This window comes from Gekko japonicus, unplaced genomic scaffold (genome assembly GCF_001447785.1).
Source record: "Gekko japonicus isolate JY-2015 unplaced genomic scaffold, Gekko_japonicus_V1.1 scaffold524, whole genome shotgun sequence".
Classification (NCBI taxonomy): domain Eukaryota; kingdom Metazoa; phylum Chordata; class Lepidosauria; order Squamata; family Gekkonidae; genus Gekko; species Gekko japonicus.
Window position 1 is genome coordinate 854184 of NW_015170906.1, and position 120917 is coordinate 975100.

Consider the following 120917-nt stretch of genomic DNA (forward strand, 5'->3'; position numbering starts at 1 on the left):
TACCCTCCCATCAAAAGTCCTGTCATCCCCTGGGACCTTCCCCTGGTCCTTCGCCAACTCACCAGGGAGCCGCTCGCAACTTGCGACATAAAATTCCTGTCCTGGAAAACAGCCTTTCTGGTCACTGTCACTTCAGCAAGGCGAGTTGGAGAAATACTGGCTTTCAGACATGACACTCCTTACTTGTCATTTTTGCCAGATGGCGTCCGCCTTGTACCTGACATCTCGTTCCTGCCGAAGGTAGTGTCAGAATTTCACCTACAGGCAGAGGTCTTCCTCCCGGATTTCTTCCCGGCTCTGACATCCCCAGAGGAGAGGCTGTTACACACGTTGGATACGAAGCGTGCGGTTCTGTTCTACTTAAACAGAACCCGTCCAACAAGACGTGACTGTCAACTGTTCGTCTCCTACGCACCAGCAAGGCTGGGAACTCGCATCACGGCTCAGCGTTTGTCAAGGTGGATTGTAGGTCTCATCTGCCTCTGCTACGTTATTGCTAAACAGCCATTGCCTGGCCCTATCAGGGCTCATTCAACCCGAGCTGTTGCAGCCTCAACTGCCTTCCTCCGGGGAGTTCCCCTAATGGACATTTGCAGAGCCGCTACGTGGGCTACGCCTAACACATTCATAAGGCACTACGCCTTAGATGTCCAAAAGAACTCTCGTACCAACATGGGACATCACATCTTATCCTCGGCTTCGCAGTAATGACCTGCCAGCACCCTCCTCCAGGTAGGCCACTGCTCGCTAATCTCCCATGGGTGTGAAGCACAGAGACCACGTCGAAGATAAACAGGTTGCTTACCTGTAACTGGTGATCTTCGAGTGGTCATCTGTGCATTCACACCACCTGCCCTCCTTCCCCTCTGCTGTCAGCTTCTACATTTTCCATAGGGGTTGATTCACGGCGGTTTGAAGGAACTGGCGGGATGTCCGTGCCCACCCCTCTGGGCATGCGTGGTAGGGTTCCTGCGCATGCCCGAGGTCTGGGCGCGAAAATCCATTAAGAGCTTGCTACAATGCCGATCGATCCAGCGCATGCGCACTGTATTCCATGGGTGTGAATGCACAGATGACTACTCGAAGGTCACCAGTTACAGGTAAGCAACCTGTTTTTCAGTTTGGGACTATGGAGTGCGGGGAGGAGGGTCTTGTGCTTGAACCATTTTTCTGACCTAAAACAGCACTGGGGGAGCATTATTTGTGCCATCAGGGAGCTGCATGTGCACCCCCCCCCCCATGGGACAAATAATGTTATTTTGGACTGGGAAAGTGGCTTGGGGGTGGGAAGGCAACAGCCCCTCTTCCCAGCCTGAATTGGGCCACTTGGCACATCTAAATAGAATTCCCATGGGGACCCTGCATCTGGCATGGAAATCGTGATGCGCAGTTTGGCCCTCAAGTAGCAGGTGCTGGGGACAGATTGACTGGGACCCTGACAGCCACATCTCGTAAGTACAGACTGAGCTAGAAGGATAAATGGTCTGACTCTGTAGAAGGTAGTTTTGTATGCGATGAGCTCTTTTCTTTTGTCCTGTGAACTGCCTGCTGCCAGGTTATATATTATGCAGATTTGAATTGCATGAAATTGGTGTAGGGTGGAACACATCCATTGTAAAGGATGTGGGTTTTTTTGCATTGTTCAATGCAAGTTGAAAGCTCTGCATACACCCAGGCAAGAAACTTCTTAATTTGGACATACTTGTTGAAAACACCACTCTTTTGCAATCAGCTGTGTGTGTGGGGTGGTGGTGGTGGTAGTAGTTACTTTGTAAGGACTCTGCAGAGAACACCATGTTCCCAATGTTGCCTGAAGGGAGCATCAGGAATTTTATGATTCGTTTAGACTGTGTTATCCCAAGTGTTCACCTTATCCATCCTCACAGCAACCTTGTGAGGGAGGCCACAGTTTCCTCTCTCTTTTGTCGTTTGCAGATTAGGGAACTGTAGCTGAGTTAAGTCTTTGGCCAGCTCTACAGAGAATTCACATGTGCCTGTTTATCATTTAGCGACAGCTGCATGAGGTGAAGACTTGCCTGCACAAAATTTGCAGTAGACAAAAGAAAGTACTTCGTTTGTGTAATGCATAATGAATGTGCAGAATGTACTTCCAAAAATAGGGACCCAAGTTGGCTTTTATAAGTCTCCATTTTATTCTCACAGCAACACTGTGAGGTAGGTTAGGCTGAGAGGGTGTGACTGGCCCAAGGTCACCCAGCCAGTTTCCATGGCAGAGTAGAGATTCAAACGTGGGTCTCCCAGATCCTAGCCCAAGTCCAGGCTGGTTCTCAGTGAATATGGTGATTACCACTGGCTCAGGTGCCTCTAAAAAGTAATAACACAAATTCATGGAAAGATTCAACAGTCTCCCATCTATTAAAACCTGATGGGTAAAGGGAACCTCCGTGTTCGGAAGCAACGTACCCGTTGCTGCTGAGGGTGAATTGCAGGGGAGAACTATTGCCAAACAGGATGCTGGACAAAGTGCGCCTTTAGATTGGTCCAGCAAGGCTCTTCCTATGTTCTTCGCTAACACAAGTAAAGCCCTGCAGACTATGGAGGTTTCCCTGTTCCCTCACTGCTGCATCAAAGTGTAGCACTTCAAAAGGTGGGTTGCAAGCCTAATCAAGTCATGATGTACATTCAAGCATGAATCTTTAGCCTGAGATGCAACAAACTGGCTTTCCAATTATGATCGCTGTACAGGCAGGCTTCAGATGCCTCAGTGAGGCAAAGCAGTGGCAGAAGAGTGCAATATTTGCAGGTGACCAGTGGTGTCTTTACTTAGAGAGATGTTTGGGTTTGCTCTTGGCCGTGAAACAAATACACCTGGGACAGTTTCTTTTTGAGTCCCTCCATGAAAAGGATGGTTCTGAACGTAATATCAGAGTGGAGAACACACACACACAATTATTCCAGACTTTGGGATGGACCTATTTCATCCTCAAGTATACCCATGCTACAAATTAGGGGCAGGCCTGTCACAGCATCCTTCAAAGGATTCTAGCAACTGCAGCCTTGGAAGGGTGCTGGGACCTCTTTAAAAGCCCCGATAGAACAATAATAATTAAGGCTTCCAAAACTGAAAGCCAAGATTATCGAACCTGAGTTCATGATGCAGGTACATCCTGAACAAATGAAGTTTTATGAAACATTTATTCACTGTGGCACATCTTTTTGAGTTCCATCTATCCTTATCCAAAGAGCTCAGAGCAGTGTACATGCTTCTTCACACCTGTTTCATCTTTACAACAACCCTGTTAGGTAAGCTACACTGAGAATGATGGGGTCAAGATTGCTCAGGGAATTTCATGGGCGAGTGGTAAACTGGAACCTAGGTCTCCTCAGTCCTAGTCCAACACTCTAACCACTAATTAGAGCCAGCACGATTGTAGTGGTTAGAGTGTCAGACTAGGCTCTGGGAGACCTGAGTTCAGATCCCCCCTCTGTCATGCAAGCTTGCTGGCTGTGCTCGGGCCTATCACACATGCTCGGCCTTAGCCTACCTTGCAGGGCTGTTGTGAGGATAAGTGTATTTATTTAACAAAATTTATATTCTGCCTTCCTGCCCTCATAAGGCAGGCAACAAATTAAAACATACATAATATCACATTTTAAAATGGAGAATGTTGTAAGCCTCTTTGGGTCCCAATTGGGAAGAAAAGTGGGGTATGAGTGAAGTAAATAAATAAATACTATGATCTGTTTTCTGTCCCCAGTGGGGATTTATTCTTATTTCACTCATGAATGCACCAATGCATTTTTAAATGCATGCAGACATACACAGATTCAGGGGATGGCAGAACGCCAGCAGGTCTGTAGCCAGGGGCTTGGGATACAAAGCGCGTCTTACCTGGTTAGTATTTTCTTATCACTGCTGGAGTCTGCTGCAGTTAGCACAGTAACTTTGCATTCTGGTCAGCAGACTTAGCTGCAGTTCTTGCTGCCTGCAACTTGCATGTTACAACAAGATCTGTCCTGGGTTTTATTCCCTTCTAAACTACGGGTGGCATGCATTGCCGTTTAATACACCTTGCATTCCCAAACCCAGAGAACAAGAATGCTGGCTGCTTGTGTAATCAGAGGAGCCTGGAGAGAGACTTTCTAAAGCAGAGGTGACTGCAGAGACTGAACCTGGTCACCTGATTCCACTGCAGCAGTCTCAGCTGCTGGCTCCTTTCTTTGTGGTCCCACCCCTTCGTGTGCCAGCGTGCAAAGCAATTTTGAAAGGTGTGTGTGTGGGGGGAGGGGAGTACCTGATGACATTTTTGGGTGAACTTGTTGTTACTTGTGATACCTTAGCAAAATGTACCAATGTAGAACAAAATGAGAACACATATGGGCCTTTTCCCCCCATTCCAGAGAATAATCATTTCTGCTGGAACAATAATTGTGCTTTGTTTTGCAAAATCATCCTGTTAAACACAGTCTCAAGGTGGGGGGGGGGCTTGAATCCTTGGTGTGGACAAAGGGAAGTATTGATGGGGGGGGATTGCAGGAGTGTAGAAGTGACGAGCCCATTTTCCAGCCTATTGTGCAGAGGACAAGCAAGCTGAAATTAAGGCTCATATTATTTCCAATTTTAAATTGGCTAGATAAAAATAAGGATGTAGGAGACCCCTCACCCCCACCATGATTGGTGAAACGTGTGCATCATGCACTTACCCAGATTTTTTAAAAAAATTGTAGCTCTTACAGAATACCTTTTAAAAAAAGTAGTAGTAGAGAGTTCCCCAGTTAAGGGGTGGCCACTGAGAGTATTCACGTATATTTGCCAGCAACTCAATATGCCAAAGGTATTATGAGAGCCTCCCCACTGTGTCTTAAATCTGTTCTTGTGTGTCATCCTAAGGAGAGTTGTATCCCTTGACATCAATAGACTGTGCATTGTGAGATTGCTAGAAAAGTTCCAGTTCGCCATGCTTGGCCACCATAAGCAGAGCTAAACAGCACTGGGCTTGTTCCATTACACAAAGAGACCTCGAGTGACTAGTGGATGCTCTTTGGCTGTGGCATGGAGGTGAAGAGCATAAGAAGAGCCCTGCTAGATCAGACCAGTGGTCCATCTAGTCCAGCATCCTGTTTCAAGCCGTAGTTCTGATAAGAGCTGTTCTTGAAAAAAGAGCAGTTTCTGCCAGAGCTCTCTTGGCCCCACCTACCTCACAGGGTGTCTGTTGTGGGGAGGGGAAGGGAAAGGAGTTTGTAAGCCGCTCTGAGACACCTTTGGGTAGTGAAGGGCGAGGTATAAATCCAATCTCTTCTTCTTCTTCTTCATCCAGGCCAACCTCTTGCCATGGATGTCCAACAAATGGGGCATAGAGGCCGAGGCCTTCTCCTGATGGTGTCTCTTGGCACTGGTATTGAGAGATTTACTGCTTCTGGATGTGGAGGTTCCCTCTAGTCACCATGGCTAATAGCCACTGGTAGACCTCTCCTCCATCAGTCTGTCTAATCCCCTTTTAACTCTGTCTGTGTTTGTGGCCATCACTACATCCTCTGGCAGTGAATTCCACATTTTAATCACCCACTGTGTAAATGAGTATTTCCTTTTGGCCGTCCTGCATCTACTGCCTGTCAGCTTCTTTGGATGCCCTCGCGTTCTAGTATTCTCATCACGATGGGGACAATGGTGAGGTCCCAGTCCTGCTGCGGTTCATGTGTGGAGGCTGTTTGAAGCTGCGACTGCGCATCAGTCATAATACATAGACTAATTCAGTTCAGTATCATAAAATCCTGTTTCCAGTCTATTCTCCTGTTGACCCCTCCCAGTCACTTCTCTTCAGTCTATCTATTTTATGGTTTCAATTTTGGGAAGCTGAAATGTGTTTTGAATTTCTTTTAATGGAACCTGTAGCATTTTCACAACTTTTGCTGGTTGTTCTGGGGACTGCCAAAAGCGGGATACGAAGGGATTAAATATCTAAATAAATAACTCTTGTATGTCGTAATGGGACCATTTTCTGGTGTGGCAACCACAATGACCTGCCTTACTATGAGTGTGTGGAATCCATAATAGTTTTGAGAGTTCACATGTTTTCCTTTATGGTCATGTGTTGAAATAATTATACGTCTGTGCATGCAGCTAGTCCTGTTCTTGAGGCTTGTTTATTTGTGCCCTTAAATTTTGCCACGCTTAGGCTTCTCAACAGTTGGACAGTCCAGTCATTCACTGTGTCGGTGGGGGAAAGGATAGGGGCTGTGACTCAGTGGTAGAACATCTGCTTTGCGTGCAGAAGGTCCCAGGTTAAGTCTCCAGCCGAGGATTGGGTAACAGGAGATGTGAAAGACTTCTGCTTGAGATCCTGGAGGGATCAGACAGTACTGACAACAAAAGACCATTCGTCTGACTCAGTATTGGACGGCTTCATGTGTCCTTCAGGCTTATTGCAGTCACAGTACCCTTGTTCACAAGTTACAGCGAACAGCGAACACACGTATACTCCACATACCACATGCGTGTAAAGTGCTGTCAAGTTGCAGCCGCCTCATGGCGAACCCATACAGTTTTCAAGGCAAGAGACATTCAGAGCTGGCTTGCCATTGCCTGCATCTGTGTAACAACCCTGGACTTCCCTGGTGGTCTCCCATCCAAGTATAAACCAGGGACAACCCTGCTTAGCTTCTGAGGTCTGATGAGATTGGGCTCTCCTGGGCTATCCAGGCGGGGCTATGTACTGTGTACCTTTGATTTTTAAAAGTGTGTGTGTTGAGTAGTTCTTACTTCAACACAAGTACCATATAATAGAAACCCCACATTTATTTCGCTACTGGTTCCTGATTTCAGTTGCAAAGTTGGCTCTTCCTTGCAGGATATTCTCTGTAACATGTGAACAGGGCTAGTGTAACCTCAGGTAAGCTTTATATTCCCTGTTGACTGTTGTGATTTCCCCCAAAGAATCTGGGGAATTATATTCTGATAAAGGTGCAGAGAGTTCTCTGTTGGAGATCTTTAGCTGACCTTCCCGTAGAGCTGCCCTTTCTAGGGGCCCCTGGAAGAATAGATGTGTCCTTGGAAAACACCAGTGCCTGCTGGTAATTATAGTCCCATGTGGCCTGAGTAGACGATATGAATTTTGCTATATTGATCGAGGGCATATTAGTTATTTCACTCATAGCGGTGAATGAGTCTTCTGTGATTCATCACTCATGCAGGATACATTGTTGGCCATTACGGTATCACCGGAGAAATGGCAACCAAAAAAGCATGAATGAACTCTGTCCATAAGGTGTGTGCTTTTGGCCCATCTCCTGAAATACGAGCTGTCTCTACAAATCACAAATGGGCGTGTCCCTCTCTCCTGCAGATTTCTTTCAACATCCTGAGCTGCTTCCCTGCCCGGCTCGGCCCCAGAGATGAGGCAGGAAGGCACTACTTGTGCATAAATCCCAGAATAGATTCCACCCACCCATATGGTTGGCGTATAATAATTTCTTGAGTTGTTGGTAATTAAGGGGTGATTCATACCTCTGCGTACATCTGTCAATGGCTTATCACTGGATGATTGCAGCCAAAAATTCCAACAGCCTCCATTGGGGGAAAAAACACAATTATGTTCTCAGCAAAGTGCACAGCTTTTTGTCTGTGATGGCTATTGGACGTGTGCCAGTTACTGCTTGAAGTCACGGTCCAAGAACACACGTGTGAACTCGCCCTGATTCATAACGGTGTGGCGAGATTTTGATCTTAAGCACCTTAGTATCTTTTGGGAGAAATGCTTCACTTTAGCAGTGGCCAAGTATGACACAAAAGACCCCCCCCCCCCGCGACGTGCTCCCGCTCTCCTGGCTTTCCACAAACTATGTAAAACTGAGTTATTCAATTACTCAATTATACCTGCTTTTCTATGCAGGTAATAGAGTTGCACAGTATAAAATGGATTCAGGTGTGTGGCCGTGTTGGTCTGAAGCAGCAGAACAAAGTCTTTGTCCAGTGGCACCTTTAAGACCAATAAAGGTATAAGCTCCTTTATTCAAGGTAAAAGCTTTATCTGAAGAAGTGTAAGGTAAAGGTTCCCCTTGCTTGAAAGCCAGACGAATCCGACTCTAGGGTTGCGGTGCTCATCTCCGTTTCCAAGCCGAAGAGCCAGCGTTGTCTGAAGACATTTTCCGTGGTCATGTGGCTGGCATGACTAAACACCAAGGTGCACGGAACGCTGTTCCCTTCCCACTGAAGCGGCACCTATTTATCTACTTGCAATTTCTTGCTTTCGAACTGCTAGGTTGGCAGGAGCTGGGGCCAGAGACGGGAGCTCACTCCGTCATGCGGCAACTCGGATCTCAAACTGCCGAGTTACTGACCTTCCGGTCTGCAGCTGAGCATCCTAACCTCTGAGCCACTGCGGCCCCCTCTGAAGAAGTGTACATGTACACAAAAGCTTACACCTTGAATAAAACTTTGTTTGTCTTAAAGGTGCTACTAGACTCAGACTTCGTTCTGCTGTATAAAGTGGTTCACAAAGTTACTTGGAAAAAATATTAGGGACTGTTGTCTATACTTCTGTGTATAGTTTTATGTACATTGGATCCTACTGCGTTATTTTTGCCTCATTGAATGTGTCATGTTGATACTTATGCTTTGCTTCAGTTCGGCTTTTAGACTTTTGGTTGGTTCTGCAACCCTAATCGCATTGTGTTGTTTATTGAATGCCCCATCCCTCGATTGTATTTGATGTGCTCTGTGTAATCTGCCTTGAATCCAAGTGAGAAGGAGGGCTGTAAAGAAGAAGATAAAATATTGGATTTATACCCTGCCCTTCACCACCCAAAAGGAGTCTCAGAGCGGCTTACAAATCCTTTCCCTTCCCCTCCCCACAACAGACACCCTGTGAGGCAGGTGGGGCTGAGAGAGCTCTTTCGAACTGCTCTTGAAAGAACAGCTCTGAGAGAGCCATGACTGACCTAATGTCACACCAGCACTTGCATGTGGAGGAGTGGGGAATTAAACCCGCTTCTCCCAGATTAGAGTCCACATTCCTGACCACGACACCAAATTGGTACCTCTTTCACCACTAATAGCAGCTGTGTGGGGGAGTTGATTACTAGGGAAATGGGGGGTGGAATTAACATACTCCCCACCATGCTGTGGTTCCGGTCCAAATTCCTCTCCCTTGTTCGCCAGGTTACATTTTGAAGTTTTTTTTTAAAAAAAATATGTTATCCAGTCAAGGATCTCCTGTGCAATGCGTAGGTGAGCCTTTAGGCATGGTAAGCCAGCAGCGGAAACCTGCCTGCTGAAGGATTCAGCCTTTTGCTTTGTGGAAGCATTGTTTTGCCTCAAACCAGGGACCAAGCAGTTGCTCCTCCTGGTGTAGCTCTTGGAGTTCTTTTCCCTCAAAGACTCAGCAGGGGGCATTGTCTGGTTGCAGGCAGCCTGTTTGAACTTGCTGCAGCCCTGGTGGCTGGTTTGGGCCCCTTCTGAATATCATTCTGAGTGTCGTGGGGAAGACTGCGTTTGCTGTTAGTCTGGCCCAAAGGTCAGAAACTCTTTCTCCCTCTGAGGAAAGGAGGACATCTTGGTGGGTGATTCCCACCATCCACTCAGGGAGGCAGTATCAACCTTTTTCTGCTTCCTGTCTCTGCTTTGGGACTCACCTGCCCTTCAGTTCTTTTCCTGCCTCATCAGGGGGAGCAGTTGGAGAGGAGGCTGTCCTGCTTTCTGTTTCTCTTCTTATTTCGCTTATCTCATTAACTCTTAATTTTTTCACTTACTTTTACTGGATCTTACTTCCTACTGGCTCTTCTTTCCTTTCTCGGTTCCCTGGCTCAGGAAAAGAAGAGAGTGAAGACTTAAAGGAGCGGATAATGGGCTTGTATAAGAACATAAGAACATAAGAGACGCCAATGTTGGATCAGGCCAAAGGCCCATCCAGTACAACACTCTGTCACACAGTGGCCAAAAATACCAGGTGCCATCAGGAGGTCCACCAGTGGGGCCAGGACATTAGAAGCCCTCCCACTGTTGCCCCCCCCCCCCAAGCACCAAGAAGACGGAGCATCACTTGCCCCAGAGCCCCTATCTATACCTTGTGGCTAATAGCCACTGATGGACCTCTGCTCCATATGCCTATCTAATTCCCTTTTGAAGCCGTCCATGCTTGTAGCCTCCACCACCTCCTGTGGCAGTGAATTCCATTCTTCACTCTTTGGGTGAAGAAGTACTTCCTTTTATCCGTTCTAACCCGACCGCTCAGCAATTTCATGGCATGTCTTTTGGCCACTCAAACCATGAATCTTTGGGAGGATACTGATGGCTTCCTCTCTGAAGCAGAGTTGGAGGCTCTGCTCATGGCAGGCGTAGGAGAGTCCTCAGATTGGGCAGGCACTGACCCTAACAGGGCTGCCTTGGCCGCGATAGATCAGATGCAAAAAAAGTACGCAAAAAGCAGCGCCTTCCAAAAAACAGCTCCAATGTACTTGGGCCATTCAAATCTGCCGGTTATGACCAGCGGCCATTTTGATCGTGCAAAAGGAGGTTGTGAAGAAGATCCCATTGCCTCCACAAGCCAGTTGGGCACAGGAGCCATCGAGAATGATTGGGAATCCCCGATTCAAGTCTGCACAGAGTCGGCAAACTATTCTGAGGGCCGTCGGAAGGGTAACAGTTCCCCCCCACAGGCCCTTTAATTTCCCTCCAGAGTACTTCACACTAATTAGACAGACCATGAGGGAAGAGATTGAGAATTTCTGTCATCAGGGAAGCCTTAGATCAGACAAGACTTTATCCAGTCCTCCCTCCTCTCCCCCCCTCCCCAAGGCATGAGAGCTCAGGAGGAGCCTTGTTGATTAAAGAAGGCTTTAGATGACCCAGAAGGATTCAGCCAACAAGAGAAGAGGGAGAGATAGTCCACTATGGTGACCCGACCCTTCTTCAGAGAGCGACATAGATGACAGGGAGGAGGGAGAATTCCTCTCTGACAAGGAAGAAGATATTGAGGCCCCTGAACAGTCTGTCAGATTTTTTTTAATCGGAGGACTACTAATACCTCCTATCTAAGACACCGGCAGCACTAGACCTACAGGAGATCCGCGGAGGGAGAGGATCAAGCCTCCACAGCACCAGATTTGAAGCACAGACCAAAGAGAAATAAAGAATTCTTCCCTAGATCCAGCACAAATGAGCAGGTCTTTCCCTTCCCTGAGTTCTTTGAGAAGCAGTTGAAAGCAGAATGATTGAAACCCATGGCTAATAGGCAGTTTCCAGGCTTCATTAAAAAATTATATGCTATACCATCTTATGCCAGTGAGTTTTTGCAGGTGCCCTGGGTTGACGCTCTCATCACAGCATTACAGTAATCAGGACTATTGTTGGAAGACGGTCAAGGTTCCATCAGAGCCTGGATAAAAGGACTGATTTTGCACTAAGGAAAGCACACAAGGCCACAGCCATAATGATCAGAGCGTCCGCTACGGTTTCTATAGTACCAAGGGCAGACATAGTCTGAACCAGAAAGGTGCGTCAGCTGATTCCAGACAACAGTCGCCATCTGAATGAAGGTGTCAACAGGTTACTCAAGGCCACATCCTTCACAGCGGGTACAACTTTGGACTCCTTGATTTTTTTCCTTGAGGGCCATGGCTTCAGCGGCAGCAGCATCCAGGAGGACATTATGGTTGTGTGCATGGCAGGCAGATTACCACTCCAAAGCCATATTCTTGGCCTACCCATTCCAAGGGGACAGACTGGTGATGTGTTCGACATGATCCTGGTAGAGACTAGGGATAAGGAAAAGGCGCTTCCCAGAACCTTGAGGCACAACGACGGAAGGCCCTTTGGAAATTTTTCCTTTCATGCCCAACATGTACTTCCCAGATTCAAACAAGAAGGAAGAAGATCCAACTGGAATCAGTTAAGACAACCATTCAGAAGGAGAAACTTTAACCCCAGGTTTAACAAGCAACCAAACATCAGATCAGACAGGGCCAATCGAGATGGGAAAACCTCTAGGGCGGGCCTTGCTATCCACTCCAGTGGCAGGACATTTGCTTCACTTCAGGAACATCTGGACAGTTGTGTAGTGGGTGTAGTCACCAACAGATATACATAGAATTCAACAGATACCCACCGGAGCAATTAATAATTTCCCCTGCCCACAGGAACCCACAAAAACTGCTCAGAACCATCAAAGTGATCAAACATCTTCTCAGCATTGAAGCCGTAGAACCTGTCCTCATTCAGAAAGGAGGCATGGGGTGTACTCTTATTTTCTTTACAGTCCCAAAAAAGGACGGGGACTGGAGAGCAGTTCTTGATCTGGAATACCTCAACAGATTCATGAAATTGAGGCATTTCAGAATGGAGATGCTAGTCAATCACCAAGTCCTTACAACTGGAAGAGTAGCTCACAGACTAGACAGAGGCTTTCAATGTCACCAGAAATTTCTGCACTTCTGTGTCAGAGAGAACCATCTTCAGTTCAGAGCTCTGCCTTTTGGCCTCTCTAAGGCCTCGAGGGTTTTATCAAAATTGCTGATCAATCCAGTTGTAAAGTTTAGAGAACAAGGAGTTCACATCCACCCTTACCTGGGCGACCTGCTAATCAGGTCCAGTTCTCAACACAAGTCAAGAGAGGACACGGAGAAAACCATCTGGTGCTTATAAGCACAGGGATTCCTTGTGAACCTTCGCAAGAGCTCCCTAGAACTGAAACAGAGGTTGGAGCACCTTGGGGTTCTCATAGACAGCACATCCAACTGTCTTTCTCATAGCCAAAAAGGGTGAGGAAGCCGAAGGATATTCCTGCATCGATAATAAAGAGCAGATCTTCATTGCTAATGACCCCCACAAGGGTGATGAGTCTATTAATTTCAAACATAGATGTGATACAGTGGGGCATATTTCATTCCAGGCATCTGCAACAGTTTTTGAGACCCTTCCAAGTTCAGATCTTGAGGAAGGAAGACTTATCAAGCCACATTCCACTAAGGGTGAGGTCCAGTCTCGCCTGGTGAACAAGGATGTCCAACCTTCTACAGGGCAAGAAATATTGGATCCCAGAAGTAAAACAGATATTCACAGACACCAGTCTATCCAGATGGGGTGTGACATTGGATGAAGAACCAGTACAGGGTTGCTGGAACAAGAAAGAAGCAACCCTACCAATCAACCTGCTAGAGCTTCAAACCATCCATCTAGCTCTTCTCCATTTCAGAACCAAAATAGCTCAATCCCATGTTTTGAACAAACAATACAGCCGCAAAAACTTACCTAAAAGGGGGGGGGGTCCAGGTCCACAGCATTTCACAGGGAAGTGGCCAGGATCCTAATATTGGCAGAGAAGAACCTGTCCTCTATTAGGGCAGAACACATCAAGGGAACAGTGAAGCAGACTGTTTCAGCAGGCAAGAGGGAGAATGGTCCTTCAAGAAGGAACTGTTCAAGCTAATTTCAATCCACTTCGGCCCCCACTGGTGGATCTCTTCGCATCCTCAACAAACCATCAGATGGATTGATTCTTCAGCAGGCTCCATCATCCTCAGGCCAAAGGAACAGATGCCTTAACATCAAGTTGGCCAAGAGGTCTGCTATATGCCTTCCCACTGGTCCCAGTGCTACCAAAACGGATCCGAAAGATCAAGGAACAACAGGCAGAGGTTATCCTAGTGCCTCCCTTTTGGCCTTGTTGCCCATGGCCCTACTTCAAATGTTGACAGATCCACCTCTGAGACGCCTGGTATCTGTGGACATGCTACAACAGGGACCGGTCTGGCACCCATACCCAGAATAGTTAAATTTGACCGCTTGGAAATTGAGCGGGATAATTTCTTCCAACTAGGTTACAGCAGAGAAGTTGCAAATACTCTCCTTGCCTCTAGGAAGCAATCGACCAACAGAATATATAACACTACTTGGAGGGCATTCATTCGATGGTGTAGGAGGAAGAGAGTCAATACGCTAAACTCATAACTCGTCACTTCTAAACTTCCTTCAAGAAGGCATCAACAGAGGTTTGAGAGCTGCAACACTTAGATGGCAAGTTGCAGCTGTATCTGCAGTGTTTCCTCAAGTTGAAGGCATCAGTCTGTCAAGGCATCCACACATACGTCACTTCATCAAGGGAGCAACTCTAAAAGATCCTCCACAGATGCATAGATTTCCAACCTGGAAATTACATACCGTGCTTTCGTCCGTCACCAAACCACCCTTCGAGCCAATTAGAGAGATTCCATTGAAGTAGCTGAGAATGAAAACTCTATTCCTGGTGGCCATCACTTCTGTGAGAAGGGTGTCAGAGTTTGAAGCATTTTCTTTCAAGCCTGAGCTCTGTATCTTCCACAAGGATAAGGTGATATTGAGAAGAGATCCAGCCTTTTGACCAAAGGTAAACTCTACCTTCCCCAGATCTCAAGAAATTGATCTTCCATCTTTCTATCCAAACCCCAGTCACCCGAGGGAAAGGACATGGCACGTGGTAGATTTTAGGAGAGCCCTGAAGGCATTCATGTACATAACAGAACACATCAGGAAAACAGATGCCCTGTTCATTTCTATTCACCCACCGAACATGGAGAATAAAATGTCTAAGTTAGCTATCAGTAGGTCTCTCTAGGCTTGTATAATCAAAACATACAAGCTCCACAAGCTGAATGTGCCACATGGAACTACAGTTCATTCAGTGAGGAGCGTGGGAATCAATGCAGCATTTGCTAGACATGCCACTGTGGAAGAAGTGTGCAAGGCAGCGACATGGTCATCCGTCTTTACGTTTATAAGGCGCTATAAGATAAACATCTACAATTCAGCTGATTCTGTCTTTGGCAGAAAAGTGTTTCAGCATATCCTAGACACAGAAGACAGTGACCCACCCAGGATATGAGGACACTGCTATGGGAGGTCCCACCAAGATGTCCTCTACCTCAGAGGGAGAACGGACCATTGGATACTTACGGTGAAGGGTCCTTCTCCTCTGAGGAAAGGAGGACAGCTTGTCCCTCCCAAGTCATTGTCAGTCAGTCAATTAATTAACCAATTATTGGCAGGATTCCTTCCTGTCTTAACTGTTCTACGTTTAACTGTTGTTACTTGTCTTACGTTAATGTTATACGTTACCTGTTTTATCCAGTTGTAGAGTATAGAGTAGCTTAACTGCTTTCGGAGTTGACAGAACTGAAGGGCAGGTGAGTCCCACAGCAGAGACAGGAAGGAGAAAAAAAGTTGTTCTTGCATCCCTGAGTGGATGGTGGGAATCAGCCACCAAGATGTCCTCCTTTCCTCAGAGGAGAAAGACCCTTCACAGTAAGTATCCAATAGTCCGTTCCCCCCCCCTTTCCCCTGTCAATCTCATGGTGTTTCAAATCACGCACTTGGAGGCTGTCTTCAGTTGAAATGCAGAGTGACAGCTCTCTACCTTTGGTTCGAGTTCTCTTTCGACACACACGATGACTTGCTTGTACTTGCTGGAAGGGTAATTGGAAGACAGAAATGTAGAACAGAATCATTCTTGATCTTTTTTTTTTAAGCAACAACAAACAGCTTTCATGTATGAGTCCACAGATAGAAAATATTTCCACAAAGTTCATTAAGATCAATTTAGTTGGCCCATCCATAATTAAGAGCCAGTGCGGTGTAGGTTAAGAGTGTCAGACTAGTATCTGGGAAGCCCGGGTTCGAATCCCCACTCATGCCATGGAAGCTCACCCCATGACCTTGATCTTGTCACAGTCTGTAAGCCTAACCTACCTCAAAGGATTGTTGTGATGATAAAATGGAGGAGAGGAGAATAACATAAGCCGCTTTAGATCACCACTGGGGGTGAAAGGTCAGGTATAAATGCATTAAATACATAAAATAAAATACATAAATAATTGTGATGCAAGTGATGAGCCACTAGGAGGTAGCTATCGATTACTGATCAAATATTCTTTCAGAACTCATGCCCAAGGAGTAAACCCCAGTGTAAGCCCCACAGTCGATATAGATTCACTGTGCATACAGAGACAAATGATTTGAACTGTGGGGCCATTGTGGAAGTGCTCTTTTTTGTACAGCCATACCGCCCTCTTTAGGATTGAGCTCAGGGGGAGTTGGTGCTGTCAGTCTGCTGCAGAAGCCAGCACCAGCTGTGCATAGTACTGATTGGCTGTCACCTGTGACTCCATGACTCCCTATTCCCCCTTTCCTCCAAATAAGTTTTTCATTGTAAAAAGAGAGTGCATTTTTAGATGAAGCATTGAATGGGTTTTTAAAATTTGTGTAAGTGTATGCATGACATTTTTTTTTTTTTGAAGGAAGGCAAATAGATAAAACTAAGTCAGTGGTCAACTGGAGGCAGATATACCTGTTATAAGCAATGCCAAGGCAGAGGAAAGTGGGGCTCACCCCCTGCCCCACAAGATAAAATAAATCACATGGCCCTGTGTTTTAAAGTATGTCTGAATGTATAGATCCTAACTGTTTTCATACTCTAGCTTTAGCTAAACATGCAAACCTTGTAACAGACATCAGGAAATATTGTTCTGAGTACCTTTCTGCAGTAGTTTCACTGACAACACTTGATGATTATGTACTTCCGTCTCTTCCATAGTTTATATGAGAGTGCCTTGATTTATGATACTTCACTGTTGGGTACTGTGAATGAACCTAGACTAGTAAACCTTAGTAATTTGTTTAGGTGAGTGAATTGAGCCCTAAACCAGATTCAGGCTTCTGTTCTGCCCCACTCACTTCCATTCTGATTAGTCAAGGCTGAGAAACCCAGATAAAGTAGGCCATAAGTGTTTTCATCTACTAGGTGTCACAGGGTTATTAGAGATACATCTCTTGGCCTCCACCTCTCGGTTCTTGAGTCATGTTTTTAATCCTCCCTAGAGTTTAGGGAAGTATACATGAGCTGTCATTGTTTTGATCCTCACAACGACCTAGTGAGGTAGGTTAAGCGGGGGGGGGAGCGTGCGCATGATTTGGCCAAGGCCACCCAGTTGAGCCTCATAGCTGAGTAGGGGTTTGCACTGGTAGTCCAGTGGTGGCTCACCCAGCCAGACCTTTTGCTCTAGCACAGACAAGCTGTAGCACAATCTTGGACTGTACCATTTCATACCAGAGATGGGGACTTGTGTTCTTCCCCATGGTAGGGGAGAACTTTCTGCACAGAGGAAGAAAACCAGGAAGGAGATTAGTTTGAGCTAGTCTCCTTGACACACCAGTTTCTTATCTGTAAGGATTCTCCCCCCACCCCCCCGCATGGAACAGCATAAAAATACACAACTTCTCCCCGTACAGCCTTAAGTGGTACAGTCCACAAACCGATTTATTACTCAGTTCTGGGCCTCACTAGGATGGAGCTCTTTTTGGCTCAAGGGCTGTGAGGATGGCAGCTCCAGCCTAGACCTGGATAGGGATGCAAAATGGGCACCAAAAATTATGTAATTAATGCATCAACAGTTTAAAAATGAATAAATTACAGAACATTTTCTTTTCACTAGGGGCATAATGAAATAATTTTTCAGTCAGCTAGATAAAATGTCCATTTGTTCAGAGGCTTAGTGAGGGCAGCAGACCGGGAAGGGTGGCACCATAGCAGCTTCGCATTGGCCTTGCATACCTGGCCTAAAATAGGAAAATACATCCGGCTTGCTGGCGGGGAGAAGAAAGAAACGAATATTGATAACTTGGATTTTAGCAGCTGTATCCTTCAAAGAACTATAAACATTCTTAGCTTGTGCCAGTTCATGGGGCTACATAATTGGGAGCCTGCCATTAGTACTTGCAAACCTGGCTAGCGGCCACATCTTTTAAAAAAACAACAACAGTGCCCCCCTCCACAAAATGGAGTTTCTCCAGATAATTCTTATACCAGACACCAAGTTCTATATATGTTTTGGTTGGTTCAGGAACAGACAGAAGGAACACAGCCCTGGCAATGCGGAATCAGCAAAGCACCGCTCCATTGATAACATGCCTTGTTGCCACAGTGGTGTTGAAGCAGCCTGGATCTTTGTTGTTGCGGTCATTGTGCAGTCTGTGCAGTGTGAACTTGCGTGCTCCGAAGCGGAAATGCAAGAGCCCTAGTCTTGCTTTCCAGACTGTGAATCCTAATACCATGAGGGAACTCCAAGAACAATAATCAGAGTATTGCAGCGTTTGGGAGCAAGTGACCAAGTTCCGGAAAGTCTGTGCAGGAGTGAGTGTCGAGGATGTGGCAGTTTCCTCTGCCCTGCGATGTCTCATCGTTCAGGCCTGCCACCTACCCGAAATGCAATTCTAATGAAATGCGATGTGCAGGTATTCACCTAAGCCAGCTGCGCGTAGCTGTGAGTCAATGTCTGGCTTAAATGGGTGGGGAATCTGTCATTTCTGATTAACTCACAGGCAGGGTTTCCTGACACGCAGATCGTAACTTGCCTGTGCCTTGTGCCTGTCCTGAGCTCCAGAGTCAACCGGTCTCTGGGTGTAACAAGCCAGGAGGGTGAACAAAGAGGCCAAGAGGGGAAGGGAGGCCTGGAATGGGGTTGCTGCTCGACCCCTCTGCCGTGCATGTAAACAGCTCATAGTGAGACTCCCAGGAGGCTCTTGATCAAAGTAGCAACACTCCCAAGAAGGAAAGGAAGGAAGAAAGAAACTTCGATTTTTTTTAAAGCAAGTTTCCATCACAATGGGATTAAAGCAAATACATACACGTATTTATTTTACTGTAGCATTTATGCCCCGTGTCTCCCCCACCTGTGGTTCTTGAGGTGGCATTCAAGCACCCTGGAATATTAATTTATGTAAACCATTTTTACCCATACATGAAAGCATTTGAACATGGAAGCAGCATTTAAAATACAATATCTTTTTATTGAATTGTTTTATGTATTATCTAAAAGGGCCAACTAACCACGATTTTAAAGCCATTGAGCGATGCAGCAAGCTCTAAGCAAGGGCACCAAAGGAACAGACAAAACTGCATTTCACCAGATGCTCGGGAGGAGGGGGAAAAGTCTTCTCCCTGGTGTCTGTCTGCCCTTCAAAGGAGCAGGTGCCTGGGATTTTGAAGGCCTGAGCAGGGATTGATAGTGACAGCAGGCAAGGGATGTCTGTGGGCCATTTCTCCATGGTACGTTCTCCTCCACCTTTCAGGATGAGTTTACCGTCCATCCAAAGAAGTTGTGTGTCAGTCCAAACTCTCTTCTGCCCAGTTTGTCCTTATGATTTATTTACTTAGATATTGTACCCCACTTTTCTCCCCAGTGGAGTTCCAGAGTGGCTTACAGCATCGTTCTGCATTTCATCCTGGCAATGACTCTGTGAGATAGGTTAGGCTGAGAGAGAGAGAGAGAGCAACTGGCCGATGCTCACCCAGCAAACTTGCATGGTAGAGAGAGGATTTGAATCCGGGCCTCCCAGATCCTCCTTGGACATTCTGACCACTGGTCCATGGTGTGCACAGGTCAGTGGCTGAGGTAGCTGAGCGGGTATGTCACTTGGGGGATGGATAAGTATTCAGTCCTGTGCCTCCGCTACAGTACGTGCCTTTCCCTCTGTGGGAGTATATTTGTGGTTAGGGAAATGAAATGTGAGAATTGGCTTTTAGCCTTCAGCAAATGAGCAGCAGTACTACCAGTGGAGTACAGTTCTCCAGCGATGATGATGTAATCTAAACAAATCAAAGTCTGGGGTTTAAGGTGTCTCAAGTGGACAGGCTCCTTCCTCCGGAGTTTGTTTGGCCTGGCTGGGTTAACTCTTTACGGTCCCTCGCAGGACAACGGATGCTGTTCGTTCTGCTTCCTATTTAGAAGCTTTGACAGCCCATAATATCTCCTCTTCTGTGTATATTGTGCGGTTGGGCTTGTACAAATAAAAAAAGTGTGGTTGAAAGAGAATCAAGTGCATCCGACAGGGGTAGAAAGACTGGGGGTTCATTGACACATGCATGAAATTGATTTCTTGAGAAGAGAAGACAAAGAGGAACACCATCAAGTACAACCCCCCCCCCCCCAAATACACAAGTATAAGATGGTATTTCAAAAATAACGGTGTATCGTAAATGACAAATTGAAAATACCACCTGAACTCACAATATGAAGAAATGTGGGATATACAGAAAAATATAATTGTAGAAATGTGAGCCTATGAGACTTGTGGGGGGGGGGGGGAAATCCCATCTCCTCCCCTCATTTCTTGCACGGTCCACTGTGGCTCCCGAGCTCTGCCGCAGCCACCAGTGACTGCACTGGAGGTAGGTGCATAGAATGATTTTTTAAATTTTGGGGTGAATTTAAACCCCCAGTGTATTTTTGTAAAATTTTAGATTTTTTTGCAAATCTGAGGGGGTCCCCCAAATTTGCAGGAAAATCTGTTTAGTGTCAGTGTGGCCCCGATCCGCAGATTTAGATATCCACAGATGGGGGCTGCATTTTGCTATTAGATATATAGATAAACATATAATTGATATTCAAAAGGAGCTTTGACTCCCTTTAGTGTAGTGGTTAGGAGCGTGGACTCTAATCTGGGAGAACAGGTTTGATTCCCTACTCCTCCACATGCAGCTGCTGGTGTGACCTTGGGTCAGTCACAAGTTTTTTTGGAGCTGTTCTCTCAAGGGCAGTTCTTGAGAGAGCTCTCTCAGCCCCACCGACCTCACAGGGTGTCTGTTGTGGGGAGGGGAAGGGAATGGAGATTGTAAGCCACTCTGAGACTCCTTTGGGTAGTGAAGGGTGGGGTATAAATCCTTCTCCTCCTCTTCTTCTTCTTGATAGCATATATCCCCAAAATCTTGTTGGTCTCTAACATGCTGCTGGATTTAGATCTAGCTCTTGTTTTTATGTTGAAATTGATTTTTCTACATTTGACAGTTGGCAGCTGAAAGCCTTAGTGGCCTCCACAGGAACGTGTGAAGCAGTCCTTCAAGCTGAATGTTGTTTCCTCTGACTGACAGCAGCTCTCCAGGGTCTCTTGCAGAGAAAGGTCTTGCCCAGTTTCTGCTGCATGAGATTCTTTTAAGCGGAAGTGCCAGGGATTGAACTAGGGACCGTCTCCGTGGACGTTATATGCTGTATCACTCAGCCACATCCATAGACCCTCTCCAGATTGTGTCTGCGCTTATGTCTGTGGACAGCCCATTCATACATGTGTGTTCATATGTTGGATTCATATGCACATATAAATGTGCTCATGGGAACCAGCCCTGAGTCTCTTCCCCTTGCCCTGCACCTCTTTGAGACACTTCCAGTCTGAATTGTTACATTTGAGTCCAGTGGCACCTTAGAGACCAACAAGTGTTTCAGGGTATGAGCTTTCGAGAGTCAGAGCTCTCTGGAAAGCTCCCAAAACTCCTACCCTGAAACTCTTGTTGGTCTCTAACGTGCTCCTGGACTCAAATCTTGCTGTTGTACTGCAGATCGACACAGCTAAATTCTGAAACTGCTTCCAGTCTGAAGGACACCAAAGTGTCATAGCTTGCGCCATAAAACAGATGAACATAAAACTATTGGAGCTCGGAGACAGCCTGAACGTTGGTGGTTTGGTCACATGTAATTCACTGTGCATTTGTTCGGCCGTGATGCCATAACCGTTATCTTGGTATTGGCAGCTTGGGAGAAGTCGTTTGATACAGATCAGTGTTCCATCGAAAATGTAAGCCGGAGGGCTTAGAGAAGAGAGGCAAGGGAAAATAGACTCCAGTTGCCTTTTGAGCCTTATGCTTCCAAAGCCATTATGGATTTATACAATGGTGAGCGTGAAAGACTGAGCTTAAATTAAGTGACACATTGCTGTTGCCATGTGTGTTAGGATTTATACACCATTTTAATTTATTTCTCTTCAGTTTTTATCTTAAGAATAGTTGAAATGTTCGCCTGTTCTGGAACCTGATTAAAAACTTGTTTAAGCTAGCAGCTCACAACCAAGGAGTTGGCCGGTTTGTTCACTCTGGTGTGTGACTTTTAGCCCTGCTCTCTTCTTCTCAGCTTTCATTGCCCCCTTTGCAGGGTTACCAGGTCACAGTGCTGTAACAGCAATAGAAACTACAACTGGTGGAGATCCTTTGAATGCAGTTTATGAGGTTTTATTCCCATCCAATCTGCCAACCGTTTCTTCCCTTGGAGAAGCTGGACTGCAAATGTTTTGATGTCGTCATCTTTGAGATTGGAATGTTTGTGAACCTTCTGTTCATCACATGAGCATGGACAGTTCATGTCACAAAGGCTTTATTGCTACAAGGGCAGGTCCACGTAAAAGCCGGAAAACTCAAACTCCCTGTTCGCTCCTCTTCCTTTTTACAAAACCCAGAAATCAAGTGATTTTTTGCGTTAGGTAGATGAGACTGTCTTTTTCTGTCTCCTGTGTTTCCAGTTTGCCTGCCCATCTTTGTGGCTCCCCGTGTTCTAGATAACATTTTATATACTCTGTCTATGTGGTTGCTAAAGCACTGAACTAGGAACTGCGATCACTGCATAGGTGTGTTAGTGGAACAGGCTGATTAGATTTCTACTCTCTGTCTCTTAAAGTCCTGTGAAGTTATATTACTCCATCTAAACTCCTGACTTATGGTGACCCCATGGCAAGAGAGCTTTGGAGGTGATTTGCGATTGTCTGCCTCTGAGTCAAGCTTTCTGGGTGCCCTTGCATCCATCACACTCTCTCTATCCTAACCTCCCTCACACCATTGTCGTGAGGATAAAATGGAGGAGAGTTTAACTATGTAAGCTGCTTTGGGTCCTCATTGGGGAGAAAGGCGAGGCAGAAACAAAGAAATAAATGAAATTTGGGGTTGAGGAAGTGTTTGCCTCTCAGTCGGATTGGGGGAGTGTCCAGATGTGTGTTCAGTTGCTGGGTGGGGTTAGGCACAAAGGACTTGGGTGGGCAGTCTTCTCCGTGTGCAGCTTTGATTTGACGTGGCTCTGGCCGGAGGGGTCCCAAGCTATTTCCTGTGACTGCAACACTCTGGTTGCTTTGTGTGTGTCACGCCATGGTCTGTCCTCCCTGGGTTATTGTGAGAGTTATGAGATAACCCACCTTGAGGCAAGGGGGTGGTCTGAAATAGCCTTTTGCGCTCTTCTGAGTCTGTTGAAGATTGAAGGGAGCCAAGAGGTTATCACAGGGCAGCTGGTTGTGCAATGAAGGCTCTAGTCATCATTGTGTGTGTGAGCATCAGTCTTCCTAAGAAATGAATTTAAGCAAGGTGAGGAATTTGCTAGCATGAGAAGACACGGTGAGACACAGTTGTCTGTTTACTTTCATTCATACCTCTCAGCTGGTTCACACGGGACAAAGCGCTCCAGCTCTTCTTTCCCAACACTCTCTGGTCCACCTGGATGAGTGCTTCCTGCAGCTAGCCATAGCTACAGCAGCATGGATAGCCGAAGAAACTTGGGAGGTTTTCCCGCCTCCTTTGAAGGTTAGCAAATCAGTAGGAAACCTTTGTTTGCTGCTCGAATCTTATGCATTAACCCTGTGTTTGCAGGAGCTGCTCTGCGTAAATGACTAGATTTCCAGATAAGAGTCTAGGGAACAGCAAGGTAGAGAACTGGATTGAATTGGGAGCAGTATGATAGCAAATTCTGTGTTGTTCCTCTCATTCTAGTGGTGGCTGCTGCTCTCATGGGATCCCTAGGACTGTGTGTTGCTAGAGCTTACTGCTCCTTTACAAAAAACAACCCACAGTTGTCAGGGATGTGTGTCCTTGGTTGTGTAGTGACTGAAACCAGCACCCTGAGAATCGGAGCTGTGTGGGGAGGGGCTGTGGCTCAGTGGTAGAACATCTGCTTGGCATGCAGAAGGTCCTAGGTTCAATCCCTGGCATCTCCAGTTAAAAGGACCAGGCAGTTAGCTGATGAGAAGAACCTCTGCCTGAGCCCTTGGAGAGCTACTGCCAGTGAGTAGGCAGTACTGACCTTGATGGACCAAGGGTCTGATTCAGTATAAGGCACCTTCATGTGTTTGTGTGTTTGTTCTTAAAGGAAGTTTTTGGTGTCTGAAATCTGTAAAGTAGACTTTGGGATGTGTGTGGGTAAAGTCTGCTAAAATACAGGATGCCTGTTTTGAAATGTCTTCATTGGCTGCTTCTATGCCCCATTCAAGGTATAAGTCTTAACCTCTAAATGGTCTGGGGCCTGCGTCTCTCAGGAGTGTCTCCAGGCTTTTATGATCTGCTAATGAAGCCCTTCTTTGGGTACTGTCAGTTCACTGTTCTTCACAAGGACATCCAGAGGTCCAGTTCTTTGGAACGCCTTGCCACTGGAGGTTTGGCAGGCGCAGCCTCCTTTGTCCTTTCACAGGGCATGAAAATATGCCTTTTCCGCTGTGCCTCTTGAGCACTTGCCATTAAGCAAGGTACTTCTGCTGCAGTTTGGTTGCTTTCCTCATTTGGATGGTTTTTATAAACCATCCTGTTGTTGTTTGGATGGGTGTCTTGCTAGTCGGTTTTCAGATTTATATTTGGACCTGAATTGTGGTTTTGCAATAAATGAATTCAGCTTGAGAGTCAGTGTGGCTGAAAGGCAGCTTATAAATATAGTCAATAAATAAGAAGATGCCCGAAGGAGGATCTGAGTGAGATTTTGAGAAGTTTTCAGTGAACAACTATAAATTAAGCCAAAGGCCTATATCTGTGTGGTTGAAATATTAAAGGGACAAAAACAACTCAGAATGGAAAAGCGTTTATTTTTATTTATTATTACATTATGTCCTCCAGAGGTCAAGGTCTGTGTTCTGCATATATTCATTGTCTGTCTGTCTGTCTGTCTGTCTGTCTCTCATTTATCATCTTATCTATCTAGATTTAGGGTGGCATATACCGTTCTGTGATCCTCCCTCCATTTAACCTCACAACAACCCTGTGGTGTAGGTGAGACTCAGAGAGAGTCCCTGGACCAAGGTCACGCAGTGAGTTTCCATGGCAGAGTGGGGATTTGAATCTGGATTTCCCAAGTCTTGGTCTGACACTCTGAATGCTGCACATGTCATGAGGTCATGGCTCCTGCATTGGATCTGAAGCCCTAGAGTAGAGTGGGAGAGAACTGTTCTCTTTAGCCGTTGTGCTGTCTCCTGTTTGCAGTTGCCTGTGGATCTACATTAGAATCTTCTGTGGAAAATCTCCAGAAAGATGTTCCAGGTTTTCCAATATGAACACATGAAGCTGCCTTATACTGGCAGCCGCTCTCCAGGGTCTCAGGCTGAGGTCTTTCACATCACCTATGACCTGACCCTTTTAAGTGGAAAAGCTGAGAACTGAACCCAGAACTTTCTGCATGACAGACAGGTTTCTACCACTGACCTTCTCCATGTCTGAGTACCTTTTGCTAGCTTCCCACTCATTTTCTGTCTGATCTCTGTGAAGAGGAAGAGCAGGAAGAAGCCCCAGATTTGTGAGGCTACTATTTTGTTGTCGACTTTCCGGCTGGTTCTCCACTGCCCCTTGAACTGAGACAGTGGAGATGCATTTGAATGTTGTACAGGGACTTCACTCCCAAGAGTTGAGGTTTTAAAATGTTGCTTAATGTGTGCTGAGAATAGCAGTGTTAGGGCAGGATATGTTGTCTGATTTCTTGGGAGAAGTCTGTTCTCTCCTGTGAGTCCCATGTGAGAGATAGAGGGAAAATAGCTGTGGCTGAAGGCTTTGAGTGACTTCGTCATCAGAGTCTTCAGATATATGGGTCTCACAAAAGCGGACTCACATATATCTGATGTACTTCATTTATTCATGGAAGTTGTTCTTTAGTTAATTTCACTAAAACAATTCAAAGTCACTTTGAGCCTTTTAGATCTGCACTGAATACTATCTAGCAAAGTTTTAGGGTTCCATCACGCTCTGTTCATAATGTAGGTGAGTGGTACTTGAATGCTTCCTCATGTAAAAACAAAAATCCCTGTATGTCATACTAGCATATCAAGGACAAGGCTGTCTGGTGTAGTGGTTAGAGAGCCAGTTTAGTGTAGTGGTTAGGAGTGTGGACTCTAATCTGGGAGAACTGGGTTTGTGTCCCCACTCCTCCACATGCAGCTGCTGGTGTGACCTTGGGTCAGTCATGGCTCTCTCAGAGCTGTTCTCTCAGGAACAGTTCTTGAAAGAGCTCTCTCAGCCTCACCTACTCCACAGGGTGTCTGTTGTGGGGATGGGAAGGGAAAGGAGATTGTAAGCCACTCTGAGACTCCTTTGGATAGTGAAGGGCAGGGTATAAATCCAATATCATCTTCTTCCTCCTCCTGCTTTTCTTTGATTCCGTGGGCATGGAAGTGTGTTTGTTTTACTTAGAGGAACATTTTAATCCTGGCAGACTGTCTTAGGTTGGCTTGGGAAGCTTTACTATGTGCCTCCCCAGTCAGGAAGATTTGATGCATGAGGACCAACATGGCTTTCTCAGTGGCTGCCTTGGCCTTGCACGATAGATACCTCTTTCCTTAGAGACTGTGCAGTGCCATTTACGCCGGAAGACTTTTTAAAATTAAATTTTCTCTGCCTTTGAAATGTTTTTAGTGGCTATTAATTGCTATTTGTCATATACTGACCTCTTTTTTTGTAGCTTTAAAACCTTTTTTTAAACCACCACAGATTTTTCTTAACCAGAAAGGTGGGATAGAAATATTCTTAATATACGCATGGACCCCCTTCCCCCCAGATTCTGAAGAGACCCAGGCCCAGGTATGTGTACATTGTCCACAGGATTAGTCACAAAAGAGGAAAATAATGAAATGTGGAAAAATTATTTCATTATTGATTAACTTTATTTATAACATGGTTTTTGCCCCCAATCAAGACACAAAGCAGCTTACATTGTTCTCCTCTTCTCTGTTTTTGTCCTCACAACACCCCTGTGAGGTAGGTGGGACTGAGAATGAATGTCTGGCTCAAGGCCACTGAGCAAAGTTTCCAGAGTGTGGGGATTCGAACCTAGGTCTCCTAGATCCTAGTACGACAGTGTAACCACTACACCACGCTGGCTCTGTGGGCAGCTGTAAAAGATTCTCTCATAAAATATTTTGAGTTTCTTATAAATATATCAGGTACAGATTTAATATGTTAAAGGCACAGTATTGTCCCAAAAGTAAAGAGAATCCTTGTATATAATATTTCCTTTTAGACCAGGGGTCTCCAACAGCTACTGGTATAACTCACTGGCTACTGCCGAGTAGAAGACCCTCTAGAAGACCCAGGAAAAGGTGGTAAAAAGATCTGCTTTGGCCTTTTTAAAGCTTTTATTTCATAGGATTTTTCTCTGTGCTGCTTAGTCATTTCTGGTGTTCTTTCTCATCTATGTTCTTTCTCTAGGACAGAACAAGACTTGGTGATGTGCCAGGGGAGGGGGAGTGGTTGGGGATATTTTTCATTACTCAGAAGTAGCTCTCGTTAAAGGAAAGGTCAGAGACCTTTCGTTTAGACAGGCATATTGTTAATGGGATGTGTTAAAGTAGTTATGCTCCCGGGTTAATATTAATAAGAAAAGTCCTGACCAACAAACAATAAAAGAATGTGAAACAGAAAATATCTAAGGTTGCTGGTTTGGTTTGTTGAAATATATCAATAAATAGCTCCCATTTCACACTCTCCTTTTGCATGGACTTTCCCACTCAATCCAACCCTGAGTAGGCCACATGTGTCCCTCAGCCCCTGGTGTAGCTTTTTTTTAGTGGTCAAAAAGGCTCTTGCTCCAGTGGAAAAGCTTCTGGGATTTAGTCCTCTGCACGGACCATTCCAAAATTGAGTGTTGATTTGTTTTATTGCTGGTTTTAGTATCAAATTTTTTTGTGCTTTTTATTGATTTTATTGTTGTATTGTTTTTGTCTTGTGAGCCACCTAGAGCAGGTCTCTAAATGTTCTGAACAATTAAAAATAATGGGAAATAACAATCTGGCCTGGTACCACTATTAATCTAATAATCAGATTTATTCATCTAATTATTGCCCAGTTATCACCAGTCTTGCCAAAAAAAAAGGGGCCTTTAAGTAATACTCCTCCAAGTTTACAGCAAGCCTTCTCAAGATCAAATAAGAAACCCCTTTCTAAATGGTCAAAAGCTTTTTGACCATTCAGTAGAAGCTGATGTGGGGGAGGGGGTTTGCCCCCCTATTCATTTTAACTATTAAGTTAACAGTCCTTTAAATAGGAAACCTTTGAGCCTTGATAAAACCAGTTGATCTGGGGAAACAAAGTGATTTCTCAGTTATTTAATTGAGACTTTGAAAGAACATTATCCTATAATGAGTGTTCTTCAGTGGAAGACAAAGGTCTCCTTAGAACCCTGACTGTTTTGGATTTAATCCCTTATGCATACATCATACATCCCCATCAGATCGCCTCATATTTCCAGAATTGAGATCTTTTCCCTAGCATAACGCCAGCCCCTTGCAAGCATTGGAACTAATACTGAAGAGGAGTCGATGTGGACCTACTTGGATGAGGAGAAGTTGGAGTTGCTGTCATCTCCAGCAGACATGGAGTGGGCAGAATGAAACCCCTGAATGCAAACTTTGTCTGTTTTATTTTTATGCCACCTTTCCTTCGAGAAGCTCAAGTTCTGTGCAGTTCTTCTCTTCCATTTTATGCTCACATGCACCAAACAAAGAAGATTTGTGACAGAGGTAGGGCTTTGAATGTGGGTTTCCCCTCCAATCTTAGACAAAATCTGTACTCCCTCCCCCCCAGTGTTGGCACCCAAAATCTAAAAGAATCTCATCACAAGCAAGGTCTTTACTGCAGTAGGCTGGGTGGTTCCATGTTACTCAGCCCACAAGGAGAAAAAGGAAATCACTACACCTTTGGTAAGCAGAGGCTCGCTTTGTGTACCTGTGTGCAGTTCTCATTTTAAATAGGGGATTGGTGGTGGAAAGTGCCATCAAGTCACAACCAATTTACAGTGACTCTAAGGCAGTGGTTCTCAACCTTCCTAATGCCGCGACCCTTTAATACAGTTCCTCATGTTGTGGTGACCCCCAACCAAAAAATTATTTTTGTTGCTACTTCATAACTGTAATTTTGCTACTGTTATGAATCGTAATGTAAATATCTGATATGCAGGATGTATTTTCATTGTTACAGATTGAACATAATTAAAGCATAGTGATTAATCACAAAAACAATAAGACCATTGAAAATTTGTGTTTTCCGGTGGTCTTAGGCGACCCCTGTGAAAGGGTCATTTGACCCCAAAGGGGTCGCAACCCACAGGTTGAGAACCGCTGCTCTAAGGTTTTCAAGTAAATGTTCTTAGGTGGTTTGCCATTGCCTGCCTCTGCATAGCAACCCTGGACTTCCTTGGTGGTCTCTCATCCAAGTACTAACCGAGGCCGACCCTGCTTAGCTTTCCAGATCTGATGAGATCGGGCTACCCTGGGCCATCTAGATCAGGGCAAATAGGGGATTATAGCAAAGAACTTTGGCTTTTGCTAACAGATGGCATTGGGATAAGATTGGAAATGGACACTGCCAAATGAAAGAGGATTCAGCACTCTGTTTTTGGCCTTATGGAATCCTTCAATGTCCTCAAAAAAGAAAATGCCATGTTTGTCATTGTCCCCTCCTGTGTGCGCTTGCACAGTTTCCCCTCCCTTTGACGCAGAAGGGGGATCATCATGAACAAAGCTGAGAATGTTTGGTTTTCTTTCAAAACTGTAGCCTCCAGCATCTCTCCGCCTCCCTTTTCATGCTGGGGGCTGCAGTCGCCTGAAAATTTGGCTGTAGACTGCTCTGCTCCTAGTGATGTCCTCAGGAAAAGAGCTTGGCTTGGACTGCTTAGAGGCCGCAGGTGGCTGAATGACCGCCTGCCATGGGGAAGTGAGTCATTTCCAGTTGGGCTTCACAGTTGGCTCAGCACCAGACCCTCCGTGCACCTTCCTGTGTCCTTCTGTTCCCACTTAGATTCCATGGAGGGTGCCCTCCTAGGCACTGGTGCTTCTGTGTGGGTTCTGCTGAGGAAACCTTTGAGCAAAGTTTGGGGGCCTTCTGTCCAAGAGATCAGCTGCCATCTTCTCCCTGTCTGTCCTTGAGAATGTATGAAACTTCTAAGAAGAGACTATTTAAGAACATAAGAAGAGCCTTGCTGGACTGGACCAGTGGTCCATCTAGTCCAGCATCGTGTCTCACACAGTGGCCAGTCAGTTCCTTTGGAGGTCCAACAACAGGGCACAGAGGCTGAGGCCTTCCCCTGATGTTGCACCGGCATTCAGATTTACCACCTCTGAACGTGGCAATTCCCTTTAATCACCATGGCTAGTAATCACTGACAGACCTCTCCTCCATGAATTGGTCTAATCCACTTTTAAAGCTGTCTATGCTTGTGGCCATCCTCTGAAAGCAAATTCCACATTTTGATCACACACTGTGTAAAGAAATATTTCCTTTTGCCCATCAGCTTCATTGGATGCCCTGGAGTTCTAGTATTTTGGGAGAAATGGTTTACTGACAGTTCCATGAAGTGTGTTTTGATTTATTTTATTTATCATCAACATCATTAAGACCCCCCTTGTCTCCCCAGTGAGGACCCAAAGCGGTACACAACACTCTCCCCTTCTTCATTTTATCCTTCCAGCAGCCCTGTGAGCTAAGTTAGGCAGGAAGCAAGTGACTGGCCCAAGGTTACCCACTAAACTTTCATGGCGGCATGGGATTGGGGAATTGGAGTCTCCTGGTCTGACATTCTGACTGATACACCTTGCTTGCTGGCTTGGAGGTTGTCTGAACAAACTGAAAGAGAGAGCACTTGCAACGGCAGAGCCTAGAGATGATATTAAAGATACCTGATCCTCTGTAGACATAATTTTTGACACACATTAACTGTTGCTGAGGATGAAGGGAGAGGTCTTGCCCCCCAAAGAACTCACACATTCTTCCACCTATTTTGTGTGTGCTGACCTTACCTATTCCCCTTATTCCTCCTTCCTTCCATATGCCACATTGGGAGCAGTTGGATCCCCTTGTCTGGTCCTCCACACCACCTTCTCTTGATTCTTTCTCCTCCATCCTATTCCTCCTCACCCTCATATGTTCTGTGTATATTGGCTTAAAATGTGCTAAGAACTGTCAGAAAGCAACACATACATTTCAAAGTACCTGGTAAGCGGGCAAACCAGAGTTGGGCCAGGAGGATGTGGCCAGGACACATCAGGGTAGAGTGAGCCTGGTGAGCTTTTGGCAGGTCAAGGAGCTGGCACATAAGTCAAATATATGACACTCTCTCTTCTGTCTATTGCATTACATTTTTATCCTCTGAAGAGCTCAGGCATTGTGTGTGGTGCTTCCTTCATACATTTCTTGTGTGTGGTAGTTTAGATGAGAAAGTATGACTTAACCAAAGCTGTATAGAGAGTTTCATGACTGAGCAGGGTTTTGGACTCGGGTCTTTCCAGTCCTAGTGTGTTACTCTGACCACCACACCACACTATTCCTTCTATTTATTTCGTGGGATGCAGACCCGTGCTGAGAGGCTACTCCCTCCCTTGACTTGTTAGGGTTGTAAACTTTTGCTGAACGAAAAGTCATACTTTCCCACCTGTTATGAGATCTTCTTGGAAAGGGGAGGTTTTGGATGCTTCTAAGAAGATTGCTTTATGCTTCCAATTAGAGCAATTTGAATTTTGGCTTACAAAAAGAAAAGGTTATAGGAAATAAGCCTCCCCTTTCTGTCGTGCTCACTTTCTGCTTTCTCTTTTTAGGTGCCAGCTGTTTTGCCCAGCAGCCTCATGAAGCAAGGGGGAAGATAAGAGTTTAAATGATTGCCTCACTTCCGTCTGGGGAAAAACAACAACCAAGCACCACTATGGCAGACTATTCGGCTTATAAGGAGACCTCAAATCGCCATTTACGTTTCAAGCTGCAAAGTCTCAGCCGTCGCCTAGATGAGCTGGAGGAAGCAACTAAAAATCTCCAGAAAGCTGAGGATGAACTTCTCGACCTGCAGGACAAAGTCATCCAGGCAGAGGGCAGCAACTCAAGCATGCTGGCTGATGTGGAAACTCTCCGGAAAAGAGTGCTGAAGATTGAAGGCAAGGATGAGGAGATCAGAAAAGCGGAAGAGCTTTGCCGGCTGATGAAGGAGAAACTCGAGGAGGAGGAGAGCCTCACTCGAGAGCTGAAATCTGAAATCGAGCGGCTTCAGAAGCGAATGGCAGAGCTGGAGAAACTGGAGGAGGCCTTTGGCCGGAGCAAGAATGACTGTACCCAGCTGTGCCTCAGTCTCAATGAGGAGAAGAACCTGACCAAGAAAATTTCGACAGAACTGGAAGTTCTTCGGGGGAAAGTAAAAGAGCTGGAACAATCTGAAGACCGGCTAGATAAAACTGAACAGAGTTTAGTGAGCGAACTTGAAAAGCTGAAATCGTTAGCCCTTATCTTTGTTAGTGAAAAGAAACACTTCAATGAAAGGGAGAAACAAAATGAAAGGATAATACAAGAGCTAACCCAAAAGCTAGAGCAAAATAATAAACTGAACAGGGCAGATCAAACCCGTAACACGTCGAACTTGCTGGAAAGGTCGTCCAACAGTATTCTTGAGAGGAACGACCTGAGGATTGAAGCTGACTTGACAACTTCTGCACTGTCTTCAAAAGAAACAAGAAGAAAAGGGAGTCTGGATTACCTCAAACTTGTAGAAAATGAAACACGAAACAAATCGGAAAATCAGAAGAATAAAAACCAAGAGGACAACAAAGTGAAGGACCTCAACCAAGAGATTGAGAAGCTGAAAACTCAAATCAAACATTTTGAGACATTGGAAGAAGAACTTAAAACTTTGAGAGCCAAAAACAATGATTTGCAAGACAGCTACCTGAGCGAACAGAATAAAAACAAGCTCCTCATTGGCCAGCTAGAAGAAATAAAAATGCAGATGAAAAAGCAAAAAGAACTGGAGAACGGTGAAGCAGAAGCAGAAGAAATTAACTTATCTAATCGAGTCAAGCATGATAGACCGAAACACAGGGCAGTCACAGCCGAGTCAGCTATTTCAAAGCATAAGTCTCGGGAGCTTTCCCCTCAGCACAGGCGGGAGAGAATACGAAACCGAGAATTTTCACTCAATAACGAAACTGGCACCCAAAGCACCAAGCGGATTCCAAGTCCGAATCTGAACAGCAGGCGAGCAGCCAAGGCTGCTAGTACATCAGCATTACTGGACACTTTAGTAACCGATGCAAAGCAAGACAAATCGTCTGTGGGTGTGCATTTCTCCTCACCAAAAGACAACAGTGCCCCACCAGCAGAAGTGAAGAAATCGAGAGAGCAGCCATCTGTGCTTAGTCGTTACCCTCCTGCAGCACAGGAGCACAAATCTTGGAAGGCCTCTTCGAAGCCCAAGAACGAAGGAGCATTGAGAAGTAAAGTCGAAAGAGCAGCCCAGCCGTTTAATGACGCTCATCAGTGCAGGTCCAGTGCACTTGAAGAAAAGCAAAGGAAAGCAGAAACTGCTGTATCTCCTCCAGAAAAGGGAATTAAGACGAATCTCACAGAGTCAGCAGAAATGCGCATCTCAAAAACAAATCATGGGTCATCCAACGGAGCCACTTCGTCCTACAGGCGCCCCTTGTCTTCAGAAACACTCGCTGCTGAACCCACCAGCCCTAAGACAGAAGTGCCAACCTTGGTCTCATCTCGGAGGCAGCTTTTGGAAGAAAGCTCTGCAAAGGGCATTAACTCCCAAGAAAGACAGTTGACGGACCCTCCACATGAAAACACAAAGCCCTTGCTTTTATCAAAGTCTTGGCTTCTCTCAAGAAGTCAGGAAGATCTTTTACAGTCTGTAGCATCTCCTCCTAAGGAAGAAATTGGCCAGACCACTGATTCAGTGGGAGAGTCTAACAGCGTTGGCCTAAAACCCACTTCTGCGAGAGCTAAAGCTGTCAGGTCCCGTGGTCATGAAAAATTCAGCACGGATGAAGAGACAGGGAAAAATGCAACCACTCCTGCAGCTTCTGATATAGGGGTAAAAAGGGAACCCATTTCCAGAGAGTTCTCAAGTTCCAGGGGAGGGGTTCGAACATCACCCTTTGAAAACGACAAAAATCCTTGTGATGAGGAACTTGGCAGAACGTCACCCAGAACCTCTTCTGCAGCTGCCACCAAGGGGTTAAACTCCAGGAGGCCATTCAGCCCAAGGGAAGCTCTGAGGTCCAAAGCAGTCATCAAGCCTGTGATTGTAGAGAAGGATGTGAAAGAAATCATGGGTGGGGCAGGGCCAGGGACAGAAGGGAACCCTGAAAAACAGCCACCCGTTGTTAAAACCGTGTCCCAAAAAATGACCAGCAGCATCACCATTTACCCATCTGAGCCAGTTTCTCAAAGGACCAGCACCAACGAAGCCATGAAGGAACCTCAGCATATCAGAGTCACGCCGAATGATCTCTCATCGGGAGCAAATGCAGCCAGCTCCCCTTACGAGATATCCATTAACAAGAGCAATCTAACCCTGAAGTTACCGGAGACTGAGAAAAACGGGGACTCTGCTCTGCGGAGCAAGGTAGAAACGGTCATCTCGAAAAGCAGCATCTTGATAAAGCCATCCGAATCTGCCGAAAAGAACAGTGAATCACCTGGGGAGACAATCGGCTGGAAGAGCCATGGCTTTTCTGAAACCAACTCACCGGAGACGAGACATGTCACGGTGAGAAGCGGGTGGAGAACGAGGCGAGGTTTGCAGTCTTCTGAAGACTCTGTGCCCAAAGCGGTTGAAAATGCAACAGCTAGGAACCCGTATAGGTCATCTATGGACTTTCCCAAGCCTGAAGGGACTAGTGCACGCATATATGCAATTGAGCAGAATTCCAGAAGAGCCAGTGCCACTGTAAACTCTTGGAACACTCCAGAATTGGACTCCAGAAGGACCAAAAGTAGCTTAAGTGCATCTGAGATGCTCAGCCAGGGGAGCTGTATCAACGATACCACGACGGCATCTTCTTGGAATTGCACAGTGTTACCAGTAAGTTCGGCATTCTTTTACTTTAAAGCAGGAGCTCTTAGGGAAAAGGTTGATTTTTTAAAAGTCAAATGGGAGGAGGAGGGACACTTTTTTTTTGTTTTTTGAGTCACCCCTAACAGCCCTGACCGGGATGGCCCAGGTGGCCTGATCTTTTCAGATCTCAGAAGATATAAGCAGGGTCAGCCCTGGATAGTACTTGGATGGGAGACCATCACGGAAGTCCAGGGTTGCTACACAGAGGCAGGCAATGGCAAACCACCTCTCTTTTTCTCTTGCCTTGAAGACCCCACCAGGGGTCGCCATGAGCCAGCTGCAACTTGACGGCAGTGCCCGCCAATATAAATAAGGAAAAGATCCCCCATCTGTACCATGATTGTGTCAGATTATTCTCCTACCCAGGTTGCATTCCTGTTGGTGCATCCAACACACCTGATCCATCCCCATTACCATCAGAAGGCCAGATGTGGGTGTACAGTTCGGAAAGATGGACACATATAAAATACACACCCAGATTGCACATTGCCATCCTAGATAAAGCCTGGAATATGATCCACATTTTTTTAAACATGTGTCTGCCTTTTTTTGCCTGCTGCACCCATATGTGGTGCCTGAGGCAGGAGATCTGTACATGGTGGGCAGAGCAGAGAGAGGAGGGGGCTAATCTGAGTCATCAGGAGATTTGGGATGCAGCTCAGCAGAGTGAGAATTGTAATAAAATGTATGAATTTCAAGAATGTTCAGGAAAAAAGGATATGCTTTTGTATCACTTCCATGCCTGGTCAGCTGGAAGCAGTTCTTAATTCACCATAGGTGAGCAGCTTGCTTGCCTGACAGTAGACTCACATGACAGGAAGTTACCTGGATTCTCCAGGCCCCTATTTTGCCCAGTTGCTGTATTTGCAGTAGCACACTGAAACAATAATGAGTTGATCTCCTTGTCAGTTATCAATGACTGTCCACATTGCTCTGCTGAATTTTGAATAGCAACGTGTTTTATTTCTATATTTATACCACAGTTTTCTCCCATTTTAGCCAAACAGCCGCGCTGCAAGGTAGGTTAGGCTGAGACAGTGTGATTGGCCCAAGGTCACCCAGCAAGCTTCCATGGTAGACTGGGGATTCGAACCTGTGTCTTCCCAATCCTCATCCCGCACTCTAATCACTACACCATGTTGACTCCAGCTAGCTTGTGCTGTAGAGGTAGCCCAAACAGCACAGAGACCTATTTGTAAGCTGGCCTGGCAGAAACGCACCTTTCCCAGTTCTAACACCTTACATCTACAATGCAGTGAGGCAGGATATGTGTATTACACTCAGACCAGCTCTGATTCCAATGTCTATGCTCACAAAAATAATGCTATCTACCCAGCACTATAAATATCCTGTGACTCTCCTAGACAGTTCCTTCCATTGCGCAAATGCTGTCACAGGCAGGAAGCTTATTTCCTTCGAGCAATGCCCTTCCATTCCAACTCAGAGTGCTTTTTTGTTGGTGGGGAATGAGCAGCGGTGAGAATTTACTTTCTATCATCGGCCTTCTGGCACCAAGCAGCGCAGCTGCAGCATGTGAGACTGTCGGCGAGTGATGGCATGGGGCGAGGCTGGCCTCAGAGGAGGGGCATCACTAACCACAAGATCCCCTCTCCACCACAAGTCCCTTTGGCACCAGTGTGACCCCAAAGCAGAAGAGGTGGTGGAAAGTGCCATCAAGTCGCAAACAACTTACAGCACCCACCCTAATGGTTTTCAAGGCCAGAGGGCAAACAGGTGTGGTTTCCCAATGACCCTGGGACTTCCTTGGTGGTCTCCCCTCCAAGTACTAACCAGAGCCGACCCTGCTTAGCTTCTGAGATCTGAGAAGATGGTGCTAGCCTGGGCCGTCCAGGTCAGTATCAACTCAAGAATGACAGCGGCAACTGCAGAGACCTAGTCCAAGTGAACAACAGGATGCCAGCTAGGAACAGGATGTTGATGGGGCTTGTGCTGATTGCCTCTTCTAGGTACTCGTCGGCTTAGACTTCCAGTGAGGATTTCCAGTGTATTCCGCCCCCTTCCATTGGTACTGGCCTATAAATAGCCCCCACCATGTTCATCTGGGGCAGATGTTAATTGCTTCCAAGCAAACTAGGCAAGGAAGTTTCTATAGTTTCCTACCCACCCCCTTTCTTCTTACCAGTCAATTGATGCTCTGCAAACAATGTGCTACCTGGTTGGCTGATAATGTTTTCCTTGTGGACTAGTTTACAAGGCTGCCATAGTAATTCCTTGTGAGCCACATATTGCTGTATATGTCAGACACTGTTAAACTGTATAAAATTACTGGAGCTCAGAGGTGTGCTTGCAGTATTCCAGCATGTTCAGTCAGGTATGCTGCCAGTTCCATACTATAAAAATGAACATAACTGGTCTGTTCTCTCTCTCTCTCCACACCCTCAGGAATGCTGGGTGAAGGGGTCTCTGAGGCCAGACAACTGCCATAACCACCCTTGTTAGCACCTGTCCAGATTACACCTGTGTAAATAATCTAATTCTAATCTGGAGTACATATACTCAGTCAGTTTCTTCTGAAGTCTCCCACTAAAAGTGGGATTCTTTGAGAGGAAGGGAGCTTCCAAGGTAGAGAGTTCATTCAGAGTCTTAACTAGGTACAAGAAACAGAAGGAGAGAAGCCCCTTCCAAGCAGGAGCCACGGAGACCATGCAAGGACAGAGGGGGAGCCATACTCCCTTCCCATTGCATATCTATATATCTAATAATAACATGCCTAAATCTGGAGATTGGGGCCACACTGACACTAAACAGATTTTCCTGCAAACTTGGGGGACCCCCCTCAGATTTGCAGAAAAATCCAAGTTCTTAAAAAAATACACTGGGGGGGGGGTTAAATCCCCCCAAAAACCTTTCCTCTTCAGAGTTGGTGACAGCAGATGCCGGGAGCCACTCCGGGCTCAGAGTGGTGAGGCCTGGAACCATGCCAGACCTAGTGATGGGGGGGAGATGAGATCCCCAAGCTGAGCGGGCTCCACACAAACCAAACTGCTCCGGCACGTTCTGTTCCCCGTGGAAGGGGGAAGCCATGGCCAGGAGACAGGGGGAGAGGAAGTCCTTTCCTAGGCGATCCACCGCTTTCTCCTGGCCTTGGTGAGCCATGGTTGGGAGACAGAGGGCGGGGATCGCCTGGGAAACCTAACAGTTAAATGGGTCCATTGCTCAGCTGTTAGGTTTAAAGTCTGCCAGCCATTTAACCCTTTGGTTTTGCTCCCCCCCCCTTTGAAGCAGAAGGGAGCAAAACTGGAGGGTTAAATGGCTGGCAGCCATTTAAACCTAGCAGCTGAGCGGCGCAGTGGCAGATGGTGCACCGCTCAGCTGTTACGTTTAAATGGCTGGCCCTGAACAACCGAACTAGCCCAAAAGTCCAGTAAACGTTCGGAGAATGCATCTTCCCCTGAATATCGGTTCTAGAGCTCCGAACTGGCCCAAGTTCGGTCTGAATTTTGGCTCTTGAGCTAGTTTGTGCCCATCCCGAATTGTGAGCACGGGCAGGGATGAGAGCTTCTTGAACTCAGATCCTGCAGCACTCTGGGGCAAATTTAGCAGCATAGCAAATCTACCGGCCCCTTCTGGTAATTGTCCAAGTGGGAAGAATCGGCCTGATTAAAAAGCACATCTGCTGTGAAAAACAGCCTTTTTACAAAACTGTTCTTATTTTGCTTTATTTCTGTTTTTAATTTGAAACTTTCAGAGAACAGTTGTTCAGTGATGAGTTCATGCTTAAAACAGGAAAAATTTCCCAGCGTAGTTTAAGAGTTACAGTAGTTCATTATCTTCCCTCCCAAAATGCATTTCATAGTTTCAGAATAACACTCAACTAATTTGTTTTTGTCCTTGAAGTATCAGACCTCTTGATTGACGTATCTTTTTCATTGTTCTAATATGGCTTTAACAATCTTGGCTAGTGCTTAACCCGGGGGTCGCAGTGCCTGTGTGTGCCAGGGCGCTCGCCAACACCTTTCTCGGCACCTACCAAGTGTTTTTAGGAAGTGGGCAGGGCCAGGCCAGGCCAGATCTGCCATGGAAGATCTGATTGGCTATGCAGATTAAAGCAACGTTGTTTCAGTGGCAGCCGCCCACCACCACAGTGTTGGTTTTATTACCTCTCTTTCCCAGTGTATTTTTTAAAAACTAGCCCTCTTCTCCTCTGCGCTTGGGCTTCCTGTCTGTAGGTGGCTCCACTTCCTGTGGCAGCCATTTTATGGTTTGTGCCCACCACTCTGGATCAGAATTCCAAATATGCCCACAGTCTTCAGAAAGGTTGGGGGCTCCTGATTTATCCGATCGTTTGCCATGATCTTGGTTTGGCTGGTCAGTTGGGCACTTATGTATGCACATCTAGTAAATTAATTCACTCACAGACCAATTCAAAGAATGCTTTACCAGGACTAAGCCCCACTGAATAGGCCTGAGTCGGATTCTGAGTTGGCCTGCTTAATATTGTTCTCTAAAACTCATTTCACTAAGATCTGGGCCTGATACACAATGATTTTCCTTCTAGCCTTAAAGCACAATGATTTTCCTTCTAGCCTTAAAGCAGTGGGGATCTCTTTACCCCGTTGTATCTTGCTCACCCTGCAACCCTGTTTCCCTGTTCTGCAGGAGACTAAAAGTTCTAAATAATACTCGCAGGTAGCCCTGAAATGGCCATTTTTCTAGGGTGAGTATGTCTTCCGACTGTGTTTAGTTACATAGGTTGAACGCCACCTAGTGGGATGTGTTTCTGAGCTTTGCATCTTCTGGCTGCAAAAAAAAAAAAAGCTTATGGAGGTAGACCACGTTTACCAGGCCAGCATTGAGGCAACGTCTGACTCCTACATGAAGAGAATGTGCTGCACAGACTGCAGGTGGAGGTTTTCCCACAAGTGACATCAGTCCTCTCTAGGAATTGCTGAAAACTCTGGTTTTACCATAGAGTTTCAGCCAGTACCTAGAGAGGCGTGACATCACACCATCTCTGTCCATATAGATGCTACACTTTGGCTATAGAGTGACATCACACCATCAGCTCATGTCCCCCATGCCCCTTTGGTCTCCAGCTGGAGTTTTCAACTCCCCATCTCGGTGCTGACTTGTTATTTGCAGGGACTTTTTGACCTTGGAGAGTGTCCCCCAGTGCCATCCTCCATGTGTACTCTAAAAAGGATGACGTTAGGGTTCCAACTTCATGTTGGGAAATTCCTGGGGATTCAGGGGTAGAACCTGGGAAGGGCAGGATTTGGGGAAGGGAGAGACTTCAGCGGTATAATTCCAGAGAGTCCATCCTCCAAAGGAGCCGCTTTCTCCGGGGAAACTGACCTCTGTGTCTGGGGAGCAGTCATAATTCTGGGAGACCTCTCAGACCCCACCTGGAGATTGGCAGACCTGCATGATGCCCATTCTGCCACCTCATTCTCCTGCATGTGAGAACCAGGTCCAGGAGCCGGTGGGCTTGCTCAGGGGTGGGGCCCTGCTCCGCCTCTCCTCTGTCCCCCTCCCCATCCTCCCTCCACTGCAGTGGGGCAGCTCCAGAGCCCTGGTCAAGCCAGTGAGAGAGGAAGAGTGGGTGAAGGAACCAGTGGAGGGGGAGTGGGGCCAGGATGTGGCACCCTTTTCTTCAGACAGGGCCTTCACAAGGTCCAGCTTCTGTCTAAAACATCTGTTAGTGGGTGCAAGAGAAGCACCGGAGAGCTGCCACCAGTCCCAGTGGACGAGACTGTGCTAGAGAGACCAACTGGGAGGCAGTTTCCCTTAGGGAGGGGGCTGCTTCAGTCCCTGGCATCTCTACTTGTTTAAAGGATCTCAGGCAGCTCTTCTCTACCTGAGGCCCTGGAGAACAGCTGCTAACCTGTCCGTATAGATGCTACACACTGGCTGTAGAGCCCGAGGCCTTGGTGTGTCTTGAGTTCTTAAAAGGCTGAGGTGGCCTCTCCAGGGAAGCATTCTCTCCCCGCCCACCCCGCATGTGAGGGGGAAGCACTCTGAGCTCCCCAGCTCTCCTGTGGGTGAAGGGGGGGGGATGCTAGAAGCAGAACCAATGGTGGTGGTGGTGGGGAGCTGCCTCCTTCATAAAACAGTAACATCCCATGGTAGGACTGAAAGATGCTCTTTCCTGAAGGCAGAGGGGGAAACAAACATCAAAGCCCGACAGAAAACAGATGATGGCAATTAAAGAGCCCAGAGAGAGACCGAGAGAGCCTGAGTGTTAAATCTCGTGATTTTGACAAAAGCATATGGAATTATTTTTTGGGCTATTTTGGAGGTTTGAGGCAGCTGGGCCGGGATTCATGCTGTTACTCTTGGCCTAGTGGCATAGCTCCCTCTTCTGGTGGCAGCCTGCAAGTGCAGAATTTTCTGCGGGGAGCTGCTTTTTAAGAGTCCCATGTTTAGCAGCCCAAATGGGGATCCCTGATGGCCCTACCTCGCAGGGCCTGTTGTGTTGTCCGCCTTTCCAGACTCCGGATCCAACTTACAGGCCAACTCTGCAAGGTGAGACCCATTTTTAAAAGTCAGTTTTTCCCCTCTCCCCCCCCCCTTCTTTTCTCTCTCTGTATATGTTGTTTTCCCTTTCTTCACTAAAAAGCCCTAATGATGGTAGTGCCAGGAACACAGCCTACTTTAGGGAGAAGGAGACTTCTTAGGCAGCTTGAGGTCTTGGTATGTGGTGGGATACTTTGGTAAATGCCTCAGCCAGGTGAGGGGGTACTTAGAGGACATAGGGCCCTACTGGATGCTTCAGTGGCAACAGCCGGTTGTTTGAACCGTGCTGTTCCCCAGTCATGGAGACCTCCCCCCCCCCCGACATTTTTCTCCCAGGCAGGTTCGTTTTTTGCATCGGCACTTGGCTGAGGAGAAAAGCACCAGGGTGTGTGGGGGGTCTGTGCCTGGAGAGGGGGTTTAGAACTCCACCTGTGTGTCCTTGTTTTTGTTCTAAAACATTGGAGACGTTTGAACTCTCTGTTTATGCATGAGTTGGATCGACCTGGCTTAAGCAAAGAGGATTGCTGCCCCCACGTTGGATTTGGCACAGAGAAAGCACGCTCGGGTTCCTATGGTATATGGAAGAGTGAATGCATGCATTGACCGTGTGAGTCAGACCATTGATTCATCGAGCCCAGTCTGTGTACTCTGACTGGCAGTAGCTCCAGAGGCACTCAGGCAGAGAAAGGAGTTTCCCCAACACCTCCTGTCTAAGATGAGAGGCCAGCGAACTCCTGCTGACATCCCAGGTGCTCCCCCTCTGAGCCATAGGGAGGAAGAAAAACATTCATCCCATTACCATTTCAGCACGAGCAGGTGTCTTTGGAGAGAGAGGATATTAGCCTAGCCTGATTGACGGTGCTTAGGCGTGAGGGTGCTTAGGCGTGAGCTCGCCAGATTCCCTCAGACATGTGGCCTCTGATCCGTGCCTGTGAAATAAGCACAAGGCCTGCAACCTCCGGAGCAAACTGTGCCTTTGAGCTCCTAGAGTGAGCTGACTTTGGCAGTCCAGAATATGTGCAGTTCTAAGGAACAGCCATCCTAATGGGAGACCCAGAGGGCCGCTGGAGGCTTACTCCACACAGAGTCAAAGCCTACATCTGAGACTGGCATTAAAAACAAAACCAGTTTTAGGGGCACCATCAGTTGTGAGCGGCAGCTGTGCCTTGGAATGGCTCTGCTTTAAACACTGAAGCGACAGAGGGGGAAGGGTGACTCTGCTGGGTGGCTGCCAGTCGAGTGAGGCTCCCTGCCCTCGAACCTGCTCAGGGGCTTCATTGGGTCGATGTCTCTGTGCTTTGGGAGGGGTGGGACTAGCAGCTTCATGTGTTAAAACTGGACTCTGAGCTAGATTTGAGTCCAGTCGCACCTTAGAGACCAACCAGATTTGGAGGGGGGGGTATAAGGCTGTCCAGTGTCAGAGCTCTCTTCGTCAGACCCTGAGAATCCCGTTGGTCTCAAAGGTGCTTTTTTCCCTTTCCTTTTTTGCTGTGAAGTCATAGCTGACTTCTGGCAACCCCGTGGGGTTCTCGAGGCAAGTCATAGCTGGTTTTGCTGTTGCCTGCCTGTGCCTCACAACCCTGGGCTTCCTTGGTGGTCTCCCATCCAAGGACTAAGACCAACCCTGCTTAGCTTCCGAGATCTGATGAGATGGGGCTACCCTGAGCTATCTGCGCCGGGGTCTCTGAGGTGCGATTGGACTCCAGTCCAGCTCTTCTACTGGGGACCAACATGGCTGCCCTCTGAAACCGAATGTTGACATCTCAGCGTTGATATTGCCTCTAAACTCATGCAAAGGAGAAAGGATCAGTGGGGCTGGGGTGGTTTCTATGAGTCTGAAAGGTTTCCCAGCTGAATTCTGGCCTATTAAGCACCTGGCCTTTTTCCTGGTCTCGGCACAGGAGGAGAACAAAGGTTTCGTTCCCAGCTCCAGAAGAAAGCAGTTTGGCTCCTCGGAGCAGCTCTCCTGGGCCGAAATGCCACGGAAGAGGCCGGAAGCCAAGCTGGAGCCTCGTCAGCTGCTGCCGGCCGGCAAGACCGAGGAGCGGCTACGCTGGTGCAAAGACAACTGAACTGAATATGGGCCAGGTAGGTATGCCTCCGTTGCCTTGATCGGAAATCCTTGCTCTTGTTTGAGTCTCTCCTGGAAGCACCAAAGTGCGGGCACACACAGTGTATCCGTGCATGCGCACATACGTGCTTAAGCTACACTAGAAAACTGTCCACTGCATTGTACATAAGAAGAGCCCTGCTGGATCAGACCCCAGGCCCATGTAGTCCAGCATTCCAATGTTCACACAGTGGCCTCCCAGCGGCCTCTAGGAAGCCCACCAGCAGGAAGGCTGCAACAGTATTTCCCCAGCCACTGCTCTGAGGAGGCAGACTACCTCTGGAGGGAGTAGACAGCCACGCAGTGCCAGCTTCCACATTTATTGACTGGGTGGCTGCTGGCGAGAGATAGTTTAAGTGTGCGGAGAGGGGTGTAGACGGGCACCAGCGTGCAGATAGAAAAAGGAAAATAGTGCATGCCCCTTTGGTTGCCAGTTTGATTTGGAAAACCCATTTCTCTCCAGCCTCGCTCCCAGCAGTGAAAGGGAAGGAGGAAAAGATGGGGGGGGGGGGCAGCCACAGTTGGCAGTGCAGATAGTAAATGTGTTGCTGCCACACCTGTGTGCAAGAGGCATCTGAAGACTCTCTTAGTCTATCACTGGGCGAAGGGAGGGCTCGACCCTTTGAATAGTTGATTACTTGGAGCAGGTAACGATGGAAATGCAGAAGGCGTCCACTGGTCTTCATTTGCGTATGGAACTCACTGCCGCAAGATGCAGCTGTGAGTGCCGGCTTTTGAAAAAAGGGGATCCAACAGCTTCATGGACTGGAGTGGCCATTGATGGCTCTTGGCTGCAGTAGCAAAATGGAAACTCCTCGGTCTGTGTGGCCGCCCCATGTTGGAAACAGCGTGGTGGGCTGGAGAGGCCTTGGGTCTGGCTTAGCAGGACCACTCCTCAGTGTTTTGCTTCTCTCTCCCCCATTGTGTCTTTCCAGCTCCAGCTGCATGACTTCCCGAAGCTGAGCTTCATCCTCCGCTCTCTACACTGGCCTTCCCTGCAGCCAGGCCGTCACTGGGACATGTACAGACTTTTAATCCTTCCAGCCCTCAAGGCTTTTTTTCGTCCCTGGCCTTGGGTGGGTTTGTTTTTTAAACAGTAGCTTTGCTTTTTCCTTTTCCCGCTGGGGACGGGGGGACATTGCAGAGACTTTGCTCAGGGGAACCCCCACTCCACAATCTTATCGAGCCTGAACAATGGGAACCCTTGGCCAGTGCCTGATTGTGGCCCCCCGGGGGGCATCCGAGGACTTGGGCCAGTAGGCATCTGGCCCCAGCCTCCACGCTCTGCTGCAGCATTCCCTGGAGAAGCACCGGGTCAACTCGGAGCTCTCACATGCAGCAAGGACAGCAAAACCGATCCATGTAATGTTGGGACCTCAACAAGCCCAGAATCTGCACAACACCAGAAGTACGGGGCAACCCAGAGACAGACAGACAGACAGACAGACTCCATTCCCACTTCAGTCTGCAGGGCCAGCTGAAAGGCACCTACGTGCCAGCTCCGGAGGCGATGGATGTAAGGACAGGGGAAGGGGCCAACTGCACAGCACGAGGGACCACGCGTCAAGGCTGTTCCTTTCACCAACGCTGCACCTCCTCACCTGCCCGCCTGCGCTACAGGGGCTTGGCCCATGGTAAAGAACTCCTGCCTGACTCCCCACACCCAAGCAATAAAGTGAACCCTTCTCGCCCGGCTCGGCTCTCGTTTTGGGGCTTGCCCTGTGCTTGGGAGCATCGGCTGTTCTACACGAGGCGAGGCACACTTTGGGTGCTGAGCCTGGGAGGCCACTGGGATCCAGAGGGGACATGTCGTGGCTGGACTCCGTCGGGCCCCAGAAGAGGGAAAGCGAGAAAATCTCCCCACCCCATCGGGCCACTGTCCCCTCTCCCGAAAGGCTTTGCTTACCCCCCCGAGGGGCTTTTGTCGCATTACTTGAACTCGGAGCCCAAGGCCTCAGCCGGGCACAACCCACGTTGTGGGGACAGACGGACATTCCTTAGTTTCTGCTACCTCACTCTTCACTCGCTTGCGCAAAGGGACCAGCAGAGACTCCTCCAGGCACACATCGGTTGCCCTCTGCCTGGCCTTCGACTCAGCCTCTAGCCCTGCCCCAGAGCTCTCCTCCCTCCCACAGCATGGGCTGTGCTGTGTTGCATCCCGCCTCCTCCAAGTGCCAACTGAAAGGTCAAAAAGGGTGACGTGGGAATCCAGCTACTGCCCCTTCAGTTGGGGGACTGAAAACTTGGTGCCCCTGTGCTGAATGGGTAAACTAAAGGCACTGAAAAGCAAGGAGGGAAGGGGAAAGCTCTTTTCTTGGGGGCTTGAGCTGGGAAGCTCATTCATTCCCTGGTGGCTTCAAAGTCATTGGCCTGAGCACACGTATGTGTGTGCGAGACAACCTTCCAAAGGGCAGAAATCCACAGGATGCTGCTAAATCCCATTGGGCAGTATAGGGGAGAGGGCAGTGCTTGGGTTTAACCTCTACCCCCCCACCAGTGTTTCCTCTAAGCTGAGTTAGTGTGAGCTAGCTCACAGGTTTTTAGCTTCCGGCTCACACATTTTTGTGTTTGCTCAGGAAGGAGGGCTCCAGAGCAAACTAATTTATGCATTAGTCATATCGCCAGCTCATAACTTTAATGCCAGTAGCTCACAAAGTAGCATTTTTGCTCACAAGGCTCTGCAGCTTAGAGGGAACATTGCCCCCCCACCCCCTAATTCTCTCTCCCAACTGGGTTTCCATCTGCAGCAGAGACTAGCCTATCAAACACAGTTTTCACCCATTAGCGTTCCTAAAGGATTTAACATTTTAAAATGGAACTTTCCTTACCTCCCTGCCCCACTGGGGAAGTTAGCAGGGCAGTCAGGTTCCATCTTCCCTGGTCAATTTTTTTTTTTGTACTGTCCTCACTCCGGTTTAGAGATAGTCAAGGGGACCATTTTTTCCCACTGCACACAGAGCAAACCATCCTACAGGCTTTCCTCTCCTTGTGTTCCCCAGTCCTAGTGCCTGCCTTTTCTGCCATTTGAGATCCCGGGATGTGGATGCAGTATTATTCACTACTAAAAAGTATACCCCCTCCCTCAGCTTAAAAGTACCCCAACCGCACAAATCCAGAGGGACTCCTTTGCAATCCATTTGAATGGCAACAAAATAATTCACCAAACCAGTGCAGCTGAAAGGCAAACAGAGATTTCTCTCTGGCCCAGGCATGAGGTACACACTCCATCTCCCCTGTGCACAGGGCTTGGTATTGCTTACCTCCCTCTTGCAAAAGTAAAGCAGGGTGGAGCCTCTGGGGTTTCAAAACCAGAGGGCGGCCTGGAAACCAGCAGCTGGCGGCTGCTCGTTTGCTGCTTAGCACTTTGGACCTTCCGCAGTCGTGAGCCAGGCTTGACACCAGCCCGTGTTGCTTTTTACTCGGCACCTGTTCAAACACACATCCTTGGCCTACACTTTGCTTTATGGCAGCGTGAGGAATGGCTCACAGGGGATGGGCCCCTTTCGGCAGGCTAGCTGTTAAAACCATTTGCAAGCTGGCAAAGCTCTCTGTAGCTTCAACGAGCCAGGGCTTCAAGCAAATTAAAAAAAAAAAGAGAAACGCTGGCATGCCCGTGGGCGGAGGTGGGTGTGTTAAAAAGGGCGTTTGGTTACACTGCCGTGGCCCATAGCATGGCAGTTGAAATTACGCCAAAGAGATGTGGTCTGTTAGCAACTTTAGCTGTTCTTCCTACATGGATATTAATCCTTGCTGGTGACAGGAAGAACAGGGATTGTGGCCATCTCTAAGCGCCACTAGGGCAAGCCTGGGCTTAGAAATCCAAGGGTTGTGCTCAGGCAGACTAAGGGTGAAGACAGACATCATGCCTTGGAACAGTGAGGCTTGCCGTGGAGGTCTGTACAAACTTCCAATCAGAATCCAACTCCAGAGCGGCCCATTCCTCCTGCTGGTCTCGGAGAATCCAGTGGAGCTGATTGGCTGGCCCTTGTGGCAAACATAAAACTGCTTAAACCCCCCCCCCCCCTTTTCTTGACCAGAGCAATGCATCAATTGGGGGGGGGGCACAAAAAGCTGCCAAATGAATTTTTAAATGGATGTGTTTAGGTGATAAAAAGGGTTTTGAAAATCCATGGAGGCAATAGTGCCTGGCATGTGTATCAGAAGTGTTAAGGCAAAGGTAATTTACTCTGCAGCTCTTGGAGAGCCAGTTACAATTACTGTCAACCAAAGCCCCATGAGCATCGTATTGCCTTATGTGCCCCCCCCCCCAAACATGCCCGGTAATAAAAGGTATGCCCAGTAATATTAACTCTGTAACTGTAACCCTTTAAATTAATAAAGTACCTCTGGGTATGTAGAACTGTCCTTCGCCAGGACTGTTGAACCTTAGCCAGCCCTTGGTATCTGGAACACAGAGAGGGCTTCCCAGTTTGTTTTCCCATGGAACAGCTGGCCAGAGAAGAGAGGAAGAATACAGTGGAGGGGCTGCTGGCCATGGAGGGGGAAAAAAGAGTACTACCTCCACCACCACCAGTGAGTCGCTTGCCACTGAGAGCACCATGGTGTTAAAGCGTGCAGAAGTTGCAGTAGAGAAACCTACAAGCACTCCTAGAGGGAACCATGTCTGTCTTCATCTTTACCTCTACAGCTTGTGTGACTTACATCTGCATGCATTTGCACAAAGGTGTTTCTGCTAGTCATGGGCAAAGACGCCTCAAAGCCCTGCCCAGTGAAAGATCCTGCTGAGTGCAAGATCTCATCTGTTATTTCCCATGTACTTTCACACCCAGTTTAACAGCCTTGAGGGCTAGAAACTTACCCTGTGTATTCCAGTACCTTCCCTGTTGCAGTCACAGTGCACCTCTCTCCCCAAGCCAGCTCACACAGATTACTTGAGACGGGAGTTGTGTCACACAGTTCATTAGCCAGCTTCCATGAGCAGGGGAGAGTGTTTACATAAAGGCCTCTCTACGGTGATAGATGATCCAGGGAGCCCTTTTAGAACTAGCCAGATAATGGTTCCTCTGTCAAGCAATAAACATGGACTTGTGAATTGTTGCAAAGTAGGGGGTGTTTTCTCCCCAAAAGGAAGCCATTTCATCGTTGATCCAAGAAAGCACTTTAGCACCTGCAGTGTAACTTAAGTACTTCCATTCCCCTCAAGTTGGAAGCAATATCTGATGTTGGATCTGAGCCTATTTGAAAATTAAAGCGAAACCACCAATATATGGGGTGGGCGCAGTGTTGCTGTGTGAGCCATCCCCTTTTGGCTGGGGGCATCAACGCCTTTAATTTCCCCGTGAGATGCCACAGCTGATGCTAGAGCAAGGCCACTCTTCCAAAAAGACAGACGGGCCCTATCCTATTAAGAAACATTTTACGAGGGAAATGTGGTTCCCTTTTTTAGTAGTAACATTTAGGATCACAGCTGTAAATAAGTTCTCTCCCCCAGTTTCTGATCTGGGAGAAATGAAATCACACCGGTTTGTACTGTGCTTGTTAGAACAGCAGTGCTTGAAAAGGAAGCGGAACACACACACACACACACACCCCGCTACTGCACAGTTGGCACCCAAGACCACTCTGGTCTTTCAGCTGATTTGCACAAGGCCAAGAGAATTCTCACCTTTCCACAGCACTTGATTTAACGGCCTGTTTCTAGAGGCTATTCTTTGGATTTGTTTACCGTATTACATTGTGGTGGTGAAAAGTGTCATCAAGTCACAGCTGATCCATTGCAACCTCATAGGGTTTTCAAGGCAAAGGATGTTCAGAGGTAGTTTACTATTGCCTGCCTCAATGTTGGTATTCCTCGGTGGTCTCCTACCCAAGTACTAAACAGGCACGACCCTGCTTAGCTTCTGAGATTAGGCTGGCTTGGGCCATCCAAGGTCAGGGTTCTGCAGTACATTAGTCACGATAAAAAAGCCCTCACCCAACCAGACACCAATACCCAAAAGGTGCTCTTAAGATCAGCCTGTGGGTGCTGCTGCGATTACTGCTTCTTCCAGGACTCAAGAACTTTAAGGGAAAAAGAGCTTAGACAATTGGCTGAGAGAAATTCCGTCACAAAGAACACCGCTGTCTATCAAGCAGAGACTGCAAAGGTATGTCAGACTAGCAACTGATCATCTCTACCATGGAAACATTACTAGCCCTTTTCTTGCCAAAAGATTCTACAGTGACAAAAAAGGAGAACCAGAAGGCCCCGGGTTCAATCCCTGGCATCTCCTGTTACAAGGATCAGGTTGCAGGTGACATGAGACCTCTACCCAAGTCCCTGAAGAGCCGCTGCCCATGAGAACAGCCAATACCAACTCCACTAGGCCAATGGTCCAGCTGGGTATCGGGCAGCTTTGTGCACCTCTTTTCAAGAGTTAATTTCTCAGGTGATATTTGAACATCCAGGAAAAGGGAGCAAAGAAATTCTGTTCTTCAGTATCACTTTGGAAGCTTGTAACAGTAATGACTGACTTCTAGCCTCAAGTCTTATTCGAACCAGGAATCCAGTGTCTTGGGACCCACTTGATCATTTCACAGTGATGGAGCCAAGTCAAATCAGCAACAGCACTGGGAAAGAGAGAAATCTGCTGATGGGTTATTTTGGCCAGTTTGTTCTCTGTTCCTTAGCAGTTTTTTTTATCAGTTAGACCCCAGAATTACCAAACTAAGTCTTAAAACGTTTTAGTTAGCCATTGCTAATGAATGTAAATAGTCAAATCAGCGTAGGCCAAGGGTTCTCTGATGAACAGTCCCCTAAAACCAGAGGATTTAATGACCATGCAGAGACACCCCCCTCCCCGAGTGCAATAGGAGCAGATTGTATTATTGAACTAACCGTGACGATTTCAGGAAATGGAGACTGTTTGGCTTAAGTTGCACACTTTTGAAAAAGAAAAAAGAAACCGCTGTAAAGTGTATTTGTAAATATCGCCAGCATTTGGCAAGTTAATTTTTTCTTTTTAACTGTAGCATATGAAATATAGTAGGAATCCCCCAGGGACTTTCTAATGCCGAGAATTTGTGTGTAAAAAAGAAAACTCCCAATGTTGTAATTATATGTGCTGCATGTGGAAACCCCCTTTCTTTCCCTGCTAAGAAACAAGGATGTGGCTTCTCCTAGCTAGAGCCCAAGAGGATTTGTCCTCATATCTCCACTTGCACCGCCGTTAAGCACTCCTCTCTTCACTTCCCTTCTTCGCCAAAAGTGCAGCTCCTATCAACAGCCATTAAGAGTATAGAAAGCCTCTGATTTTGTGACAAAACCGATGACTTGAGTTTCAAGAATCAAGGGGTTCAGCCATACGTCAGTCAGAAGGGACCCTTGTCTGTATGCTGAAATGGGACACTGTCTCTTGCATGCAAGGCCTTTGGACTGGTGGCCCCCTCCATGAGGGAAGGGGTCGCACAGGAGAAGCTTCCTTGCGTAATGCTGCCCCGCCACCCTGGCCCTTGAAGAAAGAAGAGACCCACTGAAGATTTTGCTGCTTCAGCTGAACTCCCAGCTTGATATCCAAAGAGGGGAAAGGGGTGAAGGTACTGCTGTGCAGAGGTTAGCCTTCCTCCTCTTTTTCTTTCTTCTTGGCTGGAGACCAAACAGAAATTTGCTCTCCCTTCGGGGCCTGCTGGGAGTCTAGCACTCCCTGCACGTCTGCCCAAGAGGAGACGATATTGGTCTTCTTGCCGCTTGTAACACTTGAGAATCCTTCAGATTGTGTGGAATGTATTTTTAAGAGATTAAAAAATATATATTTTTTCTATTTGCTAATGTTAAGACTGGGTGGGGGAAGGGTTGCTAAATCCTGATGTTGTGCTAAAGGCAGCTGTGTCGCCTGCCTTATATTTCCTCATTTTCAGGTTGAGAAAAAAAAAAAGCAAGTGCAATTGAACAAGTGTGTTCTCGAGGTCCTCATTCGCCAGCCCTCCACCCCCGGCCACTTCCGCTGCATCCCCAGAGAGCTTCCAGCACCGTCCCAGCCACTCCACCCCTGGCACAAAGGGAGCCCCCCCCCCCCCCCCCCCCCCCCCCCGTGCCAGCACGTTTGGTCAGGCAAGGCCTGGCCTCTTTCGCCTCCCAAACAGCCTGTGGGCTGGGCAGCAGGTGGAGCTGTAGCCACCTGTCAGGCACACAGAGTGACAAGTTCTGCATGCTATGTTTAAATCCAAGTTTGTCCGCATGTTATCTTCTGACTAATGCTGTCTGTTCTGCAGTACATAATCAATAAACTAATTGTATGTTACTGGAAAGAGTGGATTTGCTTTAGGGCACCTGCCTGCAACCATGCTGGCAGTGGCCGGTTCCAAGCATCCCAATGACAGGAGCCAGCAACTCTTTTGCTGGGTATCCAAAACAGTATCGCCTTGGACCAAGATCTATGTTGCTGCATCTCTGGACCTCTCCCACACAAGTTCTGCCCTTGTAACTAAGCTGAACAGGTACACCCATCCGAATTTGTCTTTTCCCCCAGGTAACAAAATCTACAAAGCTCAAAGATTTTTGGAACATATCAAAATGGTGGGGCCCGTGGAGTGCTATGGGCAAAAAGCGGGGGCAAGCCCAGGAGCATCCAACAGAGGTCTACTCCCCGAATATTACTGTTTCAGACACTGCTCGGATGCTTTCAAACACTGGGGTGGAACTCAGGAATCTGCAGGTACAAAAACTTCCCCACAGCAGACTTTCCAATCCTAGGAAAGTCTGCTGGGGAGGGTTCCCCCTTTCCCCCTCCTTTGTGCAGCTATGTGGCTATTCCTGGGACTCCACTTTCCCAAGGTCTTAAAGGACGGTTTGGGATAAGGAACACAGAAAAAGTTGCTGGATCCAACCCATTCTAGGAAGGCAAGATCTCTCCCCCCCCCCCCCCAATCTAGATAGCTCACGCGTCAGCCTTTTACTAATATAATGTGGAACAGCCCTGGATTGATCACTATTGTAGCCATCCTCTCAGGTCGAACTCTGCCTGCACGAGGAGTGTGCCCGCCTTCTCCCAGACTTGTTGCATCCCCCAGTGCCCATTCCAAAAAGGAGATTTATGTTGCTCCAAACTTTCAAGTAGGTGTGTTGGCCAGATTTATAATCTCTTTGCGGCACGCAGGGGAGGGCTCTGGGCGATCTAGCACAGCCTTACTCCTGCCCTTTCCTCCAAAACGTCTCTTCCCGTTTTTATCCTCACAACCTCCCTATGAGGTACGTTAGCCCGAGAAAATATGGACTGGTTCCAGTCACTCAGCCCATTTTTGTGACAGAGTGGAGATGGCAAACCCAGGTCTCTTAGATCCACACAGTAACCACACCACTGGCTCTTGGTGTGTCACCCTCCTGCCTTTCTCAAATGATCATTTTTTCTTAAAAACAGAAAGCTTTATTTCTTGCTTTCTAGAACAAAAATTCACAATCTTATTTCAGTCACTAACAACTGCTAGCTTACAAGAGGTCTACTCCCTGGGAAGACAATGAACCAAACCACATCAGTACCAAAACAGATCCTGCTCAAGCACCCAGGCGTCTGTATTCCTGGGGGCACCAGCACCGTCCCCCGTGGACCAGGGCTGGCAGGCGGATGAGCTGTGCTGACTCAGATGCTGCACCGAACGGCCCTTCTGTGGGCACGATGCCAACCATGCCTGGTGAAGCATTCCAACAGGTAGTGCTACGAACTGGGGAGGCCACCCCCGTGAGGCTTCTTGGGACCACTTCCAGCAGTTTGCATCTTCTTTTTTTACATGGAGGGAGCCTGCTGAGCAGGTGCCCCTGGAGTGGCTTGGCGAGGCAGAGTATACATAGCACCAAGAAACTGGTCTGCAATGCGCCCAGCTTCCCTCAGTCCGCTAAGCAGAGCACCGTGAACAGTTGCCGGGTAGTTGCGGATTGTATGCTCTCCCGCAAAGAACAGACGAGGAATTGGCTGGAAAAGAAAGGAAAAGTGGCAATGTCGACAACAGTCTTGATGTCTCTAGCTTCTTTTTGTTTATTAAGTCCTTTCTTCAATGAACACCTCGTTTCTTAAACTGACTACATCTATCCAACCCCACCCCAGTCAGCTGCAAGGAAGACAGCAAGTTGGATCTGTGCAAAGAGAAATGGGGACTTCTGCTGTCTTTGCTTTTCCTTGGAAGGTCCCAGAACCCCACAAAAAGCCACTGCTGAGGACAGAGAACAGCACGCAATGAAAGGGTTGCAGGAAGGAAGTCAGCAGAAACTGTGGCCAGCCTTGCACTCTGCTTCCCTCCCGGAGGGAAGCGGCCGAGGGTAAACTAAAGCCACACGTCACAATGGTGCCTGAAAACAACCTAAATGCTTTTAACTAGTTGGTCGATTCTGCATGTGCTTGGGCAGAACTTATCCCAAGGGCACCATGTAAGAGTCCCTCTTTGCTCCCCTCCCCCAAGCAGATACCAGAGATTGCTGGCATCCTCACCCAAACACTAAACCCCAAGATACTTCTTGAGATTTAGTGGGTACCCCCCTTTAAGACTCTGCACACAGACTCATGGGGGTGGGTGTCAAAAGTCTTCTCCCCTCCCATTTGACATTTCCCGACCATTTTCCACAGGCAAAGAGATCTTGGGCCAGAGACTAGGTCCCCTGAACTTTTTGAACAGCACTAGCTGAATTAACAGCATAAGAAGACTCCTGCTGGATCAGACCAGTGGTCGATTGAGTCCAGCATCCTGACTCAGACAGTGGGTCACCAGTTCCTCTTGAGAGTCAACAACAGGGCACAGAGCCCGAGGCCTTCCCCTGACGTTGCCTCTGAACGTGCAGGTTCCCCCGAGTCACCATGGCTAGTAGCCACTGATAGACCCATCCTCCATGAATCTGTCTAATCACTGCTTAAATTAAAGTTGTCTGTGCCTGTAGCCATCACTACATCCTCTGGCAGTGAATTCCAGCAACCGGCAAGAAGCAAGACCTTTGGTGAAAATCAGGAAAATCCTGGGAGACAAGCACAAAGGGCCATTTCTCAAGATATCGAAAAGTAAAAAATCAAAATCCCACTGGGAAACCAAGCTGTATCTATTAAACAAATCAAATGTCTGCTTGCGGCTGAAGTGCCAGAGGCAATCAAGGCTCTGAGCTGCTGCTGCTTTGTGACCTCTTGAATGCAACACGCCAGTTCTCACCTGGGGAGCTCCTGGGATGGCTGGTCCCGGAGTAATTGGCTGAGCCATCAAGTCGTAATCGTTTCCTGAGGACCCGGCTGCTACATAGGAATAGGACCCTCTTGCCCAAGGGTCGGCCCGCCAGCGAGACACCACCGTCTCCTTCGGCTGAGAACAAACACAAGCAGCAGCTGAAGGCAGAAGCCGCCCACTCACCACTGGAAGAAAAAAAAAAGAGCGTGGCAAGTAAAGATTCGTGAAGTCCCCAGCACAGGGCATACGCGCACACAAACACACACACACACAGAGCGTGCTTTTGCACAGGTGGAGGAAAAAAACTACAAGGTTTGACAGAGAGTGAGAAATATTTCTAGGACCCCACCCGTCCTCAGGACACCTTATGTGATTCTCCCTCTCACACCAACACCTTCGCAGCCGAGAGAGAACAACTGGCCCCACCATCCCCCAGTGAGTGAGCTGCCAGGACAGAGGGAGGATTTGAACCCAGATCAACACCTCCTGTGCTTGATCACTACACTGGCTCCAAAAAAAAAAAAAAAAAAGTATCATGGGCTCAAAATGATACCTGGGGGACAGCACTGCTGCCAAAAATCCCTTTGAGAATCGCGAGGCAGCGCCCAACGATGACATCATCGCTGATGTTTTCCATGATTCCAGCCGCTTCACCAGCCACCAAGGCCAGCAGAATCGGTGCTGGGGTGGAAGGAAAGAGAGAGATTCAGGCAGGTGCCAGGAGAAAGCAAAGGCTACGTGACAGAAGTTTCATTTCCATCTTGTGTTTCTTGTCCCCAGCAAACGCCTTAAAAGCCACTGATTTCTGAATGGCTGTAACACTGAAGGTTCTTACGTGGGAGAGAAGAGGCAAGGATGGCACAGGGTAAAAGCCACACACACCCCGGCATCCATTTCCACAGACTCATGGCAAGGAGTATAGCATGGGGATGGGTGCAGGGGTGGTGGAAAGGGCACCAGGGGATTGGTGCAGGGGTGGTGGAGAGAATCTAGCTGCATTTCCTGCTTGGACGTGTTTCATTTCTGGTCACATCTGGCCAAACAGCACAACCTACAATGCAGAAAACAACGAAGAGGCAAACCTCCCCGTACAGTCACTCTGCACTAGGAGCGTACCACCACCACCGTCCTGTTCTAACACAGCACACATGATGTTCCTAGAGATAAACCACACTGGGCGTGTGCATGTGTCAAGCTTGCTAGCCTCACTTCCAGCCAAAGCTGGCATGGAGCATACAAGCTAAGGCTCCATCCAGAATGCCAGGCGATCCCACTTATCTGCCTTTCCCATGCACACGGGGCTACCTCAGCTGGCAGGGACAGCTACCCAGCACTGCCTCTGCACAGCATGTGGTCTATGCGGCAAGCTTTTCCACAAGCGTTGCTTCACCAGTCCCGCCCCCCGCCCCCCCCCCTTACACAGTTGCGATTTCCTTGGGCTCCCTGGGGAACGTGTGTGCCATGCTCATAAAAGCTCCGCTCTCTGATAATCTTGGCAAGGCAGACATCAGATGCTGGTGAAGACAGACCAGCCACCCACCTGTGCAGTGATGCGAGCAAAGCAGAAGCCACCACTGAGGCTCTGTGCATCCCTGTCAATGCAGAAATCAAAAGTCTGCCTCTGGCATCGTATGCAGGGCTGTAAATGCAGCCACAGCCTGCCAGTTCCCGTCCTCTGAGGTCTAGGCAAAGGCTAGGAGGCCTGCTGTATTTCCTGAGCAACTGCTTGCTGCTGCTTCCAGCGGCGCCACAGGAACCTCCGCAATATGTACATGTGCGAACATACAACAGGATGTACCGTTTTCTACCCTAATGCAGTGTTTGATCTCTGTTTTAAAAAGAGCTAAGCAGCAACCAACACCTGCTAAGGAAGCGACAAGTAACACTGCTTCAGCGCCACTGGGAAAACAGACTTGTGCGGCTCGACGCAAGTACCTTTGTACAGATTCCAGAACAGGAAAAGCTCCCCTCTGCTGGCTGTCGTGCTGCCCACGTGACCGAACAGATTAACGCTTGGGTCCCAAAACACCCGATCAAAACAGAGCACCACCTAGAAAATGAGGGGACACGTTAGAAAGCCCATTTTGCATTCTGGCAAAGGCTACCGAGAGCTCGCTTGTGGGGGCGTTTTTTCAAGCTCAAACCCAAGGCCTACTAACACTCCCAGGGGCCCATCATGTGCAAGCAGAAGGCAAGTCAGCACTCACATGTTACAGAGACTAACAGTGCAACCCATAAGCTAAGCCCCCCCCCCCCAGTCCACTGAAGACTCCCAAGTGTTCCATCCCCAGAGGCAGGACGGATAAGCGCCCTCAGCTCCTTCTAGGAATCAGCCAGATGGCTCTGTGGCAGAGACAATGGTGGCAGGGAAGGCTGCCTTAAAAACCCCCCCACTGCCGCAGAAGAGCCCCAAGGAGGAGGCTCCAATGTCTGCTCAGTCAAATTCTTCTCAAGCCTTCCTCCAGATGCACTCCAGCCTAACACATCATTTAATCACCCCTGGCTCCTCCGTGTCCTGGCAGGAATAGCTCGGGCTAGCCTGATCTCACCAGAGCCTGGAAGCTAAGCAGGGCCGGCCCTGGTTAGGACTTGGGTGGGAGCCCACCAAGGAAGTCCAGGATTGCTCCTCAGGAGCAGTCAGTGGCAAACCACCTCTGTTCGTCTCATGCCTTGAAAACCCTACAGGGTTGGCCCAATAGGTTGGCTGCACCTTGATAGCAAAACAAAACAAAAAACTCAGTAAATCAAAGGGTAGAATAAGCTCCAAGGCCAAAGGGTGCACGTGGGTGCTCACGCCTGCTGCACCAGTTACCCCCCTCAATTCCAAACACCCACCAAGGCTTCCTTAGAAGCACCACTCACGCCAGTGAGAAAACTCCCCCAAAGGGCTCTTGGGATTTCATCCCGTCTCCCTCTGTAACAGGGAAGGGCAGAGGCCTTCCGTTCACTCCTCCACCTCGCCCAACCACTGTACCCGTCGTGTTACCTTGTTAAGGTTCCCAAATCCCATCCTCTGCACAGCAGATGTCTTCCACTCCGGAAGGGGGGGGACAAACTGTACTGCAGGGGGCTGCTGCTTCAGCACCCCCAAGGGGAGGGTACACAGGACGGCATCGCACTTATAAATAAAGGTCTGGCTAGTGGAGCGCGTGTTGACAGCTATCACTTCACATCCTGGAGAGTGGGAGAGGGAAAGATTCGTGTAAGCCAGTGAGTAGAGAGAGACAAGGTAAATTCAGAGGGGAGAAAGACCAGCTGCACAAAACACTCCCTTTTCGGTTCCTCTCCTGAGAATATTAGGCGGATTCAGGAACCCACGGCCATCTTGCTCAGGAGGACTATGAGGCCTAATCTTTAGGGCCTAATCTCTCCATCTGCAAAAAAGGCAGAGCTCCCCAGTCCCACGATCCTTGCTGTCAGCCTTCGCCAGGCAATAACACGATTCTCATCTCCAGTAGCCTCACGACCACTCTACAAAGTGACTTGTTCCGTTCTGTCCACTACTGGCACTGCACTGTGGTCCTTTCGAAAGTCATGGGGTCCACTTCACAGACCTCCTCTTACTGGCTCCCACCATTCCACGCAAGCTTGTCCCCCTACACACCTCACACATGAAGCTGCCTGACACGGAATCTGACCATCGGTCCATCAAGGTCAGTACTGTCTACGCAGACTGGTGGCGGCTCTCCAGGGTCTCAGGCGGAGGTCTTTCTCATCACCAACAACAGATCCTTCTAGCTGGGGGGTGCCAGGCATTGAAGCTGGGCGTGCAAAGCAGATGCTCTACTACTGAGCCCCTTCCCTTCTCCAGACAGGACTTCCTCTCCCTTCCCCAGTATCTCAAGTCCTTCCCCTGTGCATCCCCCTCAAGGCATGTGACCGGTTACACTCAGACCACCACAGATTCACACTCTGTGGCTCCTCACAGTTCATCCATATTCCCTCTTTGCCGTGCCATTCTCAAATCCCCCCCCCCCAATCTTTCTGTGTTGCAATTCCCAAGCAAGTTGGTCTTTGCCGGGGGCAGGGCACTCCTAACAGACATGTTTAGTTTCCACAGCAGCCAGAGACTAACTGCAAGCAGGGCTTACCTGAAGCAGTGTAGCGAACCTGTCTAACTGCCGTGTTTAGCTTAATGTCCAACCCTTCCGCCAGAGCCACAGGCACACAGGAATAGCCGTTCCTCACAGTCAGATGACTGCCGGTGAATTCAAAATCATCATCCTAAAAATAAAGAGAGAAGTGTGAAAGCCCATCAGGGTATTTGCAGGTCAGCTCTCCCGGGTGTATTCCTAACACGTCGCCCTGGCTTCTGATGGATAGAATGCGGTGACAGAATTCCCGCAGACAGCAATGACAAGCAACAAGAAGGTGCCCGACAGGAACTGGGAGCCGTGTACAATGTTACCAATGACAAGAGGGCCTTTGGTTGAGGGGTCTATACGTTTCAGGCAGTGATAGATGACGAGAGCTCAGGGGAGTGCACCCCACAAATCTCACCCTGCCAGGCCACCGAGCTGTACATCCAACACAGAATCTCACATGCCAGAGCTCGCAACAATGCAGCAGATACCAATGGAGTACACGTGCATTTCTGAATCTGCATAGAGACGGGGCAGGGCGGTGAAGTAAGGATCACACTTTAGAATGATTACCAGGATTGTGTATATCCTGTGGCCATAAACAGAGAAACTGGTGTGTGTGTTGGGGGGAAACCGCACTGGAGCAGTTCTTTTAATAACCAAAAGGTGGCGGGTCAGTGCCCTGCCAAGACCTTTGCTTCTTTCCATAACCAGCAAAAGCAGAGGCACTTTTTCGTGCATGACCTTCACTCCCCCCCCCCCCTGAAATCTATCAATGAGCCCAGCACACTTTAGGGAGGCAAGTCCAGGACCCACCAGGAGTTGGAGCTTCTGTTTGGGCCTCAGAATTTTGGAATGCTCTTCCTCTAAGGTTTCATTCCATGTATATCTGGAGACTCACAGGGATCTCTTGCTTGTATATTCCTAGTTTTTTGTTTTGCTATTTAAACAGAATTGTTTGCTTTGTATGAATTTAATTGTGCAGCTGAGCAGTCACTACCTATCTGGAAAACAGGTGTCCAGTGAAAGGCGCTATTCAAGAAGCATGCAAAATAGAAAACCCAGCTTCTCCTGGAACAGAACTGAATGTCCTGGAGATGGATGTCTTACTTTGTTCAGGGAACAAAATCTATACAAGTCTCTACCAGGACCTGCTGTGCATCCTTCTGACTTTAGTATGAAACTGATCCCTCTAAATATTCACTTCAAATAGTAGAGAAGAGGGAAACAGAACAATTACCTGGTCCCAGTGCTTCAGAGACAGGGTAGAGAGCGGTGTGGCGTTTGCAAACTCTAGGTTTGCAAAATGCCAGTCAAGAATCTGTCTGTCTCTTGAGGATAAGTAAACATCACTGGAAAGGTTAAAAGGAGAGAGACATACTCTGTTAGAGGGATGCGAAGAACCTCGTATGGCCTGTATACAGCAGTTACCATCATATGCTGAAGCCCTAGGACTCTCAGCCATTTCCTACAGCACTACATTCACTGTCCCACAACAATTGCCAGTTGCCCTGTGGCTTCACAAGGAAGGAAAACACTCTCTAATTCTATCACCTTGTTCCTCATCACTGCACTTCCAGATTCCACCCAATCAATAACCATCTTCCACACCATACCACCTGCCTGCGATTTGTCTTATGCCTTTCAGTGATTTTGTTACTGTTCAGGCACTATAAGAGATGCTAGTAAAGATGCCCCAGGGGGTAGAGCACCTTCTCGACAAAGAAACACTTTTGGGAGGGGTCCATTTTGACTAAGTGTAGACATGATAAAATTATGTATGAGATAGAGAAAGTGAGGAAGGAGAGAGAAAAGGTTTCAAGAGCTCCTAAAGAACCTGAGGGGCTAGAGATTGAGGACAAATCAAAGAAAGGACTTGTTCGTACAACATACCTATCTTTGGAACTCATGCCCTTTGCATATAGTGGCAGCCTGCAGGCTTAGATGGTTTTAGCAGATTAGAAAAATTTGGAACCGTGTCCATCAATACCCACCACCCATGAAAATGAAGCTTCATGTTGTGCAGCAGTATACCTCTAAATATTGATTGCGGGGGGGGGGGCACTTTAAATGCTTTCAGTACTACTGAAGCAGAACTTAAATGCTGTAGATGCAGCTGAGCCAAGCAATATGACTGCATTGAAAAGAAACCCACGCACACCCAGTTTTCTTTTTTTTTGTTAAGGTTTCCATGATAGCTGTGTGGCCTCCAACACGGGAAGTTTCAAAGAAACAGCCATTTCCGCACAACATGCCTTGTTTCCACACCATAATGCTGGAGACAACCTGTGAACGCACGGGGGAGTGTGAGCAGCCCCCAGACCACAGTCTGAGAACCACCAGCTTACTGTTCAGACATTCAGCTATTCCGCTGCATTTCTTTGGTTAAGCACGATAAAAGGTGGGATATCCAAACCACAAACTCTCCTTTGCCAGCACCTGTCCACTCACACGGACCAGTCTACGTTTTTACCTAGGAGGATTGGCTTCTAGCTCCTGAAGCTTCTCTTCCAGCTTCCCTTGCGTTTCTGCCAACTCGTCATACTCCTGGTAAGAGAGGGCACAGGCACAAGGATACAATGCTGACGTAATCTCTATGAAATGCATGGCATGTGAAACACGACTTCTGCACACAACAGTGCTTCCCAACTGCTGCACACACTAGATGCTTCAACCTCGAAGCCTTCTAAATCATAGGGTCTTGCACATCAGCATCCCAGCAAGCAAAAACAGGGATGCCAAATTCTAGAATTCAATACAGCAGTGCGAAGAGGGAGCAGTGGCTTTAGGGCCTCCTAAATATACAGCTCTGCTCACATGATCTCCAGGAATAAAAAAATCCATACCTTGCAGAGAGCAGTCAGGTCCCTATGCTTACTCTTCACAAGGAATTCTGCAGTAATATCACGTGGTGGTTTGACTTCAGATGCTTCCTTGTACTGCTGGTGGAGCTCCTTTATCTTCTCCTTTAAATTCACCATCTGAAGGGAGGGGGAAAAATCACTAATGGAAGGAGGGAGGAGAAGCAAGCCTTACTTTAAGAGATTCTGAGGCTAACCTGCAGACAGCTTCTTCAGAGGGCTCTGCAGACAGGGCCCACCACCCAATCTCATATGTGAAAATTAACAGGGGCCATGGCAAAGACTATCTTTTATAGTCCACTCTAGCAGCCCTTAAACAGTGGGCTGGGTGAGGATCCGCATGCCATGGGGTAATGTGTCTCAGGTTAGAATGCATCATGTGTCTCAGGTTAGAATGATGTCTGACCTTATTGAGGAGATCTTTGAGTTCCTCTTGAGTTTTCACTATCTTCTTCCAGTGTTCTATCTGTTCATCTTTCACGTGCTTCTCCTGTAATCTAAGACCAACAAACCCACTGCTTAATGAGAAATCACCACTACTCGCTAGCAAAAAGAAGGTCCCTGGTACAAAGCGAGGACAACCTAGGCTGGATCATTTTACACTTAACTAGATGGATTCTTCTCAAAAATGAAGAGCAGCCAAGAATTTAAGGGGGGGGGGGGGGGGAGACCACCTACTAAAGCAGGCTATCAATATACAAAAATTATGCCTTGTGTGTGTATACAACTAAACATACAATTAAGTTGCCTGCTAGCTGCCCGGTGTTCTGTCTTATCAATGTGGATGAAAGTGAAACAGGCCAGACAGAATATGACTGTGAGAATACAGGTTTAGCCAGTGCTTAAAGGGAACTGAGAACAGGCCAGTTAACGTACTGTCAAAATGTTGAAACCGTTTCAGTAAAAAGTGAAAATTTGGTAGAGATTTCTATTTGACAGAAATTAACTCCGGTTTCCGTAGCGCTACTCTGCATGCACTGTGGAACACATCTTCAGGGCAATGTGGACTGGCAGTTGATGACGCGGGTGTGTGTGTCTGTGTGGATCTCCCCCAGCTGCCAGCCCTTCATTTGGGCATGTTCATTTTTTCTCTCAGCTGCTTGGAGTAAAGGACAGGCAGACTTGCAAACATTAAGCTGAAGAATAGCCTCTTACTGGTTTCCTCTGTCTTAGCAAAGCACCGGGAAAAAGGAATCCACAGATCAGCGCATGTCAAGGAAAGCAGCAGCAGCTCTGCTTACCAGCAGCGCATCTGATGTGTGGAGGCAAAGCGGGTTGATCTCCCACTTCCCATGATGCCTTTTCCACATACAACATCAGTTTTTTTGGACCGCTTTCAAAACTCGAGACTTACAAATACCAAAGAAATTTAACTAGAAGCTTAATAAATCAAAGCTTGTTTGGTATTAGAGTCATGACTTTTTATTTCGAATTAATGAGGACAGTCAGACTTCCCTGGTTCGTCCATTTGTTATCAGGGCCGTCGAACCCATTTGTTATCAGGGCCAGATCTGACATAAATGAGACCTTGTTGGGCCGGGCCATGTATGTCATAAAATGTAATGCCAGGTAGTGGAGATATAAACTTTATAAAGGATACAAACACAAAGGATTTTTTTTTAACTTAAGCTAAAAACTTGCTTAAAACATTAGCACTCTTGCAATATTTTATTTAACAGTGTCTGATAACTGACATCTCTTGCTCTGAATTATTGCATCAAAATGTCTGTGCTGTTGCAATCTTGAGTATGCTGTTCAGGTGTGTATCTGTAAGCTGCAAACCTACAATGATGCAGCAGCACTGGAAGAAGCAGAAGACAGCCAGTTTGACTGCAGGCCTGATAGAAGCCCTCCGGGGGCCTGATTTGGCCCCCGGGCCACTTGTTTGACACCCCTGATTTATAGTTTACGATCGTCAATAAAAGTGCACATGCCATGTAAAATAAAATAATAGTCATGCAAACTAATATAATGATGGAACTCAAATAACTTAAAAGTAGCGCTGTTAATAAAACACAGAGCCCTTTTCAAAACCACATGATGTTGCCCCACATGGGAAATGAAGTCTAGTCATCCAGATGTCGTCTCCTATCTCATCTTAGATGTTCATAAAAGTGTGGATCATGTCCACAGAGTATAGGAGTGCCCATCGGGAAATTAATTTCGCAGTCCATTCTTGTTTCGATTCAGAAAGTCCTAATACTTGAAGAAGCTTATAGTTTAAATCTATCCATTTTTCCCTTGCACCCACAGGGAAGCCAAAAAACATCACTTGAGTTGAGCCCATTAATTCTTTCACTTGATTCTCTAAATTGCAGTAGTAAGCTATTTTTTCATTCACTGCATTCTCCAATCCATGCCGGTGATACTTGAAGCACATCGTCACATCCAACACAAGAGCTAAACCATCCTTAACAAAAATCAGATCGGGTTTCCTCAATTCACCCTGTTCATTCCTAAGATGTGGTTCATGATAGATCTTCCATCCCTTAGATCGAGCTTCATCAACAAGAGAACAAATCTTATTATGTCTAAGAATCCGTCCCAAAATATGAGATGCCGATTCATATTTGGTATTACATTCACTACAACTTCACAGAAACTCCTGGTTTCCTCTTCCCAGAAACTCCCTTGTAGGGATAACATTACCTCGCAGTTTCAGAGCCATTATGAAGTGCCGTTCTGAAAATCCAGATCTGTGGCTGATCCATGCATTACTTACTCTGTCATTTCCAAAAAATGAAGCGCCACTACCTTGACAAACTAGCGAGGACCAGTGCTCAAATTCGGCATCCCTATAATCAGTGGGTAACAGGCAAGGTAACTTCCCAACGTCCTCATTTAATGTTTCATAAATGTTAGGAGTTTCATCATCTAAGCCACCTAGACAAAACCATAACATAATTCCTCCTGCACCTCACCCACAAAGCAAACTTCTCTAATAACCGGGTTCTGCGATTCAGCCACTCTAAATACTCTTTTCATCCTAATCAGGGGAATAAGTTTTCCCAGTTTACTCAGCCCCCAGGCCACCATCTCTTACTCTGACATACAAAAGACTATTTGTGGTGCATACTGGTAGATGCAACCATTCCTTGACCTTAGAACTATTTAAATCATCAATGGTCCTGAGATTGGTTAAAGAAACATTTGTGTGATTGGCAACATAGATCAATCATGGGATAATATACTCCTTCAAAAGCTCTAGCTTTGTACTGTTCCACATCTAAGAGCTTTATTCCTCAGATATCTCCTTTTATCTGAAATTTGCTTACTATACTCTGCAATTCAGATTTTGTACTTTACCATCACATGTACCTAGGTGAATTAGAAAGGGATGACTTTTATATTTGATTTTCCACAAAGACTGCAAATATATTTCCCTACTTGTGCTTTTATCATGTGAGCCGCCCTGAGCCTGCTATGGTGGGGAGGGTGGGGCACAAATCTAAACAAGCAAACAGACAAACGACACAGTCCATGACTCCTCGAGACATGTCTGCAGACTAGATGGTTTTCCAAACACATCCTTACACATCTCAGCACTTGGTAGATACACAAATAATTTATTATCTACATTACCTTATCTTGAGTGCCGTTCACTATTTCCCTCCTCGCAACCATCTTCCAATATTACAGAAATGCTAGCCTCCCCGCGGAATTTTTCCGCATGGGTGCCTATAGGTCCCTCCTCGCCACAATCTTCCGCAATAGACAGATTACTAACCACTTCACTACACAGTCTAGTTTCTAGGTCTTCATTTGGAATACTCACCAATTGATCAACCAAATTAATGGGATCAGTCACATCAGGTAATTCACTGTCATGTCCAGTAGTAATTGTCTTTCTTATCAGAGGCTTATCAGGTCCAGATGTCTGGACACCAACAGAAACCTTATGGGTTGCCAGCTTACAAAGGTAAAGTTATCTTGAATCTGAACTGCCCAACCATGTCAGGGACAATGTGGTTCCCCAGACATAAAAGTAGGGACAACAGGCTGCATAAACTGCACACCTCCATATCAGTACGATAGATGGTAGCAATACGGTGCTAATTAAAAAGTTAAAAAGTGGAACAGCAGAATCCATGCTTGGCCAGAGGATAAATATGCTTTTGTTTCATCCATGTTTATGCTGCAGGGTTAGATGGTTCCAAGCCACCTTTTGAATGCTTAATCAAGAAGGCAGGATAAAAACCTAACACTAAATTCTGCCTTAACTGCAATTGTCAGAAGGGAAGGAAGGCGAGACTTTAAAACCATGCTGGCCACCACCACGCGTGCAAGATCAGTTCTGTACAGCTATCTGCACAAAGTGTTTCTTTTACACCCTGTTTCTGAAGTGGCCAGAACTCAAAGCGTAACAGCTTATTCAACCTGTGGTGATTCCTCAAAGCGTATACTGAACATTCTCAGGCTAAAGGAAATTCTCTTGAATGCGCAGCACAGAGGGAACTGGGGACAGAGAAGAGAGGTCAGCCTTCAAATCCAAGCTAAGCGTATTTGAAATGAAAACTACTCCCATTTACTGGCGGAAATGAGGTTTGATTTCAACAACCCAGATGGAAACCAGCTTGAAGCGACCAGGAAAATTTAATCCCGCTTACTGTATGACCACTTCCAGAGCCTGACCCAGGGAGACCGGCTTGTTATTGAGGACGTTGAAATCTAGCTGGTGGCTCAGATATGAGGTAGCTTCCAGTAAACGATTGAACTCTTGCTCCACCATTTCGTCTTTCTCCTTTGGGACCTGCAAGTAAGATCCTTGGTTTAAAATGCAGAACGGAGTTGGGGAAGGTCTTTCTGCTCACACGTTGGTGAGACACTGGTTACTCAGTGAGATAGGTCAGGCTGACCAATGACTCTGCTTCTGAACATCCAGTTAGCATCATGCCTGCGTGAAGATTCCCTATGAGGAAAGGTTAAGGCGCTTAGGGCTCTTTAGCTTGGAGAAACGACGACTGAGGGGTGACATGATTGAGGTTTATAAGATTATGCATGGGAAAGAGCAGGTAGAGAAAGAGGTACTTTTCTCCCTTTCTCACAATACAAGAACTCGTGGGCACTCCATGAAACTGCTGAGTGGTCGGGTTAGAACGGATAAAAGGAAGTACCCCCCCCCAAAGAGTGATTCACACTTGGAATTCACTGCCACAGGAAGTGGTGGCGGCTACAAGCATGGACGGCTTGAAAAGGGAATTAGATAAACATATGCAGCAGAGGTCCATCAGTGGCTATTAGCCACAAGGTATAGATAGGGGCTCTGGGGCAAGTGATGCTCTGTCATCTTGGTGCTTGGGGGGGTTCAACAGTGGGAGGGCTTCTAATGTCCTGGTCCCACTGCTGGACCTCCTGATGGCACCTGGTATCTCTGGCCACTGTGTGACACAGAGTGTTGGACTGGATGGGCCTTTGGCCTGATCCAACATTGGCGTCTCTTATGTTCTTAAGATTTGAACTCAAGTCTCTGGGAACTGTCTGTTTCCAACACACTGCCTCCTACATCTCCACCAGCTCATTTTTAAATGGTATTCTTGGTGCCACCATATCCAAGCTCTGAGATATGAAACGGAGCCAAAGCTGATGTTGGAAATACTTAACGCACACCCTGGAGTTAGAGGGAGCAGATGCATGATTTGGGCTACCAAGTCAAGAATAACAACTGAAGACCACTGAACAGCTTCCCACATTCCAGAAAGAATGGGTTCCCATGTTGCCACAGGCCAGCTGTACCTTTTCTGTAGAACTTGAGGGGCATTACTATGTCTGAAAATGTGTGGTAAAAATGGCCCCGGGAACCACAGCTGGTCAAGCCACCCAGGTGCAGCACTGAACTACTATGCTATTGAACCTCTGCACCATATATTCCCTTCAAGCAGTGCTCAAGGGTTTACTGAGTTCACAGACACGCCCGCCTGGTGCTACAGAAAGGACACGCTCAAGTAGAATGCCTTCATAACTCTCAGTGCTTCGTAGCCACTATCTTGACACAGTCCTGACAACAGCCCTATAAGTAGGGGGTAGTCTGGTTAACCCCCTTAACTGCACATGAAGGCTGGAGGAGGAGTTGCTGAGTTCATGACAGTTGTGAGATCTGACCTTCATGGATCACAGCTCACTCTCTTGGCAACTACAGTCTGCCAAACTCACCAGCTCCCAGGAAAGCAACAGAATTAATCTGAACTAGAAATAATGCCCGTTGCAGAAATAAATACAACGGGATCTAGAAAGAGGCTCTGGGAGAGTGCTCTGGCTTTGGGCAAACAGTGTCAGTTTCCTGTGGCGACCTCAGCAGGGTTTAATGACAGAGTCCACTGTTTTCTCCAGAGGGACTGATCTCTGCTACCTGAAGAGCATTTGTATGTTTGAGTTATCTGTAGCCCTCACCTGGAGAGTGGTAACCATTGTTACCCATTCTCCTCTCCCCTATGAGGTATGTTATGCAACTGAAAATCCCAACTGCCTTGCCGGGGGGGGGGGGAGTTTGAGGTGTGGAATGGACTGAAGTCCAATCAGCTTCCATATGCAAAAGACCAGGTTGTCGCAGCACTTGTGGTGTGGGCAGGACCCGGGCTTTGCCTTCTGATTGGTGGCGATATATGCTGAGGAGCAGTGCCATCAGCCATACACTAAGGGAGTGCATTTTAGAATTAGAACTTTGGCACCCACTATTCAATTATATATAAGGAGAGATAACGACAGGATGCAGACTGCAGTTACTCAAAAGGAAAATAACCCTGAATGTAAGACAACCCCCATAAAGACATACACATTATTATTGGACATAACTCTAACTTATATGCAAGTGTTAAGATGACCCCTCCCCTACACTTGCATTTGAGTAAATCCTGTATGTGTTCCCCATATGTACCGAACACATATTCTTCTTCTTAAGTACAGTAGTTCAGCAACTGACTATCTTTCCTCAAAGTACTGGGTCATTTTCCTTCAAAACTATTCTCCTCACAAGTCACCAAGAACTTCTTAGACTTACTGCTTGTCCATTTGCTTCATAAAGTGGACATTTCTGTTTTATCTTGGCTAACTCCATGTTGACTTGCTTGCTCACAACGGCCATTGGGTTTCCGCCTGCAGAAGAATGGTACAGAAAAAAATGAACATAAGATTTCCATTTAACAAACGAAGGAACTTGATTCTGGAGTAACTCCACCAAACCACTATAGAAGCAAAGCATGTTGCCTTTGAGGACAGAACTAGATAAGCCCAAGCCTTTGAAGCATAGAATGACTGAGCCCATATCCAATGAGATGAAGATCCATCTGCAGGATCGATTCAGAAGTCCATCTACTCCAGGACCCTGTTTCTACCAATGACCAGCTAAGTATTTCGGGGAAACCCTCAAGGAGGGCACAAAAACAACATCAGTCTCTGTTTTCTCCTAACTGACATCCAGAGATATCCCACCTCAGAACATGGAGGTTCCATATAGCTAGCACAGCTGCTGAGTTACCTTTACATTCTTACATTTTTTTTAATCCTACCCTTTATTGAAAAAAGGAATGGATCCGAAGAGTGAAACTTGACAATTAGAATGCCTTGCTTGCTTGGAAGATCTTACCACGGTAAGGAATGGTAAAAGGGGGAATTCAGTCTGCAACTGAAGTACTTAGAAGGAATAAAAGAAGTAAGATTTCCCTGAAGAAGATCGGATGAGTACCTATATTGTCAGTTCTAAAAGTAGAGTCAGAGATTGTAATTTGCATGAGGTTTTGTGCTGTAACCGTGTTGGTATAGGAACATGGGAGATCTAGGTTAAAATCCCCACTCTGCCACAGATCTGAGAGAACCTGGGCTAGTGAGTTGCTCTCTCAGCCATTCCACAAAGGCTATAACGAGAAGGGACCATCCATGCAACCCTGAGCTCCTTGGAAGAAGGGTGGGACAGAAACGCAACGAAGTTTACGGGGCATACCACCCTCTGGAAACCTATGGTCCAGGCTCCTGGAACATAATAATGTGGAGGTATGAGATCTGCCTCTGCTTGAAGTTTTGTTAGCATACAATGTATTGATTTTTAATTTTTTCAAAAGAAGAAATGTAACAAACTATAAATATCTGAACCTGGACTTATTTAAGTTTAGACTTACCAAGTCCTGTTACCACCATGGCTCCTAGATCTGCAACGTAATTCCCTTTGCGAAATGTGGCTACTCTGCCTCCCACACGATCCTTTAAAAATGAAAATTCTAGCGGTTAGATTTAGAGGTTCAGGGCTTTCACTGAGGATGTATATTAATGTCAGCCCATCATCTGAAAAACTAAGCAAGAAGTGTTCAGGACAAACACTTAAAACCATTCCTCAAGAAGAGTCTTCAAGAAACGTTTACATTTTTAAAGCGAACTATGGAAACAAAAGAAAAGGCCAAAGGGGACTGGCAGAAAAAGCAGAATTATCTTATCCAGGCAGCACTGAAAGGGATGTGCAAATCAAATAACCCAAAACAACTATCGGAACAACTACTATGCAAAGCAAAATAAATAAGAAAATAAAGCAGGCAACTGCCAAGAGAATCAGGGTAATCCCCTTATTCAGCCTGGTTCTTCTACCTACCCTGCTTGTGGAAACATCAGTTGGTGGCTGTGAAAAGGACCATTCATGACTAATACAGGCATGTGCAGGTGGGGCAGGAGAATAATATCCTCGTAGCCCTAGGGTATAACTTGGGGCCTTGGCAACAGACCATCTCAGGCACTTACCCTCGCTTCTAGGAGCGTGACATCCATGCCGAAACTCTGCAGCTGGCGAGCTGCTGCCAAGCCAGACACTCCAGAGCCAATGATGATCACCTTGCCAGTCTTCTTAGCTAAAAATGCAGGTACACAAACAGGTTGTAAGTTTATACGGAGTGGGGTCTGACAAAAGAGCAAGGGTGGAAGGAACTGGAGTTGTGCTCCTCTCTCTGAGCCAGTGATATATATTAGCTTATAGAATTACACGAACACTATGTGCTACCAGCAGGAAGGTAGCATGTTTTAAGCAACCCGAATGAACAAATTCCCATAATATATATCCAGGAACAACCAATCTGCAACCAGGAAGGGAGCCTGTCAGTTCTGGAATCCAGAATGACAAGCAGTTTCAGATGTGACTTCCAGAAATGGTGGCACTTTTGGACAAAGGTAAGAGGTGCTGGTTTGCAAGCAAGACAACCAGTAAAAAGTGAATACTATTTTTGTTTCATCTGGCATTCCCTCAATGCTCCCTTCCATTCTGCCCTATGTTTTAATTGCTGTTTTTAACATATTTTAGTTTTGCCTTTAACTGGTTTTATGAGTGTTCTCTTTAACTATTAACCACAGTGGTAGCATTGGGCAGAAAGGCAGAATATTTTGTTAATTAATTAATTAATTAATTAATTAACAAAATAGGAATACAGAGCACCCACAGCAGGACTGCCAGTTCTCATCCATCTCTAGTAAGTTTCTACAAACAGTTCCAAGAGAGGGACTGTCATGTGGGAGGGAGGTAAGGTAGACAGGTCAGACTACAGTAGCAGAATCCTTCAGCTTTACACTCCAATTTAACTGAGACTTAAATGACATGGGCAAAATCCATACGACGAGTAGCACAGGGCAAAGCAAGTCTGATGCTGAACAAATACACAGAAGTTGTCACTGTGCCTTCCTTCAGACCTTTGCTCAAGTATCAAACCATGATTTGGAAGGGGATTACACACTTTGGCTCAAAAGAAAATATTTTTGAACTTCTGAACTCCTTACTTGGTAGGGGCTTGACTCTTTTGTAGATTCCAAAATTGATTAAGCCATGCCGCTCCAAATAGCTATGCACTCGGTGAACTAGCACAGTGTCACCTACAAAGCCAAAAGGTAAAGACATGTTAGTGTGTGCACACATTGCAAAACTAGCAGACATACTAGCTATATTCAGATGTCAAACTCCCATTTATTAATGAAGAAAAGCCTGATTTGTCCTTAGACTCATGTGCTCAGGCACGCGCGCGCGCACACACACCCCTACACACATACACCTTTCTGCACTCAGAACTGAGACTGAAGACTTCTTGTTTTAAAAGGTTATGATGTCCAAATTGGGACGATTTTCCCAATAGCTGTTTCTTTCTTGTCTACAAACATTCCAAGCCCATATTAAGCCATCCTCTACATTCTTGGACTGTAGGCAAGAAGCAAACAACAATTTATTAAAGAGGCTCAGATTCAGACATCACAATGAAGTGACGAAGTGTGGCTTCTTTCAAACCAGGATGCCTTCAGTCTCGGGAGGAAATGCTCAAGCCCAAGGATAAACCATGCTTATTCTTGTGACACACGCATGCACAAATGGAGTTAGTTTGTAATGCCCACATGCAATCATATTGTTGCTGATATTCAATTTAGTGGGCAGAAGCCAATCTCTGAAGAATTTATGCTTTTGCCCGAATCCATGTTAATTTTCCAGTAATGGATGTTCTCCTCTGACACACACATACACACACTAATAACAAACACATTGATAATTTATGCACGTTTTTCTTTTCTACTGTGGTTAACTTCATTTTAACTTAAAATGTATATGAACGATTCATGAGACCTGCATGGCATGTATAAGGCTCTTTCACAATGAGCTCTTCCCAGGACAGGACAGCTAGAAAGCCTTTGTCCTGGAACATTTATGGTCAGCAGTTAGTTACCTTTAACTTGCTGCTGTTTTAAACATTTCAATGCAAACTGCCTTAAATTTGGGGAGGACAGGACACACACTATGGTAAAAGCTTGGCTACTGCCTTCTAATACAACTTTCTACTCTCAAGAATGCAAGAATCTAAAAACGTTATCAGACATGACAGAGCAGTGGTGTTCATAGGGAATCTGTGGTGTTCAGAGGGAAGCAAGGAGTGTGCAACAGTAATATAAGCACAGAAGAGTTTGAAGAACTGTCTAAGATTAGGTTAAGAGCCAATGATCTGTCAGAGGAAGGTGCTCACAGATGTGTCTTTTCCCCTTATTCCTTTCCCTCCAGCAGTCCCTTTCCATAACTAGGATAATTGATTCTTGGAGCCATGGGATCCCTCTATCACTGCTCCTATCACACAGCTGTGTGGATTAAAAGAGGAAGACAGGGAGATTTCACTCTCCTCACCGCCATCAGTGCAGCCCCCCGGAACACAGGCTATGGCAAATAAAATGCAAGTCTGTGGTCAGGCAGGCAAAAAGGGAATATGAGGAGCATATAGCAAAAAACGTAAAAAAAACCAATAAAACTTTCTTCAAATATATTAGAAGCAGGAAACCAGCCAGGGAGGCAGTGGAGCCCTTGGATGACCAAGGGGTAAAAGGAGTACTGAAGGATGATAGGGAAATGGCTGAGAAGCTAAATGCATTTTTTGCCTCTGTCTTCACTGGGGAAGATGAGAAGTGCTTGCCTACTCCAGAACCGCTGATTTCACGAGGGGTGTTGAAAGACCTGAGTCAGATTGAGGTGATGAGAGAGGAGGTCCTCAAACTGATAGACAACTTAAAAACTGATAAATCACCAGGCCCAGATGGCATACATCCGAGAGTTCTGAAAGAACTCAAATGTGAACTTGTGGATCTGCTGACAAAAATATGTAATCTTTCCTTAAAATCTGCCTCCATTCCTGAGGACTGGAAGGTAGCTAATGTCACTCCCATCTTTAAAAAGGGTTCCAGAGGAGATCCGGGAAATTACAGGCCAGTCAGTCTGATGTCGATACCGGGTAAATTGGTGGAAACCATTATTAAGGAAAAAATTAGTAGGCACATAGATGAACAAAACGTATTGAGGCAGACTCAGCATGGGTTCTGTAAGGGAAGATCTTGTCTCACTAACCTGTTAGTGTTCTTTGAGGGGGTGAACAAACATGTGGACAAGGGGGATCCAATAGATATTATTTACCTTGACTTCCAGAAAGCTTTTGATAAAGTTCCTCATCAAAGGCTCCTAAGCAAGCTCAAAAATCATGGGATAAAAGGACAAGTCCTTTTATGGATCAAAAACTGGCTAATTAATAGAAAACAGAGAGTGAGTATAAATGGGCAGTTCTCCCAGTGGAGGGGTGTAAGCAGTGGGGTACCACAGGGATCAGTACTTGGTCCACTGCTTTTTAACTTGTTCATTAATGATTTGGAGTTGGGAGTAAGCAGTGAAGTGGCTAAATTTGCGGATGATACAAAGTTGTTCAGGGTGGTGAAAACCAGTGAGGATTGTGAGGCACTCCAAAGGGATCTGTCAAAGATGGGCGAGTGGGCGTCAACATGGCAAATGGGGTTCAATGTGGCCAAGTGCAAGGTGATGCACATTGGAGCCAAAAATCCTAAATATAAATACACATTGATGGGGTCTGAACTGGCAGAGACTGAGCAAGAGAGAGATCTTGGAGTTGTAGTGGATAACTCACTGAAAATGTCGAGACAGTGTGTGACTGCAATAAAGAAGGCCAATGCTATGCTGGGGATTATTAGGAAGGGTATTGAAAACAGATCAGCCAATATAATAATGCCCCTATATAAATCAATGGTGAGACCTCATTTGGAATACTGTGTGCAGTTCTGGGCACCACACCTTAAAAAGGATATTATAGCTTTGGAAAAAGTGCAGAAAAGGGCAACTCGAATGATAAAAGGGTTGGAACACTTTCCCTATGAGGAAAGGTTAAAGCGCTTAGGGCTCTTTAGCTTGGAGAAAAGACGACTGAGGGGTGACATGATCGAGGTTTAGGGGGTCAACAGTGGGAGGGCTTCTAATGTCCTGGCCCCACTAGTGGACGTCCTGATGGCACTGGTATTTCTGGCCACTGTGTGACACAGAGTGTTGGACTGGATGGGCCTTTGGCCTGATCCAACATTGGCATCTCTTATGTTCTTATCCCAACTTGCGTGGCTGTTAGTCCCTGTGGGTCGCCTAACTCTGGGAATCAACTTCCCTGGGACTGGAAGGAACTGCTGGGGAGAGAGGGAGAAGATCCACATCCATCAGCACCTCCCACAAACAGATCCCTGGATCCAACCCAAGGAAACTTCAATGTCAAAAGGAGGGACTGAACACATTTCCAGTGGTCAAGAGGAGAGACGACAAGTTTCAGCCTCAGTACTTTGCAGAGCTCTCCGATCATTTCTGTAACACACATATTATGTAAGCGTAACTTAATTCTGACTGCACAGAATAATTTTTCAAGATGCAGCATCTTCTTGTAAAGAACAGAGTATGCAAAGCCTTAGGCGGAAGAGTCATTAACGGTCAAGACAGCTGGCATTGAGAGAACCAGGAGATGAATTACACAAGGCCCTGGCTCAGATCTCTTCTTTACCATGAGATCACAATACAGCTGAATCTTTGCCTCGGCACTCCCATCAACAGATTATGTGGAAATAAGCTATAGTGCTGCTTTAAGGACTATGACCAGGCAATGCAGACATAGTGATTTGAATATCTGAAAGTGTTACATAAATGCCAGAAGACAATAGCTCTAACTATACTTGAGCTTTGCCCTGAGAAGTGAGATCCAGTCAAGAAGAGAGAGATGTACACGTATGTTTCCAACAGGCTCTTCAAGCTGGTTATATAAAAAAAACCTCTGCTGCCGTATCCCCTCTGTACCATTTTGGGGCCTTGTATTTTTTTCTTTACCTCAGAAGGCCCCTTTAACAGATGGACAAGTCCATGTCCCAAGGAGGATATAAACAAGCACAGGAACATCAGCTTACCATTATAGGGTGCTTCCAACTGCTGTAGTGTTGCCTCAAACGTCAACTGAATCTTTGGGTTGTCCAACCAAAGCTGCAACTGTTTTTAAATGATAAGACAAATGATTTTACCACTGTAAATGCTGTAAGTGAACAGGCATTACTAGAGCCTTCTAATGAACAGACGAATAAACCATCAAGTTTTTCATTAATTTTTCTGCTTATAAAATGGTAACTTTAAATAGTAAGTTTAAAGTTAAATTAACAACCGTTGGCTCTGAACAACAATTTGATAATGAGGAGGAGGAGCCCAGCTTTGGGTGGAGGGGGTGGTGGTGCAAGCTGTTCTCCCCTCCTCAAAGCAATAAAGTTACCAGGCTTTCCAGTCCTGAAACACAGGTCCCTGCCACACGGCAGAAAAAACAACGGGCAAAGTGTGGCTAATCAGAGCCGCACCAAAATAGAGACACCGCGACGGGATCCCACGGATCCCCTGAGCCGCGGCGGCGTTGCTCCCCAGCACGATCAGATGCCGGAGAGGAAGCCACGGTCAGGAGGGGGAGGCTGCCGAACTGCGCATGTGTGAGCATGCGCAGTTCGGCCAGGAGCCGGGGATGCGCCGGCGGAAGGACGCGCCGGCGATCCCACGGCCGGCCTTGATGCGGCCTTGCTGGAAGAACCACCTCGGTAGGTGGTTTATTTTTGCTGTGGCGTTTTGGGTGGAAGGGCCGGATCGGGGATGGGTGCGCAACGCTTCCCAGATGTTGCGGTGGGATCGCGCCTGTTTGCTGCGCCCCCGATCCGTCCCTCTCGTGTGACCGGGGCCACAGATTGGAAAGAGCAAACATGTGGGACTGCAAGCAGAACACAAAGTATGTAGGTTTCCTGGAGGTTGTCAGGTAAGCTACACTGCAGCATACTTCAGATAACTTTGCAGTTACCTAAGTACCAGTGGCACCCTTGCAGTACAAGAGCACTATTTTCCTATTACCGAAGGTAACATGTGTTGGGTTAATTATTTTTTTTGCCGTCAAGTTGCAACCAACTTATGGTGATCCCCGCAGGGTTTCCAAGGCAAGAGACATTCAGAGGTGGTTTGTCATTGCTGCCTCTGCCTAGCAACCCTGGTTTTCCTTGGTGGTTTCCTGTCCAAATACTGACAGCTTCTAAGCTTGGCCTATCCAGGTAAGGGCGTTGGGTTAATCATGATACCTTGCACAGTTCCGCAGGGCCTGCAAGACGGAGCTCTTCCGCCAGGCGTTTGAGTAGGAGCCGCCACGACTGTTACTATCTGTCTACAACTATTACTATCTGTCCTAGCCCTTTATCACCTTTATTACCAACTCGCCGTGAGCACTAAAATGGTGGTACTACGTGGAGCTGTGGCCACTAAGGATACCATCCTCATGACGTCATCTGTTCCCTTGTTAGTTATTGTGGAGAGCACTTATGTTGTATTGAATGTTTTTAAAATGCAGTTTTAATGTTTTAAGTATTGGGCATTGGCCCCATCTGTACACCGCCCTGAGCCCGTTCATGGGGAGGGCGGCTTATAAATTTAAATAAATAAATAAATAATTTGAGTCAACACCACAATTTGGCAAATCACACACTTAAAAAGTCTTCAGTTAGATAATGTGATGTATTTCAGACCACCACCAAAACTGGATGAAATGGAGGGCTCCATTTCTAGATACTGACCTGGGTCCTATGCAGTACAGCAAGACAACCAGGCTGCACATACAAAACTGGAGACTGAAGCAACTGCATCTGGAGGTAACCTTGAGATTGCCCACAAAGCTCTTTAAAACAAAGGGGGAAAGAGGGTTGTGCCTCTAGGAAGCAACATACCGTTCGGTTTCTGATATACAGGAATGTCTTCTGAGTCTGCTGTGGCCCACTGATAATATCTGGGAAACAAGCTGCCTCTTGGGACGTCATCCGGTCGTGTGGAAGTCTGCTCTGGAAAGCTGCTCCCTCCACACCTAGGAGAAAAAAACCCAGACATGTGACAAGCAGTGTTCCCTCTAAGCTGAGTTAGTGTGAGCTAGCTCACAGTTTTTTAGCCTCCAGCTCACACATTGTTGTCTTAGCTCAGGAAGAATGGCTCCAGAGCAAACTAATTTATGCAGGAGCCAAATCACTTGCTCACAACTTTAATGCCAGTAGCTCATGAAGCAGAATTTTTGCTCACAGAACTCCACAGCTTAGAGGGAGCATTGGTGACAAGTACTGCAAAAGCACCCAGAATGCCAAGATTTTGCTACCACAGAGTCACCTTTGATCCCAGCTGAAACATGTAGGCAGTGTGACAGCATCCAACTTACACCTTACTGCAAATCACTGGGCATTCCATCCTTCCTTCCACGGTAGTGCCTTTAAAGGTTCCAAATTTAGTTCTTTTCATAAGAAATATATAACTTAAGACAACTACTGAATACAAAATGTACTCGACACAAATACAACAAAACCAACAAGCACCAACAATCAGCTGGCAGTGCTTTGTGGGAGGAAGGCACTCTGGCTGCCTGTATGAAATTTCCCTTCCTGGGTGATCGCACAGCCATTTCTCTGCAGCAGCTAGGAACAAAAGTGAGTGAAGCAACTGGGAGGCGAAGCATGACCAGGCAACAGACTTGGGATCTCAAGAAGTAAAGAGCTGGTGTGAAACAGTCACAAACATCAGCAAGCCACTGAGATGAAGACTCAGGGGCATGCAGAAGAAAGGCGGCAACTGCAGACCACCAGCGGAGGATGAACTGTCTGGAACTACTGTGGGAAAGGGCCATAAGAAAAGGATCAGGCCCCAGGATCAAGCATAGAATCTCACATCAAGGGACATTTACAGTATTAATCATTTAACTGAGAACCTCAAAAACTTCACTTACAGCATAATCAAGAACTCCAAAGCACATGCATCACAAAAGGTTATCAAGAAGGTTTTCTGATTTTATTTTTGCCGAGTTCATTCTGTACATACATACACACAAGTCCTTAATGTCATGCTACCATCCCCAATCGTACCCCGAGCGATTGTGTGGATGGTTGAGGATGCAACCAACAGGGGTGGTAAGAATTCTGACTACATTAAAACCTTCTTCATCTTTAAGTACCTCTATTATAACATGTGGATTCTTGCACAATTTCCCATTTATCCAAGAATTCTACCCACAATGCCTAAGTTATCTACACTATGAAAAGCCATCTTTTTTAAAAAAAATGACAGGAGGCTTCTTAATTGGGTGACGGGGCAGGGAGAGACTTTAGAACTAGCATTACTCCTGTTTCCAGAACTGGAATAACTGAAGTCTGGTCAAAGCCTCAAGAGGTACAGAATGATTGTAGTTCAGTCTTGTTAAGAGCTAAAAGGGCACAATCAGTTTGGCCAGGGGGCATTACTGTACTATACCAAATGGGTATAGTTCTAACAGAGTATACTATACCAAATGGGTATAGTTCTAACAGAGAACGCTACAGAGACCAGAGTTCCTTAAAGACCAATCCTACAAATACTTATGCACATGCTTAAACTTGCAATGAGAACAGTGCACATGCTGTTCCAACAGTCATTGAAACATATGGAAGTGCTTAAATCCCAGTCAAAATATATATAAAAGTTTGCATAAGTATTGCCAGAAACAACAATAAAATCTTGAGGATTTCCCCATCAATATGAGAAAAGTAACACTAGTTCCTAAGGAGTGATCTGATGAGCCTTCAATTAAATAAATACAGATCTAATCCAGATTAAGCCTTAAAACACTGCAGAAATCTTAAAAGCCAGAGGAGTTCCAGCTTTAACTAACATTGCATGGGTTACAGAGATGTCAGCTGTGAGCCTCTGCTACTTCTAAAGCCCTAAAAGTATTAAAGAACCTCACCTCCACTGTAGTCCACTAAAAGCTTACCAGCTTGTAGTAGTAATTCTACAGCAGTAGCCTGTTATTTCCCACACTGGATCTTTGGTACTCCTATTTATAACATTTTCTTAAGAATTTCATCTATTATGACTAGTAAGGACCTACAACGTGATCTGATGAAGTAGGCTCTAGCCCACGAATGCTCAAGTAAGGATAAAAGCTCGCTAGCCTTTGAAGTGTCCCAAGGCCCTTGTTCAACTTGTAGTAGTTCTCTTACTCATAACTGATCCTCGCTTGATTAAGAGGGGGATGGGAGGAACCCCACACATTTTGCTGACCTAATTTATTTTGTGTGTTTATTTAAGAGATTTATTAGCTACCTCTCTCCCTGGCAGGACTCCAGGCGGCTTACGATATAAGACTCTATTAAAAACACAATACAACAATTAGGAAACCCATAAAAGTCACTGTTTAAAAACTCCAATTAGGACTGCCAATAATAAAAGCTAAATCAATCAAAATGCAGTCCTAAATAAAACTGTCTTCAACTACCTCCTTAAGATCAACACTGAGGGGGGGCAGGCTTGCTCCTTGGGGACACTGTTCCATAATTGTTCCTAAGCAATCACACACACCCATTCATACTTGGGGAAGAATTTACTAAAATGGAAGAAATTTACCTCTTTCAAAGCCACTTAATGTGTACTACTAATGTCTCTAAACTGGGGGAGGGGGAGATAGCCCCCCCCCAAAGTCAAACACATCAGCTTCAATTTAAATGTCCACCCAACTCAGGCAGGAAATCAAACATGTCATTTCCGTTTGCAAGCTCTACAGGCATTTGTACATGTAATGGAGATCAACCAACTGCTAAGGAGTTATAGGTGCTACAGAAAAATAAGGCTACCTCCTCCGTTATACAAGATAGCTTTTGCACTGAGGGCTGCACCACAGGGAAACAGACGCAGGACCACTGCTCAAATACGAATGTAGCTGAATTTCTGACAGATAAGCTTCCTATGCCTCAGCATATGCCATTAGTGGCACTGTGGGCAATAAACCATGTCTGCAGAGTTGTGAGGAAGGCTTCTGAAGAGGGCACTGGCTAATGTCAGAAGTATCTCCAGCAATGGTGACAAACATTTAGTTACAAACACTTTTGACCATCTGTAGCAAATACAAAGGTGGCATTTTAAATTAAATTCTGCTCACAGATCTCTAGGTTGCCTTCACTTAACACATTGTCCCAGGGTAAAGAAATGCTAAGTGGGTTGTTACAAGAATGCCTAAAAACTTTGGAATCCTGCAGCGCAGCGCATAAAGCATCCTTGCAAGCTTCTACTTTTCCAATTCTGAAAAAGGTTTAAAAAATAGATTTTAATCATGGCCCAGAGTTCCCAATGGTCTCCTTTCCATTCCAGTCCACACGTGCCACTGCAACACCACGGGGTTAGATGCTTCCATTTTACTCAATGGGCCCCTGTCTAGCCAAGATTAAGTATCCATCCAGGACAACAGATTTCTAGGAAGACACGATCTGATGAGCTCATGTACTACGTAAAAATCAAGACTTTTCACTCATTTTGTTTCAGGAAATAATTACCTTGCTACCTGAAAACCAAAGAGATTTCAGAAATGTAAACATACCACCATCACTACCAATAAAGAGAGCCTATTCTAAGGACGTCAATGCTAAGGTTTTTAAAGAAGCCTCTTTTTCTTGAGCTTCTGCAGCCAAAATCATTTACATACAGCCTTTGCAAGAATAGGCTACTTAACAGAGGTAGCGAAGCTTCTATTTGAAACCTCATGCGTATCTGAAAACTCCCTGACTACGGAAAACGAATATAACAGGGAGAAGTGCCTTCCTGATAAGCTTATTTTTTATCTGCAGAGAGGCTCCCTTTCATGTGAATGAACACTCAAAAACACAATCCTCATCTGCATTCTAGTAGTGAAACAGTCCAAAGGCAGAGCAGAACCACAGGAGTTAAGTAATTTACAAAGGCTGCAAGCTTACTTGTGAGAAAGGCCCCACTGGATTCAACAGGACTTACTTTTGACTAAACAGGCATGCGATTGGGCTCTAACATGGACATTATCTTCTGTCAGTAAACTTTCTAAAGCTGAATATGCTGAAAAATCACACGCATGTGCAAGAAAGCAGTAAATTCTAATACATACATCCACCTCAGACAAGAGATCCATGTATGAAAAGTGCCTTAAAATGCATGTGCCTCCTTCCAACATTATACTTTCATACATGTTCAGAGGTCCACAGGTTTTGGACTCATCATTACTTTTAGCTATGAGTTATGCAATTTACAGCTTCATTTTTATGAAGAGCACGTGATACAACAATGCACAAAGTTACAAGAAGGGGAGGTGAATGCTTGTGCGTTCAGGACTGCATACAGCAAACACTAAAATATGACCTCTAGTACAGAACTGGGTACCGTGAAATCTTTCACATTTTCTAGCACACAAAGACTAGGGATGGGCACAAACCAGGAAAATGCAGTTCAGTTTGTGGGAGAATCATGAACCGAACCAGTACATGGCCTTTTAAACCCCACTGAAATGGGCTGCAGTCCCTTTCAACTGGGGATTGCAGAAATCCCGAAAAACAGAAGAGCAGTTTTTAAACTTTAAGGGGACTGCAGAAGACAGCCCAAATCAGCACTTCCCTGCACTCAGCTGTTTTTGCAGCTTTTGTAGGGAACAGAAAGCAGGGGTTTAAAGGGAGTCTCTGCTTTCTGCTCCATCCACAAACCACATGAACTTTTGTTCCCGAACCACAAACAGGGCAAGATTCATGACAAATTTTGCTTCATGGTTTGGTTTGTGCCCATCCCTAGTAAAGACAAGCTTCAAATTGTATGGCATAAATAGAATCATGCCAAATAAGTATATAGGTAAATGTATGCCCTGGAATAATATCCAGCATCTTTGCACAATGCTTGGCATTTGTGTATAGTACACAAAACCTTGAATAATAACAAACTACATGTATTTGTTTTATTTAATAGTAGCACTTATTGTATGTGGCCAAAGGTCATTACAACCAGTCACATAAATAGAGCATAAAATATGAACCATATTTTTATTTAGAACATTTTAAAGCTGCCTTTCCACACAACATAGGGTCCTTAAGGCAACCTTTAAATCCTTAGGTTAGCTGCTAAACAAATATTTGTGTTCTATTGTTTATGAAATCATTGCAGACTGTGGAACTGACGTAAAAATTTAAGTGAGTGGTGTAGAATATATTCAGTAACACAAAAAACAGAGATCAAGATGAATAACTGTTAGTCTGTCTACAGCAGTAGAAAAGAGCAGGAGTCCAGTGGCACCTTAAAGATTAACAAAATTTGTGATAGGGCATGAACTTTTGTGAGTCACTGCTCACTTCTTCAGTTATCTCAAGAAGTGAGCAGTGACTCATGAAAGCTCATGCTCTGCCACAAATTTTGCTAGTCTTTAAGGTACTTTAAGGTGCTATTAAGTTTAAGTTTAAGGTGCTATTTAAGGTACTTTAAGGTGCTATTGGACTCCTACTCTTTTCTAGTACAAAAAAACATGTTTTCATATGCAAGAACACAAGGAAGGGCTTTTATATTGCAACTAAGCATGCAAAATCCTACCAAATCCTACCGTGAAAGAAACTAAATATACCCTGACTTAAACTACTACAGCTTTCAAGTATTTTATTTAGAATAGCAGCTCTCAAATCACAGCAAGCCACACTAAGTCAAGACAGGTGATTGAGCCTCCCATAAGTAACACATACAGAATGATAGCCTAGCTTATCTCAACCATGGAGACAAGCAGATCACATGGAAAGCAAGGAAGCAAGGCCTCCTTGGGTTCAAAACAAGTTGAGTTCCTTGGGGGAAAGACTCAAGGCTTGAGAAGGAGGAAATTGACACAGCAATGGCATGGACCCACTTCTACTGAGAACAACTGGGACAAAATGATGCTTGGTAGTCAGTTTCTTTGGCCTCATATCAGAATTACAGCAGAGAAAAGTTCTCCCCACTCAGATTCAAAAGTCATTATTACACAGCCTTCAAGAACCTCCTCTCCACATGAGATATTTTAAGGAAAACGTTTTCTGGACACTGTTTTTCCTAGGAGATTTAAGGACAAGCCTTCAACTTTCTACATGTCATCCCTTAAATGCACCCAATCCGCCACTCACTCAAACAAGTAAAGCCCACCTTCCAGAAATTAAACATGATACAACATATATTAGTTTGCAGATACATTCGAGAAGAAACATGGGGGGGGGGGAATCCTGCATCCCCCCAAGTCCACAGTATCTGGAAGTCTTATTTATTAGCACTGGTAACCAAATATAACTAGGCTCTAATATTTCAAACAAGCCTGATCAGGTATGGTTTCAAGAGTCAGAAGGGCTCTTGAGAATTACAGCTCCTCAGATACAAAACTAGACTGAATTAAAGACCAACTTTGAGTGGGACTATTTTACTATTATGACTGCAATCTTAAATAAGCTGTTAAAAAGGAGACAAACTGAAACTGCAGAATACACCTCGAGACAGAAGTTATGTGCAATGAATTCTATCAAAACGCAGAGCAACTATCTAGAAACCAGGGCATCCCCCTTTGATACCACTCCTGCGCAATGGAAAAGACCCTGCGACTCTGAAGAGAGGGAGGCGAACTGCCTTTTTGATTTCTCAATGCTTGGATTTCTCAGTGCTGGGAAGAGCAAAGCGCTGTGAAACCTGCCTCAAGTATTTCCAAGTAGTTTTTAATCTCAGGTTCTCCAGCCGCATCACCAAGTTATCCCTCCCTTGTGCAGTGGGCAAATACACAGCTTCTGTCCCTCATGCTAATGCCTGGCCACCCGCACCCACTTGCAAGCGTCTATCCCTGATTTGGGGGCTCTGGCTAAGTGGCAAGCATCAAACACCACCCTCACCTGATGCTTGGCAGTCTCCATACCCTCCAGAACTGTCGTCTTGAAGTCCTCCTGCTTGCCCTGTGGAAGGAAAGAGGAGATCTCAGGGACCTTACTCCATAAGTTAAAGTCATTTGGGGATATCAAGGCCTGATAGTTGGTGATTGGGATTTATTAGTTCACCAACTAGAAGGGGGGAAAAACATTGTCTGAATTCCATCGTGTGGAATCTGTGTCAAGAGCACCACACTTTTGCAGTCTTCTAATGCTTCATCCTTGCTGTTGGAACCCTTTGTCAGACTGTTAATGAGGGAAAAATAGATACACACAGTATTGCACTTGGTGGGTTAATTCTAATAAATCAATTTAATAACAGATCACAGCAAAATGAAGAGTACACTTCCTGGTACCAATAGGAAGAGTATGTATTTCAGTAGTCTAACCAAGGGTTTTAAACACCAAGGATCTGATGGTCTTGGCAAGGCTTTCCTCACAATCATGAACCATTCTGAAGAGGGTGGGAAAAGCCTGATACTGTCTTCCTTCTCTACCACAAAACCAGGAAATATTTTTTGTCTTTAATGCTCAGAGGTCACTGAAGCTGTGTGTACCCTCCAGCGACACAATGCTCGGCTGAATGTGCAAGTATTCACCCATGTATCACTAGTATTTTGAGTTTCTAACATTGTCAGAGATGCAAGTGTGACAAACACACAACTCAGCATATAAAGCAATTCTACAGCTTTTAAGCAGCTGATCTTCCTGCAGAAAACCAACTAGTGAATACAGTCTCACAGTGTGCAGCATCTAACAAGATGCATTCTGCTTCTTCTGACTACATGTCACTTCCAAAAGGAAAAGGGTTAAGAATGCGCTAATGACCTTCAGCTACTCTTCTAGTCTACATCAATCAAGGCTCCTTCAGAACACTAAGATAGTGGAAGCCCCACACTCCAAACTATCCGGAGCCTACAGAGCCACTAAGTGCAGAGGGACCTTCTAGGCCTGCACCCTTGACCTCGATAGCATCTCAGGACAACATCCACTAACAAACCATTCTGAACAGCAAAGTACACTTGTAAGTTTTGCTGAAACAGGGCAATAGGGAGACTCTGGTATAATAACTAAATACTTACAACCTAAATACTGTGACAGCAACCGTTTCTTTTCCATGTAGAGAAAAATTCATTCGGAACAACTGAAGTTTAACCTTTACGTATCCAGGGATATCTACTAGCCAAGACAATGTTCAGTGATATTACTAAGGCCAACACAGCTGCCACCTATTTCAATTATGCTTCTGTCTTCTTTCCAAAGAGCAGAGGAGAAATCTAGAGGGGACATATGGGCATGTTTACTTTGGGCATTTGGATTTTCTGGAAGACACATTGCATGGTATGGCTATCAGGCCACCACCCCATTTTTCATTTTGCCTTTTTTTTTTTTTATAAGGACAGGAAGAGAAGCTCCACATGCGCATGCTATGAGATACCATGATGGAGGCAGTACAGGCAAGAGAAGCAAACAGTGGGATGCACAGAAGGATGAATGCAAAGGGCACAAGCACAGAAGACGAGAGAAAACCTGGAGGTACTTGGCTCCCAGCCCAGCATGATTACTGAACCTGATTCCTCAGCTAAAATAGTTGTCCGCTACTGACACCAAATGGAAAAACAGATCACAGGAGATAAAGTGTGTAGAAAATTCCATTCTGTTATGAAAATGTGAACCAGCACTCTGTTAACACATCACAGAGAAATCCCCATACCTGAAGTACCACTGCCACCTAAAACTAACACACACCCATCTCTGCTCCTCCCACACAAAACAAATTTCTGAGAAAACTATGAAATTATTTATTCACTGCAAAAGAGCAAGTCGAGTCCTCAAAACACTACTATCAATATGTGTACCTATCAAGTCTTCCTAGCCAAAGTTTTTTTTAATTGCTTAGCTTAACGTATAAAGACAAATCAGAAGAGAAAATCTGCCAGCCATTGGTACACCCAAGGGACAATTTCAAACGCATGTTATCTTTTGTATCAGTTAATCTGTTTATCTCATTTGTGTCCCTCTGCCATTTTATCCTCATATCGATATTGACAAGTAGACTAAACTAAGGAGTGACTAACCCACAATGATCCAAATCCACTGCAAATGTAGTGTGTGTTCCTGCGTCGCCCCCCTCCATATTAATGACAATTTTGCATTACACACAAACCAGTACAAACCAGGTTCACAGGTAGAAGTTTGCACACCTGCTTCAACCTCTTCTTTCCAATATCTAGCTTGAGAAAGTATAGTGCTTTGGCTTGTGTTGTATGTATATGTAATACAAAACCATGGCTAATGTTACGAAAAAAATGGTAAGGGAAAATTGGAGTAAGAACATGCAAATCATGGATTTTCAAGTGATGTTTTGTGGAGACCTGGCACTGCATCTACACTGGACCCACAGCACTGACTCTAAGTCTCTGTAATTCCTAGACCAGCAATGTAACCAGTACACTACTCTGCCTCTCCACCTTCCAATCAGAATCCATCTGTACTACTAAATCCAAACCCCCAACTGGTTAAGTTCAGAAAGTATTACTCTTAACTTCAGGATGCATCAAACAGAGTGGTCATTTCTATATCCATCTGCTCCTGCAAGGTTTGTATTCTCACACATGCTCTAACTATAGCAAAAGCTTAAACCCCCTTTCTGACAAAAAAAAAGGAAGTTAGCAACTTCTCTTTAATCCACTGTTCCTGTGTACACCAAATACTTATGGGCCTAAGAAAACCCCAACATGGTGAACTATTTAATTGTTCTGTATTGAATCTGAAGTTCTTATTTCTGACACAATAGCAACACACCAAAAAAATCACAGGAACACAATTGTGGGATATAAAAGTTTTATTCAGAAATTTTTACACACTTTAATTAACAAAGCATATTTATGATCCATATACATATTTGACTCACCTAATTCTTGCCTTCCTTGTCACAGCAGAGTGCTGGGAGTGGCCAGTGTTTTCAATATCTTACTATCCCATCATCCATGACAACACAGCCAAAATGAAATCCCCACTGCACTATAACAAGCAGTGCGGGTGAAGGGACTACCATATCTATTGTGCGAGAATGCAGAATATGACCCTAAAAATTCTAAGTATAAATTCACAAAAGACCATGGGCAGGCGACTTGGCAAGCAGCATGTTAGTGCATAAAGCTGAAGCATGTCTAAAATGGAATAAGGACAAGGAGGCACAGCCAAACAAACAATGGAAGAAACAGCTGAACTATCTGAACTCTAAAAGAGGGCAACATGCACGTGTTCCAGTAAGTATTTATGTTGACAGCTAAGCTGAAAGAATATATTTATGTTGATAGATGAGCTGACAGCAAAAAGATTATGAAAAAGTTCCCAACTGTTGGAGATTAATCTCTCTCAATCTAGACAAAAGTGACATGTTAGTATTTAGAATGGAACATCTTATCTTGGTTTTAATAAAGAGAGTTTCCTACTTACGGTCTGTAGAAATAACTGCAATACAGTTGCAACAGAACATCCAGTTACTAATATGCTTTGCCACCTTTTCAGCAAACTCTAATATGCTTGTGTAATTTTAAACTATAGGTGCAACTAGCACAAACACCATGCTCACGTACTGCCTAATCTTCTCACTAGAATGTTCAGATGAGTGTACAATGCTAAGCATTATGCAATAGATAGGTTAGCTAGTCATGCAAGGGTGTTAAGATGTTTCCTATGTAATCTGAGATATGCAATTGTTCGACCAACTTGTATTTTACAAACACCTCTGCCTTCTGAAGCCTGACACATATAGAAGGTACAACAGAAGAGATGTATTGCCTTCTGCACCAGTACATCTTGGATTTCCATTCTTTCCACGATATGACTACTTTGCACAAGTCAATTTTCATCGCCACCGAGAGGTATGCAAGCATGTACCTACCCCCTTCTTACAGAATGCACAACTTAAAATGTAATGTAACAACTGTAAATGTAATAAATAAGTACAAGTGGTCAGTAGAAAGTCAATCCAAGGAGCAAGTGGAACATTTCAAATATCTAGGAGTTATTTTTCAAGCAAGCCTTTTTGGAAGGTGCACTTGAACTCTTGTAAGAGTTCCTATGAGTACTGGGAAGGCCATCTCAAGATTTTATTACGCCTTTGATGGCCAATATGTTCCTGTTGCAGTTAAGGTATTTAGCACAAAGTCTCTAGGCAGATACTATATGCTGCCACGGTTTGGATCGGAGCGGTAACAGACAACATCGAAAGACCACTATTAAGATTCCCATATAATATTTTGAGAATCCCTCAATGTGTGTCTGGAATAGCTCTGAGAGCCGAAGTTCGGGAGATGTCCTTTGAAGCAAACACCTGGGGCCAAGCATTCAATCTGAAAATTAGGATCCTAAAATCAAATCCAGAAACAAGCCTCCTCAGACTAGTCAAATTGGATTATCACACATGACTGAGACAGATTACTGGATCACAAATGATCACATCTGGGCATTGTCCATGATGTGACAGAAACAATGAGTAGACAAGAATTGACCCAGCTCATTAGAAGATGTCTGAGGGACTTAGATTATGAGAATATGTTGATTAGAGCTTGCAGAGTGTGTTCCTTTTTCTCAGTAGGCATTCTTCCTCCAACAAAAATGCCAAACCATCTATCTAAGCTAACTCTTCCAAAGTAGAGAAGGGCAGTAGTGCTTGCACACCTGAATGCCCTGCCTTCAGCAGTGATGTTAGAAAGATTCAGTGGCACTCTGCAATTGTGGCAACAACAGAATCGATTCTGTGGATCATACTCTTTTTGACTGCCTCAAAGTTTCAGATCTAAGAGCTGAATTGATCTCTCTGTTAATAAATCGGGACTATCTCTTCAGAAGCTATATGACCTTGGCTAAGAGATAAACTACTTTGTGTGTGGCAAAAATTTCTGTCAGCTGTTGTTAAGTTACATGATAACTTTCATAGTAATTCTTAGGCTCTCCTTTTGTGGGATGAAGGTTTGCTGTTTATGACTCTGGTTGTGAAAACAGTAAACAAGAAGTAAAGTAAGTAGATGTAACACCATTTCTTGCATTGTTTAACACTCCATGTTTAATACTTATGCCTTGTTTCAGATTTCTGCAATCCTAGTGCTATTACACTGTTTATTAGCCTTCTCCTAAAGTTACTGATTGCGCTGACTTACATTACATTATCTGACTTGAGTCCCAGTGAGAAATAATATAAATAGCATATGAAATAAATAAATACTGAAACAGCTAGTTAAGAAATCATATGATGAAGGGTATGTTACTTTGGGCTATCTACCTCCTCTTACCTTAGGGAAACTAAGCTCTTACTCACCTAGGTAAAATAATAAGAATTCATGGCAGAGATAGTTTATTAGTAAGGCTACCAACTAACAAAAAGTCAACACTCACATTTTTGTATCAGGTGGGCATCTCACTGCTACCACCTCCCCAACAAAATGGCAGTTTAGTATGTGATTAAGCATGGGGGTGAGATAATATATGAAACAGTAGTAAGACTTCATAAATGAATCAATGCCATACAGTTGCGTTTTCTCAGTGCGTAATATTGGCGCGGAACACCAAAAGTAGCTGTATGGATCTTTTGGATATGTTGTCTAACTACGCCAGTCAACTGCATTAAAACACTTTGCCTTAAACCAAACTGTACTCACTGAAACTGGCATCTTCTCCCTCAGTTCAGACACCGGGACTAGATACTAATTTGTTCTAAGGCTACATACAGCAGTCTTGCCAAACCCATGTAAAAATTTCAAGGACACCATGTCATGCAGAATGGATGCAATTTTGTCAAAAGAGGTGACGGTACTATGTTGACTGTCTGTGGCTATAATCTCAATTAGTTTTAGTGGTAAAACGGTGTGTTGTCACAGTGCTGCCCGGACTGAGGCTTGATAAAAAAAGCTGAAACAAGCTTTCATTACCTGCTACCAACTTGCTGACTGCACCTCACGATCACTAACTTCCTACAAGCAGAAAATTGCCTCTTCAGGGGCTAACAATATAAATGTTTTCCTGAACTTTGTCTGTAATTTGGGTGGGTGGGTGGGGGGAATGCTAAAACTAGTCTACACAAAAAGGGCAACACATTTATTTAAAACAAATCAAGGAAGAGGAGTACAGTGGAGGAGTTAAATACAATTTGTTTATTAGGCCTATGGATTCTAAACCTGTCACTAAATAGCTAGAATATCTGGGGAGAAGGGAGGAGTCCAAAGTACCAATAAATGAATAAAAAATAAAAGCAACTATGTCCAGCATAGCAAAGGCAGAGAATTTCATTACCTACTCCCCAAGATTCTTCTCAAGTAGAAAACAGACAGAATGAAGACTGAAATGCTTGCAAAGCAGATATAATCTTAAAATTGGGAGAACTAATCAAGGAGTCTGTACAGTCAAACCATAAAAGAAGTCTGACCAAATGTCTCATACAGAAGGCATTTTCCAGGCTCACATCAACGCACTGCCCATGTGGCCCATCACACATATTATTCCATTCTGGGGAGGGGGTGCCACCCTACTGTCTTCAAAAGAGCATGCACACTTTGATACAGAACAACTGCTGCTCTGCTGGCTGGGTGCCTTCTACTCACCAGATGGCTCTTCTGGCTCACTCTCATTCTCTTCTTCAGGTGGTGGTGGTGGAGGGGGAGGAGGCAGCTTTTTCTCTTTCTCTGCTTTTGCATTCCTTTCTTCTTCAGAATAATACTCATCTTCGGAGAGGTTAGCAAGGCTCTCGTCCATTTCCCTGTACTCCACCTATAAGCAGAACATGGAGGATAAGTCTATCACTGGCTGCTAGCCATGGTGGCTAAAGGGAACCTCCACATTTAGAGGCAGCAAACCTCTGAATACCAGTGTCACAATGCAACATCAGGAAAGGCCGCGGCCTCTATGCCCTGATGTTGGCCCTCCGTAGTAACTAATTGGCCACTATGTGAGACAGGATGCTGGACTGGATGGACCCCTGATCTGATATAGCAGGCTCTTATGCAGCAATCTGAGAACAATCAAAGCTGAACATTGACAAAGCATCACCAACAAATTTAAATGTGGTTTTCAAAGAAGAACTGAGGACACCATAAGTTAATTGACAGAAGGAAGAGGATTTTACCAGTGCAAGTCACATGGGATGTCACAGGTAAAAACAGTTAGTCTTGATGTAAAGCAAATGTTTTCGATTGTCAAAATCAAATCTTGGTATCCAAACATTAAAAATCTAAGTGCCACTTCTAACTATCACTCATTTAAAAGCATAGCAAACTCCTTCATGTTTTGCTCCACGTGGAAGAAATACAACCCTGGTAAAAGAATCTTACTAGGTTGTTCTGATACTGAAATATTTGATTGCCATTACTGGAAAAAACTGAAAGACAGTACCAACATACTATGAAAAATCACTGTCTGTACTGATTACAAATGCCTGTGGGGAGCAATTCAGAACAAAACCCAGCATGTTTTTCCCAAATTGCCAAACAAGAGACACAGAAAATTAATACACCACCTTAATTATTTCTGGAAGATAATTCCCCAGGGAATCACAGTCAACCTAACCGGCTACTGTGCACCAGGTTTACATGCTGATTCAAGAAAGCTGATACTCTGTAGTCCCAGCTACTGGCCAAGAAATCAAACTCAAATAAGATGCCTGAATTTAGCATCACAACTAATTTGAGTGAGTCACAGAGTTCCATCTTCAGTCTTGATGAAGAGGGAGGGCAGGAACCTAATTTACTGCCCAGTGCAAACCTTTTTCTGCATAGTCAAGTCCAGATTTACAGAAGACAACCACTGTACGTTATGTCATGAATGCACATCACAGTCCCACACTTTTACAATTTGAAAAGTTACTACAATCTAAAGGCCAACTGGGAATCCAGAAAATTTCTGGACAGTCAAGCACTAGGAAAAAATATGCAAAATGTCCACAAGTGCCTGAGATTTTACACTACATTGAGTGCTGTTGGAGTGAATGGTTAATGCCGGGATACTAACAGTGCCATCACAACCTGGATGATTTTTCCATTGTGCGTTCACATGGTGAGCATATGCTTGTGGCTTATTACCACTTCCTAACACAAGCACATGCAACCAAATTTACCCCATGACAGCCTACCTGTAAGGAGCACATTGCTTCCTATACTTATGTGTTTCATCACATATGATTTGCATATGTTAATAAGCAGGTTTCCCTACATGGCTCCCAAGAGAAAGCCCACAGCATTCTAGTCACCAAAAGTGCACACAGTGAAACTGAAGCCCTGTGTACAGCAGCAGTGCACCACACATGACTTTTATACCCAATAAGGGCCTTGGATTCCAGGACTGATGGAAAACTGCACTGAGCCACATAAATCCAGCCCCAACGCCTAGTCACCTGCTGTTGGCCATGAACAAGGCTCTAGGAGAAGAAATACACTACGTCTCATCACACTTCAAAGCTTTCCAGAAATAAAGCAGCTCTGCAACTAGAGCACTCTGTGAACCGATTCACTGAAAATATGTTAATATAAGTAATTCTGCAGTAAATTATTAAGTACTCTGGCAGATCCAACTGCAATCTTCATTTTCAAAAAAAAGTACTCTCTGTTGTGCCTCATCGAGAACTAGGGCAGGGCACATATGAACTGCATTAACTAAAGGCTGTTTTGTATTACTAGCTCGATATGCAGAGGGTGTCCTTGCATAAAGACCCAACAGTAAATCACATGACTACACACATTTCACTGAATGTATAGGATCAGTAAAGCGGCAGCCATCAGTTTCCCTTATGCATACAAGTCTACAAAACAGACACATTTTGTCACAGCATATGACTAACTGCACAAAGATTTCAATGCTTTCTCCTATTAACAAAGAATTATTTATGCTGGACAGGCAAGTTATTAGAAACAGTCCTGTAGTGCCATTTCTTTGGACTGGATTTCAGGCAGTAGGTTCAAAAAATCAGCAGTTTCTGAGATTAAGGCAAGGTAATCTAGGGCTACAGCCCTATGCCCGTTTATTTGGGAGTAAATCTCAATGAAGAAGACTTCTAAGTAAACACATGAAGGACTGAATACCAGAGGGACACAGCTATGCTAAGGCTGTTGCAGCCCAAACAGGAGTCCTGTAAGTGAAATTTTAGCTTTAAAACTAATTTAAAGTTAAGAAAGGCTTTAAGATGCCTTGAGTCGCCTCCATACACAGGATCACTTGTTAAACCTGTGAGAGCACCACATGTCCAGCAGCTCTAAGAGGCAAACAATAAGCAATAAAGTCCTGTCTTACTCCTGCAATAGAAGATATGGCAATTCTCCTCCTAGTATTACCTCTCTACTTGCAGAGAATTCTGAATGCTTCCCTCACGCACAAAGCAACACCATTCAAACAGAAAATTAATACAGGTAAAATTCAAAGCTCCTCACTAGCTTTCTATTTGTAAAGAAGTCACATGGCGTAAAAAAAAGATATATAGGGTAACAGATAAAACTTTCCATAAAACTAACACAGTAGGGGGAAAGAGACAAGCACAATATGTTTGCATATTGTGTTATTTTTCTACCTGTGAGATGTTCCTCCCCCCCTTTGTTTAATTTTATGAGATTAAAAGAAATCACAAGCATGTAAAACATAACACTTCCACAGTGCTCTTTTTACAAATTTTCTGTGAATGTGATATGATTTCTGTATATACAAGAGTCTTGTATATACAGAAATCATATCACATTCACAGAAAATTTGTTTCCAATACTCCAAAAAGGGTGAAAAGAAAAAAGAGGTATTTAATTTTTATAACAGCTTCACTATTTATGTTAATATTCGGCTACATAAAAAAGAGCATTAGAGAATCACCACACAAATCACATAAAAAGAGCACTGGAGAATCTTTTTACACAACCAAACGTTTAACATTCACTTATTTTTTTTTTAAATCCCCCTTTCAGAATTGGATGTATGCACGAACTGAGCGACCCACAGTCTATGGGCTCAGTTATGATGGGCCTCTAAATACAAATAATGACAATAAATTAAATCAGCATTTTTGTTGTTGGTAATGGGACCTCAGCATGTCTTGATCAGTCCGCATCCCTTTCTCTCGCTTTCGCCTTTCTAGGGCATTTTATGACGACGGTCCCCGCCGCCACCGCCGCCGCCACCACCCTCCACATCCTGAAAGGGACCAAATCCGCCGCTCCCCGTCCTCCTTCCCTCCGCGATCCCTGGAGGGCGCGCCAGAGACTGTGCCTTCCCACGGCCACGGCGGCCTGGGGCGCAGGAGGAGAGGCGGCAGCTGCTGCATCACTCACCTTGGCCCTCTTGCGGCGGCTGGTCCGGCGGCCTTCGGGGGTCTCGGCGATGCCGGTGGTCTCGGAGCCCACGGCGGGCCCGCTGGGCGGCGGGTCGGACAGGGCCCCCGGGGGCGGGGCGCGCGCCGGCTCCTTCTTGCGGGGCGTCCGTTCCGAGGCCGCTGCCGCCAGCTTCCACCGCGGCCTTCTTCCCCGCGGCCAGCATCACCTCACAGCAGCGGCGGCGGCGGCTGCGGTGGCGCCTCAGAGAAAGTCAATCAGACGGACAAAGGCGGCCCCGCGCGCGAGGCCACCGAACCCTCCACAAGCTCCGCCCCTCAGTGGAGGCCGCGCTACTGCACACGGCTCGGCTCCATCTCGGCCACCGTAGCACACCGACGCTCTGAGAGAGGAAGGCGAAGCTCCTCGGAGAGGGAAACGTATTGCCCTTTCTGGGGTGCCGTAGAGAAAGGAATGGGGCGCGGACCTTTTGTCTGAAGAGTCGCACTTTTGAAAGCGCAGAGCGCAGTCACGATAGGAAAAGATTTTGAAGAGATACTTTCCCATTTTCTAGCCTGTTCATTACCAAAACAAACCCAGCTAAAGGTATGGTCTACTCTGTTCCAGGTGACTATTTTAGGCTGTAGCAGCAGAATAACTCACTGGCAGCTTACGGCCTAACAAAGAAATCCACTGGCGGGCCTTCAGGACTAACTACAATTATTTCAGGAGTTAATGCTTGCTTCCTCAGGATATGTATAGAAATCAAATTGAGAATTCTGGGGCTGGCAACAAAGGGGTTAGGTAGAGGGTTAAGTGTCTTTTAAGTGTGGCTGAATTATCCATCTGCCTTAAAGATTTGATGTTGAAATGCTAGGTGCAAATTATTTTTGTTCTAACAGTGGTTTTGACAAGCATTCACTTGTCCTCAGATGTCCCTGAAAGTTTATGTTCCAGTTATGGCTTGTTAGTCTCCAGAGTGTCCCTGGCTATCCATTTTATCGTGATCTGAAGCAAAAACTAGTGATTTCACTGGGGAGCTAAAAGCATGGGCGTAAATCACTCCCACTGAAAGCTACAGGGCTGTAAAAGGGCCTCCCGTCTTGCAGTACTGCTCATAAGCCAGCTTTCCTGCTTACAAACAATCCTATGCAATATTGACTCACACATATGTCCCATTAGGACTTACACTCAGGGAAGCATGCATAATGTTTCATAGGATCAAGCTTTATGTTATTGGGAGATCAGCTGAAGTAAATCTAATTTACTTCCAAGCAAGTATATTCAAGAGCATGATGTAGAATCTCACGGCTATTGGGGAGGGAATCAGAAAAACAAGGACTAGCTAAAGCATAATTCTGAAATCAACAGCTGCAGTTGCTTCAGTGCGCAATATGCAACCAAATGGCCTGCGCAGAGTAACTGGCCTTGTCCCAATGTTACATCTTTCTTTAGAATTATCAGTATCTAAAGGTGGCCACTTTTTTTTCTAGCAGGACTTCTGGGATTTTAGCTATGTGGCAAGCAGAAATTCAACAGGTGAATATAACCTCAAGCAAGGAAAGAGCTGCACAGGTTTATTTCTGCATAGGCAGAAATTCATCAGAAGAAGGAAGAGAATGTAGAGCAGCCACTTTTATAAGCGAAACTGGATGTTCAGCATCATATCTAGGTCTGAAAGGCTTCTGTTAGGGAGAGGGGCTGTCATCGATTGACATTCACTTCTATTAGTTACTGTCATCCCAAGCCCCACTTTGCCCAGACAAAATCAGGGGAATACACACATGAAATCCCTACAGACAAAGTTCCAACTCCCAGCCCAATACTCAACAATATATTCAAACACTCATTATTAGATTGCTGGAATTTATTCTTCGGTCCCCACTGCAGGGTAGAGATGACTTTATCTGCAAATAGTAGCCTTTTCATTGTGGGTTTGAACTTGAACCTAGGGGGAAAGCTCCACGCTCTCAAATCCAGACTTCTGGTTTAAATGCTGGAATCCCACTTGTCAAAAAGGGGAGCATTTTCCAGGTCCTGAACCCCACATGGATGAGGTAGGAAAGCTCAAAGTTTGCTGTACAGAACACCCAGACAAAAGTGCTTAAGGTACAAAGAGTCACATTCAAAAGCTTCCACAAATTCAAGCAACTCTTCAGGTTCTAACAAATTACTTTCCTCCTCGAGAACTGTTCTGTGATGAGCAGAATTTTTGTAACATTACATTCATCCCCCCAACTCAATCCCCCACAAGATTATTTTACTTTAAAATTCATTTCAGTTAATTGAATACAAGTTTTTAAGGAGCTCGTTTCAAATCAGGTGAAGAGCACAATGTCGCTGATGCAGAATGGTGTGTTTGGAATGGATGTATTTATATATTATATAGTTTAAAAAACAAATCCAGGAATTCGATTTTGGGATACAAGCTCCTCCTCTAAGCCGGCTGGCTTATTTCAATCAGTCTTGCTTGGAATCCTTGAGTGCTTGAAGTCTTTCTAACAGTGGAGGGTGAGAATAATGCCACATAGAAAAGAGCCAGTCTGAAACGGGGAATCCCAAGTTATCTTTGTTCAACTTGATCAGGGCTGAGTACAAGTCTTGAGCCTTCCCAAGATCCTTGGCAAAAGCATCCGCTTGAAATTCAAATCGTCTGCTTAACACAGTTAAACAAAAGGAGAGGACCTGTGGAAGAAAGAGAAGGGGACTCTTGTGAAATCCCAGAATGTGCCTCAAAGCCCCACCAAACCATTTCCCCAGTTGATGGCTTTTTAATCCCTGTAATAATTCCACAGCAATCGGTATGAAAACAGAACAGAACTTTGTTAGACCATAAGCCAGACCTGGTCTGGGCACTGCTAGGCCAGTCACAGCCAGCAACCACCAACTAAGCTTGCCAGGTCAACCCAGCAGGGGACTTACTGGACGCTCTGAGAAAGGGGAAAGAAGAAGCATGCCATGCCTACATCACTTCCGGGTGATGTAGGTACGTGGGGGGGGGATGTGCCTACGTTACCCAGAAGTGACGTAAGCGCGTCTGTGATGTCCGGGGGCAGCACTCTGGTTTTGGGGCAAAACTCTAAGGTTTGAAGCTAATTCTACCATAGAGTTTTACCCAAAAAACCAAAGCGTCCCCTGCACCGATGTCACTGATATGCCTATGTCACTTTTGGGTGACGCAAGCACGTCACGTTTGGGGCGGTAACTCTCCTCTGTCAGTCACCTGGCACAGGACCAGGCAACCTTACCACCAACACAAGTGAAAAGTGAAAACAAAAGGCTTTTACCTTAAGGGATCATGTTAAAATAACTATACCACACAATGAGACAATGTCAACAAATTCACAATTGGCCACGATATAACAGTCCCGCCCAAGAAGCTCACAGATGAGTCCATGTTTCTTCCCTCCTCCATTTTACCCTAAAGACCCCAATGTGAGATGGACTAGGCTGATATTTACAGCCAAGTGGACCATAATATTTCATCCTTAGGAGCACAGATTTGTGACCTGGCATGGCCTAGTGGATAAATAATAGGACTAGGATCCTAAGAGACCCCGGTTCGAATCCCAGTGGAAGCTTATTGGGTGACCCTGGCTGGGTCGCATTTGTTCAGCCTAAAACTTATGCCACTGGGGTGATGGTTCTGAGAAAAAGGAGAAGAGGCGGAACCACACTCTAAGGTGCTTTGGGCCCCCACAGGAGAGAAGCAAACAAATGCAAAATGCAATGCATGATGTAAGTGAAAGGATAGAGGGTAGGTATTTAAACTCAGAGCATAACGTACTGGGTTTGTATAATGTGCTTGTTGGTCAGAGGATGTGATTCCGTGGATAGCTAAAATTATTTACTAATTAGGTTCTAATCTGTCCTTCCTTTATAAGGTGATCTTGGCTGGGAGGAAAAAAATGGAAGGCGCTGCAGGCTCCAGAGGTGAAAGCCGACTGGCAAACACTGACAGTTGGGGTCAAATAATTGGAGATTTTTTTGGGGGGAAGGGGTTTTCAGTTAACAGTAGGCTTCTGCAGAGGGAAACAGAGAGAGAGATGGCATGCCTTCCCCCTCTTTCCTTCAATACCCCCAACCTCACATGCTGTTGGGTTCCCCGCTCCCCTGCCCCAGTGCTTCAGCCCCTTGTCCCCACTCCTCCACTTGCAGCTGCTGGATGACCTTGGGCAAGCCATAGTTCTGGCACAGCTGTTCTTGAAAAACAGCAGTTTCTGTCAGAGCTCTCTCGGCCCCACCTATCACCCTGTCTGTTGTGGGGAGGGGAAGGGAAAGGAGTTTGTAAGCCACTCTGAGACACCTTTGGGTAGTGAAGGGCAGGGTATAAATCCAATCGCTTCTTCTTTAGTTATTTTATTATTACACTTCATTTTGTACAGAATAAATAATAGTTGTGGATTTCATTAAATCAGCCTAATTTATTATTGCTCTGACCTGGACAGCCCTGGTTAGCCTGATCTCATCAGATCTCGGAAGTTAAGCAGAGTCAGCTCTGCTTAGTATTTGGATGGGGAAACACCAAGGAATACCAAGATAGCAGGCAATGGCAAACCACCTTCGAATGTCTCTTGCCTTCAAAACTTCATGAGGTCTCCGTAAATCAGCTGCGACTTGATGGCAAAAAAAGGAATTACTATAGCATAAGCATAATGGCAAAAGGAAAGGAGTGGGTGAAGACTACTTACATACTCTCAAAGAACATTTAGCACTCTACTAGAATATGGCATGAATATAAATTTAAGTTATTTGAGTGTTCTTGGTTAAAGTCTCTGGTGTCAGCATGGTTTGAAGAGGGGAAACAAACCCATAAAGTGTCACGTGGAGTTCAATGTGTGATTCTGAGCATTACATTACCTCGTTATAAGGCGAGAAAATAAACTGAAAGATGATCAAGAGGCCTATCAGGGTAGGCTGGGTATTGTAGAATCCAAATGCAGTGAAAAGCTCCTTTCGACCAATCAGGACAGCAAACAAGAAGAAACACAAGAAGGAATTCATCTGGGGGTGGTGAGGAGAGAAGCATATCCATTAGCTGTCTTGCATACTGCTGTAAAAAGGCAGGGGTTACAAGTCCATTAAATAAATCATCCTGCTCTTTTTCAGTGTTGCAAAAATACCCGAAATTCAGTAGTGCTCTGAGCATGAGCTTTGGGAGCAACCAGACACTCAAGGCCTTTTTCACTAACTTTTAATGAAGGTTTCAGCCCTCTGCGCATGCACATGCGCAATGGTGAGCCAAAAGGCCTGCTCTAGTGGAAGGTCCGTATGCTCGTTGGAGCATGCATGAATCTACAGACTGAACCTTTACATTGTACAATACTTGTGTTACTGTCCAGTCAACCAACGTCTTGAACAGGAAACACAACTAAAATACTAATGGGGTTTAGCAGTCCAACGAGCTATCGCTACTACCAAATATTTTGTCGCTTTTTGTCACTTAGCAACCATGAAACATTGGCCTCTGCATACATTTTTTCCCCAAAGGAAATATCGACTCATCTCTAACATGTAAAATCATAGCGATTCAAAGAGAATATGATCAATAGCATCAATATTCCCTAATCTACAGGCACATAATCTATCAGAGAACGCTATGCCAAAGTGCCTTCCTGTCATAACTGCTGGAGGAAAGGCATTCAGACGGGCCAACATAAAAGCCGTTCTGTATCTTGCCACAATCAAAGTCCGAAAATACTATGGGATCTTCAATGGGGTGCGTATCCCAATAGCAAGAGAGGAACAAACCCTATGAGATCTTACAACAGTACTGTTACAATCTAGCTTTTTCAAACACCTTTTAATCAGGCAATATAAGTCCTGACACTCTAGTGTGTTTAACACATCAGCAGTAACTTTTAGACATTTAATCTTCTCTTCCAGTAGCCTGTCTCAGTCAGATTTAAAACTGTCACTCTTAACTAATCTTAAAAGTCCCAGCAGCAAATGAGACCTCAAGATGTTTAACTTAAAAGCTCTTGGCCAGGCCCATTTCTCCAATGATTGGTCTCCTACTTCAGTGTGCAATACCATGCCCACTATATTGTACAATAGTGATATTTCTTCAAAGCTATTCAGGGAAACTTGGGCTACATTTTATCTAGTGCTGTTGACCACCGCTGGATGTTGCCTAAATTATTTACTTTTATTATTCATTTATTTTATTCTGCCTTTCTTCCTGAGACTCCAGGCAGATTACAGGATATAAAACAGTGCCATCAGACCACATCAAAACAACCAATGGACAATGCAAGAAGTCTATGAATACAGAATTAGGGAACAACTATCCTAAGGATTGGTCACATCCTTTTCCCCAGCTCACACTCCATCAGAACTGAGCACAGAGAACTGAGAGAGGAAGGAAGACATTAACAATATCAAAATCAGACCATGAAACCCTTTGCAAAAAGTTGTGATGAACATACAAAGCTGCTTTATACCAGGTAGGCCCACTGGTCCATCAAGTTCAGTATTGTCCGCTCTGACCAGCAGCAGCTCTCCAGGGTCTCAGGAGGCGAAAGGTCTTCCCTAGCTCCTATTCTCTATAGTCTTCTTAACTGTAGATACTAGGGATTAAACCTGGGATCTTCCGCACGCAAAACCCATGGCTCTACCCTGAGCCGTGGCTCCTTCAAAAGCAGAAGTATACGCTGCCGCCTTATACTGAACCAGCCCAATGGTCCAAAAAGCTCCATGTTGTCTACTCTGACTGGTGGCAGCTCTCCAGAGAACTGTCTTCCTAACACCTGCTACTTGAGATCCTTCCACTGGAGATGTCAGAGGAGGAATCTACTTCATGCATAGCGTGCGCTCTTAGTACACAGAAGGCCCCAGGTTCAATCCTTGACATCACCAGTTTAAAAGGAACAGATAATAGGTAATGTGAAGGACTTCAAGCCTGAGATCCCGAAGAGCCACCACCAGTCTGAGTAGACAATACTGGCCTAGACGGACCAAGGGTCTGATTCAGTATAAGGCACCTTCATGTGTTCAAACTCACTCAAAGCATGCCCTCATTCCCTTCCACCACTTTTATGCTACAGGGATATCACTGTATTTGAAGAACTGGATCCACCTTATCAATGGCAGCAGCATGGAAAGAAATAGAACTATCTTCATTTCTAAGAGAACAAGAAAGGAACACACAGTAAAAAAAAACGGAGATATCACAAACACATGAAACTACCTTATCCTGAATCAGACTGTCCGTCCATCAAGGTCAGTATCATCTACTCAGACTAGCAGCCGCTCCCCAGAGTCTCAGGCAGAGGTCTTTCACATCATTTACTACTTTATCATTTTAACTGGAGATGGTGAGACTTGAACCTGGGACCTCCTGCATGCCACTGAGCCACGGCCCCTCCCCTGATATCCCTGTTACTTTCCACTCACCTGGCTGATGACAATGTTCTTGATGGTGTGGCCAAGCTTCCAGTGCCCCAGCTCATGGCCCAGCACAGCCAAGACTTCTTCGTTTTTGCAGCCTTGTTTCTTACTCTGGATCAAAAGAAAATCTATGCAATAAGCTGTCACTATACACGCAAGAACAATTTTAAATAATGTTACTGAAGTCTATGAAGGGGGAAAAAATAGAACCCCAGTTCAGATTAGTGAAATATCAATATAAACACAAAATCCATTCAAAAATGAGTGCTGTAATCAAGATACTGAATTTATATAAAGATGAACGCTGGCTGAACATCCACATTAAAAATATACGATAGAAGGCAGCCAGTTCTGTCACATTTTTAACCTGCCCTTTCCCCAAGGAGCGTAGGGTGGTCCTCTCCTCAGTCTCCTCAGTCCTCAGTCAGTTCTGCCACATTTTTAACCTGCCCTTTCCCCAAGGAGCGTAGGGTGGTCCTCTCCTCCATTTTACCCTCACAACAGCCTTGTAAGGTAGGCCAGGCTGAAAAGAGGACAATGGGCCCAAGTTCACCCGGTGAGCCTCCCGGACGACTGGGGATTTGAGCTGCCTCTCACCAGTCCCAGTCCTCTATAACCATTATGCAACTTTGCTGGCATCCATGAACAGAAGAAGGTGGAAGTTTTCTGCAATTCCCCCTTCTCCCCGTGGACCTCTGGCTCCCTCCTGAAGCTGTTCCTGAGGCCCCCTCCCCCAACAACACCATTTTGTGGGGCACTGTGGGATTCGGTGGAAGGTGGGAGGCAGGGAATTCATGCTCCTTAGATGGATATTCCTTCCATCCAAGCCAGTGACTCTCAGAGAGCTGATGGCAACACCTGTCCTTGATCCTTACATAAGCCAGTAAACAGATCTTTAAAGGGCAGGTATCCCATGCTGCAGTCCCGAGTTGGATAGCCCAGGCTAACCCGCTCTTCTCAGATCTTGGAAGCTGAGCAGGATCGGCCATTTCGATGAGAGACCATGAAGGGTAATATGAGAACCAAAAAACAGGGCGTCACAAATTCCAGAAGGGCAGAAACCACTGCTCTTCCCCCAATGACAAATCTCACTTTGGCTTTAGCTGGCGTCTCCGTTCCTTCCCCGTTTTCCCCAGCCACCTGGGACTCTGAACCAGCATCCTCAGGACGCTCTTTGTTAAGTGCAGAATAATCCTCTAGGAGTGTGTCAAAAAGCACGATGCGCTTATTCTTAAAGAAGCCATAGAAATAAGCGTTGCTGTGGGAGGATCGTTTGGAACCTGTGGAAGGGAAGAGAGGACCAGGTCTTACTATGCAAGCTGCCGAACATACTCCAGAATCCCAAGGATGTGTTTCCCTTTACTCAAGTCAGGAACCTACTTATATCCTGTAATCTTCCTTCTCCCGAAACACAACCTCCCTCAAACGCATGCAACACCCTGAGCCTGTTTGCGGGGAGGGCGGGATAGAAGTCCAATAAATAAATAAAGAAAACACGTAACAATGTTCGGATGACGTCTGAGTTCTCCAAGAGCATCACCGTGCCCTGGGCTTATTTCTTCCAATAGATTAGATCTGTTAACTCTTTTACTAGTGCAAGAGGAAAGAAAGGCAAGTCCACCCAATTTATTTATTTATTTACAAAATTTGTACCCCGCCTTTCTGGCCCTTAAAGGCCACTGAGGTGGCTAACAGTTAAAAAGAGTGTTATAAAAACATATACTTAAAAAATTAAAACTGAAACACGTATTTAAAACCACAGACAAACAGTATTTAGAGCACAGGGCAGGAAGGAAGGAATCGAGGGAAAAGCAGACAAATGTTTTTAAAAAGTTTTCAAGAAAACGATGACAAGAACATGACAGGCAACTGCCGCATCTTCCTGCAGACAGCAGCTCAATCTTGCACCCCATGATTCTTGGGCAAGCTTTATGAAAACATGAGAGCCTGAAGAATACAACAGAGATGGCTTTCTAAACAGACCTGTTCTGCCTGTATTCTTCAAAGGCTCACATGTGAAAAAGTTCCCATGGTCAACACCTAAAGGCTGCATCCTCAGCAGCATTATCTCACCTGACTCATAACGCCCGCTTCCCTTTCTCTTTGTCATTGTTATATTATAGATTTTATTGAGGCACACTGAATATCTTTTTTTTTGGGGGGGGGCAGATGGACCCTCAAAATAAATACACCCTCATCTCTACCCGGCTCAGAGTCTGAGACCAGCCAAACCACACCCATCCACTTCGCCTCTCACCTTCTACAACGTAAACTTTGGTCAGAGGGAAGTCTATATTCTTTGCCATTGCTTCGATTTGTTGCTTGAGCTCTCCTTCGGGGAGGGGAATGAATTTATCGAACAGAGGAGCAATGTAGTCTGCATAGATGGTGACGAGAACCTACGAGAGAAGCAGAAGCGTTAAAGCAGGGCCGTCTTTCTTCAGTTTATCAACATTCAGTGCTTTGAACATGCAGGTAACACTGGGCTGGATCCACAGAATCACAGAGTTGGAAAGGGCCACACAGCCCATCGAGTCCAGAAGTCCCGTGTGGTACCCGTGGGTGCTGCAGCACCTGCCAAGCGCTTTTAGAAAGTTGGTGGGAGTACGCTTTTGCCCAGCAGACTAAAAGGCCTCTTTGTTCAACAGAACTTCTGCTTGAACTGTTGAAGAGCTTCTATTATAGAGTTAAACACAACCTTGATCCCTGAGGTTTTGTGGCTGGTTTTGCCACCTGCAGTAGCCATTTTGTGATTGTGTCTACCAGCTTGTGTAAGAATTCCAAAGGTGCCTGAAGGTTCAAAAAGGCTGGGGGTGGTGGTGGCCTGATTTAGTCCAACCTCCTGCTCGATGCAGGACCAGCCTAAAACACCCCTGACAAGTGTTTGTCCAGCTACTGCTGGAAGACCACTGGAGGCTCTCCAAAGGCTATCCTCCACAGGTTCCTCCCTGAACAGGATAAAGTTTGCTTGGCATAGTAGCTAGACTGGGAGACCCAAGTCCAAATCCCCACAAATCCTGCTGGGTGACCTTGGGCCAGCCACTCCCTCTTTCTCAGCCCAGCCTTCCTAACAGGGCTGTTATGGGGACAAAATGGAAGAAGGGCAGGAAAAATGATTTTTCTGAATATATGAATGGAAACAACTTTGGATCCCACACATCCCCTTTCTAGTCACTAAATCCAGGCCATGTTCTGCCCAGCACTCCCCTTCAACTTTGGGGCTGCGAAGTAGGGGATGAGGACTCACTGATGGTCTTTTTGGGATGGGACAAAACACACACTCTGTCTTGTAAAAGACACTAACCGCCCCTCTGTATCAAATTCCCTCTTTCAATATCCCTTGAAGAACAGACAGAGGAAGTAGCTAGGCTGTGGATGGGCTGGGTTTGAATCCAATCCTTTTGGTTTGGGGCCTACTGTCCCAGTCTGCCAAAATGCTTAAACAACCCCCAATCCAAAGTCTGAGAGAGAGAGAGAAAAATAAACGCTCCAAGAAGGAATTGGGCCATTTTGTGTATTCCATAAAATCATTAATACAGACCTCTGACTTTAAGGTTTTAAAACGCAGAATCCTAGAAGCCCTGGCAATTATTGTCTATTATTTATTTAGTTACTTCTTATCTACCATGACTTTCTCCCCAGCGTGGAACCAGAATGCCATACGCCATTCTCCTCCCCTCCATTTTATCCTCACTTCCTGTGAATGACACATTGGGTGGTGAGTGGGTGACTGATCCAAGGTCACTCAGCAAGCTTCCATGGCAGAGTGAGGATCTGAATCTGGGTCTCCAAGCACCTGGCCTGACACTCTAACCGTTAAACCACACTGGCTCTCCGATCCAAGCAAAGAGCAGGCTGAGAAACAAAGAAAGCGAAGATCCAGCCAATGTGGACTTATTTTCAGTTCATCGGAGTAAGATTTAAACCCTTTAAACCATGGGATCTAAAAAGTGCTCAGCTCTGACACATGAAGCTGCCTTATCAGACCCTTGGTTCGTTAAGGTGAGTATCGTCCACTCAGACTGGCAGCAGGTCTATGAAACTCCTTGTGAAATTCTGCAGGGCCTGCGAGGTTGAGATGTTCCGCCAGGTTTTTTGGTTGGGGATAGCGCCAGTTTTCATCTTGGCTGGCACCCTGTTCCACTCTCCACATTTGTCTTACCCTTTCCCCCCTGCCCATGAAGTGGCCAGCAGTCTGAAAATGGATTAATTTGTTCACCATCTGTTTTAAAATGTGCTGTTTGACTTTAATTGTTTTAACTAGTGTATGTTTCTATTCATATTGTACATCGCCCAGAGCCCTGCAGTAATTAATTGGGTGATTAATAAATTTAATAAATAATAATAATAATAATAAAAGAGCTCTTAGACATCACCTACCACCTGATCCTTTAAAACTGGAGATGCTGGGGACTGAACTTGGAATGTTATGTATACCAAGCAGATGCTCTACCACTGAGCCACGGCCCCTCCCCGAGGTTAGGCTGGCTGGTGCCCAAAATGCTCTATACCAAAGGAAATGCTCAAAATCATTGTGCAGTAAAACTATGCAAATAGCTCAGACCAAGTCAGCCCAGCCACATTCATACAAGACAATCCAGAAAGGCCACAGTGATTTGGAATAGAAAGTTGTGCCTTCAGCAGAGACGTTGTATGAATGACTGAAACGAGCTTCTTCCTAGTGTAACAGAATAGCACAGCAAAGAGCTGGAAGCAAAATACTCACCAAAGAGACCACTAACGTGAAAAGCCACGCATAGATGAAGAAATAGTCTCCTCCTATTTTAATAATGTAAAGCAAAAGCGCCGTTACGGGCAACAGGATGCATTGAGTCACAATGAACTTCTTGATAGCGTCTTTAAAAAAGAATCCTAGAGTCTGCGAAAGGACAAGAAAAGAAACAACTTTATTAGATCTGCTATTTTGAAGCTAGCTGAAGGAACGCAGCAGTTTCAACAAAGCGAGTTTAAAACCTGTCTGGGCCTGCATACAAACAAGAGCTATCGGTCGTCAGGATCAGTAGTGAGTTAAAGCACAGTAAAAAAAGTGACAATTTCCCTTGACGATACTACAAAAGGTAGACATTTAACCACTGCAGAAGGCTGCCCACAGGATTAGGACCCATCGTTCACTCTCTTTCAGAATGACTCTTTCAGTGATTAAAAACGTGGGAACACGACAGCTGTGCCAGATCAACACACAAAGAAACAGATTTTACTGTTTACGGGAACGAACGCAGCAGCATGGAAGAAGACTGATCATCACTTGGCAGCTATACTTGTGCATTCCACCCTACCTGTTGATTGAAGCCGTGTTTTTCCTCTATCACGAAAGTATTATAGAGGCTCCAGGGCAGGCCTGTGACTGCGCTGAAAAGAGTAGCAAGCAGCAAGAAAACCAGGGACTGGCTAATCTAAACGTAAGAGGGGAGAAGGGGGGGGGGAGAAAAAGAAATCATGAGCAGGTACTGGTTGCATTCTAAATTAGACACACACAAACACACAATGTTTCTAGACTTATGGATGGGCTCCAGCTTTTCCCAAGGCACACAGCCAGCTGTGCAGGTTTCTGTGTGCTCTTGACAGGCCAACTGCATCATGGCTCTCCACTGCTAGGGTTGCCAGCTCTAGGTTGGGAAATACCTGGAGATTCTGGGGGTGGAGTCTGAGGTGGGCGGGGTTTGGGGAGGGACTTCAGTGGGGTAGAATGCCATAGAGTCCAGCTTTTCTCCAGGTGAACTGATCTCTGTCGCCTGGAGTTGTAAACCCAGATCATCTCCAGCCACCACCTGGAGATGGGCAACACTATCCCCGCACACACTGCAGATGGGACAGGACGTAATCCCACCACATGCCAAAAGTGGAAGATGGCCCCAGAGGCCCTTTGGAGGCTACACATTTCCTGGTATCTGGAGCAGGTAGTGCAGTGATTTTCTTGCACTCTGCTTTTTTCTTTGTCCCCCAAGGCCTGGTATCTTCGGTCAGCAGTAGTCCCTCTTCTACTGGTCTACGGGCCTCCGCAATTGCCCTGAGTGCACTGAATCAGTTTTCGACTAAACATTAGGAAGAACTTCCTGACAGGTTCCTCAGTGGAACAGGCTTCCTCAGGAGGTGGTGGGCTCTGGAGGTTTTTAAGCAGAGGCTAGATGGCCATCTGACAGCAATGCTGATTCTGTGAATTTAGGCAGATCATGAGAGGGAGGGCAGGAAGGGTTGCCTCAGTGCTTAGTTCTCATGGTCCTTTCTTACACACCCAGGGAAATGCTGATCACCACTTTGGGATCAGGAAGCAATTTTTCTCCAGGCCAGTTTGGCTGGAGATCCTGGAGGTTTTTTTGCCATCTTCTGAGCATGGAACTGGGGTCACTGTGGGTGTGGGGGTGAGGTATTTGTGAATCTCCTGTATTGTGCAGGGGGTTGAACTAGATGACTCTGGAGGTCCCTTCCAACTCTATGAATTATGTCTGTTTCTCCCCTCTATACCACCCTAGACGTTGGATCCTGACTACATTTTCTAATGGCAGGATGGAACCTTCCTGCCCTCTCCCCCCCACTGCACCCCACTGACATCTACAAAGTGCTGATCCTGGGGAACAGGGTACCTGAGGAATGACACAAGGTGGGTCTGCAACAGGAAGGGAGACATTTCACTGGAAACGGCCCATTTGGTCTGGATGCAGCCCTATCTCTGGAATCATACCTATGCTTACCAGGAAGCAAGCCCCATGAAAGGCAGCAGAATTTCCTTCCAAGTGAACATGCATCGGATTAGGCTGCAAATTCATGAGGCAAACACTCACGTGCTTCTAATCTGGAAGTGTGACTTCAGCTCCCAGCAAATATGCAACGATTAATGACTGTGGTCTATACTGCTGTGTTAAGTAGGATCCTACTTAGGTCATTTCTTTTTTTCTTTTCTTTTTTTGAAATAAATTTTTATTTAATTATAAAAACCAGACATAAACATCAAGTACACACCCCACTCCCCATATAGAAAACAACCTACAGTATACATATAGCAACAAAACAAAAAAGAGGGGGGAAAGAGAAGAAAAGTGAAAAAGAAGCAAATTAAGGCATTGGTAGAGAGCTCAACATTCAGCACAAAGAGAAGGAATTCTTTCCCCTTCTTTTTTCTTTTCCTCTACTTAGGTAATTTCTGTACTGCTTAATGCGCCGTGTGAATACTTATGCTATGCTTCAGTTCTTTCTAGTGGTTCAGACTTCTAAAACCCTAACGGCATTGTTTGTTGGATGTCCCACTTTTGTGACTGTGCTGGCTCACTAGGAGGAATCCGCCTTGAGTCCCTGTGAGAAAAGCAGACTATAAATAAGGTGAATGAAATAAAGACGGAGGTAACAGTGGGGAGTGGGAACTAAGGGCTTTCATCATTTCTCAAGCAGTGTTCTCATCTACTCTTAGTTTGAGGATTATGTTATTAATACTATTTCAGACTGTTCTATGTGTTTTTATTGACCATTTTTAATTGGCATGTTTTTATTGAAGCTTTCACTGTATGATTTGGGTTTTTCTTAAATTGTCTGCATGGTGATTTGCTTAGTTCTGTTTTACTGCACACACATTTTCTAAATAAACCAATTCTATGCAGCTGGAACAGAATCATTTAAAAAAAAAATGAGCGAGTCAGGTTTGAATCAGCTCCTGCTAGTGTACACGCAGTGCTGCAGTGTGATGCTATGGAAACCAAATGATGGGCTCGGGGAAAAATTCATGTAATTCCTCTGCACTAAGCCTAAGCACAGTTACACCCTTCTAAGCCCATGGACTTCAACAGGCTTAGAAAGCTATAACTCTGCTTAGGACTGCAGTGAAAGCTATAACTCTGCTTAGTACTTTTCAGGTGATCAGTAGGGTTGCCAAACTCCAGGGGGCACCTGGAGATCTCCCACTATTACAATTGATCTCCAGATGACCAAGATAAGAACATAAGAGAAGCCAATGTTGGATCAGACTAATGGCCCATCCAGTCCAACACTCTGTCACATGGTGGCCAAAAATATCAGGTGCCATCAGGAGGTCCAGCAGTGGGACCAGGACACTAGAAGCATTCCCACTGTTGCCCCCCCCCCAAGCACCAAGAATACAGTACATCACTTGCCCCAGCCTGAGAGTTCCTATCTATACCTTGTGGCTAATAGCCACTGGTGGACCTCTGCTCCATATGCTTATCTAATTCCCTCTTGAAGCTGTCCATGCTTGTAGCCACCACCACCTCTTGTGGCATTGAATTCCATGTGTTAATCACTCTTTGGGGGAAGAAGTACTTCCTTTTATCTGTTCCAACCCAACTGCTCAGCAATTTCATTGAGTGCCCATGAGTTCTTGTATTGTGAGAAAGGGAGAAAAGTATTTCTTTCTCTACCTGCACTGTCCCATGCATAATCTTGTAAACCTCGACCATGTCACCCCCAGTTGTCATGTCTCCAAGCTAAAGAGCCCCAAATGTTTTAACCTTTCTTCATAGGGAAAGTGTTCCAGCCCTTTTATCCTTCTAGCTGCCATTTTCTGCACTTTTTCCAATACTATAATATTTCTTTTGAGGTGTGGTGACCAGAATTGCACACAGTATTCCAAATGAGGTCACACCATCAATTTATACGGGGGCATTATGATACGGGCTCATTTGTTTTCAATGCCCTTCCTAATAATCCCCAGCATAACGTTGGCCTTTTTTTATTGCAGTCGCACACTGTCTCGACATTTTCATTGAGTTATCTACTACAACTCCAAGATCTCTCTCTTGGTCAGTCTCTGCCAGTTCTGACCCCATCAACGTGCATTTATAGTACGTTCCCCTGGAGAAAGTATCTGCTCTGAAGGGTGGATTCTACAGCATTATACCCTGCAGAGGTCCCTCCCCTTCCCAAACCCCGTCCTCCCCAGGCTCCACCCACAAAATCTCCAGATGATTCCCAATCCAGAGCTGGCAACCCTAACGATCAAGTAAGTACCAAAACAGTTTATCTCAGAGGGTAGCCCTGCTGGTCTGCAGTAGAACAGGTAGATTCAAGTCCAGTAGCACCTTAGAGACCAACAAGATTTTTGGGGTGTGAGGTTTTGAGGCTCAAAGCTCCCTTCGTCAGGTAATAGCAAAGGTATCTGACAAAGGGAGGTTTGACTCTCGAAAGCTTGTACCCCAAAAATCTTGTTGGTCTCTAAAGGTGCTGCTGGACTCAAAACAAAAAAGCCTAGGCCGCCACCCGTCTGCAGTCACATATAGCAGTGGAAGGGTTATCTAGCATGAGGTAGTTAGTATACAGATGCTCAGTAAAATCTCAGGGCCTACCTCATACTCTGGTCCAAAGCCAGCGTATTCAGAGATCTCTCCAGATACAGACCAAAGGAAAGGAATTCCTCCACACAGTAGAATCACCTGCAAAGCAAACACACAGCGTCATGGAACACGCTTGCACAAGGGTTCAAGCATCTTGAAAAGAACAAAGTAACCGAGCCTTTGCCATTTCCATCTTTGTAACCAAGCCTTTGCCATCTTTGTGCAAAAGAAGACTGAGCCTTTGCCATCTTTGTGCAAAAGAAGACTGCAGAGGAAGGCAACGGGAAACCACCCCTGCTTCTCACTTGCCTTGAAAGCCCCTTGTTGAGGTCACCATATGTTGTATATGCCATTAAAGGTCTATTGATTGATTGACTGACTTGATGGCACTTTACACATACGCTGTCCAGGGCTCTACATGGCTAAGATCCATTCCAAGGCCTGTGCACAATCTGTGCAAACATGGAATGATCAGAACACTTCCATGCTGCAGCGCCAGCAACATTTTGTTAAAAATTATTTTCGACAGTGTCTAATTGAGTCAAACTATGAAGGAAGGCAAGATGTCCTGCACTTCCTGTTACTTAGGTTAAAAACCCTTTCTCGTTACTTAGAAAAGCTATTTTATACTAAATAAGAAACACACCAAAAAAAGGGTGGAAGAAATACTCACGGTGCCCTCTACCTCTGAGTAGAGACCTGACCAAAAGCTGAAAGCACTTTTATCCAGCTGATAAAGCCGAGATTTTTCAAATGTTTCCACATCCATTATCTGTCCCAGCTCCAATGGGACATGGGTCGTCGTCTTGTACACAGTCCTCTGAAATATTTTAAACATGATTACCCTATCATTTATTTATACATGACAACCATTTTGCCAAATTATGAGAAACTGTGAAAAGAGTTTTAGGAGTAGCTTCTGGGCAGCAATAGAAAATATGGGCATTAAAATAAAAATCCCTGGAAGCTGGAAATGTGTCTGGCTTGGGCTGGCTCCTAGAGCCAAAGAACATTTGTCAAGGCATGTTGTGCAGCTTGTCAGAGTGCCAAATTTATGCCGTTGGTGGTCACAACAAATCTCTATGAGGTAAGTCTGCTTCAAATGGCCATTGGGGAAGTCACACCACTAAATCTTCTATTATCATCTGCTGCTTGGCTTGCACTCTGCCATTATTAGAGGTAGACGTCACACCCTGAACTTTGAGGGAGTAAATCCAAATTGTCTCAATGACAGAGTATTTATGGATCTTCATCCTAAACTGTACCTTCTTAATGATTTGCACTGCAGTCCTAACAACACTTTCTTGGGATTAAGCCCCACTGCACAGAGCTGAGTAGGATTTTGAGTAGACCTGCTCAGGACTGCTCCCTTGGATACCCTATCAGCAAGCGAGGAAATGAGGTCCAAGAATAGTGTGTGTGTTATATATATAATTATATGCACCTCAAACACAGAGAATCAAGGTCTAAACATCTTTGAATACTTCAGTTTACATACATAAGTTACAACAAGAAACCATGCTGGTTTATAACCTCCAGGATTGCTGTTTATGTGCTGAATTAGACCAAGAATCCTGTCATTACGGTTCTTCCCCCCCAAAAAAATGTGGGTGCATTTACCGGGGGGGCGGGGGCAGAGGAGGCTGGCACACAGGCAATGAGAGGGTACCAATGGGATGAGAATAGCAGGCTCTCCTCTCAGACTCGAAGGATAAGAAAAAAAAATAGACAAGGGAACTAAAGGACCAAACGTTATCCTGTATTGGATCTAGTACAGGGGTGGCCAAACTGTGGCTCTTTCACACATATTGTGAGGTTCCTAACAGGGCGGCTGGGGAAGTGAAGGGGAGGCCCGCCTCCCTGATCAGTCTTCCCTTCCCCAGCCAGTGTTCCCCTTCCTGGGTAGGCTTGAAGTGGGGGAGGGAGCAGAGAAAGAAAGCAATTTAAATGCGTTCTGAAAGCCCGTCCCCCTTCCCCAGCTTGGAGAAGGCATTTGTCTCTTTAAATCCCTTCTCCAAGACAAGCCAGCTGGTGTGGAGGTGTGTGGGGGTTGGAGAAGACATTCAAACTTAAAGTTGTTTTCTTTCCACCTCTCCCTTTCTCCTTCCTTCCTCCCTCCCCCATCCATTTGCTTTCTTTCCACCTTTTCGACAAATATCATTAGCAAACAGTTAAATATCATTGGACAAATAAATATCATTATCAATAGCTGTTTTGACCCCTTTTGTTTTATTTTTTGGCAGTCTCGTTTAACGCTAATAAAAAGCAAATTTGCATATCGTCCAACAAAAACGTGTGTGTGATATTTGTTCATGTCTTGCGGCTCTCAAAATGTCTGAGTCTGTGGCTCTTACGTTAAGCCAGTTTGGCCACCCCTGTTCTAGAGTATTATACCCCATTGAAGTCCCTTCCCAAACCCCACCCTCCTCAGGCTCCACCTCCAAAATCTTCATATATTTTCCAACCCAGAGCTGGCAGCCCTAAATCGCAACTGACTTTTGGCAAAGCGATAGGGTTTTCAAGGCAAGAGACATTCAGAGGTGGTTTGCCTGCGTCTGCACAGTGAACCTGGATTGCCTTCCTTGGTGGTCTCCCTTCCAATCACTAACCAGGGCCGATCCTGCTTAGCTTCCGAGATCTGGTGCGATTGGGCTAGCCTGGGCCGTCCAAGTTCCTGGCGGATGGACAGATAGAAATACACAAATTGGGTATTTCAGAGAAAAGTCTGGCTGGGACAATTCTTAGGCTTGGAATGTGGGCCGCTCCGAAAGGGAACCAGGAACCATCTGTCTTCTGCCACCACCTCTGCACTGAAACCTCTTGACTTTTTGATCCTCCTCCACTATCCATTATTTTCTGAGGAGGGGGGAAAAACTCCTTCACAATATATATATGTGGATTGTGTAGCTGATCTGAAGGTATCTACTCTGCCTACATTTCATTTGTAACTTCTTCTTTTCTCGTGAAGTTACGTGGGATGGGGCCGTGACTCAGTGGCAGAGCATCGGCTTAGCGTGCAGAAGGTCAGAGGTTAAATTCTGGGCATCTCTAGCTGAGGACCGGGTAGTGGTTGATATCAAAGACCTCCACCTGAAACCCTGGAGAACCACTGTCAGTCTGAGTATACAATACTGACCTCGATGGACCAGTGTTCTGATTCAGTATGAGTCAGCTTGATACATGTTCCTCTGTATGCTCCGGTGAGTGTGTGGACCTTACATCATGGACAGTAACTGATACTGCTTGGTGGCTGGTTGTTGTTGTTGTTCAGTCGCACAGTCGAGTTGGACTCTTCGTGACCCCGTGGACCAGATCACGCCAGGCCTTCCTGTTTTCCGCCGTCCTCTGAAGTTGGCTCAATTTCACGTTCGTTGCATCTATGACACTGTCTAACCATCCCATCCTTTGCCGTCCCCGTCTTCTTTGACCTTCAATCTTTCCCAGCATCAGGGTCTTCTCCAGTGAGTGCTGGTAGTTTCTAAGAAAAAGTGGCCTTCAGATGGCGGTGGCAACCAAAGCAGGGCCTCCGAAGCAATGCTCCCTCTAAGCTGTAGAGTCTTGTGAGCAAAAATTCTACTTTGTGAGCTACCGGCATTAAAGTTGTGAGCGAGCGATTTGGCTACCGCATAAATTAGTTTTGCCCTGGAGGCATCCTTCCGGAGCGAAGACAAAAATGTGTGAGCCGGAGGCTGTGAGCTAGCTCACGCTGACTCAGTTTAGAGGGAACACTGGTGGCTGGTAGTTTCTAAGAAAAAGCAGTAGCTAGCAGCAACGTGTCCAAAAGATTATGGAAAGAGCAGGTGGAGTGCTCCTTCTCTAAGGCTGCAGGCCCCCATTGTGGAGGAATGCTGGCAAAGGAAGCTGTCACGGACTTTGACCTCCCCATGTGATTTCTAGAGACCAAGTGCTATGAGGAAAGGTTGAAGGAGCTGGGTATGTTTAGCCTGGAGAGGAGATCACTGAGAGGTGATGTGATAACCAAGTACTTGAAGGGCTGCCGTATAGAGGATGGGGCAGAGTGGCTTTCTGTTGCCCCAGAACAGGTGGCCAAACTGTGGCTTGGAAGCCACATGTGGTTCTTTCACACATATTGTGCGGCTCCCACCACAGTGGCTGGGGGAGCAAAGGGGAGGCATGCCACCCCAATTGGTCTTTCCTTCCCCAGCCAGTGCAGAGACAGAAAGCAACTTGATCTTTAAATGCATTCTCAAAGCCCCCCCACCCCCAAGCTGTCTTGGAGAAGGCATTTGTCTCTTTAAATCCCTTCTCCAAGCCAAGCTAGCCAGCGTGGGGGCAAGGGGGCTTGGAGGACACATTTAACGTTAAAGTTGCTTTCTTTCCACCTCTCCTTCTTTCCCCCATCTATTTGCTTTCTTTCCACTTTCTTTCTTTCCACCATTCTTTCTTTCTCTCCCTCCCCATCTAAAACTATCGATTTAATATTAATAAAAGCAAATTTGCGTATTTTTCAGTAAAAACATGTGTGTAATATTTGTTCATGTCTTGCGGCTCTCAAACATCTGACGTTTATTCTGTGTGGCTCTTACGTTAAGCACGTTTGGCCACCCCTGCCCCAGAAGGTCGGACCAGAACCAATGGGTTGAAATTAAATCAGAAGAGTTTCCAGCTAAACATGAGGAAGAACTTCCTGACAGAGCGGTTTCCTCAGTGGAACAGGCTTCCTCAGGAGGTGGTGGTCTCTCCTTCTTTGGAGGTTTTTAAGCAGAGGCTAGGTGGCCATCGGACAGCAATGCTTGATTTTGTGAACTTAGGTGGATAAACGAGAGGGAGGGCAGGGAGGGTTGCCTCAGTGCTTAGTTCTCGTGGCCCTTTCTTACATGCCCAGGGAAATGCTGATCGTCACTTTGGGGTCAGGAAGCAATTTTTCTCCAGGCCAGTTTGGCTGGAGATCCTGGAGGGGTTTTTTTTTCTTTCGGTCATCTTCTGGGCATGGAACAGGGTAACTGGGGGTATGGAGGGGGAGGTATTTGTGAATTTCCTGCACTTTGCAGGGGGTTGGACTAGATGACCCCGGAGGTCCCTTCCAACTCTATGATTCTTTGATTCATGTAAATATATGAAGCTGCCTTACTCTGACTTCGACCAGTGCCCCATCTAGCTCAGTAATTTCTGCTCTGACTAGGAGCAGGTGTCCAGAGTCTCAGGTCGTGAAAGGTCTTCCCAATACTTTATTTTATATGTCCCTTCAGAGAAGGAGCAGGCAACCAGAAAGCCTGGCCGGGTCGGAATTTGGGACTTTGGATAGTGTGCATGAATGATACAACCACATGGGTAGAGCAGATTGCTTGAATCCTTTCCAGGGAATTGGGACTGGGCACCCAAAGTATTCCTAATTAACTTTTGGAACTCCCCATCTCAAGATGTCGCGATGGCCGCTCGTTTGGAAGGCCTTGACAGCGGGATTGGGGAAATTTATGAGGCAGATGGCTCGCTGAAAGGATGGCTGAATAGCGCCTCCGTCTTCAGACGAAGCGTGGTGGGTTAGGTGGACTACTGGTCTGATCCAGCAGATCTCTTCTTACGTTCTCGGACTTCAAAAAAATTGCTACCTTCTATACAGTTTGAGACCCGAGGGTGCCGCGTGACGGAGTGAGCTCCCGTCTCTAGTTCCAGCTCCTGCCAACCTAGCAGTTCGAAAGCAAGAGATTGCAAGTAGATAAATAGGGACCGCTTCGGTGGGAAGGTAACAGCGTTCCGTGCGCCTCGGTGTCTAGTCATGCCGGCCACATGACCACGGAAACGTCTTCGGACAGCGCTGGCTCTTCGGCCTTGAAACGGAGATGAGCACCGCAACCCTAGAGTCGGATTCGACTGGCTTTCGAGCAAGGGAACCTTTACCTTTATACAGCTTGAAGAGGGCTGCGGTGGCTCAGAGGTTAAGATGCTGAGCTGCAGACCGGAAGGTCTGTAGTTCAACAGTTCGAGCCTCTAGTGCCATGTGACGGAGTGAGCTCCCGTCTCTGGCCCCAGCTCCTGCCAACCAGCAGTTCAAAAGCAAGAAATTGCAAGTAGATAACTAGGTACTGCTTCGGTGGGAAGGCGTTCCGTGTGCCTCGGCGTATAGTCATGCCGCCCGCATGACCACGGAGAAGTCTGCAGACAGCGCTGGCTCTCCGGCTTGGAAACGGAGATGAGCACTGCATCCCTAGAGTCGAATTCAACTTGCTTTTGAGCAAGGGAAACCATTACCTTTATGCAGCTTGAATTGATTTGATTCGAATTGTGGTGTTGTAGGAGAGTTTGACGGATACTGTGGACAGGCCCGAAGGCGAATGCTTGGGTTGTAGATGAAATCAAGCCTAAACTCTCCCCAGACGCTAAAATAACTAAACTGAGACTGTCATATTTTGGTCACCTTATGAGAACACAAGACTCACTGGAAGAGACAACAATTCTAGGAAAATTTGAAGGCAGCAGGCAAAGTGGAAGATCCAACTTGAGATGGGTTGACTCAATGAAGGAAGCCAGGAGGGCATTTTGGAGGTCACTAATGTATAGGGTCGCCATAGGTCAGAAGCAAACTGATGATGCTTAACACAACAGACACACACTATATAGCTGCTCTGTTAAGAAGAAGGAGAAGAAGAGATTGGATTTATACCCCGCCCTTCACTTGGAGTCTCAGAGCGGCTTACAAACTCCTCTCCCTTCCCCTCCCCACAACAGACACCCTGTGAGGTAGGTGGGGCTGAGAGAGCTCTGACAGAAACGGCTCTTTTTTCAAGGACAGCTCTGACAGAACTATGGCTTGCCCAAGGTCATCCAGCAGGTGCACGTGGAGGAGTGGGGAGTCAAACCCGGTTCTCCCAGATTAGAGTCCGCGCACTTAACCACTACACCAAACTGGCTCTCTGTTAGACCTGGATGGGCCCAGCGAGCCAAGCCTCATCAGAACTCGGAAGCTAAGCAGGGTTATCCCTGGGTAGAACTTGAATGGGAGACCACCAGGGAAGCCCAGAGTTGATATGCAGAGGTAAAGGTGTCCCTGGCACAAAAGCCAGTTGAATCCGACTCTAGGGGGCGGTGCTCGTCTCCGTTTCCAAGCCGAAGAGCCAGCGTTATCCAAGGACTTCTCCGTGCTCATGTGGCCAGCATGACTAAACGCCGAAGCGCACGGAAGGCTGTTACCTTCCCACCGAAGTGGTATCTGTTTATCTACTTGCAATTTCTTATGTTCGACCTGCTAGGCTGGCAGGAGCTGGGGCCGGAGACGGGAGCTCAATCCGTCACGTGGCACTCGGGTCTCGAACTGCCAAGCTGCCGACCTTCTAGTCTGCAACTCAGCATCTTAACCTCTGAGCCACCGCAGCTCACTATGCAGAGGTAGGCAGTGGCAAACCTCTTCTGTCCATCTCTTCTCTCAAAAACCCTGTTGGGTTGCCATACGTCAGCTGTGACTTGATGGCACTTTCCACCACCATAGAGGAGGAGGAGGAGGAGTAGGAGGAGGAGGATGATGATAGGAGGAGGAGGAGGAGGAGGAGGAGGAGGAGGAGGAGACTGGATTTATACCCCGCCCTTCACTTGGAGTCTCAGAGCGGCTTACAAACTCCTTTCCCTTCCCCTCCCCACAACAGACACCCTGTGAGGTAGGTGGGGCTGAGAGAGCTCTGACAGAAACTGTTCTTTCAAGAACAGCTCTGACAGAACTATGGCTTGCCCAAGGTCATCCAGCAGGTGCAAGTGGAGGAGTGGGGAATCAAACCCGGTTCTTCCAGATTAGAGTCCGCGCATTTAACCACTACTCCCAAACTGGCTCTCTGCTCCCTTCTGTCTCTTGGAAGAGAGTCTTATGTTCAGCCAGCCATTCGGAGGTGCCGAGAATAAGAAACTTAAAACCAGCAGCACCCCCCCCAAAAAAAATGAATGTTAAAAAATTGGTAATTATGATAATAAAATTGCCAGCAGATTGAGTGGGAGGAGGGACATGGCTCGGAAATCACGTTCAAGCCTCTGAAAAACTGCCTTCCGCACCCAGTGTGAGTATATCAAAAGTTACTGACACAGGGCTCCAGATGGCCGGAGTTCTTTTATGTCACACATTCCGTGTTTTGGTTTCATTACCCGAGCAAATGAGCGGAGCGTGACACTCGTGCAGAAGGCGAACCTGCGGACGGCTGCCAATGTATTAATCTGTGGGGGCTAATATCATAATGTAATTACTACAACAGTGCTTTCTGACTTAATTGAAAACTCTCCGTATCTGGGCCATTAATGAGAAATGCATGATTTGGCGATTCAAAACAGAGGAAGCCGTAGATCGTCGGGGCGTGCAGCGCAGGGGGAACGGATTGGGGTGGATTCTCTTCCCTCTCTCCTTTTCCTCCCCTTTCAGGGACAGTGAAAAATTTGCTGGGGTTTTTAGTGACCTTTAAACAGCAGGGTCACCACCTCTGTGTGGAGATTTTGGGGGTGGAGCCTGGGGAAGGAGGGGCTTGGGGGAGGGAGGGCCTTCAGCAGGGTACAAGGCCATAGAATCCACCCTCCAAAGCAGCCATTTTTCTCCAGGGGAACTGATCTCTGTTGACTGGAGAGCAACTGTTATGGTGGGGGAATCGCCAGCCACCACCCGGAAGTTGTCAACCTTACTTAACAGAGAGCCAGTTTGGTGTGGTGGTTAAGTGTGTGGACTCTAATCTGGGAGAACTGGGTTTGATTCCCCACTCCTCCACTTGCAGCTGCTGGATTACCTTGGGCAAGCTATAGTTCTGTCAGAGCTCTCTCAGCCCCACCTACCACACAGGGTGTCTGTGTGGGGAGGGGAAGGGAAAGGAGTTTGTAAGCCACTCTGAGACTCCTTTGGGTAGTGAAGGGTGGGATAGAAATCCAATCTCCTCCTCCTCCTCCTCCTCCTCCTCCTCCTCCTCCTCCTCTTCTTCTTCTTCTTCTTCTTCTTCGACAATGGACCTGCTGGGAACCACATCCTCATATGGCTGGTTGCAGGGACAGCTGAACAGGGCCTCCATCTTCAGAGGAAGTATGGTGGGTTAGGTGGACTACTGGTCTGATCCAGCCGGTCTCTTCTTATGTTCAGTATTAAGGACCCTCAGTGGATCGGAGGGGTTGTAGGTCACTGGAAGAGCCTTTTCCTCGCTTGCAGAAGGTCCCAGTGTCAGTCACCAGTGTCTCCAGTTTAAAAAGTGGACAGCTCAATTAAAGTGTCAACCCGGTGTGCTGGAGTGGTGAAAACAAAACGACCCTTCCTGTAATGCCCCAGGCAGCCTCATTTGGAATACTGTGTACAGTTCTGGTCACCTTATCTCCAAAAGGGCATTGCAGAGTTGGGAAAAGTGCAGAGGAGGGCAACCCAGATGTTGAGAGGGCTGGAGCACCTTCCCTATGAAGAAAGGCTGAAGAGTCTGGGCCTTTTCAGTTTAGGAAAGAGACAGCTAAAGATAAAGGTTCCCTTGCTCGAAAGCCAGTCGAATCCGACTCTAGGGTTGCGGTGCTCATCTCCGTTTCAAAGCCGAAGAGCCAGCGCTGTCCGAAGACGTTTCTGTGGTCATGTGGCCGGCATGACTAAACACCAGGGCGCACGGAACGCTGTTACCTTCCCACCAAAGTGGTACCTATTTATCTACTTGCAATTTCTTGCTTTCGAACTGCTAGGTTGGCAGGAGCTGGGACCAGCGACAGGAGCTCACTCCGTCATGCGGCACACTTGGGTCTTGAACTGCTGAACTACTGACCTTCCACAGCCTGCAGTTCAGCATCTTAACCACTTGGCCACCACAGCTCCTTAAGAGACAGCTAGAGGTTGATAAAATCATGCAGGGGGTGGAGAGAGTCCACGGAGAGAGCTTTTTCTCCCTCTCCCCAAATACTAGAACTTGAGGGCATCCAGTGGAGCTTTGGTGCCCTGACTGAGAAGGCCCTGTTAGATCTCTCTT

General features: G+C 46.0%; 3 protein-coding genes across 3 annotated transcripts; 1 reads left to right on the forward strand and 2 right to left on the reverse strand.

Annotated features, from left to right (window-relative positions):
• The first annotated feature begins 31577 nt into the window (after positions 1-31577).
• On the forward strand, positions 31578-44485 carry LUZP1 (leucine zipper protein 1). The gene is made up of 3 exons (XM_015418642.1): positions 31578-34818; positions 43230-43416; positions 44374-44485. Exons 1-2 carry the CDS (start codon positions 31618-31620, stop codon positions 43398-43400), a joined length of 3372 nt encoding a protein of 1123 aa, XP_015274128.1. The 5' UTR covers positions 31578-31617; the 3' UTR covers positions 43401-43416; positions 44374-44485.
• Positions 44486-52864: 8379 nt separating this feature from the next.
• On the reverse strand, positions 52865-94698 carry KDM1A (lysine (K)-specific demethylase 1A). Its single transcript, XM_015418629.1, has 21 exons — positions 94679-94698; positions 94343-94529; positions 90647-90812; positions 84009-84068; positions 77052-77185; positions 75222-75300; positions 71259-71351; positions 70236-70342; positions 69626-69707; positions 68512-68606; positions 66125-66267; positions 61924-62014; positions 61503-61637; positions 61130-61203; positions 59897-60008; positions 58666-58798; positions 57561-57748; positions 56510-56624; positions 55128-55255; positions 54563-54709; positions 52865-53343 (listed from the first exon to the last, which is right to left on the reverse strand). Exons 1-21 carry the CDS (start codon positions 94696-94698, stop codon positions 53158-53160), a joined length of 2475 nt encoding a protein of 824 aa, XP_015274115.1. The 3' UTR covers positions 52865-53157.
• A 1478-nt stretch (positions 94699-96176) lies between these two features.
• On the reverse strand, positions 96177-111823 carry ZMPSTE24 (zinc metallopeptidase STE24). Its single transcript, XM_015418634.1, has 9 exons — positions 111680-111823; positions 111019-111105; positions 107008-107124; positions 106437-106589; positions 103968-104109; positions 102803-102990; positions 101717-101821; positions 99182-99325; positions 96177-97006 (listed from the first exon to the last, which is right to left on the reverse strand). The coding sequence occupies exons 1-9, from the start codon at positions 111773-111775 to the stop codon at positions 96782-96784; spliced, it is 1257 nt and encodes a 418-aa protein (XP_015274120.1). The 5' UTR covers positions 111776-111823; the 3' UTR covers positions 96177-96781.
• Positions 111824-120917: the final 9094 nt, after the last annotated feature.

Excerpts from the sequence above, each read along its gene's own strand:
- LUZP1 (XM_015418642.1), top strand. The coding sequence starts at position 31,618 with ATGATTGCCTCACTTCCGTCTGGGGAAAAACAACAACCAAGCACCACT. Across the intron at positions 34,819-43,229 it reads GGAATTGCACAGTGTTACCA|GAGGAGAACAAAGGTTTCGT; the intron begins GTAAGTTCGGCA and ends GTCTCGGCACAG.
- KDM1A (XM_015418629.1), bottom strand. The coding sequence starts at position 94,698 with ATGGAGCCGAGCCGTGTGCA. Across the intron at positions 90,813-94,342 it reads GCCGCCGCAAGAGGGCCAAG|GTGGAGTACAGGGAAATGGA; the intron begins GTGAGTGATGCA and ends TTCTGCTTATAG. Across the intron at positions 53,344-54,562 it reads CCATCCCAGGAGCTCCCCAG|CCAATTCCTCGTCTGTTCTT; the intron begins GTGAGAACTGGC and ends TTTCTTTTCCAG.
- ZMPSTE24 (XM_015418634.1), bottom strand. The coding sequence starts at position 111,775 with ATGGATGTGGAAACATTTGAAAAATCTCGGCTTTATCAGCTGGATAAA. Across the intron at positions 111,106-111,679 it reads ACTCAGAGGTAGAGGGCACC|GTGATTCTACTGTGTGGAGG; the intron begins GTGAGTATTTCT and ends TTTGCTTTGCAG. Across the intron at positions 99,326-101,716 it reads AGAACATTGTCATCAGCCAG|ATGAATTCCTTCTTGTGTTT; the intron begins GTGAGTGGAAAG and ends CACCACCCCCAG.